The sequence below is a fragment of the Rhipicephalus sanguineus genome, chromosome 9 (genome assembly GCF_013339695.2).
Source record: "Rhipicephalus sanguineus isolate Rsan-2018 chromosome 9, BIME_Rsan_1.4, whole genome shotgun sequence".
In the NCBI taxonomy this organism is placed as follows: Eukaryota; Metazoa; Arthropoda; class Arachnida; order Ixodida; family Ixodidae; genus Rhipicephalus; species Rhipicephalus sanguineus.
In genome coordinates this window covers 148057960-148202138 of record NC_051184.2, presented here as the reverse complement: position 1 = coordinate 148202138, position 144179 = coordinate 148057960, and the positions used below count along the sequence as shown (strand labels likewise).

The following is a 144179-nucleotide window of genomic DNA, read 5'->3' as shown; positions in this document are numbered from 1 at the left end:
ACATCGTCCAGATAGCAAAGGCAGGTCGACCATTTAAAACCGCGTAGGAGAGAGTCCATCATGCGTTCAAAAGTTGCAGGAGCATTGCACAACCCAAAAGGCATAACCTTAAATTGGTAAAGGCCGTCGGGTGTGATGAACGCTGTCTTCTCGCGGTCGCGGTCATCGACAGAAATCTGCCAGTATCCAGATCGAAGGTCAATTGATGAGAAATACTGGGCACCATGGAGGCAGTCGAGCGCATCATCAATTCTAGGTAGAGGATAGACGTCCTTCTTAGTGATTCGATTGAGATGGCGATAGTCGACGCAGAACCGCCAGCTGTTGTCCTTCTTTTTAACAAGCACCACATGCTTTCGTGTTTTTAACGTGAGCATTTGAATAATTATCCTTCCAGTCAATGTGCGTATCTTTTCTAGTGGTCAACCACCAGGAACTCTGACAGCTTTGCCTCGTCCGATCCCCAATTATGGATATCCGACGCTTCTTCAAGCGTCCACGGATGTCTGACGGAGTGTCACTGAGCTGTCTGGCGGACGATTCTAGTGTGGCGTGTGACGATTTTGCAGAAGTTGACCAGCCTAGTGATGCAGACTTTCACCAACGGAGAGTGCCTGAGGTCGTCGCCACCATGGAAGAGGTTCCACCATCAGTGAGCTACCACGACACAGTAAGCCACGATGATACTTCTCCTTGCTTGGGATTGAATAACAGTGACAATAGCAAGCAAGCAACTAACATTTCTCAAGAACATGATTTGGGAGAGTTTCTAGACAAAGCTAAACTCGTGGGCATCCCAGACAATTTGAAGTTACGCCTTCTGACTAATTCATGGTCGTCAAATGCTACATATGACTTTAAGAAAGATGTAACACCTGGCAAGAGGACTTTTCGCTACCAATGGCTGGCAGATTACGCCCCTTGGCTTGCGTACTCAGCGACACTGAAAGGCGCCCTTTGTCGTTTCTGCGTCACCTTTCCTCCAAATGTTCATCGGGGTACTCAAGGTAGCTTTATCGTGCGCACTTTGAGTAACTACAAAAACATGGCTGATCCCTCCGTCATAGGAATCGGTATAACACGAAAGTGAAACGTGTCTTCACAGAAGTAGTGCTTATTGTGTAGTGATATATGAGAGCTTGTACAATGTCTATTCGCGTTTGGCAGCTATAGCACCGTTTGACGTGGATGCACCCATGTTGACAGCATGTGTCTATCGCGACGACTAACGCCGATGATCATGATTAAACCGTTGTGGTAGCTGACGGTGTGAACATATATTTGGACACAGCGAATCGTGAATCCCGCGTAAGGATGATATCAGCCAGCTCATAATCAACACTGGTACCCGGTATGCACGTCTTCAAAGCGTCGTCAATTAAGGAGAGAAACGGCACGGTGTGCGCTTTCTAGTAATGGGTAGCCGACGCCTGTGCTCATGCATACATAACACACACTGCGCTTCAGCAACACGGGAGGTAGAGGTTCGTAGCCTGAGCCGCAAACGCGTGCGTCCCGCTGGCCTCTGTCTCGCAGGCGCTGCTCTCGCTCCACCAAGGCACCACATTCGCCCGTCGAAATCGCGTTCTTTCTGCTACGCATATTTCAGCACTTCTGTTAGTCGGTGCCCTCGCAATCGAAGCAGTCGGCGGCGGAGAAATCCCGTTGGTGCACGTGGACGCTGCACTACTCCGATCAGCCGACGCACGCTAACACGAAGCCAAAGGCAAAGAACGTAACTGCGTCAAGGGTGCCTCGGCGACGCCAGCGCGGCCAGTCTACCTCTCTGGTATCGAGACGCTTTAACCATGACCTCCGATATCGCGTGCAATCTCGGAGTAAGCGCTAGTAAGTGTCGATCGTGAAGCATTACTTCTTTTCACATCTCACAGACGGCGGCACCGCCCCGCTCCGCCCGCCGCGAAAGAGAATGTGTGAAAGATATAAGGCGCGTTCGCGCCGTGTCTAGCATCTCCCGAGATTGCTTAGTTGGTATGGCGTCGGGCGCTTGCCGTCGCGGCCGCAACGTCGTGGGTTCGATTCCCAGTGCGGTATCTTGGTTTTTTTCTTTCTCACCCGTTGGCGTCCATTTTATCAGCGTCATATCCGTGACGGATGTACTTGGTGGACCCCGGCATAAAACACTTTCGTGTTAAAAAATGCACGAGGCGTGCAGGGATCATGGGAAATCCCAATGGCACCAGGAAGCAATGGCCGCCTCACAGAACTTTATGGGTGTGATGTCAGGCAAGAAATTACTCGTTGTACAGCAGCTAAACAAAGCCCTGCACGAGCAAGTTGAAAGGAACCGCCAGAAACTATTTCCGATCATTTCCATCATTATATTTTGTGCAACGCATGACTTGCCAGTATGCGGGAAGCAGTCTGACAGTGGAGTTTTCAATGATCTCCTTGACTTTCGGGTAGAAGCAGGAGATACCCGGCTTCAAGAACACTTTGCATCTTCTCCTGGTAATGCAAAGTACACTTCCGCCCGAGTGCAGAACGAGATCATCACAATCTGTGGCGACATCCTGAGGGAGGAATTAGTGGCTGAAGTTAACACAGCATTTGCTTTTTCCGTCCTTGCGGACGAAACTCCAGATATTGCAGGAACAGAGCAGATGTCTATAGGCATTCGCTTCGTTGACAAGAGAGGAACGGATGCCTGCGCTCGAGAGCATTTTATGGGATTTGCAGAGTTGAATCAGCTGAACTCAGGTTGCATCGCCGCCTCAATCTTGAAGTTTTTAAAGGATGCTGGTCTGATTCTTTCGAACCTCGTTGGACAGTGTTATGATGGATGCTCCACAATGGCTGGAAGAGAAGCTGGAGTTAACAGAATAATACAGAAAGAGCTTCCAAAGGCACTATTTTTCCACTGCGCAAGCTACAAACTGAATCTCGTGATCAACGATTTGAACGAAGACTCTGAAATTCCCAACACAATAGGGATCATCAAGCAAACCATAAACTGCTTCCGTGAAAGCGTACTTCGAAGGAAATTGGTGCCCAACATTCCGATGCTGTGTGAAACAAGGTCTGCAAAATACAAGTCAATTAGGATCTTCTCTCAACATTACGTGGCCGTAGTTGAAGCCCTCGAGGAGCTCGCATCAATGGAATCAACCTCGAATGCTGCAACTAGGCAACGAGCTCACATCCTCTACTGTGCAACGACAAGCTCATCTTTCATTGTCTGCTTGCACATCGTAGCGAAGTACAGCGCACGACTGGAACCTGTTACGAACGTTCTGCAGAGTGTAACCATGAACTTTCATCCTGTACACGACCACATCACTGAGCTGCAGAATATATTTCGCGACCACCGGACTAACGCTGAAGAGCAGTTTTATGACATCATGAGAACAGCAAGTGAGGCAGCCAATCGCTTAAACATAGTGATATCTGTGCCAAGGCAAGCCTCTCGTCAGACCCACCGAGACAACTACGGGATTTTTCATGTTTCTAGCTTTGCGCCAAAATTAACACGTTGAGAGCGGTGCTATGTTTACGCATTTTGCTTATTACGTTTAGTTATTTGTTCATTAACAAAATCAAATGTATTTTCCAGTCCAATGATTCGTTGTTTCGATTTTTTTTTCGCACGTACGTAACTCAGACCATAAATAGTGCCTTTTTAGTGCTAACTTACCAATACCCCCCCCCCCCCCAACCCAGCGGTTGCCCCCCCCTGAAAAAAGTTCTGCGGACGCCCTTGACTGTACACGCTAAAAACCTCTCGTGATTTTGCCGCAGCGGTGATACAATCTTATCTAAATTAAATATAATTTAAATGCCGTTATCATCACCCTCTCATTATTTATTCAAACGTAAAGGTATCCGTTTACGTACGTGCGTAAACGTTTACGTACGGGGTGCTAAAACTTTTCTAAAACATGGGTTCCGGTAACACGGTAACGTTAAAAAGTATGCGTACAAGCTAAATGTCCCTATTAGCGGGCGTATCTCTCTGTTCAGTTTATAAAAAGTAGTTTCCTTACGCCAGCCCGCAAGAAAATGTGGCCCATGCATCGACCGATACAGGGTGCGTCCTGCAGGAGAGCAACGGTTGCGCGCCGAGTGCAACCGTTGCTCTCCTGCAGGACGAACCATTGCCGTTCGTCCTTCTGTTGCTCTCTTCCAACCTAACACTAAACGCTTACTCCCCCAACTTGAGACATGTCAGCCATCTTGTTCCAGTTGGTCTTTTTGGGGAGTAACAGTTGGTCTTTAGGACTAAAACCCGCAGTTACTCTCTTTTTTTTCCATTTTTGGCTTAGTGTGCACGAGAAAACGCTCTTCAACGTCGGGCGACGGATGGTTGCAGGACTTGACCATTGTCCGGAGCGCCGTAAAAAATGCGTCGGCCGTTTCACCTGGTTGCTGCGTACGGCGGTGGAAGCGCGCTGACTCGTACAGCTCGTTCGGCGGGTGCACGATGTGGTCGGTGAACGCCTTCTTCACGGCGGCGACGTCTTTCATATCCGCCTCGCCTAGCGTGGTCGACTCGAGGACAACCCTGGCTTGCAGGCCCATACAGAAGAGCATGTAGCGCACTTGTACCACTGCCGGAGCGACGTAAAGTCCGGTAGCGAACGAGAAGTCCTCGAACTGCAGCAGCCATGTAGGCCCTGAGTTGGTGTTGTCGAAGTCGAACGGCGACGGTGGACGCAGCTGGGCCATGCCTTGCAAGAACGGAGCGGCCGACATCCCGGCGGAGCCCTCAACACCGGTAGTCGTCACGGCAGAGCAGCAGCGGCGGCGGCGGCGGCGGGGCCGTGTCACGAGGATGCAAGCAAGGAATCAGCGGAGATAGATCCCGCCCACTTCTGACACCATGTCGGGCGCATCGGGCGAGTAAGTGACACGACAGCCGAGTCTCCGGGCGGACAAGTGACGTCAGGTTTATTGGCAGCCCTTATTATAGAGGAGGCGCTGATCCAGTATAGAGTTACTGTATATGCTACCTAAATATACAGTAACTCTAATCCAGTTGTAAGGAAAGGACACAAAAGCGATGTATTTTAGGCATGATTTGTGACTAAAAGGACTAAAAAGCGTCGAGAACCGCGAAAACCGAAACTGAAGAAGACGAGCGGAGGGCAGGTGGCACGAAGGCGACAACCAAACAGGAAGAAGAAGAGAAGAAAAAAGAAGGAACGTGCGAAGAAGGGCTCGCGGGTTCAGGCCACGAAGACGGACGAAGCGGTGCGCCGCGCGAGGTGACGAGCTCCGGGCGACGTTCCTGAGGCGGGCGTTGGAGCAGTTCGTGCCTGCCGGGTCGAGGGCCGGTAGCCTGTCCAAGGTCCAGTTCCGGTGGCCTGTTCAAGGACGAGGCCTGCTGAACGGCTCCTGCCTGGGTGCAGTGGCCGAGGGCAGGATCGTGGGCGAGGCCTACCTGGGGCGGTCTTCGCGGGTCGTGGCCTGACACGGGTCCTCCGGAGTTGCAACCTGTACTGCTGGGTTGGCCGCGACTTCCGACCCAACGGCCGCTACACACGGTAGCGCATCCGTGTGCCGTCAAGCGTGCCAGCCGTGCCACCTGTGTCCTCGCGCACGTCGACGACCGCATCATGCTGGGATGACGCTGGGACGACAAACTGTGAGACAGCGTTTTTTTTTTTTCCTCACGAATCGGACACTGTCGTAGCCTAGCCGGACTCTCCGCTAATTGATCCAGGACTTACTCTCGCACATGTTGCGTGATGCTTGGCGTTTAGTGTTGTGTATATATAGCTTGTTTCTCCTAGTACTTTTCTCTCCTCTCTAGTGTACAATATAAGTTTTTTTTTCTCACCTAAATGGTTCATGTGAATCCTTTCTCGTCCGCTATTCACATAGTGACGAGCGTCCATAACCATCACACCAGTACATGCCGCGCTGCCATCTGGCAGTACTGTTGTACGCTACATAAATCGTACAGCCATCTAGTGGTAGTGCCGTACACTACAGTCAGAAATTTTCAATGTGCCACAAAACTGCCTCCTTGTTACGCGATGTCACAAGTCTGCGAAAACTCGCAGTGTTAAAATGAAGTGTGCACAATAAGCAGCACGTTACTGTGCTGAACAATAACTCATTTTTTTTTTCGGAATAGCCAGACAGTGTCTCTTTCTGAACGTAATTTAAGAAGGCTGCCTGCAAATCACATTGGCAGCAGCTGCTTAGAGCAGCGGGCGAGATGGAATCATATGTAAGATACTTTCAGTTGTAGTATAACGATGTTGAGCTGTTTTTGTGCGTGTACAACTCTCTGTGAACTCATCGTTGCTGACATAGAGGTAGCGAGAGAAATAAACAGTATTAGGAACAGACACAATCCTTTGCAGGTAGGCAGCAGTGTTGCGGAATAGGCGCCTCCATTCCATTCCAATTCCATTCCGAGGAATGAGAACTTGCCGCAGTTCCATTCCTTTCAATTCCTCGGAATGAAAAAACTTAGCCCATTCCCACTCCGGGTATGGCCGGGCAGTTCAATTCCATTCCTGTAATTCCTCAACGTAGGGAAAGGCATCTTCATAGTTTTATCGAGTTAAGAATGAACGCCCCATAAAGCTGATGTGATCATATGCATTAAGAACTGCAAAAGCACGCAAGACACGTTACCAAGGTCGAGTGATAGCTTGGTGACACATCTCGTGCAGTGTAACCATCCTACTAATTACCATCGGAGCAGTTCCCCCGCTACCTATAGTATTTGCATGGTCAGCATGTTTCAACGAATGGTGATGTTTTAATATTGTTTAAGCTTAAATGTGTTAATGCTAAAATGACGTCATAGCGTATTTTTATGCTGACAAAGGTAGTGTTCAAGAAGACTAAGCAGTTTTGCCACGCGTCTGGAGCGGTCGTGAATATGGAGAAAACTAAGATTTGGTTAATGGTCTGCTGGTATTACATCTACTGATATTAGATCTAGATCTGCTGGTATTACTTGGAACAGTGCACCGTTCGGGCCCCTTCTGCCTTTGCGTCGAATACGCGTCAGTACGCATCACAATTTAGAGAAGCGCTTTTTCGAATATGCATCCGTGTTGCCGACGGCGACAGAAGCAAGAACTAAGAAGTGAAGGGTGGGGAGACAGCAGGCGGCTGGGGCGCCGCCAAGGGAAGAAAAATCACAAGGCGTAGGCACCGCCGTAGTTCCGCACGACAGACACCAACGGCATAGAGCCGCGATTACGCAAAGAATAGAGACAAACTTCGGAGCAACACAGTCTGTATAAGGACAGAACTGTAGTAGGCGCGTTGCTTATAAATTTACCGTGCTTGTAATCAGCCAAGCTATTTTAAAACTACTGGTTTATTGTTAAATTCGAGGCTCTGACTAACTAATGTTTGAAGTTTGAAAAACAACGCGTAGACGAAAACGTATAGTATTTTCGGGAAAATACGTAATTCCATTACCATTCCATTCCGGGGTCATGAAAATGTGGAATGATTCAGGAGTCATTTCAATTCCGGAGTGGTAACTCCGCAACACTGGTAGGCAGCCTTCTTAGTCCAGAAAACCGTGGACGTTGATCATCTCCCTGGTGAGGTAGATCGAGTAACGGGGCAAACTTGAAAGCTGGGCTTCTCAATGTGCTCCAGTCCACTGCCTTGTTACAAGCCGCCACGATCGCTGCAGGCTACCATATGATAAGCCAAGTGAAGCAGGCTAATTGGAGACTAAAGTGGGAATCTATTTTAGCTGTCGTGACCAGGCACAACTAAAATACTGAACACTTCTGCACACTCATCAACTCACAGCAGCTTGAAAATGGAGCAGCGGCGATGCTATTCGCTTTCAAAGAAAGAAACTGAATTTCCTGAAAAAGGAGAGCGTTTGATCGGGCTATAAAACGTTTACTGGTTCCCGCCCATATTTGCGTCGTGGATTACTTAAATTTCAGGCCAGGCAGAACAAAATAAAATCATGACAGATTGCTGTAATGTTATAGAGCCCCTGCTGAGCGATAGCCTCCTCTGCAATGCTCGAGCGCAAGGCGCGCAAGCGTGGAATATGCAGGCCGCACCGCAGGTAGCCTACAGTGCGTCGTCATGACACACGGAGGACAGTCGTCACAGCAGAATCGTAGGACAAATTTTATTACAAAATTATGTTATTGTTGCGTTCAAGTAAAACTTTGACTGAATTGTCAGTTTCCCAGTCTGGGGGCATCCGACAATAACCACTGTCGAAAGTGGGGGGCTCCGTCCTAAAAAGACAGGGCGTGCAAACAAGGACACAAGAAAGAAGTCAGGACACCACAAACGCCGACTATCAACTGAAGAGACGCACAATGGCTGAATAGAAAGAAGGCACGAAAACTTATCTGCGCATGCCCATGCAACAGGCGAACCTATCATTCCGGCACGCGTGGAGGTCTACGTGGAAGATAACTGTTAAGGCATTTGATTTCATCTTTATGCAAGTTAATCGACGGTTGGCTCACGCATGCGCTACCACTATTCTCGATATGCCATGCTTCAATCATCAGGCGCGTTTCTTCATTTCTATGACGGTACAACACTGCGCATTCATCGAATTTTGGCGTGCACTTACAATTTCGACAATGTAAAGATAGATTAGAAGGTGAGCCTCCTGTTAGCGATCTCTTATGTTCCAACAATCTCTGGTTAATGCACCGGCCCGTTTGTCCTACGTAGAAGCGTTTGCCGTACGAGTGTGGTGTATAAGGTCCCTTTCAGCTGCGGCCGCTTCTACGTAGGACAAACGGGCCGATGCATTAACCAGAGATTGTTGGAACATAAGAGATCGCTAACAGGAGGCTCACCTTCTAATCTATCTTTACATTGTCGAGATTGTAAGTGCACGCCAAAATTCGATGAATGCGCAGTGTTGTACCGTCATAGAAATGAAGAAACGCGCCTGATGATTGAAGCATGGCATATCGAGAATAGTGGTAGTGCATGCGTGAGCCAACCGTCGATTAACTTGCATAAAGATGAAATCAAATGCCTTAACAGTTATCTTCCACGTAGACCTCCACGCGTGCCGGAATGATAGGTTCGCCTGTTGCATGGGCATGCGCAGATAAGTTTTCGTGCCTTCTTTCTATTCAGCCGTTGTGCGTCTCTTCAGTTGATAGTCGGCGTTTGTGGTGTCCGGACCTCTATCTTGTGTCCGTGTTTGCACGCCCTGTCTTTTTAGAATGAATACTTACCAACTAGCTCAGCTCCCTGTTATTCTTTTTAGAATGTCACCGGACATACCACAATCAGACTTATACCAAAACGACGCCGCCGCCAAGAAAAGGCAAGCTCGGGACTTCAACCGTCGGCACGGGGCGAAAGAGCTTCGGGACCTCTCTTCAGGAGACGAAATGTGGGTAACTGATGCCGAGTGCTGTGCTCAAGTTCTTAACAGAGCCCAGCGTCCACGATCGTACACCATGGAAACTCCCAGTGAATACAGGGAAACCAACAGCATCTGGTACCTTCTTCAGATTCCAGTGCGTCATCACCGTCTCACTTCCGAGCCCGGGCCAAGCCAGGAGCACAGGGTCAGCCACGAGCAACCGTCAACTGGCCAATACGAAACGAGTAGCAGACCCTGGCAGCATCACACACAAGGTCACAAAGTTACCAGGTCCGGGAGGCGTGTGGTCCCACCTAGGGATGGTAAAATCGATGAACGATTAATCGATTAAAGGTCCACAATTAATCGATTAATCGTCATCGATTTCCGCTTTTCGATTACTCGATTAAAGCTATTCAATTGTCGATTACGGCGCCCCCCACTCCCGCTGCCAACCTCCCCCTTGGCCGGAGCGCATGACTGTAGCATGACTTCGAGGCGCGCTATCCCGAGACGCAGATGCCGTGCACATCGCCTCTCTTTCACTGCTTTCACTACAGCGCATATTTCTGCGCTAGCAGAACGAGCCCGGAGCTGGCGGCGGCCATACCCCATAGCGAAAGATATGAACTCCCCTTAACTCCAAGCACTCCCCAATGCTTCAAGCCCGGACAGGAGGCGGCTCCACCCCATCGAGGCAGAAATGAACTTGCCCGCTTCGCTCCGGCTTCAGGGTTGCCAGGTTTGGCTACTTTGCGCCGATTTGGCTACTTTTTTAGGCCGGTGGCGGCACAAAAAATGTCTTGGCTACTTGGCTACTTTTTGGCTAGTTTCTTGTTTCCTTGACTTTAACCAAATTATCAATATCTTGTGACGTCCAAGCCGCTGGCGTTCGAGTATCCGGTGCCTAAGATGGCAGCCGAGGCGTGATCCCAACTCCCGAAATTGAATTTAATTTGGCACTTGCATTATATAAAAGACAAGATCTTTGGATTCGTGGCTGGGACTCGGGGGAGAAAACTTGCATGGGGCCTCATTTTGCAGGCCACCTATTGCTTAACGCGGCTTTAAAATTTCATTGCAAGTGAACAGGACGATCGAAAACCCTCTGCGTACAGGACCCGCTGCACTCATCGAGATTAGAAATCGGATATCTGACGAACTGCTAATGTCAATTCGATTTATCAAGGATTACGACTTGATAACATTAATTGCCCGGACTTCGTCTTAACGCGAGAAACGATTGCGGAACTGGCTACCATTCATCCTTTAGGCACAGAAACTGATCTTGAGCACACTCATGCGGTACTCATTTTTCCTGTCGCCGCAAAGCTGGTACTTCTAGTCCTTTTAAGAAAAGTTACGCAAGACGTGTGAAGAGAGTGTCATTTCTGCAACAGTGCAAGAAACTTCGTCATCCTGCACAAAATGATTGCTAAAGTCAACAGTCCATGCTTTAATCTCAGCTATTATGATCTTGAAGGGTTTTTGCTGTACATTTCCACCGAAAGATTCTTAAATTTAGTCATTTAAACAGCAACTTCACAGTTGCTTTCACACACGTGTGACTACTTTTGGCTACTTTTACTGCTCTTGGCACAAGTTGGCTGCTTTTTGGCTAGTTTTCCCGATTCCGTGGCTATTTTTTGTCTTTTCGACCTGGCAAACCTGTCCGGCTCACAGTCTACTGCTGCTACCGCTGCTACTGCCTTCACCTCCTCTCCCTTAAGCTGGTTGAGCGTCGCCTTGCTTGCATGTTATATTGTGTAATTATTACACATTGGTGGTTATACTGCTACCTTTGGGATGTCATAACGCCGCACAATCGGAAGAGGAGCGCAGTGTGGTCGTTGTTCGCTGAAGATGAGAAAACGAAGACTGCAAGGTGTAATAAACGTGGCAAACACTTCTCGAAGCCAGCGACGGCGACTCTAAGATATCACCAGCTGCACGCCCACTCTATTCACATGCCAAAGAGCAATTTCCCAAAGAAAGGTGGTAACGACGAAGCTGACAACCCTATCCTGACGACACCAATCCGCCTCTTCAGGTAAGTTATCAGTATCTCTCTATTTAGCCAACAGCCATTTCCCGACGACGGGCCCCTTGTGTCCAGTGTGCGAAAATTCACACTTTCGCACAATGGACACAAGAGGCCCGTCGTCGACACTTTCGAAAGCGGGAATTTTCGATAGTCGGCGCGTGTGATAAAAATATTTGGGTCCATATCAATTACGAACGATGCCTCTCAAACAAAGAGATATCGGTTTTAAAGCACCCGTAAAAAATGTCGATTAATCGATTAAAATTTCCACCGAAAGCAATTAATCGATTAAAGGCTAAATCGGTTAATGATTAACGATTAATCGATTAAAAATTTTAATCGAGCATCCCTAGTCCCACCCAAAAGACTGAATTCGTAGATCTCGGATACGCAGATGTAGTGTTGCATTCTGTGTTACATTAATCCTAGGTGGCGACACTGACACTGACACATGTAACCCACTAACAGAGGGTGCCACTAAGTGGTTCGAGAAGTAACAAACACTTCGTCGCCGGCCCAGCCGGACGTCGCATCGTCCTTTCGTTACACTCGATGAAATGAACTTGCCGCTCTTTGCTATCCTGCAGACAGCCAAAAGGTTTATTCCTGTGACCTGATGCCACCAAACCAATCGTCGGCAAAAAAGGTGGAGCTTACTCAGACTCGCCCATGAAACATACCTCGCCCTTAGGGCTTACTCAGTCGCACTCGGACTCGCCAAAATTTTCCTCAACCAAACTCAGTCGCACACAAATTCACTATAATTTTTCTCAACCCGACTCACTCGAACTAAGACTCAGAAAAACATTACTCACCGGACTCACGGCTCTATCTGTGTCTGAGCGAGACGACTCATGAGCGAGTTGCCGACCTAAGCACCAAACACTTCCCCGCAATATACTGAATATTTGTAAATGAATGCAGCTTGCCCCTATGCTTAGTTACAGTGCTGGAAGCATGAGCTGTGTAAGTTTTCCATGCATCCTTTTTACTATCGGAAATAGCTATTCTGATGGAGTTCGTGCTTTCAGTACAACCTAAGTCGTTGCGGTGTGGTAGTGTGTGGTGTTGTACTTTAATAGAATCGTTAGGTTTCTGGCTCATGGTTGTTTGATCTATTTTACAGGTTTCACAGCCTGTATTTTACACCTGTATTTGACCGGTTTAATTATTATTGGTCCTTCATGCCCAAAGTCGTCTCTGTGCTCCATGAAATGTGTAGTGATGGGAGGCTTCATATTGAATACTCTACAAGTTTTTTCAGATGAACTTTCGCCATGGTAGAGAAGCGGAACCACGACACCATGTCACCATGCTTTTTCAGCAAAATCCCACAAGCCACTGCAGAATTGCCCTCTATGAACCCACTTTCAACAAATGGCACAATATTTTGTAAAACAAGCTAAGTAAAACAAAACGATTGGTTCAAGTATGTAAACATACTGCTCACTGTAACTGATGCAATCAGTCGAGCAAAAATGAAAAACTGCCGTCATACAAGAACTTGTAATTGCACCAAGTAAACTATTACATTTCTCTAGTCCACAACAGCTGGAAACTACTTTACTGAACTTAATAATAGAATCTCACCGGATATCTAGTAGTAGCAGAAAACTTTATTTAGCAGTACGGGCTATTAGGAAATGTTTGGCAGGACACCCCCCCTTGAACTCGGCCACATACTAAGATCCAGAATTACTAGCTAAACCATTTACCTTTCGAATAAACCTTTTGTATTAAGGGCGAAGCTCCTTATAGCGGTACCCGTTCGTCTCCTGTATGTAGTGCGTAACCAGTCTTAACGCTAGTACCAGATCTTGACCTCCAAGGTGGTGCCGGTGGGAGATTTCTCCTGTGCGTTGTTGAACAATAAAAAATTCGCAGCGTGCGCGTTAACTAAAAGCCGACTTCTTCTGTCTCTAATTCCCCATTAGCAGCATTGGCATGTTCCAGTAGGAAACGTTAGTAGAAGTAGAAGTGTAAGTGTTAGCTAAAAGCAGACTTCTTCTGTCTCTCGTTCCCCATTAGCAGCCATTGTTTACCTCCAAGGTAGTGCCTGGTGAGATTTCTCCTGTGCGTGATTAAGCAATAAAAATTCACAGCGTACATGTAAAATTAAAGTAAGCTGCAAGTCGCCATGACTCTCATCGACCCTTTAGTATATATAAACCGGCCCGATCTCACGTCGTTGATGATGTACTGGGCTTGAAGCTGCGCGACGCCGCCGCCAAGATCCTGCCGTACGAGAGCTTCGCCCCACTCATCATCATTCACCCCGTGGATATGCTGTGGAATTTTTTATTAGAACTGTAGTGAGGAGATGACGACGACGAAGCAGACGAGCAAGCAAGCCACACTGTCGATGGTAGCCACGGGACATGAGCTCGAATTTGCCCGAACTTTGGCTGTTGGACGCCTGCTGCTCTTTGACTCTCAATCTCAACCCTTGACGTTAAGATGGTTAAGTTGCCATTTACTGTGTCTTTGCAGCTAAGCAAGGTGGTCGCGACGTGCAAAAGTTTAGTGCAAATGGCAGTTAGGCATGGGCTAAGCTGAATCCATGATGAGGTGACAAGTGCGATTTACTTATCATAACCCAATAATATTCTCTGTTGAGAATGTGGTTATGGGCCCTTAGGAATTTTTTCAACCTAAAGTACCTAGGTTTTTCCCTTTTACCTAAGTACCGACAACTGCCTCATTTCCCGGCCCTCTCTCACACGCAGCCGGCGTCTGCCGCCATTTTCTTCCTAACTTGGAAGATTTACAAAGCCACGTACGTCTACGTACATTAGCCACGCATCTTTCAGCGGACAATATGCTAGCGTGACGTGCCTTTCTCCTCCCGCCAACTTCCCGTTATTAGTGAACGGAGGGCATGTTCCACCAGGTGCTAGCATTATGAAGAACATGGCTACCGAAAACGAGCTTTAGCCAATGAGATTCGTAGGCGGCGCATCAATGGTTGTGGGTACTCAAGAAAGAAGAGGGAAAAATCTAGCGACTTTACCTCAACCACACAGCATTTGACTGTGTGCTCCCACAGCAACTAAGAGTTTTCCAGTGGTTACCTAAACAAGGATTTCGAAAGCCTGCCGTCTTCTTTTTCTCCAAAAGACTACGAAAATGATTCCTTGACACACGCTAGGCGCAAGTGTACTGAGATTTTTGCTAAAATGTAGCAGGATACAGCAGGTTTCATATCTTGGCCCAACTATCGCATCACTGTTATAGGGATTGTTGGCCATATTCTCATATCTGAATAAAAAAACGCCAGGCCTGCGCTGAAACCGCAGCAGTCACAGCGAAAGCTGGAAGAGCGGCGTTTCTAGAGCCCGTTGTCAGCTCTCTTGGAGCTACAATACAAGTACACTAGAAAGATACCCACTACGCCATAAATCACAATTTTTGTGAAGTTGGGAAGCACCTACTAAGCCATTATTCGTCATTCTGCGGAGAAGCGAGGCACCAGCCGCACGTCTGTAAGACATTATGTGCACTTTGTTGACGCGACGACTGATGATGATGAAGAATTATGGCTCAGCCCTTTGTAATGGGTTGGAAGCTTTAAACGGCCCACCAGTTAAGTAATTTGCATTGGGTGACGCCCGGTTGCTATTTCCCTCTCCCGTCATGCTGTATAACATACGTTGCCGTGGGAGAAAGACCGGGTGGGGTGAAGAACTTTACTGAGACCCCAAGTAAATGGATCATGCGCTTATGGGATTCTTTGGCAACCAATACAAATGCACTTGCGAAGAACCCACTACGCTCTAAATCATTGTAATTTTACTGAGACCCCGAGGAAATGGATCATGCCCTGACGGGCTTCATTGGCAACCAATACAAGTGCACTTGCGAGGAACCCACTACGCTATAAATCATTGTAATGTTTGAGAAGTAGGGCAGCAGGCACTGGGCCATTTTTCGTCATTCTACGAAGAGCCGTCGTACCTGCTAAACGCATGTAAGGCATTATGCGCACTTTGTTGATGCTGTGCCCGACGACGAAGAAGAATTATGGCAGAGTCCTTTGTAATGGGTTGGAAGCATTCAACAACGTACTCATTGCACAATTAGCATTGTGTGACGCCTGGTTACAGAATTCGCGTTGTGCGACGCGTTGCGCGACGCTTGGTGCTTATTTTACTCTCTACCACGCTATATTGCATATGCTAATGTAGTTCCTTCCCGACATGAAGTCTGTATAGGACCTTTTTGCGTAGCAGTTCCAAGCACCGGAATGGCTCAGAGTTTGAATACTGGGCTCCCACGCAGAGGGCCCAGGTTCGAACCTCGTTCCAACCTGGAATTTTTTTCTTATTTCGTTTTTTTTCTTATTTCGAGCGATACTGGTTACGGACACCGGCGGCGGCGGCGGACAACTACGGCGCCAAAAACGGCCGGTGAAATGATCTCATAACAGCTTTCGCTGTAAAAGTTCACACAACGAAACCAACATCTCGAGCCCCATTTATGCACGTATTGGGAGGAAGGGGCATAGGCGTGTGCACGGGGGGGGGGGGGGGTTCAAAGTCTGCTCCATACATTGACTTAATAGGAATGGAGGGTGCCGCAATGAACCTTCACCCACCCTGAAGGGGAACCCTGCGCACGCCTATGGGAAGGGGGATGCAAGCACAAGTGGTGGTTGCACGAAAAGTGACAAAACAATATTTGTGCATTTGTCAAAACTACCATTAAAGGGGCACTGCAACAGTTTTCAAGTTATAATGGAATAGCCTCACTATTAGTGCATGACGCTTTGCGAATCACATGGTACAAAAATTTTTAGTCCATCAAGTAGAAGCGGAGTTGCAGGGGAATCGCACGCTTCAAGTGCTTTCTCTCTCCTCTCGTACCAGCGAGAGCAGTGAAAGCTACGCAGGGAGGGAGGGGGGGGGGGGGCAAGAAGATCTGACCCTTTGTCAGCACGCATCATGACCTTGAGCTACTCCTTTTTTTCTTCAAACGCACAGCTTAGTGCGGTCGTGGGCGGAGGGAATACAGCGCAAGATAAGACAGGGACAAGCAAGGGCGACGCACACACCTTGTCTTATCTTGCGCTGTATTCCCTCCGATATCTAACCAACACGCCCAAGCTTCGATACTAAGTCACGTGGCGGCATCCGCAGTGGCCACGGTAACTATGCAGCTTAGGAATGTTCAAACCAGCCAATGGCAGCGACTGTGGGTATAGAGCGCAGTAATTTGGGTATATGGCATCATTTGTAGAGAGAAAAGGGAGTGATTTTTAGCTGACTTTGAGATATCACTGTAAATTCCAGGCTGCGTGCTGCGCTATAACGTTTGGCTTGCATGTTCTCGGGAGCCTCGACTACCAATCGGCTGCATTTTCTGACCATGCTGAAAAAGTGCTGCAGGGCCCCTTTAAGGGGAGATGCTACTCAAAAATTGCTAATTTTCTGTTCTAGTTTCTCTACTTTCATGACAATAAAAATCAAGACAGCCTTTAAACGACAAATGGGTTGAAATCATATTTGAAGAGCACAAGGTGGCTGTTAAAAACTGGAAACTGTGCATTGTTTAGCGTCCCCTGGCCAACACCACATCATTGCAGTTTGCACGAGGAGTTGACCAAGCTCACATTCTCAAAAACAAGCTCTCATGAAGCAAGAAAATAGTAATAAAGAAACATCTCACATGGCACACTTCCAATTTTACCTTTCAAATGAGCCTTTATCAAATGAAATTTTTGGAGCCTTCTTGAGTATGCCCATCTTTTCTTTTTTGGCGCTTCTAATGTTCGAAACTGGATGAAATATTTCATAAGTTTAACATGTAATGAGTGTCGTTATCTTCTTTGAGCTTGGATATCACAAAATTATGAATTTCAATTAACTGATTACTGGGGCTTCAACATTTCTCGACTTCCCAGGTTCTAATTTTTTACACTTATTAACAAATTTTATACACACTTTCTTGTAAGTTTTTGGCATTCTGCAGTTGATGGGGAGGAATATGAGCCATGATTAATGAAATCTAAATATGGAAGTTACAGAAAAAGCAGGGCCGAAAAGGCCTACACTTTCATGGCACAGAACAAAAACTATGCAACCTACCGTAAAAATGATGACATATTTGAAAACATAAAAAGCTTTACCAGTGATGTGATTGATCGAAGACATTTGTGTGCAGCTTCTGGCGAAGATAAAGCCTCCCTCTGGAGCAGCAGCAAATGAGTCTTTGGAGCACTTAGCAGTCCCACATTTCAAGCGCAAATACCTATGTCTCTAACATGGAGCAGTTGCACCACGTTTAATGAAATCGATATATGGACCCATGAATGCATGTTTATTTATAAAATTGCAGAAGATGAAATTAACTTACTGCTCTTTTCATTTTTGCACCCTCAGTTTCTTCATTCCCGAGAATGGTGGTGCTCGCAATACAGTTCACATGTGTAATTAAATTATGCTTGCTCCGATGCTTTAGTTGCTGCATGGAAATGCAAGCTGCGTCAATATTCCACACAATTTTTTTTACTATAGAAAAAAATCTGTTCTGACGAGTTCGTACCTTCAGTACAATTTTGGCTTATGTTGTACGGTACGAGGGTGGTCCGATAAGTACTTAGCCTTCAAAAGAAAAACGAAAATTTTGTAATGGTGTCAATTTCTTTCTCAACATAGTCCTCTTTCAACTCTATACACTTGACCCAGTTATCCTCCAACTTCTTGATCCCGTCAGAAAAATACCTTTTCTCCTGAGCTGCAAAGTAGGCTTCTGTGGCGGCGATAACTTCTTCATTCGACTCAAATTTGTGTCCGGCGAGTGACTTTTTGAAGTTGGCAAAGAAGAAGAAATCACTCGGGCCAAATCTGGAGAATACGCTGGATGGGGCACCACTTCCTAGTCCAGTTCGACCAACTTGGCCATGGCGACGGCGCAGGTGTGGGCTGGCGCGTTGTCATCGTGGAAGAGCACCTTTTTCTTCACCAAATGTGGCCGTTTTTTTTTTCGCAATTCGGCGTCGAATCGGCCCAGTAATTTGGTGTAGTAGGGTCCTCTCACCGTTTTGCCCTTCTCAAGGTAGTCGACGAAGATCACACCTTGAAAATCCCAGAAAATGGTGGCCATCACCTTTCCGGCCGATGCGACAGTCTTCGCCTTCTTCGGGTGCAGTCCATTGTTTCGACGTTTCCTTGGTATCTGGTGTGTACCAGGGGATCCCTTTTTCGTCGGCGGTCACAAAACGACGCAAGGACTCCTTCGGATTACGCTTAAACAGCTTCAAACACTGCTCTGAAGTGGTCTCACGGACACGCTTGTCCGGAGTGAGCAAACGCGGCACCCATCGCGCCGACAGCTTTCTCATGCCCGAAATTTCATGCAGAATATCCCCCACGTGGCCTTTTGAGAAGCCTACTGTCTCGGCTATCTCGCGCACCTTCAGTCGGCGGTCTGCCAATACGAGGTCGTGGATCTTTGCCACATTATCGGCCGTGGTAGCTGTTCGGGGGGCCCCTGGGCGAGGCTCATCAAAAACCGACGTGCGACTACGTTTAAACTCTTTGAACCAATTTTTGACGATTGCCATCGAAGGAGAAGACTCACCTTAGACGGCATCCAGTCGCTCTTTGATTTCACCGCGCGCTTTTTCTTCCAAAAAACAAGAATCGAAACACCGACCGATATTGCTCTTTTTCCATTTTTAACGGACACACGAATATCACCTGCTTCCTCAAGCGGTCAAAACAAAACCCCGAGCCCGATTCGACTGGACCTTTGCATGTGTCCCTCTAAGAGAGCGTACTCAACGTCAGTATATGTCTCATGTGATAGCGTCGCGCTCACGCTCCTTACCTCAGTGAGGGAGCCTTAACTGCGTGAGGACGCCTTATCACGTATTCTGGAACGCTCCTTACTAAGGTTCCCTCTCTGAGGCCCTCCTTGGTGCTCCCTCAAGTTAAGGTAGCTCTAGGGCTACCTTCAGGCCTCCTTACCTTGCTACTTGCACTGAAAGGGCAAAGCAGCGGTACTCTACGGGATTGCTAAAGACGCTGGAGCCAGCTTGAGGCAAGCCAATTTGGGAAAATCCAATATGGCCGCGCCCGCTCCTGGACGATGGTTGCTCGCAGGGGCGTAGCCAGAAATTTTTTTCGGGGGGGGGGGGGGGTTCAACCATACTTTATGTATGTTCGTGCGTGCGTTTGTATGTGCGCGTGTATATATACGCCAGCAAAACTGAAAAATTTCGGGGGGGGGGGGTTGAACCCCCCCGACCCCCCCCCCCTGGCTACGCCCCTGTTGTCAGCGACAGTGTGCCCAATTTCTTATTTTTGTCCGATGCCTTGCACTTCGTTGTTGGAAAATTGCTTGCCAGGCGTGTTTTTGAGCGTGCGGCCGAACGGCTGTCAACATTTTTCGTTAAGATTGCGCAGCGCGAAGAGGACAAGGCATTTTACAAGAATAGAGAAAAAAAACAGACTCAAGGAATGTGAAACGGTAGGCCCCCTCATCGCACACCGTTCGTGCTGCCGTCTTCCAGGAATGGCAGTTCTTGTTTGGATTATGCTAACAATGGCATTCTTCACATGTCATGCGGGCTGCTTCCACAATGAGACAGGTGCGGTCGTCCGGGTAAGAGAAATCACATTGGTCTCAGCGAACACAGGGGTGCAGCCGCATGCGCTACAATGTATGCCCAGGAAACCCTCCTTTCCTTTTCTGCGAATTATCTCAGCCACTGAGATTAGTAATCCGTCGTGATACAGGCGCGAGTGACCTGTGCCTGAAAGCTGGCGCCTACTCTGTGGCAGCATGACTATTTTAATGCGTTGTAGAAGCAAGCCCGAACAATAAACCTTTTGACAAGCTTACTGTGCGGAGTTGAGCTTGAACGAGCCTAGCTCACATGTCCAGCAAACATGAAGGAACCTGACAGAATCCTAGAAGGGAATACCACGTATTATGACGACGGGCGACATTCTTCAACTATTTCGACCATTTGTGACAGCTCAGAATGCAACTCCGAGGCACCACACTGTTAGACTACTAAGAAATAGTGCACATATATCTGAATACTATCAGGACTTGGGTTCCTGGGAACCGCTGCTGTAAGATTTTCTCGTTAAAAACAGGTCAATCCACGAAGGCGCGATGCACGACCCGATAGACGCGCCCTTGTTTCAAATGTAAACATAATAATTTACTTTGACATAACTACATTCGAGTCAAACTTGCACCAAAGTGAGGAGATTTCACAAGCTTAACTCTGCTCGGTTATGAAAAACAATTTAACCCACGTCTTCAATTCTTTAAACGATCTTTATTACTCGCTCCCACATAATAGGCCGTTGAAATGCACCAATGAACGCAATGAGCTCCGAGATTGCTCGACCATCCTGTTTTTGTCTTCTGCAACAGGCGAAAGTTAAGTAAACGGAAAAGGCTGTGCACCCATATCGCGAAAAAGCAGTGTACACATTCATCATTATGCACAAAAAATGTTCCTTAATTCTTGCTTGAAAACGGACGTTTAGTCAGTATTTCCCACAAGAGCAGTGTACACGTTATTATTCATCGTTATGCCTAAAAAATATTCCTTACTCTTGCTTGAAAACGGAGGTTTAGTCCGTATTTCACACGTACTCTCGATCCCAGACTTGTGAAACACGCGCCTTACCTTACTGAGGCGGCCCTTAGGAAAGGAAGGTTGAAGGAAGCTTTTAGAATACGCTGGCTTCCTCAAGGAGCTCCTTAAGATAAGGAGGCATGAAGGGCTCCTCACGTAAGGTAAGGAAATGGTCCGAGGTAAGGAGCGTTTCAGAATACGGGCCTAAGTACTTATCGGACCGCCCTCTTAGAATAAATGCTGTCATGCTTCATCTAGAGAATAGCTAGGCAGCTGTTTTTTGGGCAGTTAACAAAGTACAGGGCTTAATCATTAACTGTTCCTCGGTGCCTAAAATATTCTCTAACGAAACTTGCCGTAATGAAAGGCTTGGTATCTCATTTGAGAAGTTCTTTAACATGAACTTCTGCCGCAGTTGAGAAGCAGGACCGTGACCTCGTATGCTTTGACTCCCGTGTCTTCTCAGCAAAATTTCACAGACCTTTTCCGCAGTTGGAATTGCTTCCCGACCGCTGCACCGTATTAAAAAAGCACTCTGCATTACCTCTTGTTGAAGCTAATTAGAACGAATAGTACCACCAACCTTTATGAAAAATGAAAATAAAATATGGCAGTGCGTTCAAGCACATACTCGTACTGCTCACTGTAATAAATGCAGTCAATCCAGTAAACGGCTGCCGTCCTACAAAGACCTGTCGTCGCACCAAGTAATGCTTTTCTCTAACTTCACAACAGTTAGAAACTATGTTTGCTCTATTTCATAATGTTATGTCGTAGAAAAGTTTTATTTCAGCAGTTGTTGGCATTGTTTGACAGTGGTGTCATACAGCCGTCCTCCCTTCCCACACTTTCGGCAGGAAACGGTAATGTCTAGAACTACCACTGAATAGATTCTACAGTCCTGTACAACTTTAGAAGGCAGCGTCAAAAGTGGATGCACACATACTTGCACAAATGAGCGAGCGCTCTACACTGACATCATGACCCCGATGTTGGAGAGCACGATTGAGAACATGAGCGGGACTATTTCTTTAGTCACGGAGGCAATCGGTTGCTGTGCTTCGGTCACACGAGCTGTGCCTTCTTATGTTGTAACAGAGTATAAACACATAGTAGACTGCTAGAAAAAAACCTCACAAACAGACTTCCGATCGATCGGTTAGTTAGGCCAAGTGCCTGCCATATTGTTTTTCTTCAAAAGGCCGCAAAAGTGACGTCTTGGCACATGCTCTGCGCAAATTATGAAATTTTCGCCGAAATGTAGCAGGATGTAACAGGTTTCACCTCTTGGCACAATTGGTGCAGCTACCATGTTACTACTAACGGCAACAAATTCTGGCAATGCCTGGGTCTTCACAATAAATAAGGAGATAATGTTCTTCTGCACGAATGACCTATTTTGCTTTTGCAAGCTAAGTGTATGCAGGGGACCATGCAAGGGCAGTGGGACATTTTAATGCAGCAAAATAAAGCTGTATACAAGACATGGTCAAAAATGATCAGGATGCACACTGCTTGGCTAGTTGGTTGACAATCTGTATCGTGCTAAGGAGAACTGAAAAGTAACCAAAATTTTGTATTTAATAGAAGGTTCAAAAAAACAATTTGCTAAAGCACATTCATTGAGATACCATGGGAGAACAGTGCAAACACAGAACACAATGCTGTGGTGTGCCGAGTGCTTCCCTGCCCTGCCATAATGTTCAGCCAGGAACCCTTGCCCATATGGCAACAAGAGACGCAACTAAGTGGCTGCCAGCCATGTTGCACCTCCTCAGTGCCCTATGCATTGCAATGCCTCAGCGGGAATCCTAGTTTCTGTACATCTCAGGTTAGCAGTGCCCCGACACATCTGTTGGCTTGATCCTATCTGGATACGTATCGCTGGAATGCAAGAGCACAGGGGCTTTCTGGGGCATTCCGATAATCAGAGAAAAAGCAATACCATATTTTTGCCACCCACAAAAATTGACTGGCATTTCTCCAAAATTCACTTTTCTTACATGAAGTGCTCTTCTCATTTTGTGCAGTTGCAAAATGGTGCACCACATTAATTTAGATTTTGTACAAGTGGAAAAAAAAAAGAGAAATAACTGAACGTATCAAGAAAACAAACAAATGCTTACTACAACAACTTGCCTTTATTTATTTATTGAAGAACTCCCGCTACTATTTCACACACTCGCAGCAGCGGGAGCCCAATGACCCGCATCTTTGTAAACCACCTACGTGCAGATTATCTTTTTCACCAGAGGCAGCAACCAGTGGGTTTCTATGCGGCTGCAGTAGAATTTCGCTTCATCCTGTGTTTGTGACATTACTCCACTGCTTGCCACTGCAAATGAATCCAGTGCAGCTGTAATCATGGATGGCAACCACACAGTTCCGAGGTGAAATTTTTTTTGCAATACCACAGTGAACGTGGTGTCATCCACAGCTATGGTCTCATCCTTGCGAGTATGATACAAACTGCCGAGGCACCCCACCCTTTGTCTCCACAATGTCAATTAAGATGCTTCCTGACAGCAGAATGGGCAAATGCTGATCTTACTTCAAAGAAATACATTAAGGCTTGCACGGAAACAATGGTGGCCAATAAAAGGTAACAATGAAAATCAAGCTGTTACATTTAAAAAAATCAATATTAAGGCTAAGAAAAGTGAACCACTGCCAACCATAACGGAGCTCATAATGGGACTTTTTTGACACAAAGAAACAAAATTTTCGTCAACTTGGATGTGAAATTTTTAAAGCACACAACAATGATGTTCCCATCTTTAGAAGTTTTTAAAAAATGGCCTCACGAACCCTGTCCACTTAGCTACAGTCTGCAAAGACAACTGCTCTCTTGCCTTCGACCTGTATCACAAAGAAGCTGGTGCGAGGAAAAGCTTTGCTGCGTGCAACATGCTTGAGCCGATGCTCGTGCTTCCAATGCTGGTAGAAAAGTAAATGGCACCAACTAGCACAAGGGCCGAGAAAACTTGCCGAGGTTCTTCTGCCCAAGATGGAAACAAGCTCCCTGGCAGATTGACATGGCATACACTCCCGGACAAAAAGGGACTCCATCCACACGCTGGTTTTCTGGTGCCACGCAGCACCTCTCCCAAGCAAAAACTGCTGTTGCCACTGCCACTCATGCAGCAACACAGTGAAGAAAGTGGTGCATTGGGAGTGCGGAGCAAAGTTGGCAAGAGTTGCAATGAAGAAGCTACGATTCGTCATCGTCCGGGTTCTCCGAGTCGATGAACTCGACGTGTGTGAATGGAAAGTGTCCGACACGACCTTTGAGCTCCCCTTCCCACTGGCCGTTGATGTTGGTCTTGGTCACCGTGATGATGTCGCCAACCTGCAAAGAAAGCATTCATTTCCCACCACTCCTCCTCTCCCCAGCAGTTTCCAACTCAAACAAGGACACTCAACGAGAGCGAGAAGTGAGCCCCACTGTTGAATAGACTGGTGGCGGCATTCGAGTCTGTTATGGGACATAAAATTTAGCAGATCCCACGCGCTGTGGGAATCAGTTTCATGCGAAGCAGTCAGCGAGTACTTCTACACTCACAGATGTAGAGGGAGTACTGCGAGGGTAGAGCGACTGTGTTACTCTCGCCAGAGTTCTTTAACGCCGTGGGGGAGTAGTGGAGAGTTAGCCGCGGAACTTGCTCTTTCCTTGAAGGCAGAGTAAAAGAGACCGCGAACTCTCTGCTACTCAGATAGAGTTCCCAATCCACGGAACTCCCTACCCGACGTAGCGTGAACGGGGTCGGGAACTCCCTCCTAAGCAGACGGAGTACAAACTAGCGCTAGCTTCTGGCCGACGCCGCACAGCGATATATAACTGTCTCTTAACCATAATCCTCCGAGCGTAGACGCCACAGATGTCACTTTATTGTGCAAGTTAATAGGATAGCTTTCAGTGATAACAAAAGAAAGTGTTTGTGATCGTAAACCTTTTGTTTCTGAAACGCCAACAGAGGCATGCTTCGAAGCCTCGAACATCGGCAAATTCTAACGCATCGCCAACTTAGTTTACGACACAAACTAATTGCCACTGGAATAAGCTAGACACTAAAGCATTATTGCAATAAAAGAAGAGTCGTGAGAAAAAAAAAAAACGTCCGGCAGGGGGAATCGAACCTGCCACCATAAGATTCTCAAGCCGAGGTCTCTACCACAACGCCACGCCCCAACGCGGCACTCTTGCCGTAAAAAGACTAGTCAAGACAGAGTTCACCGCTCGACTTCATCTTTACGGGTCGCATACTGAAGATAGACGCGATCTTCCTTTTCAAATAAAATTCGTGTCTTCATAACACACAAAACAGCTGACGACCACGAATGACATTCAATAACCTGTATTTTCTCGCGCTATCGACGATACACACGCACAGCGCCCGTGTCAATGTACTGATTTGCATCTGAATCGATAGGTGCAACTACATACATAACCGATGGCCAAAAATCAAATTGAACATGCAAGAAAGTATGCCATCATGTTAGTTCAACAAGGCGTACTAATTGACAAGTCTGTGTCTGCGAAGTGCCGGCGAGTGCGCCCGGCGGCTTTCGGTGGCTGCCGGGGTGCGTTTGCTGAAAGCGGCGTCGTAACGATGCCCATCGCTTCTTGTACGAACACCGTACGCAAGAAAAAATGGTTCATTCAGGTTAACCGATACTAAAGCTCTACTGTACACTGATTTTTACACGTCGGAATTGCGTATCCTTAAACCCAGAAGCGCCGACAGCATGTACACACGGACTCGGCAGGCGCGCTAGGCCTACCTTCGCTGGGAGTCGTACGGGTCATATTGAGTGCGACCGATCTCGGCGCAAGTGGCTGACGAAGGTTGAAGAATGCGCATTTTATCGTCGAAAGCTTTGAATGCATTAAAATGCAACCGAGGTTGAGCGAAAGTGCGAGAATCGCCAGAGATGCGCTTGCATTGTGGTGATGCTGACCGTCGTTGATTTTCTGGCGTACGTGCCGCGCCTGCCGCGGCACCGCATGTCCGAGCGGACGCCAGATCGTAACGTCGTAAAGTATTCATCAGCCAGCCCTGGTAAAAGATCGCCGCAAGTGTATTTGAAAGCGCGTGACTACAACTCTCAGATTTGGGCATGAGCGGCTGTACGGCATTGAGCCGATATCATAGAGTCCCAGCTGATATTTGGAATTTACGAATGAAAACAGTGTTGAATATTATGCTGTTTTATAGTAAAAGATCGATGTGCCAACAGTATCACAAGATATCATTAGATATTTACACGTGTTCCATGTATATTTGCTGTGTAAATACGCACAGCGGAGCTGTTGCCACTGGCACTGGAAGGGGGGCCAGACATCATGGATATATATACCGGTTTCCGGGTGTATGGTTGTGTGCAGCGCCAGTAGTGCATATGTTCAGTGTTGCTGTGTTGTGTATGAATGAGTGTGCGGATGTGAGTTCTGTGTATGCGTGAGGTAAGCTTGAGGCATGTCAGACTGGTTCACTGTTACATTGTAGAAAAGGTACGAAGGATTTCTTTTTTTTTTTCTTTTTTTATAAACGTTAGTCCTAGCAGCAAGAGTGATTCTACTCTTGGTGGGAGTTCATGCACTCTAGCCCAACCAGCATTGTAAAACTCTGCGAGGGAGTAGTGCAATTCCAGCCGAGAGTCTATGTACTCCATTTCAAAAGCGTGACTTTACTCTGGCGAGGGAGCTTCTTCACTCTGGTTCAGCCAGAGTACCAGAACTCTGTCGAGAGAGCATGCCTACTCTGTGCAGCAGAGAGTTCCCAGCACTCCTGAAAAGGGAGTGAAATATGGGACAAGCGTTTACTCTCGCAAAGAGAGTTGCTAGCACTCTCTTGCCGCTGTGAGTGTACGCTCTATTTTATGGCTTTGAGCGAAGCGTTATGAGGTGGATCCACGTGTTTTTGTAAGTGCGGAGCAAAGTTGGCAAGAGTGCACATCGCGGGCTTACCAGGCATGTCGACAACACTGGCGTTTAAAGGGTAACTCATGGTCTCGCTTAACGTCAGCACTAACTTTAGAGCACTGTCGTGAGTATTATCGAAACTAAGTGCACTTTATGGTGCAATCATGTGAATATCATGTGAATATCATACGTAACTATCGTAACTTTCCTGGGTCGAACAATGCTTCAATATAGATTGCTGAACCATAGTAATACAAATGTAATGTTTATTACACTGCTATAAAAGCGGAGCCAACACTGGAACCACCCACGTTAATCCGATATGATGCCTGTAACGTAGGAGTACATATGTAGTGTTTATTGCTTTCTTGTAAAATTAGATAGCATTAGCCAGCACTGCAACCACAATTGACGCTGCACCAACATTACACCTGCATAGGCTGTTTCTCCAAACCAGTTCAGAGACCTGGCATGGCTCTGTGGTAGAATACCTGAATGCCACGTAGAATGCTTGGGTTCGATTCCTGCTGGGATCCTAATTTTTATTCTTTCCATTCATTGGGTCAATGCTGCTGATGTCAGTTTTTCTTAATGTTCTTGCATTTAAACTGCCAGTGTCTGTTCTCGCCGTTCCTGGGTAGATATAAACTGTCAATCACCTGTGGGACATGCCCGTACACCGTGCCTCATAGTAAACGGGTATGTGCCACACGTGCCTGGAGGAAAGGGTTTGACGACGTACGCGACAGGATTTTCATATTATTCATGTCATGACCAGACAGTCATATTCGTCAAATGCTCTTACCCTCCCTGCCAATTTTGGTCTACACCAAGTTAAGGAGGCCATCATGGGAGCACCCAGGTGTAGACCGACCGACATACAACGCTCTGGGCGATGTTAACGATTTTGGACTCTACGTGGCGGTGATGGCAAAAGCTCGCCTGGAGTGTCCCTATAACTGCTATTGCAATAAAAAAAAGCAAAACAGCTGCGGTCTAAGATCGCATGAAAGCATGGCGACGACCTGAATTACGGCACATCTGTTTATAGTGGCCACGTTTGCTGTTTTGTGACATCGCGTGCCTAATCGAGAAAGTGTGAAGCACACCTGTGTCGTGAATTTCGGTCGCCTCTATGCATTCGTTCAACAGAAGTCTTGTAATTCGGCTTTGTCATAAAACATCCGTAGAAGGAGCTGGCAGTGGTGCCGCTGCTAACTACGAGCAGCTCCAAAAAACATGAGTAGACTGCTTAAAACTAGAGCTGTGTGAATAGCAAAATTTTGGGTGCGAAGCGAATTCGAATATTGAAGTGTGAGTGCAAATCGAATCGAATATTTTTCTAATATTTCTCAAATATTTTTCTAACACTTCGAAGTGAAATTGCAGAAAAAGAAAGTTGGAGAGGATTCCTAAGCATATTCTTATGAGATAGCAAGATGAAAGTTTCTTTTCGCTAGGTTGATGAAATGCTGGCGGGGTTGTGTTTCATAGTTGTCTTATCAAGAATGAGCCAATGTAGAGGCCGAATTGTATCTATGTACATGATTTGGTGCAACCAAAATGTTGCTGACAACACTTTTGTTATGTCTACAATAACCGGAATACAGGCGTACGTGACAAGAAGAATGGGTTTATTTACTTGCATAGAAAGCACTGTTTCGCAGCGCGGCGCGAACGGTCTAGTTCGTGCGAGCGCTCGAAGCCGAGTCCGCCCGAGCCAGGCAGGGGGCGAGGAGCAAGGCGCAGGCGTCGGGTGTCAGCACAAAGCGAGAGGGGGGCTGCGGGAGGCCGGCCGGCGCGTCTTTGCAGCTGGCCGTGAAGCGGGTATTCGCGGTTGTCTCCAGTGTCCACTGTTAGACATGGCAATTCCTTCCCCCTTAGTTTTGCGCCTGGTAGCGGTCTGGGGGGCGTCGCTGCCTTGTTGACTGTCGCTGGGCGGGCGCCGTGAGGACACCGGGGCGCAGCTGCTCGTTTTCTCCCCGGAAGCTGCTGGGTGAGCGGGAAGTGTCCGTTCACTGACGTCCTGTTCCTTTGTCAGCAGCCAAGCCGCATTGAAAGGCGCAGGAGGGCTGCTGACTTTGGGCGTGTCCGCCGGGCGAGTAGTGTACGTTCACGTGGCGTAGCTGGTTTAAGTGCCGGCGGGAAACAGTCCCGTTCACTTCCACGAGCCAAGATCTCAGGCCGATACGTTTTTTGACGATGGCCAGGACCCACTCGGGCTTACGGTGAAACTGGCGGGCGAGAACTGCTTGTCCTTCGTGGAATTTCCGCCAACGCGGGGCGTCTTCATTATCTCGGTTGACACTTGAAGGCGGTTCCGGTAGAACGGCTGAGATGTGTGTGCGCAGCTCGCGAGAAAACACGAGCTTCGCCGGTGTCTGGCCCGTCGTATTCCGCACTGTTGTGTGTTGCTTGAAAAGAAAGCGTGCAATGCGGCGCTGCAAGGGCCCCGTAGAGTCTCTTGCAAGAGCTCGTTTTAGCTCTCCCACGTAGCGTTCGGCCTGTCCGTTTGTGGCTGGGTGGTACGGAGCAGATGTTACCGCTGTGATGCCGTTGTCACTGTAGAATTTCTGTATTTCTGCCGACACGAATGCTGTTCCGTTGTCCGAAACCACCTTGTGGGGCAATCCGAAGGTTGCGAACAACGAGCGCAGTGCCTCGATGACAGCTGTCGATGTTGTTTTGTTCATAAGGCGAACTTCAACCCATTTACTGTAGGCATCCACAATTACCAGGAATGTGGACCCGTCAATTGGGCCTGCAAAGTCGAGGTGCACTGTTTGCCAAGGTGTGCTCGGTCTGTCCCAGTCCGGTACTGGAGCTCGCGGCTGGGCGCGTTGATTGGATTGGCAGGCTGTGCACTCTGCCGCTAGTGTCTCGATATCCTTGTCGATTCCCGGCCACCACATGTAGCTGCGGGCGCACTTCTTCATTGCGACTACGCCTCGGTGTCCGGCATGAATGAGAGCCGTGGCTTGTTGTTGAAGTGGGCCTGGAATGACAACTCGTGATCCAAGTGTGATGCAACCACGATGACAGCTCAACTCCGTTGCTCTCTTGCGAAAAGCGTTGAAATTTTCATCCTTGAGCTTTTGAACGCTGCCGGCCTGTAGGGCTTTGTACAGCTTGGACAATGTCGGGTCATCTTGCGTGGCCGTTGCGACTTCGTCTGCTGTTAGTGGGGGCTTTGGTAGTGCTTCGAGCATGAGCACGCAGCCAACCTGAGGCGGGTCCTCAATGGTTTCACTGAGGGGTAAGCGGCTCAGTGCGTCGGCGTTTTGGTGTTTGTTTCCGGGACGGTACACAAGGTCGTAGTCATAAGCTGACATCTTAATACACCATCGGATCATGCGAGGCGATAGTGTCTGTGGAATCTGCTTTTGGGGCCCCAGGATACCCAGAAGTGGTCTGTGATCCGTGAGAACAGTCACATGTCTGCCCGCGATGTACTGATGAAAATGCGTGGCACCATAGACGACGGCGAGTCCCTCACGATCAAGCTGAGAATAATTGCGTTCCGCAGGTGATAGCGTGCGGGAAGCGAAGGCGATCGCTGCTTCTCTGCCTTGATCGTCAATTTGTGAAAGCACTGCACCGACGCCGTAGGGTGAAGCATCACATGCCAGAAGCAAAGGCTTTGTCTCGTCATAGTGCCTAAGCACCACACTGTCACGGAGCAGCTCCTTAAGGGCTTCAAATGCTTCCTGATGGCGTGGCGACCAAGTCCAGGGGACGTCGTTTTTCAACAGGTTGTAGAGGTCGTTGGCCACCGTTGCTCGGTGTTCCAGGAAACGGTCATAGAACGTTAGGAGACCCAGGAATGATTGGAGCTCTTGCTTGCTCGTTGGGGCGCGTGCCTCCGTGATGGCGCGCACCTTGTCGCTGGTGGGGTGAATGCCCTCGGCATCGATCAGATGACCTAAGAATTTCACTTCAGGTACCGCGAAGCAGCACTTATCGATGCTCAAGCGTAGGTTTGCACTTGCGAGCCGTTTCAGTACCAGTTCTAGGCGTGTATCATGGTCCTCGCTGGTTGCGCCACTGATGATTACATCGTCTAAGTAGACGCACACACCAGGAATTCCTTGAAGCTGCGATTCCATGTACCTTTGAAAAATGGCTGGGGCTGCCGCTATCCCGAATGGAAGTCGCTTTACCCTGTACAGTCCTCTTGTTGTATTAAGCGTGAGCACCTCAGAAGTTTCGTCGCTCACCTTCAGCTGTTGATATGCCTGCGTGAGGTCCAGGGTGCTGAATATTTTCCCGCGCCGTAGCGTGCTGAACACCTCCTGTGGTGTTGGCAGAGGGTATGAAGACGATTTTGTTGCCAAGTTCACTGTGAACCGGTAGTCCCCACAGAGACGTAGGCTTCCGTTCTTCTTCCTCACTGCAACCAGAGGTGTGGCCCAGTCTGAGTGCTGTGTGGGTGCAATAATGCCCTGTTGTTCCAGCTTGTCGAGCTCCTTCTCGTAGGCAGGTTGCAAAGCAAACGGTATCGATCTGGCCTTTAGAAACTTCGGACGGGCCTCTGGGTGAAGCTCTAGGTCAACAGGTGGCCCATTGTGTCCAGAAATTTCTTCAGAAAAGACCGTCCCGTACTTCTTCTGCAGCCGCTCGACGAGCTCTTGTCGCTCAGTTGAGCTTCCTTCGGCTGCCTGGTTGATGCCGCAGATCGCGATATTGAGAGCGTGGAACCAGTTTCTGCCCAAAAGGCTGGATCCAGTGCCCTTCGCAATCACGATAGGCAGTTTGGTCAACGTTCCGTTGTAAGCAACCTCTACGTTGGCGCTGCCTAGAATTGGCAGGTCTTGTCCTGACCATGTTCTCAGGTGCGTATCTTCATTGAGAAGGGGTGGAGCGTTTCGTGGCCATGTGTTGCGGTACGTCTCCTCGCTGATGAGCGTGCAAGCTGCTCCCGAGTCAACCTCAAATTCGATGGGCTGGCGGTTCACAGCAAGGGTGACCATTATCTTTGGTTGCGTGCCGAGGTTGACATTATGCAAGTCGTACAGCGATGTTGGTGCTGGTAGGCTGTGCTGAGTTTCAACTTGCGTTATCGATCTCGGGGCGTTCCCGCTTTTGTGTCGTTGAGGTGGCCCTTTCGCGAGCTTCTTCTTTGAGATGCAGGCCTTCTCAATGTGACCGCGTTTGTTGCAGAAATTGCACATAGCTGCTTGGAATTTGCACGTCTGGGGGCTGTGTTGCTCATCGCAACGCCAGCAGCGTTGTGGTTTAGACGGTTTTCCTGCACTTGCCTGGTTGTGATGACCTCTGTGAGCCGCTGCATGGTGAACCGGCTCGATGGTCCCTCGTATGTCTCGCTGCTGTTGGCTAGCACTTTCCGCTCGAACAGCGATGTCGTAAGCTTTCGTGAACGTTAGGTCACTCTCAGCAAAGAGTCTTTGTTGCAGGAGATCGTCCCGTAGTCCACACACGAACCTGTCGCGCAACATAATGTCCAAGGGTAGCATCGTTGCGTTGGACGGTGGCGTTGTTGTCGTCTGCTGTCCGGTAGCTGCTGCTGCTGCAGCCTGTGTTTGGCGCAGCGTTCCGAAGTTGCAGTCGGCTGCCAGCGTCTTTAGCGCCGCGACGTAGGCGCTTACCGTTTCTCCCTCCAACTGGTTGCGTCGTTGGAAGCGGGCTCGGCTGAAGACCTCGGCTGGCCTGGGGTCATAGTGCTTCTGAAGTGCCGCAACGATGTCGTCGTAAGCCACTTCAGCTGGATTGCTTGGCTGAACCAATGCGCAGACGGTGTCGTACGTCTGCTCACCGCACAGCGTCAGCAGGTGTGCCCTCTTCTTGCTGGAGTCTGTGATGCTGTTGGCCTCGAAGTAGAACTGGAGGCGTCCGAACCACGATGTCCAGGATGAGCCATTAAACTCCGGTATTCGGCCTGATGCGTGCGTTGCCATTGCGTAGCACCGGTGAATATCCACGTGAGCTTCAATTCCACTACCTCGTCGCCACTGTTATGTCTACAATAACCGGAATACAGGCGTACGTGACAAGAAGAATGGGTTTATTTACTTGCATAGAAAGCACTGTTTCGCAGCGCGGCGCGAACGGTCTATAGTCGGGTACAACTTTAGAAAAAAGCGGCATTTGCACCTCAAAGGCGGATGCACACGCGCTTCCACCAATGGGCGCGCGCTCTAGACTGACGTCACGAGCCGGACGGCCGGTGCCTCCGCTCAAGGAGAAGAAGCGGGACTATTTATTTGCCGCGGAGGCAATCGGCTGCCGCGCTTCGGTCATATGGGCGGGGCCTCTCCTTTTTTCTAAAGTTGTACCCGACTATAGTTCGTGCGAGCGCTCGAAGCCGAGTCCGCCCGAGCCAGGCAGGGGGCGAGGAGCAAGGCGCAGGCGTCGGGTGTCAGCACAAAGCGAGAGGGGGGGCTGCGGGAGGCCGGCCGGCGCGTCTTTGCAGCTGGCCGTGAAGCGGGTATTCGCGGTTGTCTCCAGTGTCCACTGTTAGACATGGCAACTTTACATGTGATAGGCAAAGATGCCATTTCCTCAGCCTCTCCTCCTCTTTCAACTTCTGTGGAAGCCCAACTGATGTAGCGGACAAGGGTGTGCTCCCTTCAAGTCCGGAGTTCCAAATCTGCCTCATAGACATTGATATATAAGAACATCTGGAATTTTGGATGCTAAATAGCTTTGGCGTCCGATTTTTTGGACTTCCTGCCCAAATTTTAGGTCCAGAACAGCATTAATTGAGCCCCCATCTCTGCCACATCTTTCATCTCCATGTTGGAACCAGCGTTTTCTAGAGTTAATAAATTTGCGACCATAGTGGAGCTTGAAAGGCAGCTTTGCCACAATATGGGGGTGTGATGAGGTGAAGCATATTGAAAATGTAAGGACCACTTCCAATCGGACGTTGACTGTGCCTTGGCTAAGTTCGCCCATAACGGAGCTTGAAAGGCAGCTTTGCCGCAATACGAGAGTGTAGTGAGGTGAAGCATATTGAAAATCTGAAGGGGTCACTTTCAATCGGATGTTGACTGTATTTGTCTTGGGAAGTTCGAATTATTTGAATAGTAAGATTCCAGTGCGAATCGAATACCAAACACTATTAGAAAAATATTCGAAATTTCGAATATTCGCACACCCCTACTTTAAGCTTGTCGCAGCAGTGCCCTCACCTAAAAAAATAGAGAGAAAAAAGTAATTTCTGTTGCATGTAAATGAGCCTGTTAGTCATGATTCCTCTCGCCTAGAAACTTATAAAAAAAATAGCTTCCTTGGAGCTCGGGATCACAGACAGTGAGCTATCTGATACGTCGGAACAAGCAGCAACGTCTTTTTTGTCGCCGGTCAGAATGGCTTGCAAGATACCAGCCTTATCGGTGAAATGCGCGTCCGGAGCGATTGCGATCACTTGCAATAACTGAGAGCTCGTTACATTTACTGCTACCACCTCTATGGCTACTCATGCTCGTAATTTGACTCACGGTGCAGAATACAGGACTACAGTGCGTAGTCACAGAACACAAACAACAGTGCGTGATACGATGTGTAATGGTTGCCACGGTTCCTGCATACTAAGCATCAGCCTGGTTCTGTCCCACTCCACTGCTTCGAAGGCAAGGAGAGCGTCGAGGTGCGCTATTTCCTTGCAAACGCAGCGGCCATGCGATTGGAAAAATAGGTTAAGAAAACCTTGAGCCAGCGTTACCGCGACTTTCGTTCCCTTTCAATAAAGTTACAGCACGCTTTCCCTGATGAGAGCCCAAATTCCCTGAGTATTCCCCGAGTATTTCCAGACTATACAAAATTCCTGAGAATTTCCAGTTTTCCCGGTTGGAAGATATCCCAAAAAGGTACTGACATGAAAATTTTGAATAGTCGTTTTTCTGCGTAGAACACAATATGCACTTCTCATTACACGCTCACACAAGATATCGTGACATTCTGACAGCCGCTCCCGCTCCAAGCCTCCGTTAGTAACACACAAGTGGCCATTTTATGTGTTTTGGTACCTGACATCATCGCAACTAGCCATACTGGTGTGTGAAGTCACCAGAATTGATACCACAGTCTGACGTGACGCTAGTGTTGACATCAGTAGGTGTGCCATGCGAAAATTGATTTGCATATCAAAATAAAATATCTTACCAGCATTTCCTGAGCTTCGTACTTGCTCAGAGCTGTCCTGTATACAGGATATTTGTATGGGGGATTAAAGTCGGCTTCAAAAATTAGTGTCAGTACCCCTACCCCAGCCACTGTGTTTTATGACTTTATGCAACAACTCCATAACTGCAGAACAAGTTCAAAAGTTTGGTGGGCATGTACCGTATTTTCCAGTGTATAAGACGTGTTTCTTTTGCCAAAAATTTCTGAGGCGCATTTTATACAACGATTTGTCTTATACGTATTTTTTTGTTGTTGTCAATTTTGGCCAATTATGAAGGAACTCGTGTTGATGCTCATTAGCTTTTCTTTTTAAATATTAGTGTAGCCCGATGTGAATTATGCGTCACAAATGTAATAACGAACAGTCAATGTGCTGAAACTAAAGCTCCATAACAAAAACAACAGTAAATAAAACGGAAAGATTAAAAAATATGTCGGCATGCGAGTTTTCAGCTCATGGAGGCTGCAATCGGTTAGCTAAAATGGCGTGAGATGGCAATAGCTGCGCTGCTTGCTTGCACAACTGGTTGAGCCGGTCATTCGGAAAGTTGGGCCAGTCACCATTTACGACCTTGTTCGTTTACTTTGTTGTTGTTCACCATTCACCTGCAGCACGCCGTCTGAACGAAAGAGCTAAACAGTGAAATTTAAGCCGACTGCTATGAAGTACGCTCAAGAACATGGAAACAGGGCAGCGGGCTGTCATTTCGACATCATTACCGATGAGATTCCCACGTGACTGCAATCAACAGACAAGGTCCAGGCCATGAAAAACAACAAAAAGGCTGACCACGGCAAGAAGGCGTGATGGCCAGATCTTGAAGGACGTCCGCACACCTGGAGCAGCACGCCCAAGGCAGGGCGTTGTCAGAGGTGCAGCTGCGCCTCAAAGCGCAGACAGTGGCCAAAGAAATGGGCACCATTGGTTTTGTTGGCGGGCCATCCTGATGCTCCAGGTTTAAGCGCCCCAACGCGTTGGCGATGAGAGCCCGCACAAACATGTGCCACAATCTGCCGGAAAATTTTAAGGAGAAGCTAGATTTTAAGTGATAAGCGTCCCCGAAAGCAAGAGCTGCTCGCGGCTATTGCATACTACGTCGCACACTCATGCTGATCAGTTTGAGTCCTGTTTAAGAGTCCGAGTTTAAGACATGCGGTGGTATGTTCGCTGCCACTCGTAATCGCACCATCTCGCACGGTGGAACGGGGTTTAAAAGATAACGCTTGGTGTAATGGCAACCGAAGGTGAAGTCCCCAAGTGCCCGCACTGCGATCCGTTGAGTCTTCACAAAGATGGCGGCTAGCGCGCATAGTCTCGTTTTGGCATCTGATAAGCAGAAACCTTCCAGATATCTCCCAGAACAAATTTTTTCTGGCAAGTTCTGATGACCCACTGGTAGGCAGAATTGTTCAGCCAGAGAAAAACGAACGCCGACTGAAATTGCGCTGCGTGATGGGTAGAGCAACCCGAAAACGAACGCGCTCCGGGAGAATAGTGTGGGGGAAATTATCGGCCATATCCACTGGGCACAATAGTGGCCTTGCTATGGTTACGTGTCGCTGCGTGTTGTGCAGCGGCGGCATGCGCGTTTCCGTAGATCTTATACCAAACCGTGGTGGACTGGAGGAGTGACAGCCTCCATTCTTTGGGCCGCATTGTTAGTTCCCCCAGCTGTTGTAGCCATGGGGTTTGAACAAAAGTGTGTAGAACGAGCGTGCATCTACCATATAAACGCGTGTAAGGGCCGCACCCCGTTTTTTTGAAGTGCATATTCTAAAAAAAAAAAAAAAATCCGCGTAAGGGCCGCACCCACACTTTCCTCAACCAATACGTATTCAAAATGCGCGCGCGCGTAAGCTTCTAGGCCTAGTCGATAGATGGCGCAAGAAAACGCAACCATCATCATCGTCACCAGAGTATATATATATATATATATATATATATATATATATATATATATATATATATATATATATATATATATATATATATATATATATTTGGATTTTATTCGTGTTAAGATGTTCGTGAAGTGGGCTAAAAATTTTAACTATTTTATTATTATTTATAGAACCGCCAACTAAAGGTTAAAGCAGGATTTTATCTTTAGCTTCTCACATCTCTATACAAACGCGCTATCGGCGCTATCCACATCGGCATTAGCATCACCAACTTTGGCATGGCGTTCGCATTGTTCGGTTTGTGCAGTTCAGCTACACTGTAGTTCAGCCAGCCATTTGCTGTAGTTTTCTGCACTGTTCGATGACCTTTGTGCTAGCTTGTTTTCTACGCGGCGTTCACGTTTTGGCAAGATGGGCAAGTACCTGAATAGCTACACTGCTGGCTATAAGTTGAAGGTGATCGAGTATGCTCTCGAGCATGGGAAACGTGCCGCCGGCAGAAAATTCGACGTTGACGAGAAGTGTGTTCGACGTTGGTGTGCTCAAAAAGAAGCCTTGCGAAACACCAACAGCACTAAGCGCGCTTTCCGAGGAGAGCAGTGCAAGTTTCCCGATTTGGAAGAAAACTTGCTCCGCTATGTGACTGAAGTGCGGAATGATGGTCTTGCACTCACAACGGACATGCTGCGTGTAAAGGGACTAGCCTTGGCGACTGTACTTGGGTGGATCCTATCTGCGTGAGCTCGGTGTCGACGGACATTGTGTCCCGAAGTTTTAAAGTCGCTGGGATATCTAACAGCTTGGATGGCACGGAAGATGACTGCTTGTGGGGTGACGGCGCTTCACAGCACACCATCTCATCTCGGACTCCAAGTCTGAGGACTCGCCGAGTGACGACGATTGAGCACGTATGTCGCAAGAAATGTCATTTACTGCAATAAACGCTCTTCGTTCGCTAACTGGTGCGTTTTTACTTAAAAAAAAAAAATGTCGCGTGTATGGGCCGCACCCTGAAAATTGGCCCTCATTTCTTGAAAAAAAAGTGCGGCCCTTACACGCGTTTATACGGTATGTACCGTGGTATGGATGAAGGATTTGCAATCTTCAGCGAAATCGTGCCAAGTTCTACAGACAAGACTTTTTTCTTTTTAAAGCCATTTGAAGATTTTGACGGCCAGCGCCCACCTGCCTTCGGGTCAGTCTGTGGTTGACAGAGAGTGGCGATCGAGCAATTCGGAGAAGACACAGAGGAGACATAATTGAAAAAATTTATAACTGCGCTAAGGACGAGACACCAGAAACGAAGTGGACAGGACGATCGCAGTACAGGACGATCTGCGATCGTCCTGTCCACTTCGTTTCTGGTGTCTCGTCCTTAGCGCAGTTATAAATTTTTTCAATTATGTCTTACCAACTAGCCCCCCAACGTACGCTTCACAGAGGAGACAACTGAGCAAAGCAGAAAAAAATTTGTAGTGGCTTAGCTCGGCTATGCCAGGATATACGTAGCGTTAGCAAAGGTTCAGCTGATTATTCTTAGCTTTCCAGATTGTCTAGGATTATTAGCCTTCTTCTGTTCATTCTTCGTACGCTGAACCGCTAGTTGCCTGGCAACTACTTCGGGATCCGATGAGATAAGCTTCTCGCCTCTTCTGCGCCTTTGAGCAGCATTTGCGCTCTCCTTCTCCATGGCGTTACCCACCTGCAAACGCCAGTCAGAGGCGCTATCACGCGGCTCCAGCGCAGTGTCAGACGGCGACTGCACAGCGAAGGCAAATAGCTGCGTGCGCGCCGGCGCCAGTGTGTCTACCATGGCTACGACGTCACTCCTCTCGAATGCGCAGACCAGCAGCGGCTAGTCGCGCGCGGCGGTGGCGGAGAGCGCGTGAGATCGCGGTGGTGGAGAGTGGTGAGCCAGCTGTGTGACATCACTGATCCTTGCGCATGCGCAGCACAGCTCATGAGGATCCACGCGAAATCGGCTCCGGCTAGGCAAGTGTAGCTAACGCTACAAAAAGTGCATAGGGGGAAAAGGCACTGTGGAGAAGCTGCCATTGCCGTGCAGCGGCTGTCTGCCACTTCGTGCTTGACAAATACAAGAGAGGCCCTTTTTGCACATCTGAATGAGAGTTTCTGGCTACAAAATGTATCATATGACCGCAGTTTTCTGTGGTGCTGAACGTTACTGCCGAATAATCATATTTTCCGGAAAAGTATTAACCGGAACGTATTACACACAGCTGCATTGGGTTACTTTTAATTTTCGTGACTGCGAGCGTAGGAGCCAGGAAATTGTACTAAGCTGGAACTTATCAACGAGGTTCTACTGTACAGTAGACTCCCGTTAAGACGAACTCGAAGGGACCGCGGTCATCTGTTCGTCTTATCAGGAGTTCGGCTTATCAGAAGTGCCCCCAAAAAGAGACATGCTAACATGCCAAGTGCATCCAAATATGCTACTTGAAAACACTGAATGGAGTAGACTTACAATGGGGGAAAAAGGACAAGAAAAGGCATTTATTTGGCTCATCTAGATAAAGACTATGCCTTCAAGGAGAGTATTTACACGAATCTTACGAGCACCCGATTTCGTGTGTTCAAAAATAAAAATGCTCGTGAAGATATTTGCTATCACATTTTAATGATAAAACTGTAACACGCTCCTATGTAGACGATTAGAAAAAAATTAAGAGACAGGCACAATTTTCCTTCAAAGAATGTAAAATTAATTGTCCTGGCAGTTCATTTTCTTCTGTGAGCCTGTTTTGCTGGCTCCAACATCACTTCTGGATACCCCTCGGTCGCGTGCTGTTGCCTTGACAAAGTCATTATACGCCGAGTTGCTTAAAAAAGTCTGCAAGGTTTTCTTCGAGGTCCGGATATTTAGCAACGTTGCTTGTTGGGCGAGTTGGAACGAGTCAGTCATAGCGTAGTTTAGCGCAAAAAACAGGCAACAGACGAGTGAGAGGACAAGGACACAGCGCATTCTTCCAACTAAAGTTTATTGGATTGGGACGCATGTATATATACACGCAGGGAAAGCAAGAAAAGAAAAAAAACAAGAAAAGAAAAAAAACCAAGAAGTAAAAACCGAAAGGTGAAAAGAATAAAAGTGCCGATAAGTCACACACGTGTGCCAACACCGCCCCCCTTCCCATGTCTCGCCAAAAACAAAAGCTCTTTGTCAGAAAGATGCAAGGAAGGCGTGCTTACGCATGCGTCCCCAGACCGTTCGGTCTGGGGACGCATGCGTAAGCACGCCTTCCTTGCATCTTTCTGACAAAGAGCTTTTGTTTTTGGCGAGACATGGGAAGGGGGGCGGTGTTGGCACACGTGTGTGACTTATCGGCACTTTTATTCTTTTCACCTTTCGGTTTTTACTTCTTGGTTTTTTTTCTTTTCTTGTTTTTTTTTTCTTTTCTTGCTTTCCCTGCGTGTATATATACATGCGTCCCAATCCAATAAACTTTAGTTGGAAGAATGCGCTGTGTCCTTGTCCTCTCACTCGTCTGTTGCCTGTTTTTTGCGCTAAACTACGCTATGTCCGGATATTTTCCCGTTTTCGGCCCGTAGTAACTTTTCCTGATCGACGTGCAGCTGAAGATATCCCATCGGGCTACTCATGGTCACAAGCCTCGCCACGAAAAAGACACGACGCAGTTATATTCACTGTGCAAAATAGCCTTCCTTTGTCGTGCGCTTCCGTAATCAAAATGGCTCATCACAATTTGCACTTCACTGGGAACAGATAGAACGCGCACAGGTCCCACGCGAACAAACGCGAATTGACCACAAAATACATGTGCTCGGCCGCTGTTGTGTGATGGCGATGACAATGCACCTGACTCCTCTGACGGGAGTGCTCCGCGATCGTACTCGATTGTAATGCACAGACCATTTTTGTTCCTGTTGTCGCTTTCTTTTTTTTTTCCCCACTCCCCTTGCGTTTACCCCTCTGACCACGGCGGAGGGGCCCCAAGCTCTTGTGTTGTTCTGTTCTCCTTTGTACTCCAGCTGGGGGTCCAAGTTGTAAATCCCCCACACTTTTTGTTGCTTTCTTTGCTGATAAAGCCCACACCTCCCCCACCCACAGGCTGGGGGTGAGAGGGGATACAGGCTTTATCCGCTGACTAGTCTTCTTCGTTTATCTCGCGCCCTCCCCTCCGCGTCGCGATTTGCTTCGCGTCTTTGATCCAGGAAGCGCTTTTTTTTCATCTTTTTTGCTTTTTCTCGGTCGCCTGAACGCCCCACCAAGACTGCAGTGTTCGTTTTGCAGAATCGCTAGCGTTGTTGATCACCGCGAAAGTTCATCTTAAAGGAGTCCTGGCACAAAAATTTTCGCCCCGCGTTTCTTTGCTGCAATGTGTTGCTGGGGGCCTGTTAGTCATAACACGGCACATCGTTTGCTGCAGCGCGCGACAGATAATTAATTACAAGCTCCTCATTACCGACACAGCCTCAGTTTCGGTTTGACAGAGCTTCAAAAACGACAAGCCGCCGGGTGCAACTATCACCACCTAGCGAGTGAAACACTCGGTCACGTGAGCATACAGAACAGTGACGCATTTCCGCGCGGTCTGTCGTCGTCGGGCTCATCGTCGTCTGATGGCGACGATTTTCTTGCAGCGGGGATAGAAGGAATTTTCGACGTGGCGAATCACTTCAGGTACAGTCCGCTGGCGAGGAGCGATTCGTCGGGAAGCGCGTCAAAACAGAAATGGCGGCTACGACGTCATCATAACTTGTACCGGCTGCAACGGTTACGTAGGGGAAGTAGGGGGGTCACCTCGGGTCACCTCCGAGGGTGTCAATGCACTAGGTGCGGCCTATGATGCTGGATCGCGCTCGCGAACTTCAAAATTCATATAAAATACCTTCCAAGCTTTATTCGCTGTCGATATTTTGCTCATGGTACACGCACGTACACGGGAATCGATCCAGCAGGCTATCTCGGCCGCGAAATTTTGTGTCAGTACCCCTTTAACAGAAGAGTACAGTTGGGCGGTTCGTCTTAAGCGTATTTTTTTTGCATTGAGTCTATGGGAAACCAAACAAATGGTCCCGTGTTGTTCGGTATAAGCGAGAATTCGTCTTAACCGAGTTCGTCTTAACGGGAGTTCACTGTATATGGATGTTCAGGTCCCATAACTTTAGCATTTATTTATTCATTCATTGAAAATACCTTCGAAGTCCCAACGTGGGACATTACGTGAGGGGTAATCACCGAAAAACTTGTGGGTCAGGCTAGGTGGCGTGTCCTGAAAGAGTCTGTAGTGGCAGCTTTGAAACGAGAAACGGGTGATGTCAGAGGGAAGGGTATTCCATTCTCGGGACAGAGGAACTGAATCTTAATTATTTTAACCAGTTAATGGGCAAGCTCACTTCGTACAAATGATTAACCTGCAAAACTGAAACCTGCCGCCTGGGTTTTCATCCCTAGGTTAACGGTTCATTAGCCTTTCTCAATGAAGTAATGTGGCTTGCCCAATTTATGTGGCACATATGCGCTAGGAGTTCTTACGCACATAGGGCAGATGAATTTCTGTTTGTCCAGCCATATACAGATTCGCTGCAAGAGAAGGTCGGTACGTATTGGAGCAGGTGCACGGTCGGTACACATCATGGCGGGAGGAACACTCTGGTATGACATGTTGCTTACCTTTGGGCAAACAAAGCCATAACGCTGTTAGCGTCTTCTTGTCCAGGACGCACCGCTACCATTCTGGTGCACTGACCTATGGCAATCAAGAAAGACTGTCTTGCAAACCCCAGGACTCTTCTTTTTCAATTCTGCAAATTCCACGTGCATGACTTCAAAGGGTTTGTCCGAGTGGTTTGGCAAGACGAGCTCGTCGGGTCTAGGCCGGTTTTGGCTTTGTTCACTTGAAACAAGTGGCACGACTTGACATAGTCTTCGATGTCTTTTTTTCATGTTTGTCCATGTGAACCATTTGAGAAGTCTATTATACGTTCGCCACAATGACCACCTGCTTCCGGGCTGTCATGGTACAAGTGAAGTACTTTTGGAATCAGTGTCTCTGGTACAGCGAACTTGCCATCCCTGAAGTGCAGGCTTTCATAACCCTCCCATAATCTCGTCAAGTTTACGGTACCATTCGGGACCTCGACTGCCAATCGAGGCAGGGCATCAGTGTCTGTGAGATGACTACCTGCACGATGGAAGAGTCGTACTGCTCAAGTTCAGTGACCCACCGGGCTAATTTCCAAACTACAGTCGAAGACGGATATATCGAACCCACATATATCAATTTTTTGGCTATATCGAACTCTTAAATTATCCCTTTGAAAATCCTCTGTAAAAGCATAAAAATTCGCACGTTTATATCGAACGGTATTTTTACCCGCCATCAGATATACAGGGGTGAGACGGCTGAAATCGATTTGGGAGCAGTTTTGGGAGCAGCAAAATTTCAATTTAGGAGCAGGAGAACCTTGTTTGGGAGCAGTTAGTGGCATTTATTATGTCGTTTTTGGAGCTTGAAAAAAACAAATTTGTAGCAACTTGGAGGAAGAAACGCACATTTTAATCGGCTTAGAATACACATAACGTTCAAAGAGCCTTTGGAGAAAGCTTTTTTTTAACAGATTATTGCCAGGTATGAACTAGACTACCTTTTTACAAACTACGCAATTTATATAACCCGGGTAACAACATATGAAATAGATGAAAAAGTTTTTTAACTAGGTTCACTTTACATTTGAAAATAAAAAAAGAAAAACATCACATTTTTCAAATAATAAAAAAAAAACTGATTGCACAAGAATTGTAGTCACATAGCAGTAGGTCTTTGAATGGTCAATGAACGATTCTTACTAGCACGCGATTGCGGCGATGCCTTCACGTGTAACATCAGGAAAGAACAAAAGCGGTATGGCGGCCACCGATGAACGCATGGGGGGGGGGGGGGGTCACATATACAGTCAACTGCCGATTTCTTGGACGCCCGATTTTCCGGACATGCTCGAAAATTCGGACACTATCGCGGCACCGTCACCAGACCCATAGACGTCAATGTATAAAAACGTCCGAAATTTCGGACGCTGAAACTCTTCGGTGTCCGATTTTTCGGACTTTCTGCCCGAATTGTGGGTCCGAAAGGCATTAATTGGAGCCCTCACCTCTGCCGCGTCAATCATCTCTTAGGTTTGAACCAGCGCGTACGCGAGTCGATCTGTGTGCGACAGTAGCAGAGTCCGAAAGTCAGCTTTGCCGCAATGCCGAAGCGTTATGGGGTGAAGCAGACCAGAAATTCAAAGGGGCCGCTATCGCGGCGCCGTGCGGCGATGTTACGGATAAGCAGCGGAAATGCACGGAGGCGTGATGGCGGCAGCTGGCAAACGCTCCGGTACGACTTAATCGCTGACAACCCTTACGATAAGCATCTTCAGTTAACTGCTCGGTAGTGCACGTGGCCTAGCGCAGTTGCATGCGTACTGCACGCATTTAATAGGCGAGAGCCCAAATGCGCCGCGCCGCCATTCCTGCTGCCTCTTTGTGCGAGACCGCTAAGTGCGCTGCATAGACGCGTTGCCTTCGCGGACGAAACCAGCTCGCCATTGCCACGCCCGTGTGCGGTCAAGAACTAAGTGCGCATCACGAACCCTTTCATGATAAATGCGTGCGTACGATACAGCAACAGTAAAGTGACGGCGTCAGTTTAGTTGGCGATGTACTGCACACAACTAGAAACGATCGGCTTGATACGACAGCAAATGCTGCGTATCGGCGGCGATTCGGCGATGTGTGTGCGCATATGCGCACACGCATCGGGGAATGCCGGACGAGTCGTCCGCTCTTCCGCCACAGTCTTTGTGTTCCGCGTCATCGTTTACAAACGCTTCATGTGAGATAGCCGTAATCTATTCCGTGCTTTGCTGTTATCAGCGGCGCTCATCACGAGATGTAAAAGTGGCGGTTGGCACGTACGTAGTTAAGCGGGGTTCGCGGCAGGTACCGAATGTATTTGCGAGAGCGTGGGCGCGCACTAAAATGCCTGATAATTGTACTGGGAGGCATTAAAGCTATTTCGGACGTGGCTGTGGCGATTTGACCGCTTAAGCGGAATAAAAAAGCATGAATTTGTTTTTTCGGTCTGCCCGATTTTTCGGACGATTTCGCGGTCCCTAGGGAGTCCGAAAAATCGACAGTTGACTGTTTACAACCACTCAGAGGCGATTACCACAGCACTATGGAAGCCTCCATTACAAAGGCGCGTAGAAGGACACGCTTGGGCGCGTTAACATGTTCTGCGAACGTATCCCTGGCGCTGCTTCTAAACTTACATTTTCCCATGCTGAAACTGATGCAGGCTTGAAAATTCTTGCTTGCGGGGTCGTTTCGGCGCAGTTCGGCGCAATTTTTGCAATTTTTATGCTTTCGGAGCAGCTTGGCGCAGGAAAACGGAATCGTATCAAAAATGCGCAATATGCGCAGCTGTCTCACCCCTGGATATATCAAACACCACGCGAGCTGGAAGGCGCGCTTCGGCACTAGCTGTGCCCCACGACCTTCGTGGCACCGCGCCTCCGCCGACACCCGATACGTTAAAAAGACGTGAAGGCGAGAGGGCTCAGACTGTACTCCTCTTGGGCGCATTCTCCAACTTGCGGAACGTTTTTTTCTTCTTTTTTTTTTCTCTCCCTCTCTGTCTCATGCTTTCTCCGCATTACCGTCGGCTCGGAGAGCAGGACCGAAGTAGCCGGCGGCCTCCTCCTTTCGCCTTTTCTTCTTTTTTTTCGCCTTTTTTTCCTTTTTTTTTTGTTGCTGTTGTGTGAGTTTTGATCAGCCAACCACAGCTCGCACCTTTCGTACATCGCTGCTGCCCTCGCAGGTAGCCCGGGTAGTCATCGCTGCCATCGCGACTGATCGCGAGCGCTTTGTTGGCGGAGTCCATTTCCGTGAGTTGTCGCATACCACCACATTCCTCCTTCCAACCACTGGCACGCGTATGCACGCGCCTAGGCGTCAAATGCGCCTCTCGGCGTCGGTCGCGGAGGGCTGTACGCGTCCATACGCCTCGAGGCGCGCGGGGTCAAGACGACTTTGATATTTTCGCCTACGTCACCACGCGTACGGCGCGCCAACCAATCAGAGGCCGGCTTAGGCCGGCGGCGCCAACCAATCAGAGGCCGCGATACTTCTGAGTGCTATCAGGCCCCGGAAACACGGCCGGGCTAGACCGCACGCGCGCTCCTTTTAAGCGAGCGCGCGCGTGCGGTCTAGCCCGGCCGTGCCGGAAAGTCTCAAGTTCCAGTGATCGCCGCAGAGGGCGAAAAAATCAACCGCGGCGAGTTCCATCGATATGCGCGGAGAGTGGAGCTACTAACTCCTCTTTTAGCGGTCGGATAAGTTAGTTCGCATTTTCCGTGTTAGGGGCGCTCAACGCAGCCAAAAATTTTATTTCAGAATGTATCAGAAGATTGTTAAAATCTTAGTTACCGTGTCATTTTGCATACAGTTAGTAGGGACCAGTTTTTGTGTTACTTCTAGAGTTAATACAAGAGCTTGATTGTTTGAGGACAAGTATTGAGATTACATTGACGCTCGAAAAGCAGCAGCCCATTGGCATCGATTGCGCTTCGGTCGGTTATTTCATTCAAATTGTACCGCGGTCGTTTTCTTTGATCGGCGTTACGCAGCTCCGTTTTAAATCAGTTTTGATATAGCAATGCGAGATTGTGTGCCAAATTTTACATGCTGCTGCCACAAAGCGAACGTGTCTAAAGCCTGTGAATCACGTCAGCTGCGGCGCTTCACCGGCTGCCAGCGTGAAAATTCAATGCCAGCAAGGAGCTTGGAGACTACCTACGAAAACGGAATAACCATGCACCATGTGGGTGTGCGCACCGGTGAGTGAAAATGCACTGCTTTGCATTTGAACATAGCTTTTTTTTTTTTGCATGCGCTACGGTTTTTGTCATTTCAAAAGGTTTTACGACTCGTCCAGCTGATCGGATGCACCGCTTGTGGATTACAATGACATTTTCTAAGATTATTTACTTCGTTCTCACTTTTGCAAAAAATATCTTTACTGCTAAACTTTGTAACACAGATCACAGCATAAGTTTTACCTATTTCTGCACAAATTAGTCTTCTGAGATAAATGCTCATAAGTCCAATGCATGGTATAGCCAAGTGAACTTATAGTATGTATATGCATTTATACATTTTCGTAAGTTTACAATCATACATATTACATTTGCACATACCATGTAGTTTATAGAGTTGGGAAATTAACTAACTTAGTATCCTCTAATTGAGGCTTGGTCAGACACGGTCCACTGAAGGTCACCACTAAAACAAATTCACAACAAAGCAATGTTATGTGCACACTATTTTTCTCATGCAGTGCTCTCATATACATTCTTCTCAGACATGAATCACAAGTCCACTCACGCTTCTACCACAGTAATCATTATTTTTTCCTCTTCCAACCCAACCACAGCCTCCAAGAAACTGCTCATATCAGCACCCGCTCGGATGCTTTATCTCTGAACCTACCTCAAGTCAGCAGAGGATGTTCCACTACAGAAAGTAAATTCGTCGTCCCAAATCCTCACAAGGTATGGTTGTGGACACTTTACTTATTGAACCAATTTTTTTTCTTTCATCATTTCTTTCTTGCTTTTTCTCATGACTCAATTTTTTTCTTCTCAGGAAACTGGACAAAAGAGAGATCATTGGTTTCCAAGCTACCCACACCAAGTCGTAAGAAGCTCAAGAGTCGCCTATCCACCACCAAAGTTTACCAGGCGGACAAATGCAAGCCTTATACTGAAAAGCAGTGATAGTGTACGGCATGTTGAAGCAGTACGAAATTGGGTCCACAAATTATTGCTTCTTGCTTCATGAATTACTCAGTTTAGAAGAAATGTGCTGGCTTCAAATTTCTTAGATAGTGCATGTGATGGGGTGCACATACTGTACTTTAATCTACGTGTGAAACTTTGCATAGAGTATCACATGTAACTTGGTAGCAAGTGGGCCAGTAGTAGTGTACATTTAGCAGCACTTGTTCTTGCCAGTGAATATAGTTTGCTGCAATTGTGGAGGCTGTTGGAAAGCAATGGCAGGGAAAGCTACAGTAGTGCTGAAACAAAGAGTTATGTACGTGCACCGATTGCTTGTAGGGAGGGACATTGTGAAGGTTCTAAAATAGAAAACTGTGTGCAAACACTCGTGCCTTCATTAAACAAGGCATTTCGTGTAGTGGTCACCTGGAGAATAGTTTCCGGGTCGCTACTCTGGAATAAATAATAACGTTTGATGATGGGAGTAGGAGAATGGAAGCATGTGCATAAGGACATTTTGGGCAGTGTTCTATGAAACAGGCTGTTGAATTTGTAAAGCATTTGAAAATTTAGTCTTTAGTTTTATTCAATGAACTTCGCCAATACATTAATGGGATGATATGTAAACAGACGCATCCAGAAAAGAGGGTACAGCAGCGTTGCATTTGTGCAAGCAATTTGTTTTGTATGTGAAGTGGAACCACAGACAAGTAGCAAATAATATTTGTTCTAGATAACAGACCTGACGCATGACACGGAGTTTTTAAAAGTATGTTTATTTTTAACAGAAAAATAAATGAGTGCACTCAATAGATACAATCAGAGTTCAATAGAGTTGGCCAGTGTTTGTGCATGTTGAAGATTTGAATGTGTAATAACTGCTATTTCTTTGATATTGGCGTGAGCTATATATCCAAAAAAGGCTAGTTTTGTGTTCATGCTTGTGATGCGCTGCAGGTAGACACGGACCAGAAAAAACGAGAACAGCACAAGGTGTTGCGCATCACCCTGTGTTGTTCTCGTTTTTTCTGGTCCGTGTCTACCTGCAGCGCATCACAAGCATGAAGACATGCCATCTAGCCCCTATTGCCGCCTTATTAGTTTTGTGTGACACCCGTGTTAAGAGTGAGGCAGACAGTTAGGAGGTAGTGAAGAATGAAAATGTAAATTCAGCTTATGCAATCGTCCATCGTTTAAGCAGTGTCTTTCACGACTATGCACCATTGGCACCAGAAAAAATGGACTAGTTTATTTTTCAGTGCGAAACAGCAATTAAACAAAGAAGCTAATTATACACATTTGACAGAAATGATTACTCACTGCCCATTTTTCCAACATTGCTACTATTACTTCCAGCACTTCCTAGCTGTCTAGTATACTACTGTTCCAAATGTCTCTATTGTGCGCGCACACATCATGTGCAGTCTATTGTCGGTGCTGTCCACTGGTACATCATTCTTTTTTATTTATAAATGAGTGCTTTCAGGAACACGCGCAGGCATCCGCTATCACATACGTCAGTTGATAAACAGTGGGCGAGCAAGGGTAGCTCACTTCTCGAAACTTGTCTTCCATGACAACCAAGGAATTGATTGCATACCGAACGCATTTCTAGTAAGGTATGCAGAATGGTGCTCAAAGTATTTATCTATTATATTCAAAAAAACATTGTCCACTGCAGAACTCCCGAGAGATTGGAAGCGCGCGAAGGTTGTTCCGATCCCTAAGGCGGAAAATCCTTCACTAATTACGTCATACAGACCAATATCTTTACTTTGTACCTGCTCAAAAATGCTAGAACATATTATTTTTACGCACCTGTCAAACTTTCTGCAACAAAATAAATTGATTGATTGCCGACAACATGGTTTCCGTAAGGGAATGTCGACGGTTACCCAACTCCTTGAGACAATACACGAGTTTGCCTCAGCCTTAGATAAACAGAGTCAAATCGATATAATTTTTTTGGACTTCCAGAAGGCATTTGATCGCGTCTCGCACCATAAGCTTTTGTTAAAATTAAAACCCATATTACAAAATAACTCACTTTTCTCATGGATAGAGTCATACTTATCGTCTAGGAGTCAATGCGTATCAGTTGGCGGCTCGTGTTCACGCCCGGCGCCCGTGCGATCAGGCATTCCCCAAGGGTCGGTTCTCGGGCCACTATTCTTTTTAGTTTTTATAAATGATATCGTAAACGATATACCTGTCAAAATCAAACTGTTCGCGGACGATTGCATCCTTTATCAGGAAGTAAACACACCTGATGACCAGGCATTATTAAGTAGTGCCCTGGACAAACTACATATTTGGTGTGAAAGATGACAGATGAGCATCAATACTACAAAAACCGTTTCAATGACAATTTCAAGAAAGAAGGCACCACTTACTTTCCAGTATTCAATAAATGGTCGCTGTCTTAGTGCTGTAAATTGTTATAAATACTTAGGCTTAATAATCACTTCAGACCTCCGGTGGAATGAACATATCACTTTTATAGAAAAGAAAGCCATGAAAAAGCTTGGATATCTTAGGAGATCGTTACGACAGTCAACGCAAGAAATAAAACTATTAGCATATAAAACCTACATTCGTCCCCTTTTGGAATATGCCTGCGTGGTCTGGGACCCATACACAAAGAAAAATATTGATAAACTAGAAAACCTACAAAGAAAATCTGCTCGATTTATCTTTCGCTCATACAATCGCCTTACGTCAGTCACTGCTTTGCTTCAGACAGCGAACTTGGAAGCTTTACATTTGCGGCGATATCGCGAAAGATTAAAATATATGTACCTGCTCTATCACGATAAGCTTGGCATTGATTCAAGTGCGTATATAGAAAAAGTCGTGCGACGACCCACGCGGGCGGATCACTCAAAAAAATTACAGGAATTTTCTTGTAGAACGAACTCGTACATGGGCTCTTTTTTCCCACGAACTGTACGCGAGTGGAATCGCCTCCCTGGTGGGATTGTGGAGGCGGCGACAGTGGCGTCATTCTTATCGGAGCTAAAGAACTTATAGCATGTCTTCCTGCCATATTTGTACTTTGTTTTGTGACGTTGGCACGATATTTTTTTTTTCTTTGCTTGCTTACATGCGTTGTTAGTACACAAGTGATGTTAGTACGCATTTATATAGGTATTATGCTATGTGCAATTGCATGCCATGCACTGCGTATTTTTCTTTTTTTTACCGCGTTCGAAACTGTGTGTCCGCGGCATTTTCTGTGCGTAATATATTGTGAGAATGTTCAGTGTGCTATATTTATATGTTACCCACTCCTGCTTATGGCTTCACTTTGAAGCCAGCAGAAATCCTGTAAATAAATAAATAAAATAAAACCTTTACAGGAATGTTCACTTGCTGAAATGTTGGATTCAGGCTAAGGCTTTCCTTATTCGCCAACAGTTACTCAACTGAAGTGTTTGTCACTGCAACCTTTTTTGAAACATGAACCAAGTTTCCTTTTCAACGTGATACCGTAAATGGTGTTTTCCCAGAACACACGAGCTTAGCTGAACTGAAAGTTGAGCTAAATGGTCGGAATTCATCGTAAAAAGATCGGCGCGCAGGCACGAACACAAGGATATTGAGCACAATAACGAGAACACGTTATGCACAGGAATAGCTAGCACAACAGTGTGGTTCCACTTTTTTTTTTTTCAGCGCCGAGTGGGTCTCGCCAATGTGTTGTCAAAATAGTACGTCGGGCTGAGGCTAATCTTACTGGCACTGCATCTTTTGCGAGCTTTGATGCTGTTTGTTTATTACCGCTCAAATCGTCAAACGCGCATGTGTAAGTGAGAAAGAGGACGGGCAGCACTGTACGCAAGTACTGTGCAAGGGTCACCCATCGTAAATAGTATCGTCTGACGCTTCGTTCTGCGTACTATAAGAGGTATGCTGAACGAGCCAAGAGACAGAGTTGCTCAGTTTCAGCTGGCAATTTTATTAAGCAGATGGATATTTCTATTTCTTGTATGTATTGTTCAACTCTGTAACTGACAGTGCTGCTTGTTTACATGTATACTGCTACATTCACGATTGCCAATAAACAATGTAAGCTTACTTGCTTGGCGTGTTTTTTGCCAGTTGAGGCCTTTCGGTCACCTGGCGACGTAACGGAAATATTAGTAGTAACGATAGGCTGCCGCGCGCGCGAATACAACCCCCGGACAGGAGTGAATAAACGCCCAGAACCAGCGGGCGCGCACCGCGACCACCCGCACCCGCCAGCAATGCGGCAGCCATATTGCCTCAACACAATGATGATGATAGTTTTCGCAGCGCCATCCCTTGGTCGGATACTTTAGTTCACAACGCCACCGCTACCCTTATTTCCGTTGCACTGTCAAAGGTACAGTTTCCCTTCTGTAAATGGTAGTATAAGTATTCTGTGGTGCTATGCCTAATGGCCGCCGCTTCGAAGGCACCTCCGAGTGCAGGGCAAGCACGGAAACTACGGTCGCAAACGCTCCTGAGTGACCGCGTCGTCATCCAGTACGTCGACGACACGGCGAACGACCGCGAGTGCTACCAGTGGGACGCTGTTTCGTGCCGAATTCGAGCGACACCGACAAATCCAGCGAATGCTTCCCGGCTGCCCTTGCCCCGGTTTTGAGTGCCATCGTCGACCGAGTGAAAACATCGTACCTACTACTGCGGCATGTCGCTACTCCTGTGCTCTGATCTGTGTGTATCTGCGCTCGGAACGGGTGTAAACATGCTTCGGAGGGTTGAAGTCCTCAGCGTGAGCCCTCGCCTACCGCGAAGTCAATTCAGAGCGGTGTCGTCTGCATTCAGCGTAGGCCTCTACCGTCGAGTTCGTGTGAACCAGTTCATGTGAGGAAGTTTGGTTGAAGGAAATTGATGGTAGTTGTTTCCGTCGAAACATAAACGCTATATATGACGCTAGAGACTTCGCGTGGCGCTTACGCAGGAGTTTTTAACCGCAGTGTGTTTGTTTTCAACATCGCCATTCGCCTCATCATTGCCGAAAGCGAACATCGCACTTGCCAACGCATTTCGGTGATGTGACAACGTACATGAGGAGGATTTGCGGATTTTACGACGCTGAAACATTGGTTGACTTCGGCGCAAATCTTTTGCGTGTGTTGCCAAGCTAACAACAAGCGTGCGCTTGTTGGTAGCAGTGTGACGTGTTTTCGTGCCGGGTACCAGCGACGCCGACACATTAAAGCTGTCAGCGGTCTCATTTACATTCATGTATAAAATAGAAGCTCGAACGTGAGCGAGTGTGGTGATCGAAAAAGAAAGTTGCATGATTAAGTGCTGCTTGTGTTGCCTGCTATTTCACATCTTGACTCTTGGTCTGCTTCTCTGCCGTGCAACTACCCCTTAGCACATGCCCAGTTGCACATGCCTTGTTTTGCAGGTTGTCTATTCTGACACACATTCTCCCTAGTCTTTTCTGATACTCATAGACGGGAGAATGTGAACAGTGGCGCTTCTCCATCGTTTTACAGTTTACTTAAATATAACACATGTTTTGTTTACAGCTGGACAGCTAATTTGCTAAAAAGCTTGTAAGTGACAAGCACCTCCATTGAAATCTGAGGTGCACAATGACACGATAGTTAGAAGAGAAGAGCATGACATCACACGTATGTGCAGAAGGAATGAAAGTGCAATATTACTGTGCTGCTCTTTGTTTAGAAGGAATTCAAACGGTGCCTCACTGGAACCTCAGACACTTGTGAGACCATTCTAAACTGCGCACATATTTATCTCTTCCTCCAGACTGAATCCAGCTGAAATAATTATTTGATGGTTTCAAATGCCAAATCCTTGGATGTATTGCAAGGACTATTTCATTTCTGTTCAGTTCTTTGTAAATACACTTAGACTATGCATGCACTTAAGCATAATTGAAATATGAAGACATTCATTCAGTTTAGCTATGTTAGACAACTTGCCAAAGACTTTTATACAGTGCTCTGGTGCAATCCTATGAGCGAAATCTGTCACATCGTGAAGTTTCAGGCATGATTTATTATATTAGAGGGTATTTTGACTACTGACGACGTCCAAAGGCCTTCTACACAGTGCTTGGTTCCAATCTTATTACCGATATCTGTCGCATCATGAAGTTTCAGGCACGATTTATTATGTTAGAGGGTATTTTGACTACTGACGACGTCCAAAGGCCTTCTACACAGTGCTTGGTTCCAATCTTATGACCGATATCTGTCGCATCATGAAGTTTCAGGCACAATTTATTATATTAGAGGGTATTTCGACTACTGACGACGTCCAAAGGCCTTCTACACAGTGCTTGGTTCCAATCTTATGACCGATATCTGTCACATCATGAAGTACCAGGTGTGGTTTGTTGCGCTAGAGGATATTTCGACTACACACAACGTGCAAAAACCAGTGCTCGGTTCCAATCTTATGACCGATATCTGTCGCATCGTGAAGTTTCAGGCATGATTTATTATATTAGAGGGTATTTTGACTACTGACGACGTCCAAAGGCCTTCTACACAGTGCTTGGTTCCAATCTTATGACCGATATTTGTCGCATCATGAAGTACCAGGTGTGGTTTGTTGTGCTAGAGGATATTTCGACTACACACAACGTGCAAAAACCAGTGCTCGGTTCCAATCTTATGGCCGATATCTGTCGCATCATGAAATGTCAGGTGTGGTTTGTTGCGATATTTAGACTACAGACAACGTCCAAAAGCCTTCTACACAGTGCACAGCTGCAATCACAATCTTGACATAACCCATTTTTTTGTGCACACTAACATGTTCAAATACAGTTTTTTCTGATATTTACGAACACTGGAATGATGTACCTGGTTCCGTTCGTGAAATGAATGTATCTGATTTTTGGAGGCACTTGTATGATATTAGTGTTCTATTTCTCTCATTTTTTACCCAGTTGCACTCAACAGGTGGCGATATCTGCTTTTGTTGAAGCAGTTATTGCGATATTACTGTATACATTCTTTCCTTTGTATTCATGTACACCACTCCTGCAGTAGCCCTGCATTGGGCTGCAATATTTGAAAATAAATAAATAGACTGTTTAATTATGAACTCGATGCGTATTTTGTGGTGAACAGTGCATATTCATTTATTAGAAAACAAGAAAGTCAGTCCATACTTGCAGTGCTACAGTTTACCTGCATTTTGTTGCTAGACGGGACATAAGTAACTGTGAGTTTCCAGTAATGTTGGTTTCTTGTTTCCATGCTACCGAAAAAAATTTGAGTTAGTATGTATGCTTGCTCCAGGATTCGAACTTCTCAATGTTGGTCCATGTAATAAACTGTAACTCATATTAGGCAGCTAGAATATTAGTCACGGTGACACCCGTGGTACGCGGCAGGGGCGTAGCCAAGGGGGGGGGGGGGGGGGGGTTCAACCCCCTCCCCCGAAATTTTTGAATTTTGCTTGCGCATATATACACGCACGCACGAACATACATAATGTATGGTTGAACCCCCCCCCCCCCCCGAAAAAAACTTCTGGCTACGCCCCTGGTACGCGGGAAAGACGTCTTTTTGTTAATGTGAAAAGTATTAGTCGTTATGCGGCGAATTTTTAGGGCACCTCATTTGGACTTTGCAGCAAACGTCTATTCCCTTTTTTTTTTCGTAACTAAAGTACGTGCCAAGAAACGACGTCAAGCCCACCGACGGTGCGGGCGACGCCGCTCCCGTCCGCTTCTTGGAGCAGAACCATTTTCATGAACAGGATGATTATATTCGTGTTGGGCACTAATAGCATGGCCGTGAACAGGCGTCAACAAGGCGATCGCACAAGCGTTGGCGATCTCGCAAACATCGTTGGCTGTGTCCCGTGATGCAGACGTGAACCTAGCAGCGCACGCGCCGATGTCGATTACTTGTGCATACCGTGGTTGTTACTTTGGTCATTGCGATGTTAATTACTTCTTAAATAGTCAAAACAGTGGTGGGTGAAGCACAATCAATATTTTAACGACAGTCTAATTCGCTTCGATTGATAACGCACCGTTCTAGGCTGTACATGGACAGTTTTAAACAAAAAGATCAGGCAACACTGTGCCTCTGCCGAAAGCGAGCGTCGGCGCGGTCGACGCTTGCCAGTGGTTGCGCGCCCTTTTCCTCCACGGGGCGCGCCGCGACGCATTTGACGCGTAGGCGCGTGGAACGCGTGCCGGCGCTTGCCAGTGGTTGGTACTTTTGAGTGCGTGCTGTGCAAAGGCGCTGCAGACTGCTCGAATTTTCGACTTCTCTTGCAGGGTCAAGAAGCGCAAGAACCTTGACTTTGCGACGAAGTTGAAAGCCATACAGCGTGCTGAGTCAGGCGAAAAAAGTTCGGCGGTGGTGGACGACATTGGGATACCACGGAGCACGCAGAGCACCTTGTTGAAGAACAAGGCAGATATCAAGGCAAATGCGGCAGAGCAGCGAACGTCAGGAGCCTGTCGTGTGCGCGCTCCTGACCACGGGAAAGGAGAACAGGCACTCTATGCCTGGTTCTTAGAAGTGCGTACGAACAACATTCCTGTGGTTGGCCCAATGCTGATGGCTAAGGCCAAATGGTTTGCCGCTGCACTCGGTGAAGACAATTTTGCCGACAACACCAGGTGGCTTCACCGATTTAAGCAACGCTACAACATCGTCGGCAAAACCATTTCTGGCGAAAGCGAAGCCATAAGCAACCAGGACATCCAGCAGGTGGATGACAAAGGAGTGGCCGGAAATCTCCGCGAAGTTTTCGCCTGTGGAATCTTCAACGCCGACGAGACCGGTCTCTTTTGGCAAATGCTGCCAAGCAAAACTCTCGATGTCCGGGGTAGCACGTGTCACGGCGGCAAAATGAGTAAAGTCCGCGTGAGCGTTCTGCTGGCAGCCAACATGGATGGGTCTCGCAAATGCATTAAGCAGGGCTAGTTGGTATTGATTGTATGCTTCCATACTGCTAGCGAACACGCACAAAGAAAGACACAGGACAACCGCTAGACTTCAACTGATGACATGAAGGGCACAATATATTTCTTTGCGCACACGCAGGTGCCACGTCACAGACAAAGTTTATCCCCCAAAAGAAAAAGAAAAGAAATTCTCCGCCGCCTATCCGTACCGCCAGTTCGCACGTGGTTTCTTCCAGTTCTCTTTTCAACAACGCGATGGACGGAGTGCTGACATATGTGTCACCTGCCTTGTGAATTTCGACAGCCTCTACAATTTCCCTCTTTGTCTGTTTCCCGCTAACGTACATCACAGAAGTGGCGTCATATGCTGGGGTACAACCCTCGCACTTCTTGCAGTGCATCGCCAATACACCACTCCCTGCAAGCGATCGAACAGCCGTCCGATGCTCCCTGAGCCTTTCATTGACGCATCTGCCCGTCTGGCCAATATAAACCTTGCCACAAGCAAGTGGAAGTGTGCACACGACTCACGTCTTACAAGCTGTGAACTTTGATTGGTGTTTCTTAGCACACCGCGGCTTCTCAGGTTCCGTCACAGCGGAACAGAGCCCAACAAGCTTATGAGGAGCCATGAACAAGACACCAAGACCGCAATTTCGCGCCACTTTTTTGAGCCGGTGGGAAACGCCGTGAATGTACGGGATTGAAACCCGTAGCATGTGTTTGTCCGAGTCCACCTTGGCTGCATTCCCTCTAAAGCTAGCTTTTAGCTCCCTCAAGAGCGCTTCAGCAACCGACATCACGGTTTGACGAGGATAGTCTGCCTCATGAAGACGTGCAAGTTGTCCATTCAAACTTGCCTGAACATTGTGCGGACGGGACTTCTGCAGGGCTGCACGCAGGCTGTTCGTCACTATTCCCCGCTTAACCAGCTTCGAATGGGCTGATGCGCAATTGCTGAGCGACTTGATAAAAGTGTGGTCTGGTGTTTTAGATACGCAGATGACTTTCTTTTAATTCTTAATCTTCACAACTTACGGAATAGTGGAACATGTTTAACTAATCGCAACGACGACGAGGACGCAAGAGAAGAGGAGACAAACAAGCGCTGTGGTTTGTCTCCTCTTCTCTGTGTCCTCGTCGTCGTTGCGCTTAGTTAAACATGTTCAAGTATTATCACCAACTGGCCCAGCTATCAGTTCTTCTACGGAATAGTGAAAGCTCTGTTTTTAGCATTTTAGATATTTTTAAGGTGTGTGTGGGGGGGCTGCATTTCACTCATGAAATGCCTGTCAATGGCACTATTCAGTTTTTAGAATTATCTATCTGCTTTACGGGCGTGTGCATATGCTGAATGTACAAGCCACGTTCCAAAAAGGAGGTCCTTAATTACGCATCAGCCCATTCGAAGCTGGTTAAACGGGGAATTGGGACGAACAGCCTGCGTGCAGCCCTGCAGAAGTCCCGTCCGCATAATGTTCAGGCAAGTTTGAATGGACAACTTGCACGTCTTCATGAGGCAGACTATCCTCGTCAAACCGTGATGTCGGTTGCTGAAGCGCTCTTGAGGGAGCTAAAAGCTAGCTTTAGAGGGAATGCAGCCAAGGTGAACTCGGACAAACACATGCTACGGGTTTCAATCCCGTACATTCACGGCGTTTCCCACCGGCTCAAAAAAGTGGCGCGAAATTGCGGTCTTGGTGTCTTGTTCATGGCTCCTCATAAGCTTGTTGGGCTCTGTTCCGCTGTGACGGAACCTGAGAAGCCGCGGTGTGCTAAGAAACACCAATCAAAGTTCACAGCTTGTAAGACGTGAGTCGTGTGCACACTTCCACTTGCTTGTGGCAAGGTGTATATTGGCCAGACGGGCAGATGCGTCAATGAAAGGCTCAGGGAGCATCGGACGGCTGTTCGATCGCTTGCAGGGAGTGGTGTATTGGCGATGCACTGCAAGAAGTGCGAGGGTTGTACCCCAGCATATGACGCCACTTCTGTGATGTACGTTGGCGGGGAACAGAGAAAGAGGGAAATTGTAGAGGCTGTCGAAATTCACAAGGCAGGTGACACATCTGTCAGCGCTCCGTCTATCACGTTGTCGAAAAGAGAACTGGAGTATCTGTGTAGGAAGAAACCACGTGCGGTACCGATAGGCAGCGGAGAATTTCTTTTCTTTTTCTTTTCGGGGATAAACTTTGTCTGCGACGTGGCCCCTGCGTGTGCGCAAAGAAATATATTGTGACCTTCATGTCGATTAAAGATCACTTGAAGTCTAGCGGTTGTCCTGTCCTTTTCTATGTCGTCCTTTGTGCGTGTTTGCTAGCAATATGGGTCTCAGAAGCTCCAGCCCTTTGTGATCGGGAAAGCAAGGGCACCGCGCTGTTTCAAGAACTCTAAGCAGCTCCCCGTTCTCTACGCCTCGAACAAGAAGGCGTGGATGACGCCTCAGCTGTTCACAGAATGGCTGCGTGGGACGTCGAGCTGGGCAAGTCGGGGCGTCGCGCTTGCCTTCTTGTGGACAACTGCTCGGCCCACCACACCACCTGCGAGCTCAAAAACAATGAGCTGAAGTTTCTGCCGGCCAATACGACAGCGAATCTGCCACCGCTCGACCAGGGCATCATCAAATCCTTCAAGGTGGGCTACAGGAGGCGACTCCTTCATAGGCTGCTGGTCAACCTCTGCATGGACACCGAGCTGAAGGTTCACCTGCTTGGTGCCATTCAAATGATGACGGGTGCCTGGTGAGATGTAAAGATGGACACAGTGGCCAACTGCTTCCAGAAGGCAGGCTTCGTGACGGCGGTACTTGCGGAAACCGGTGAAGACAGCGACAACGACCGCATAGACGACGCGTTTCGCGAGTTGTCGTCCCTCTTCCCAGCTGCCGTTCCACCCGAAGTGTCTGTGAACGATTTCGTGGAAGCGGACTGCAATGTTCAGGCTGTTGCGAGCCTCGCTGACGAGGACATTGTAGCTGTGGTCGCAGGGACCCAGGATGCCCAGGCTGGCAGCTCAAGTGGCGACAAAGATCGTCCGGATGAGGAGGCGGCTACACGCGCATACTCTGCCGCTGAAGTGGCGGCAGCATTCCGCTTGATTCACCGTTGTTGCGGCGACATGGAGGGAACCGGGCTGTCGCACCTGGACAGCCTCGATAAGATCGAGGCCAACGTCTTCAACTTCATTTCGAGGACGGAGAAGCAGGCCAAAATAAGCAATTCTTTTCACACAAATAAAACATTCAGTTGCATTGTATGTGCAGAATTAGTTGTCATTCTTGAATGCACCGACTGTAGGTGATCGTCCACCACTGGTAAGGTCTCAGGGCCTGTATTTTGTAGCGTTAGCTACACTTGCAAAGCCGGAGCCGATTTCGCGTGGATGGTCATGAGCCGTGCTGCGCATGCGCGAGGATCAGTGATGTCACACAGCTGGGTCACCGGAGCTGGCATCTTACGCGCTCTCCGACACCGCTGCGCGCGGCTCGCCGCTGCTGGTCTGCGCGTTCGGGAGGAGTTTCGTCGTAGGCGCGGAAGACACGCTGGCGCCGGCGCGGGCAGACTCTGCCACCGCTGCGCGCGGCTCGCCGCTGCTGGTCTGCATCGCATTCGAGAGGAGTGACATCGTAGCCATAGACACAGTGGCACTGGCGCGCGCGCAGCTATTTGCCTTCGTTGTGCAGTCGCCGTCTGACACTGTGCTGGAGCCGCTTGATGGCGCCTCTGACTGGCGTTTGCAGGTGGGTAACGCCATGGAGAAGGAGAGAGCAAATGCTGCTCAACAGCGCAGAAGAGCCGAGAAGCTTATCTCATCGGATCCCGAAGTAGTTGCCTGGCAATTAGCGGTTCAGCGTACAAAGAATGAAAAGAAGGCTAATAATCCTAGACAATCTGGAAATCTAAGAATATTCAGCTGAACCTTTGCTAACGCCACGTATATCCTGGCATAGCCGAGCTAAGCCACAGCAAATATTTCTTATATTGAATTTTTCACATATCAAACTAATTTGCAATCCCGTTCGAGTTCGATATATCCGTGTTCGATTGTATAGTCTAGTAAGGTAAGGATAGTGTCCCATGAAATACGTTGTACAAGTTCTTGATAAGCCCTTTCGCATTCTTTGGTCAAAACATGAGCTCTGTCAAGCACTTCACCCTCGTTGAGAAATTTTTAATAAAACCCCTAAGTGGCCTGCGAGTCCTAGAAAAACTCGAAGTGAGTGAATATCATGTGGCTTTGTCAACGTCGCCATCCTTTGGACTCTTCCAAGGAAAACAACTTTTGACTCAAAGAATTCCCTCTTCTCATTTATCTTCAGGTTATTAAGGGCTTGTAACACTCTTCCAAGGTGTTCAGAGTGCTCCTCTTCTGAACGTGAGTACACAAGGATGTCGTCAATGTAAACGTTACAGAAGATTCCCAGGTGTGACTTTAAAACACTGTTCATCATTTTTAGAAACCAGGCCGGAGAATTCTTCCAACCAAGTAGGAGTCAGTTGTATTCACACACGTCAAATGGCATAATGAAAGAGGAGAACTTGTTTGTTTCTTCTTGCAGAGGTGCTTGCCAGAAGCCTTTGCAAAGGTTGAGACGAGAAAAAACTTTGCAGTCTCCGATTCCGTCAATCATTTCGTCAATATGTGGCATCGAAAGGGGAACAGGTCAGTTCGCTCGTTAATCTGTCTGTAGTCTGTGCAGAGCCGAAATGTTCTGTCCTCTTTTGGCGTAACAGTTATCGGCAAAGCAAAAAGGAGACGCAGAAGGGTGTATGATGCCAGCATCAAGCATTTTCTGAAACTCTGTCTTCAGCAACAGCTTCTTTTCTCTCGACATGTTGTAAGCCTTCCGCTTCACTATGGTCGTATCTTGCCCTGACATGTGACGAAGATCTCTCAGTTGTTTCTTTCTGTCATATCCATACATAATGACAGGACACTCTTTTCTTATGTTCAGCTCAGGAACCAGGCCCTTGTCCACTGTCAACAAGAGCTTTCATGTTCTTCCCATTGACTTGCGCAGGTACGTATAACAACTCGGCATGGTCAGTGAGAAAACTTGTTTCTTGTATTTGGGACAAGGGGCTGTCAGAACTGCCTTGTATAAATTTGCTTTTCTTCTTCTGCCTGGTTTTCCAGAGATGGGTCCAACTTGCTGAATGTATCTCGCCACATGCTGCGCTGCGGGAAACATGTCAGCAGTGGTCACTTCTGCCGCTGAAGACAAACAGCTTCATCATCTGCAGTAGTTCCTCTCACATTTGTGCTGTTCCCAGCTGAACATGGTGGTGCATGCATTTAGGAAGTCTGTGGGGTCTAAAAGATTCATTGTAGTACTTGCGCGAAAACAAACGGGGACGAAGAAAGGAGACACACGGACAAGCACAGTCTAACTGATTTATTTTTGAAAGAAGCGTTTGCTTAAAGGAGCACTGACACAAAATTTCGAAGGCGAGATAATGAGTTAAATAGATGTATGCGGAGCCGTACACAACGTCTACGAAATATCAAGGGCCAATATAGCCTAGAACATATTTAAAATCAATTTTAAAGTGCACGCCGCGCGACTGAGCGAGATGCGAGCGCTTCGCGACGCCGACATCAACACGGGGGGTGTGTAAACAAACCTACGCCACGAGTTTGTGTTGGCTGGTGGCTGGTTGTGCCCTTGCGCTTGTGCCGTGCTACCTGCCATTTCTTCCCCTGTGCCTGCGGCTTGGCGTGTTCTAGTTGTTTTCTCTTCCGCTGTTCGCTCGTCGTGCCCGTTGGCAGATGTTATGGCCCGCTCACGCTAGCGGCAAGCCTGCCGCAACGGCGCGGTGCCGCAGAACGTCGGCCGTCGCCGCACGCGCGAGAGCTGTCCAACTTGCACGGCAAGCTTCGCCGGCGAGGCATTCGCGCCTCCAAAAACATGGCAGCACTGCCAAAAGCGGTTGTCGTCCACTTCGAATCTATCAAGTGGCCACCGTGCGCTCTGTAACGTGTAAGTTCCGAACTGATGCTTCCATTTGCTTTAGATTCATGTCCTTAAGCTTCGACAGCAATGTATTCGTCCCGATTCGGCGCCGTTTTTGAGAGCCATAGTCAAATAATCGATGCTGTAAGCTTAGCGAGTCGAGATGGGCGCTTCCGAATGCTCGGAGGACATAGATTACGCGTTTGTTAGTTGTTTCTAATCCTCCATAGCTGGCGCCACTTCACCTGTTTCGGCGCCCACCGCACTCAAGCTTGCGCGTCGCCTACGTCACAATTTTGCTTGTTCACGTGGCCAGCTGTGGCTACCCGTCCTCCGGAAGTAGTGCTGCCCAGCTCAGTGCTTTGAAACCGAAACTGCGACTGGGCGCTCTAAAAACGTCTCTAAATAAATGACCGTCGCGCACTCGTGCAAACGAGGTTTGCAGCCGTGATAAGTGGATCATAAGCTATCTATTGCAACAAAAAAAACAAGGTGCAAAATTTTTGTGTCAGTGCTCCTTTAAAAGCCCAACGTGATCTGCGCTCTTCCGCCAGAGAGCACACACCATCCGCGCATATAACAATCAATAGACCACAATTCCCGAGATCATCGCGTCCACACACACAAACACACACACGAAAAAAAAAAAACGCCATCCAAGGCACCTACATCGACAAAATGAAAAGGGAACGTCATTAAAGATACGCGGACAGCAGCGAAATCTCCTTATCTAATAAAGCAACAGATGGATGGCTGATGCACTTGTTTTTTAGTCTATCAATCCAAAGCGTCTCAACTATTTCCCTCGCAGTCTTGTTCCGGTGTTTGAACAGAATGCCAGTGCCTCCAGGCTGAGGTATGCACCCACATTCTTTACAGTGCATGGCCATATGCGTACTAGGGCGACCTTTCAGGCTGGACAAATGCTCCCTTAGTCTAGTGTTGCAGCAACGTCCAGTCTGCCCCACGTACGCATGACCACACGTCAAAGGAATGTTATACACAGCATTAGTCGCGCATTCCACAAACTGGTTCTTGCTCGGATGTTTGATATTGCATTCTTTTTTTGTTCGTTCCTTGCATTCGAACATCTTTTTCACCTTGGCACACACCTTTCCTATTTTGTTATGGGCTGAAAACACCACTTTCACTCCGTAATTTTCGGCTACCTTTTTAAGTCGGTGTGACGCGCCGTGTACATACGGAATAACTGAAACCTTAGAAAATGGTTCATTTTTTCTGGGGTTAGCACCGCTTAAGTCATCTTCCTGTTTTAATTTCTTCAATAGCCTAGTGCATGAAGCCTGCAGAATGGTGTTTGGATACCCGGCTTCCCGCAAGCGATCAACTTGCTGTAAAAACACGGCGTTCACAGTATGAAAACATGACTTTCTTAAAGGGACCAGAACATGAAATGAGATGACTGCACTGATGAAAAGACCGTCCGTCGCATTGACTCAAACCAACCCTGTTTATCTCGTGAGAGGTGGATTTATATTTTTATTTCTTCACTGAAAGTCACGAAAAATGACCTTTGGTGCCTCTGGCGGCAAAATCGTAAATGGTCCGATGAAGCCGGTCACGTGACCGTTGATTGGTGTACGCGTTCGATGACTTTTCTGTTAGTACTGAAATATTGTTCATTTCTTTCTATTAAAAGATATTAGTACTCCATAAAAACGTACATATAGGCCTGCGTTAGTTGTATGCAACAAAGTAGCGCTGCCTTCGCTTGGCGTAGGCAGCCTTGACACAGGCGCAGGCAACCTTGGGCGCAGGCGCACACAACACTGTACAAATACCGAGAAGGTGTATAAAGCCACATCATCCCATTGTAACGGCTTGCTATTTTCAAAAATGGTTGGAAAGCTCAAAATAAAGGTGGTTAAGCATAGCTACAGTAACTCCTGCAAAAGCAGAACAACGACAGCTTTCACAAGGGCTAGTGGCATCGCCATCAATTCTCAGCGTTGCTGGAGCAAGCCTTCATGCGTGTTTGGAGCCTTTCAGAACGAAAAATACTGCTCATAAAATAACTACGTGCTTTTAGGATAAACCACTGCAGCTACAAATGCTACGAAGGGTAAGCTTCCTGTCGCGCCGTAAAAAACTGGGTCGAGAAAAATCAGTTGTCGGTCCGTTTAACGCTGTTATGAAACAAGACATGACAATACCATTCTTAGCAATTCTGGAATGATTAGATGCATAATTCAAAATCGGCTTCCCCGCTCTAGGTGAGAACTGCCAGCACACATGCCCTGGTTAAAATTCTAACTTGATATCAAGAAACTGCAATTTGCTGCCTACAGGTACTTCAGACGTAAATGTCAAGCCTTTTCCCCGAGAATTGAAGGCATCAACCACCCTATTCTTGAACCCTTCCTTGTCCTCTTGTCTGCCCAATATCAAATAGTCATCAACATACCTGTATCTTGTGTGTTATACCTTCTAAATCATTTTTGAGCTCTCTGTCAATACTTCCCAGAAAAATCCTCAGTAGCATTTTTCTGGGAAGTATTGGGAAGTATTGACTTCTAACCCTAACATGCGCAAGCACAGCGCCACTGCTTGCTCGACGGCCGTTGCGGCCTATCCGCGAAACGCACGTGCACCATGAGGCGCAAACAACTTTACAGGGGGTGATAGCACCCCCACAAGTCCCAATGTGACGAGGCACACAAGTGATGAGTCGGAAAGTGCAGAGCCACCATTTTTCGAAAATGTAGTTCGTAACAGGGCCAGAGAGGTACTTCAAGGCCCACCTTTGAAACTTGCTTTACAGAATGTTGCTCTGCCTCCAATCCCCCCAAGGATGTCCACCCTTTGGTACTGCTCATATTTCATACCAGGTCTTCACAACGTCTCCCAGGTAGAACTGCATGTTCATTACACTATAACAATCGTGTTGCTGAAAATTCCACACATATTGCTAAAGGTCAAGCCAGGCCTGAGCACTCATTGATGAAGATCTATCATAGACTGCTGGCTTTATAGACTTTATGCAAAATCTGCTGCCATCTAGCGGCCACTGTGCACATTTCCACCATGTTGAAGGCACACACACCACGTTGTGTGTGCTCCGCATGTGCACACACGAAGCGTACGTATCGGCGTGTGGCGGCTGATAGGAACGGCAATGCCGACATATTTTCGTGTGCTGTGTTGCTCAGATTGAGGAAATTGGGGTGCTGAAAAAAGGTTTACAGGAAACTGACCTCCATGTTATTAGATTTCCTCGCAGCCAACAAGACGCAGCAGATCGTTCCACCGCTCCGGCTATTGGTTCGACTAACGCTGTGTTTACGTCCACCGTTCATAATAGATGTGGCATGTGGCAGCATCAGCACTCATCAGAGCACTCTTTCGTGCATGCTGGAACCAGACAGTTTTCGCACTGTGTGCTTGCAGGCACAGACAAACCGGCTTCGTGTACGAGCTTCATAGCTGCATCGTGGCTACTCGCGCATGCTTGTGCTGCTGTTGACACCGTCACTTTGTGTATTACACTGCGATAACATTTACATGTTAGACAAGTAGCTCAAGTGCGTCATCTATTCCCAGCAAACGGACCGATTGTGCTGGAGTGTATTGTTTGTAGTTTGTTTTCGACTGTGGAGTATACAAGGTAGCATTTGGTGGGATGCTTTGCGCGCATGTATTGCTTCACTATGCGTATTTTTCAAGTATTTCATGTGCTATCACTGCCAAATTTAGAGGGGATGGCCTGACTGCCCCCCTTGCTTTTTTTTTATTATTTATACTGAAGAAAATGACCTATCAGGTTCTCCCACAAGCTGATCCCCCTTCGTGAAAATCCTATATCTAACCCTATGTGCTATGAAATGTTAACAGCAGATGCTTGTGAGTGGCACTTTTCGTATGAAACCGAAAAAGTGCTCTCCCGACAAATGCACTACCGTTGGTTATGCGCTGAGGTGGTTTCACAAGCGTTCAGTTGGCGACACAAAACTACCTTGCAGAGAAATGGGTTGAAATTGTAAGGCACCAGTAGGCCCCCAAAGCGACAATGTGAACACAAGTATTCCCCGTGCATCGTGTTATTTACAAGCAGATGTCGGAAGGATATTCAATAAAATACCAGCTAACTGGCACCTACTTCTTGGAGCAACTACAGTCAAACCCCGCTACAACGAAATTGACGGTGCTCGGAAAAATGTTCGTTGAAGCAAACATTTCGTTGTAGTGAAATCGAAAAAAATATGGCTGACCTGAGCTAGTAGAACAGCGAAACTTTTATTTCCAATATTCAAAAAGTGTCTGCTGCTTCCTTTGCGTCCCCAGCAGCGTTACGACGCGATTCTCATATATGCATAGCGACGTCACGTTGAAAAACACGCAGAAACAACGGCTTCCGCGAACGAATCAAACAAGCACGGGCGCGCAACACGAACTGCACAGTTGCACCAACACGCTAACACTGGCTATCCGCCGACAACGGCGTCATGCAGGCGTGCTATCGTGGAGCGATGACTTACGCCTTATTCTATGCTATTCTTATCCACCACTCGCGGCTGGCTGATCCCGTTGATAACGCGGACGAATTGTTGCTCCGACCACCGGTCGCACTGGCCAAGCGCGAAAAGCACGAAAAGCATTGGCATTGGAAAAGGCACCATACCGCGACTGCACCCCACGGTTGCTCGCGTCGATAACTCCATAACGCGGTTGTGGCGGATGTACCGTCGCTCTGACCACTAGCGAAGCGCGAAAAGCGCGAAAAGTATTGGAAAGGCATCGGAAAAGCTATCGTTTCGCGATTGCACCCCAGTACAACTGAGCTTTGGCTTCGGATTGTCTGCGACTCAGAAGCAACTCAAGCCAGTTGCGAAAGCAGGGCAGTCCGATCGCCGTCGCTATCAAGCAATGGCGGCCCCCATGCTCAGTCAACAGCGGCGGTTTCTGGTGGTTCCAACACGCGATTCAGTCATTGAATTCGTATTTTTATGTCCTAAAATGCATCAAAATGACCGAGATTGTGTTTATTGCACGGTAATTAAATTTTTGAGCCCGAATGGCATCGTCAAATTTCGTTGAAGCGGAACGGCAGCAGAAAAAGTGTTCGTTGTGGCGAGCATATTTATGCATTGACTCCTATGGACTGTTGACGGGGAACCGAGAATTTTTCGTTGTACCGGAAATTTCGTTGAAGCGGAATTCGTTGTAGCGGAGTTCGACTGTAACACTTTTACTTTTCATGTCCACTTTTCAAGTGCATGAGAGGTGGAAATTCTTTACATTTTAATAATGCGTACGTCAGTGACTACAGCGGCAAAATATGAAAGAGGTCAACATTTTATTTAAAATTAGATGCACAATGCTTTGAAATAGATCAACAGCAGTCTTACCGTCATCGCTGTGCCTAGCCATGTCGCACACTAAAGCCTCCTCCCAACCATCCTACACAACGTGCGTGATATGCAGATAGCTAACAATGCCGTATTTGCTACACTGAAAACAGACAAAATTTATAACCTAGCGCAAATCTTCATTCTCAATGACGACAGGCTTACATGTGACTCGGTGACAAACTTGTACCTTCTTCTCGTTGTGAGGCAGTTCTTTACACGTAATAATTGTCGACATAATAACTAGGAAATGCCGGTAACATGTACAGGCCCTTACACACTCATCCGTCGTTTTTATGCCCCGATTGCCCACTATCAAAGCAGATACAAACAAGAAGTTATAGCAGCGAAAGCAATACGATTCGGACACAAGCCTCCAACATGGCGGCAAATCGGTAGCTTCACCAAACCTCTGGCAGATGGCAGCAATTTTGCATAAGGTCTATGAATTCCCCTGGTGCTTTCAGAGATCGGTCGAGGCCTGTCTGCATTACAATATCCAACAGGCGTTGTTGCCGCTTGCTCTTTTCTTCATGTGACTTGATTATACCTTGAGATACACCATTTCTTCTTAAAGCACCGTTTGTCTCAGTGTAGGCTCTCTCCTCTTTTGCGAGTCTGGCTTCCCGTGGTTCCTCTTCCCTATGCTGCCCAGCACTGTGCGCGATGGCCGGTTTAAGCTCACGGTCACTCATTTCTTCCTTCGAGAACGGGTGATGTGTTGCCGAACAGTCAAAGCTCACGCGAAGAGGTTGACTTTCCACCGCAGCATGCAATGCACACAGCCCTGACATCATCTACACGGGTTGCAGCGACGTCGATGCACTTGGTTGTCCGAAAACCGAAGCTGTTCATGAACATGGCACACAATCCTGCAGTAGACTGTGCCAAAATTTGTAAAGAGACCGAGAATCATAAAACTAATGCGGTCGCCATCCCTGTTCATTCCAGTTCTTCTTCCTCCAAGAACTGTACTTTTCTTTTCCATCTTTTCCCTTACATAAAATATTCGCACACCCCTAGTAAATATGTCGCTGCAAATAATGTATGTGCTGCTGTTTTCCAACATCAATTAAAAAATAGCAAGGCATTTTTTCCTCACTGGTTCTTGATTTTGTAGACTTCTGAGTAGATTTCGCCCACGTAGTACCGTATAATGCGGAATATAGGTCGAGGCGGAATATAGGTCGACCCCCTTACCATGACCGGCAAAAAAAAAAAAAACACGGAACTGTTGACTGAAGCACTTTATTCAGTCCTCCGAACTGTCGGAGCTCTCCTCCGAGGACGACTGCCTCTCGCTAGCCGCCTCCCACAGCATGTCGTCCTCGGTGCCGTCGAGAGCGTTGCTTATGCAGCACTTCTTGAATGCGCGCACCACCATTTCCTCAGGCAGAGACCTCCATGCCTCGGAGACCCAACCGGAAACTGTCGCGAGAGGTGGCCTGCGCAGCCGGCCTGTCGGGGTCCGCGGGTTGTCGCCAGCCATCCATTCACTGTACAACGCACGCACACGGTCCTTAAAGGGCTTGTTGAGGACGACGTCCAGCGGTTGCAGCGTTGACGTCATCCCTCCCGGAATGACGACGAGTTCAGTCTTCCCGTCGCGAAGTGCCTCCTTCACCGATGCCGTCAAATGCCCGCGAAATGCATCCAACACGAGCATGTTCCGGTGCTGCAGGAGGGCTCCGGGCCGCCGGTTCCACACTGTGCGGATCCACTCGCGCATTAGGGCCTCGTCCATGTACCCCTTCTCGTTCACGCGGACGACGACATCCCGCGGGAAGGCCTCCTTCGGCAGCGTCTTCCGCTTAAAGATGATGAACGGGGGCAACTTTCTGCCGTCGGCCGTGCAGAAAAGCATCACGGTGAAGCGCGAATGCTCGCTTCCGGTCGACAGCAGCTTCACCTCCTTTGCCCCGCGTTCACAGACGGTTGTGGACGACGGCATGTCGAACCACACCGGCGTTTCGTCGGCGTTGCCGATCTGGCCTAACATATAGCCATGCTGCCGCCGGAGGCTATTCACGTAGAGTTGAAACTCTATCAACTTGTCCTCGTACTCCTCCGGCAGCTTCTGGCAGATTGACGTGCGCCGTCGAAGGGCAAACCCTTTGCGTCGCATGAAGCGGCGGACCCAATAAATGGACCCCTTGAAGTCTTCTCTCGACAGACCGGCTTCACGGGCGAGCTCGACGGCTTTTGTGCGAATGAGCTCCGCACTCACTGGCAGGGACCTGGCACGGTACTCGCGGACGAAATCCGCCACTTTGTCCTCGAGTTCCGGGTGCACAGCTCGGCGACCGCGAAACGACGTCTTCCGCGCGTTACACACCGACAGTTTGAATTTCTGGTTGCGCCAGTACCTGACGCTTTTCTCAGATACTCCAAACTGCCGCTGCGCCGACATGTTGCCATTCGCTTCCGCGAATTCAATTACTTTTCTTTTAAACGCGGCGGTGAACTGGCGCCGCGTCCCGGTATTCATAGCTGGCCGCAGAGGAAGGTCGCCACTCGCTAGGAACACCAGACGAACAAGAAAAGAAAAATGGCGTCGGGCGTCGGCTCATCGGGGGAGAGTATTTCGGCCGCGCGTTAAAAAAGTCACGTGGTACACAGAGCTGCTCCGCGCGCGGCGGTCGCGGTTGCCTAGACGACGAAGACGCGGCCGCGGCGGCACTCCGACCGTCGTTGGGTTCTGCGGCAGTGCCATGTTTCCTTTGGTATTACAAAGTATTCAGTGGGCATTGCGATGAAGCAGTGACTGCATGAGCTGCACGTCACAGTGCACAAATGCAACATTCAAGGGTAAAATTTAGCACAGCTTCACTGACTTGGCGTCGCGAAGACTGATGAAACTGCGGAGCTGGTGCCTTTTCCTTGGCTTTGGGGTGCGTTTTTTACTAAGTACTATTTTAGCTGTCGATACAGCGATGATAATATGACGCCGCTAAACGGTCCGTGAGCTCCTGCTTTGGCCACTCGCAAGTCAGGATCGGATTCCCTTCGTTGCTGGGCGGCCGACGTCTCGCTTCCCGACGAGTTTTGTCGTGCAGTTGCGGCGACACGCCTCTCTCACTCGAAACTCGGGGTCGGCCCGTCATCGTTGGGCCCATATGCTCTAGCGAATTCCCATCATATTTCCCGCCGCGCCGCTTCTTCTCCCGAAGACAGAACCTTGTTCGTACTCGCCATACTCGTCGCCGAACGTCGTAATGCTCTGCGCCGACAGTGCACGCTTTTGTACTGCTTTGTTCACTCAGAATTTATACTTGCAGCAACAACGAAATGAAACAATGTTAGTGCTGTAAATCAAGGTGTGCGGCCTAGAGGTAGGGGGAACTCTTGTAAGCTCAGTGCGAGCAGTCCGGCCGCATTAGAATTAACACCACAATTAAAGCACGATATGCAACACGTACGAACTGACGGTCGGATGTCAACAAGCATGCACGCTAGCAATAAACAAACATAATGATGTGCGTCTATCCTGGCCTCTCCTAACTCCATCGCACAGTAGTCAGGGAACACCAAGCCCAGCTTTTTACTCTGCCGAAATAACATAACACTACCGCAGAAGGGGAGCGCATACTATCGATACGACGGCCGGAGCCACCGCGTCTACGCGTCTCCCCTGTCTCGCTCGCCTGGCAACGGCCAGACCCCCGCCAGAGGGCCGCACCGGCCGCACTTTTTTAACGCGCGGCCGAAATACTCTCCCGCTCATCGGCTCATGGAGGCGATGTCGATGCTGATGCCCAAGAAGCATGCGACGCTCCCTGTTGCCAGACGATCACTCGGTTTGTGCCAAGGGCCGGTATATAGGTCGAGGGGCGACTTTTTAGTGACATTTTTTGGAAAAAATCTCGACCTATATTCCGCACTATACGGTACGTGTTGAGGTTGGAATATGATTGAGCATTATGGGATCGTGGGGTAATCTGTGCATATGCTGGCAAAAAATAAACTAAACATCAGTTACAACAGGAAGCACACTCTCTTACATGCTGTTTGTCTCTGGTCATAGTTAAAAGAGAAACAATTAAAAAGTGCTTTTCCCTGAAGCCAAGTGCAATGAGAGCAAAGTTCCTCTCGAATGAGACCAATGTGGTGGTTGCTTGCCTTTCCAGCAGTAGCAGACCTAGACCGATGCTAACATTACCACAGTGCCACTGCCTGGTTGGCGATCACGGCGAGCCTCTCCGTGCCACTGGAAGGCTGTGTTCTTTGCCAACTGAAGCTTATCTAAAAACGTTGGCTTCTTGAGCACCTGAGCTGCCTGAGCTCGATGAAAGCAGCAGCGATTCCGAAGAGGAAGCCCCAGGATCACTGCCGCCGAGCTCGCTGAACTGTTTCAGAGCGCTTCTGAAGATGAAGACTTTGACGGCTTCGAATAATAAAATGTCTTTCCTGCAGTGATGTTTCAGTGGGTGTGCAATATTTTTCTCGCAAGTCTGGTGCTTTACAAGTTTACTTACAGACTAGCACTCGGAAGCTTAATTACGGCATTTCACTATGTTCGCCCAACCGCACGTTATGAAGCTTCCTTGCCGGAAGTGCATCTTATACACAGGCACGTCTTAATATATTAATTTTTACTTGGAAGCATGCGAAAAGTGGGAGATGCATCTCATACACTGGAAAATACGGTATTTGCACAGTGCTTCTTTTGCAATCTAGAAGTGGGCTACTGGCACATAAGAGCGTGCACTGACCTCCAACTTGAGAGCTGTCTTGTCGTAGGCATTTGGAACACGAGCTTGTTTCACCCTGGCCCTGGCAGGCAGCTTCCTCTGCAATTGGGACACACGATTAACTTCACTGTGGCGTCATGCATGTTTTGCTCGAAAGCAGGAGTTTTACACTCCTCAACCACAATGAGGCTGCATGTCAAAACCCACAAGGCTTTGTATTTCGCCCCCACTGAGATGTGGCCATCACAGCTGGGACTGATCCCAACCACCTCAACAAGCTTTTGAGGTTCTATTATGCACTGCATGATAACCAGTGAGCACTGATGAACTGAACCAGGGTTCATACATGTCAAATGCCCTCACCAGAGAAACAAAAAATAATACAGTAGAACCCCGCTGATACGTTTTTGAAGGGACCGTAGGAAATAAACGTAAGAGACGGGAAATGCAAGAGCCGAAAAACAGGAAAAACGACAAAATATTTACTGGTATTTTATTTCAATGCTTACGCGTGAAAAAACTGTGCAACACTGCCTGGTGCTTTTACTCATGTCCGAGCAGCACAAAATGTTTTTCGAGCAGCTGCAGTCTCACATCCTTTTCATAAATCTAGTGCCACCACAGCCGACACCTGACAAGCAATTGCTTATGGCGATACCTTCGCGAGATTGTCGCCGGTTGTGTCGGCGTCGCCGAACGATACTGTAGGACCATTGGCATAGTGTCGGACCACCGTGGCTTGTAGTAAATGGTTGAACGCCTTGCGAAAGTAGAAGTACCCCCGAAAGCGGCTCCACAAACTCTTAACTGGTGCACACATTGGTGCACTCAGCCACGGTCTAGTCGACGGATAGGACGGCGTCATCCACAGAAATGTAGTCAACGTATGTGATTTTTTTTTTAGCACCAACAGCTGTAGGCTTGAAAGAACTAAGCACACGCAAGCACGACCACGTGAACTCAAACCAGCTCGAACAACTCCGACAAATAAACGCCAACGCGATGGCAGAAGTAAATGCTTATCTCAAAGGCCTTGATTCGCAGGTAATTATGTCATAGACACCAACTTTGCAATACAAATCTCAAAGGCTATGCTTTTGTCATAAGTAAATGCCAATCTCGACGGCCTTGCTTTCGTTAGCACTTACGTCATAGACGCCATCTTTGCAATACGGTTTAGAATAACAGAGAGCTGAGCTAGTTGGTACGTATTCATTCTAAAAAGACAGGGCATGCAAACACGGACACAAGAAAGAAGTCACGAAAACTTGTCTGCGCATGCCCATGCAACAGGCGAACCTATCAATCTGGCACGCGTGGGGGTCTATGTGGAAGATAACTGTTAAGTCATTCGATTTCATCTTTATGCAAGTTAATCGACAGTTGGCTCACGCATGCGCTACCACTATTCTCGATATGCCATGCTTCAATCATCAGGCGCGTTTCTTCATTTCTGTGGCGGTACAACACTGCGCATTCATCGAATTTTGGCGTGCACTTACAATCTCGACAATGTAAAGATAGATTAGAAGGTGAGCCACCGGTTAGCGATCTCTTACGTTCCAACAATCTCTGGTTGATGCATCGGCCCGTCTGTCCTACGTAGAAGCGGCCGCAGCTGAAAGGGATCTTATACACCACACTTGTACGGCAATCAGTGATTTTGTTGGTGTGTTTTACGAAACAAATATCGGTCCGCTTCTTGTCTTTTACTCCCTCATTCTTCCTCTGCACAGCGGCACAAATCTTACCTAGCTTATTGGCAGCCGTGAAAACAACATTAACGCCGTATCCAGTTCCTACTTTCTTTAGCCTGTGAGATACGCGATGAATGTACGGTATACCTACGACGCCTTTCTTCCTATCGCTTTCTGCAACCATGCTTGGTCTTAACACAATGGACTTCTTTAAACGTTCAGCGACAGTGGCCACTGCATCACGAGGATACCCTACATCTAAAAGACGCGTAACTTGTGCGTTAAAGCTATCACGTTTTTGTGCTCACACGACTTGGTGAGGGCAAGACATGGTGATGCAGTTTTTTACAATCTTCGAGTGCTTCGACGAAAAATTTTCGAAGATCTAGGAGAATACTGCCAGCACACGTGGTTCTTTTGGAACGTTAAGGAAATGTCTAGAAATTGTATTCCATTATTCTGAGGCACCTCTTAGTAAAGTTCAGCGCTCCTCCATGTAATTCAAATTTTTCACTCACTGAAGTTACCACCGTTTCAAAGTCCTCACCACTACAAAAAATTATGTAATGAGTGATAGCTTTAACGCACAGGTTACGCGTCTTTTAGATGTAGGGTATCCTCGTGATGCAGTGGCCACGGTCGCTGAACGTTTAAAGAAGTCCATTATGTTAAGTCCGACCATGGTTGCAGAAAGCGATAGGAAGAAACGTGTCGTAGGTATACCGTACACTCATTGCGTATCTCACAGGCTAAAGAAAGTAGGAAGTAGATACGGCGTTAATGTTGTTTTCACGGCTGCAAATAAGCTAGGTAAGATTTGTGCCGCTGTGCAGAGGAAGAATGAGGGAGTAAAAGACAAGAAGCGGACCGATATTTGTTTCGTAAAACACACCAACAAATTCACTGATTGCCGTACGAGTGTGGTGTATAAGGTCCCTTTCAGCTGCGGCCGCTTCTACGTAGGACAAACGGGCCGATGCATTAACCAGTGATTGTTGGAACATAAGAGATTGCTAACAGGAGGCTCACCTTCTAACCTATCTTTACATTGTCGAGAATGTAAGTGCACGCCAAAATTCGATGAATGCGCAGTGCTGTACCGTCATAGAAATGAAGAAACGCGCCTGATGATTGAAGCATGGCATATCGAGAATAGTGGTAGCGCATGCGTGAGCCAACCGTTGATTAACTTGCATAAAGATGAAATCGAATGCCTTAACAGTTATCTTCCACGTAGACCGCCACGCGTGCCGGATTGATAGGTTCACCCATAGAGTTTCCTACAATACTTACTAGAGGGAACTCTGGCGCTAGTGTCTATGGGAGCTGCAATGCATCGCGCTTCAGCCAGCATGGGAATCATGGGTAGTACACGGATTTGTCTAAACTTCGTTCTTTCGGCTCCGTTTGGCTCCGCGTCGCCTGCATCCGCTTTGTCGCAAAACAAAGTTCAGCAAAAATCAACAGTTTCACTTCACCACTTTAACTTCTTTAGGCTCACGGATTCAAATCTGGTCACGAAGTTCACAATGATCCATTCTTTTATCCGAAAGAAAACCAATACATAGAAATAAACAAAGCCACAAGTGCGTTCGAAGCCCACAAGCACGAAGACTAGGCAAATCCGTGTACTACCCATCATTCCCATGGTGGCCGAACGATCGCAGCGCCAGAGTTCCCTCTAGGTCATTTTAGGAAACTCTATGGGTTCACCTGTTGCATGGGCATGCGCAGATAAGTTTTCGTGCCTTCTTTCTTTCAGCCGTTGTGCGTCTCTTCAGTTGTTAGTCGGCGTTTGTGGTGTCCTGACTTCTTTCTTGTGTCTGTGTTTGCACGCCCTGTCTTTTTAGAATGAATACTTACCAACTAGCTCAGCTCTCTGTTATTCTAAGTATTCTTCCGCTAGGTTGATGATTGCTTTTGCATCATAAAGAGAAACTTTCCCTGGCTGCATTCACCGACCACTTGAATAGCATCGAGGAAGCTATAAAATTCACCGTGGAAGAGGAGAGCTCTGGACGTCCACCTATTCTTGACGTAGTGGTACAACGGGACCGACAACGTCTGTCGTTCAAAATTCACAGAAAGGACCACATAGTGGGTGGTATCTTCATTTCGCGTCAGTCAATCCTGTTAGCCACAAATGGTCTGTGGCTTTTTCTTTATTTAAAAGGGCCCAAAGAATCTGCAGCAAGCCAGAAGACTTGGACTCCGACTTAGCGTGCATCCAACGCGAACTCGGCGCGTGCAAGTACCCCAGAAGTTCTACTGCTTCGTCCGCGAAACGAGCCCTGCACCCGACTGAGCCACGTGATTCCCTCAGCCAGCGACGCACCTCCATTCCGTACGTTCCCGGCATCAGCGTAGCGTTGGCACGCGTCCTGCGTGGATATACAGTAAAAGCTCGTTAATTCGATACCCGCTAATTCGGAAATTTGGATAATTCGGACGGCTCTATTGGTTCCGGCCAAAGTGCATATTAATCTATGAGACCAAACCTTCGTTAATTCATCAGAATTTGGCTCCGAACCGCTTAATTCGGACAAATGCTGACGGCTGCCGCTACACAAAAGTGCGGTAAAGCATCGCTGGCACCACTGGAATGAAACCGAAACCTGAGTGGCATCGCCATTGTCATCAACTAGTGGGGGCGATCGCAGCGTCACTGAACGTCGGCGTCTTCTTTCTTCGCTGCACCGCGCCTCCGACGCAATTTTCCCTTGTGCTGTCGTGTTGGCACCGTCTCTTATTGCGCAGTTCTTTTTTTTCCGTTGTGACCGTGTTTGCATGTCACCACCATCGTGCGCTAGTGATGGCAGCGCCGGAAAAGCGGCAGAAGTACGAAGCGAAGAACTTGGCGACTAAAGTGGAAATTTTGGAAGCTCTGAGGAACGGCGAATCGAGACAGCACGTTATGACCAACCGACGACTGGTCTCCTGACCGATCAAGAAATTATTAATGATGTCACGAGCGCCCAAGAAGACCACGATTTTGACGAAGAGTCATGCGAGGAGATGCAGCCGCGACCTCATCGCACCTCATGGGAAGTCTCGGAGGCGCTTTTGATATTAGAGGACGTTAGCCTGAGCAGTTCCGACAGTTTGCGTGCTGTTGGCCATTTGGAAGAGTTAAGAAAAATTGTAATGTCAGACGGAATCTGCAAGAAAACGCAGACAACCATTACAAAATACTTCAGCAAATAAAGGTATGGTTCTCCAACTTGATTTTAATGTTGTTTTTCCTGTTCATTCGTTAATTTGGCATTCGGTTAACTCGGACATTTTTTCCGGTCCCGTGAAATCCGAATTAACAAGCTTTTACTGTAATGTGCAAGTCGCCCATATTCCGAGCCACAAGCTACGTCACGAGCTTGTCAGCGTCAAGGACAAACTAAAAAAGGAAAAGTTCCCTGGCGTTTTGTATAAGATTCCTTGCGCTGATTGCAATTATGTCTAGGTGGGTGACAGCGGAAATTTCGAGCGACGTCTAAAGGAGCACATGAATGACGTGAAAAAGAAAAAAAGTCATTTCCAGCGCCCTCGCAGAGCACGCAGAAAAAACGCACCACGGCTTTGACTGGGACCAAGCTTCAGTTATCGCCCGGGAAAAGAACTGGATGAAACGGCAATACAGTCGATCCCGGATATATCGAACTCGAAGGGTACCGCGAAATAGTTCGATATATCGATAATTCGAAATACGAAATATGCGTATGTAAGGCTTTAATTAAAGCAGTGCAGGCCTCGACACAGTTTTCTGAATTCGTAAAAAGCGCGAACATGACGATTCGCTCATATATGCTAAAGAACAAGGCGAGAACTTCTTTTGCAAGTTAGCGCACTTTATTTCGCATGAAAAAATCCGTCAATTTGTCTTGCTTCTTGCGCGCTGTGAATTCATCAACTCATCGTAAATATTATTGAAGCTTTCCAAATAAGTAAATTCAGCACCTTCCGCCACAACAGCGGTGGTCGACGCTGAACGCTGATGCGAGCTCTGTAGCGCGGTAAAGGGTTTAGCAACGGCGGCTGGCATCTTCAAATCGCACGGGTCCATTTCCGCAGCACCGGCAACGTCAGCTATGATCTCGGCATCGATGCAGTAAGAAACAGCTACGTCGTTATCTGCACCGATGAAGTCGCTCGCTGTGCTCTCGTCCGATACGGCGCCCAGAAACGCTGTCGCAAAATTCACTGACGCACCGTACGCCGCAGTTGGCGGTCATGACGCGCCCGAAGTCGTCACCTGGCACCAAGGCCCGTAAGGAAACAGTACGCGACGGTGCTTTACTTGACGTCGTTCCAAGCACCGGTCATCATTTTTATCGCTACGAGCGGGACTCCCGAATGACGATTTATCAGGAACAAAGCGCGAAGTACACATTCGGCAAGAGACAACGCTGCAAGAAGAAACATTTCACCAGCGTCGACATGTTGGCGATACCGATGGCACTTGTGGCTTTGCAGACGGCAGCCGCTACTTTGGCGAGAAATGCGAAAAAAAGCGTAGCCTCTGAGATTGGCATTTTAAAACCGAAAACACTAAGCACGAGGTTGCAGATCTCGAAGGCCATGCTTTGCGGGCCCGCATGCCGTCGTGTGCAAAGAGACAAGGAAGGGAATGCAAACGTTACAACAAGGCTGCCAAGTCACTTCGAATTCTCATTTTGGTGCCCTCGGCAATCAGCCTCTTTGAAAAACACTAGCCCATGCGTTAAAACCTGTGGACCGCGCGTCAAATATACCGGTGAACTGACAAGCGCTGCACAACGAACTAGAGCAGCGCAATTTCGTCACCTGCGCGCGACGAGGGATTGGAACTTACTAGAACGCGGCCGAAAAATGATCAATAGTTGTTAGGAAAAATGCACTTTCTGGGCTTCGGCGCGGGGCAGCGTTCGATATAGCGGATGTTTCGCTGTGCGGGAGTTCGATATACGTGCACACCAACCCCATACTTTGGCATGGGAAATTCAAGGGGATTTCTCAACTGTTCGATATAGCCAATAATTCGATATATCCGAGTTCGATATATCCGGGATCAACTGTATCTGGAATCTTTGACTATCCAAACAACAGGGAACACGCTTAACCGTTACGACGGCAATCAACCGCTTACGTATGCAAGATGCCTCAAGCGATTACAGTCGATCCCGGATATATCGAACTCGAAGGGGATCGCGAAATAGTTCAATATATTGATAATTCAAAATACGAAATATGCGTATTTAAGGCTTTAATTAAAGCACTGCAGGCCTCGACACAGTTTTCTGAAATGGCAAAAAGCGCGAACAAGACGATTCGCTCACATATGCTAAAAAACAAGGCGAAAACTTCTTTTGCAAGTTAGCGCACTTTATTTCGCATGAAAAAAGTCCGTCAACTTGTCTTGCTTCTTGCGTGCCGTGAATTCATCAAGTCATCGTCAATATTATATAAGCTTTTCAAATAAGCAAATTCAGCACCTTCCGCCACAACAGCGGTGATCGACGCTGAACGCTGATGCGAGCTCTGTAGCGCGGTGAAGGGTTTAGCGGTGGCAGCGGCGGCTGGCATCTTCAAACCGCACGGGTCCATTTCCGCAGCACCGGCAACGTCAGCTATGATCTCGGCATCGATGCATTCAGAAACAGCTTTGTCGTTATCTGCACCGATGAAGTCACTCGCTGTGCTCCCGTCCGATACGGCGCCCGGAAACGCTAGTCGCAAAATTCACTGACGCACCGTACGCCGTAGTCGGCGGTCATGACGCGCCCGAAGTCGTCACCTGGCACCAAGGCCCGTAAGGAAACAGTGCACAACGGTGCCTTACTTGACGTCGTTTCAAGCACCGGTCATCATTTTTATCACTACGAGCGGGAAAATGTTTAGTTCGACTCCCGAATGATCATTTATCAAGAACAAAGTGCGAAGTACACACTGTACAGATTCTGCAAGAGACAACGCTGCACCGCTGCACGATTCTCCACCGTCGACATGTTGGCGATACCGATGGCAATAGTGGCTTTGCAGAAAGCAGCCACTACCGCCGCTACTTTGGCGAGAAATGCGAAAAAAAGCGCAGCCTCTGAGATTAGCGTTTTAAAACCGAAAACACTAAATATACGTCACGAGGTTGCGGATCTCGAAGGCCATGCTTTGCGGGCCCGCATGCCATCGTGCGCGTTGAGACAAGGAAGGGAATGCAAGCATTACAACAAGACTGCGAAGTCACTTCGAATTCTCATTTTGGTGCCCTCGGCAATCAGCCTCCTTGCAAAACACTAGCCCACGCGTTAAAACCTGCGGACCGCGCGTCAAATATACCGGTGAACTGACAAGCGCTGCACAACAAACTAGAGCAATGCAATTTCGTCACTTGCGCGCGACGAGGGATTGGAACTTACAAGAACGCAGCCGAAAAATGATCAATAGTTGTTAGGAAAAATGCATTTTCTGGGCTTCGGCGCCGGGCAGCGTTCGATATATCGGATGTTTCGCTGTGTGGGAGCTCGATATACGTGTGCATCAGCCGTATACTTTTGCATGGGAAATTCAAGGGGATTTCTCAACTGTTCGATATAGCCAATAATTCGATATATCCGAGTTCGATATATCCGGGATCGACTGTATTTTAGCGGATTTAAGCTGGAAGCTTCGGCCTCCCAGCTTAGTGAACAAGGCTTCCGTGTGGAAGCCGAAACGTCATTTTATTATATTTTTGACACCTTCTTGGTCGGCGTCCTGTCTTTTTCTTTCTACAAACACTGCACTGCCGTTTAAGCAGGCAAAGTGTTGTGATGAGTAAAGGAGGGGCACGAGGTGCGTGCCGAACGTGGAAGCGCGGCGACGGTGCGCGAGAAGAAAAGTCACCCGATGGCACGCGCACCAGCCACGTCGACACAGAGGATTGGCCAGATGGGGGCTCGTGGCATGCGACCCGAGCCGGGGGGCACCGGACGGAGAAGATCGAGGAAGGAACAAGCGTCGCACCCGCGACGAAAGCGGCTGGTACTCGGTTCTAGAGGTGGTGGCACACAAGGCCCGGGGAGTGGCCGTCGACCTTGGAAGGCTCCAAGCGAGGCTGCCCGGACACGTCGCCCCTCACTACAGCAGTTCCGGGATCGTCAGCAGCCCTTCTCTTCTCGGCAGGACGGCTGCCGACCACAGTCCAGTCAAGGAGGCGCCCGTCACCTGTGGAGTCCCGAAGCAAGGGACCAAGGCCCAGTTAGGCCTAACCTCGACGGACTGAGGACGGAGAAGGCTACTGGGGACACACGCGACGAGAGCCAGCGGTAGGCTGGACGAAGGCGATCGACGATGAACTCGGAGGACCACTGAGGACGTCGGCGACGGTCTCGACGAGAGATTGACGGATGCAACGGGAACATCGAGTCGTCGCGACGTACTGTAAGAGCTTTCTCGTACCGCGAGGCCCATAGTGGCCAGACTGAGTGGGAACCTTAGCTAAGCCTAGCTAGTTGCAGTTCTAGATATGAACTGAGATTTTTGTCAAATGTAAATAGGTCTTTTGCTGGATTGTTCAGTGTTCTTAACGCTCTTTTCTGTATGTTACCTTTTTGCTCATTATAAACTTTGTTGTTTTTGCCCGTCCTACCACGGTCTCCTGTGCCCGTCTCACTTTCTCCCGATCCATTATTGCCAGCACCCCAGGGATAACACGTGACAAGTATGAACTTTGGCGCAGCTGGCACATGATACAATTGAATGGACGCAGTAAGGCACAGATTGTAGGAAAATGATGCTTATTGTTAAAAAAAAAAGAGTTTACTAAAAAAATGTAAAGTAAAAAAACCCCCCAAATTTCCAAGAAGCCTTTGAGGATTAAGTAACACCTCCAGTAAAAAAAAAAAAATTCCAGGGAAAAAAAAACTAAATTTTGTTCGTACGAAGTGCAATTTTTTATAAGGCTTACTTTTAGAAAAGAAAACAAATTACAAACTATTCACATCAGCTAACTTGTGCACGTGAGCACTGCTATATTTCTATAAAAGCAGCGTGTTGAACCAACAACACACAGTGCAAACATTGACCAAGTCGACATTGATTGCAGAGCCTGTCAAATCGTTGGACAGGCACTGCAAATGCTAGTGTGGACCTGCCAACCTGGCAACCCTGAAATTCGGGATATTTGTAAAGCAGGATTGGGTGCGGGGTGGCAAAAATGAAAACTGTTTCTCCAAGCTGCAGAAACATGCTACTAAGCTCTGAATGATTGCCGATATTTTTTAAAATGTCAGCAATCATACCAGTACTAGGAATTATGTAGCGTGTGCATGCATGAGTAATTAAGGAACAAAATGTACTGTGTCCCATGACAGCTAGTACTAACAATTCCTTCTAAATCTTAGTGCGCTTTTCCGCAAGGCATCGTTGTAGTGCAGCAAAGGTGGCTTAAAAATAAGCATTGTGCACGCGGCAGAATGAGGCCAGGAAATTTCAGAACCACTGTCCTTTTATCTTTTGCAGTGGGACTGGGGTTGTTTATCGGAAGATTTATGGCCATATCCGCACAATTGGGAGCTTTGCTCAAAATTCGGGAGTCTCCTGTGCAAATCGGGAGAGTTGGCAGGCAGGCAAATGGCCTATCTTTCTCATGAATACACCAATGGCATGTTATTAGCATTTTTTAAGCGTAGCTTCCACTTTGATTTTCAAATTTCCATGTACAGCAGCATTGGAACCAGCACAAAAAGAAAGTTTTTGGGCGCCCAACACAAAGCACGCCTACACTTCTTCAGCACGTCTACACTGGATGATGATGCCCAAACTGCAGGTGGCCAACGTGGCCTCCATTTCTCGCTAAAGTTAGCACAACTGCAAAAATTTTGAGGCTGCACGGGCCTTTTCGCACCTTGTGGTGCAATTTCAACGAATTTCACAGTTTCGGCTCTGCTTGGCACCAAAATAAGGAGTTGCATCGAATTGACACAATTGGTGCCGCTGTTGCACCCGTGTTTTTGCGACAGCACAGTACAGGCAGTGCTTACACAGCTCTCATTTTCTCTTCTTATCCTTATACCTGCCGAGAACACGTGTGCTGTCAAAATGTGGCGGCAATTTTTTTTCTGCGAGCAGATGTAGCCTGGAAACCTTAGGTTGCGACATTTTCCCACCTGTATTTTTCATTGTGAGTAGTTCTAGATATTCCAAGCCCCAGCGTAAAATCTTTTGAGGGAACTTGTCGAACTGAGACTGTGGTGGCCAGCAGTTTGGACTTGGGCTGTGTTTGCGAGGGTTCACATTATCGAGTCTTTACGCAGCCACCTTGTCCCCAGAGCAGTTTCTGTGAGCTCAGTCATTTTTGCTGACCACCTGATTCGGTGCTCGAAGTGCCACGAGACAAAGAAGCAGGAAACAAGAGGCCAGAAAGGCCACAACAGCTCAGAATAAATATTTGAGAGGCTGTGTTCTTGCTACGCTACAAACAGTGGAGGAACATTCATTAGAGCTTAAAGCATGGACCTTGGCACAGGCAAAACTGATTTGGAGCAATGATAACTTCTGGCACAGTGTGCATCTATATGCCGCAATGGCTTCAACAGGGAGCCAACAAATTTTGCAGAGCTGGTTTAGGTGTATCAATTGGCTATTTGGGATGAAAATTTGCAGGACTAGTTTTATTATCCTTTATTAGTAAGAATTTGCTGTACACAACTAGCATTATCATGCCATGTTTACCATCCCAATTTGGTAACAGGTATTTGCAAGTTAGCCACACTTGGAGCGAGGAGGAGGAAAAGGTAGCGAAACCAACATCTGTGGCATGCATGACTAAGCCAGGGCCTCTCTCACTCGTTGGAGCACGTGAAAGCTGATCAAGTAACAACCTTGGGCATGCCCCACTAATATCAAGTTAGTATCCTCTTCCTAAAGTCCACAACACAGTCGCCTTCCTCGAGCAAGTGCGCTGCACGAGACACACGCAGCTGCACCCCAAGGCAGCAGCCAGGGAGGCTCCACCACAGACTTGAGTGGTGCAAGCTGGACACAATTGCGCTTGCCATTTGGAAGCAGGGAAATGCAAAGAATTGCATTCACTGAGGAGTATCACCTTCAATCTTCTCAATTTTGAAGAAAATAGTTCCTTTCGGGTCTTCTAAAGGCTCAAGAAGAGCACCTGCGCATGCTCACTAATGTAATCGTATGGCAATGCTTGTATATTTAATGAGTGACTGCGTCTTCTCTGAAATTGGTGTTTTATTATTGTTGTTATTAATGACAGCACTGTTATGTTGTACCTAATAGGTATAGTCAGGGGCGCAGGCAGAATTTTTTTTCGGGGGCACCCCTCCTTGATCTAAGGCCAGGCAGGCAGTGTGGTCGAGTGTCATTTTGGGCTCTGTACGCCATAGCAAAAAGAAACATTTTGGGGGGGCACGGGCCCGGTGTGCCACCCCCTGGATATGCCACTGGGTATAGTTTAACAGTTTACGTTTTCATTCACTCCTACTTCATTGTGTGTCCCCTTTAACCCTAAGCAGTAACCAGAGTTCGTAACGTATGCTAAGTAAGTAAATATTCGAGTTCTGCACAAACTACTGCAGAGTGACTTGCCTGCACATTGGATGGGGTGTTGTACTTGATGGGGTCACCAGCAGGTGCATTCCGGGCGGCTGGCGGTGCCACGGGTGGTGATCCCAACTGGGGTGATGCAGGTCCGTTCCATCCGTGGCCATCGTTGGGCAGTTGGGCATCATCGATCTGGGGAACAACACTGCCATTAAGACTGCGTACAACCTCAGGGTTCCCACAACCAAACATTACACAGCCCCATAACGACTTACTTAACCCATTAGCTTTCGCTCATGGGGCATCGTTACCCTCCCTATATTCACCACACCGTTTCTCGAGCTTGTTGGCAGCACGGGGCACCCTAAAATCCACAATCAGTTACACTACAGGCATTGGAACTGAAAAAAGTACGCTTTTATATTGATCTTAAAGCACGAGGGGACGTGAAGAGCAACTCGATCCTCGCCAGTTTGCAGCATCGTCTTCATGGTCACTTTTGGTGCTGTCATAATCCTCAATGTCCCGTGAAAAATTGTCACAGCCAGCATCTCTTCCAGCGCCACAAAAACAAAATTGCATCAAAATGGCACAACTGTGGCAGCCCCCGCTTGTTGGGCCAATTCAGTGATGGCAAGGACCCCACAACTGCGCTAGGCTACAAGCACTGCTGAACAAATAGTTCAAGATGCGTACCATGACAGGATTGTGAGCAATAAGCTGTTCTTTGCACATTTCTTATGCTTATCCATATGGCATTGTAACAATTGCACCACTTTTATGCTTCAAGATGAGCACTAACTAGCAGCCACGCAATGAACCACTATGAGTGCACATGTCGTCGCCCAAGAGTTGGAAAACTATGTGCCCAGTTGTTGTTTTTTTTTCCTCTTAAGATTTTAAAATTTTCTGCACCTTTCTCTTCCTGTCTTTTTATCTCCACTGCCTTTCCCGATGCAGAGTAGCACGTCAGCGATTTCTATACACTAGCTAAATTCTCGGCCCTTCAACTTCTCACTCTCTCTTTTCTACGTGCAAAAAAAGGGAGACATTGCATGCGAGGCACCGTCACAAATACTGAGTTTATTTTCCGGGAGCAAAATCTCGTCGTTCATGGCCACTGCTGAACCAAAGCTGCCAAAGCTGTTTTGGTGCCAGCATAAGACAATTTCAATCAGTTTCCATTTCTGACATCGTCTGAAATTTGTATTTGCATCAGAATGGTACAATGGGCAGCGTCGTTCATCAGCGTTGTTCATGGCCACTGCTGAACCAAAGCTGCCAAAGCCGTTTTGGTGCCAGCATAAGACGATTTCAATCAGTTTCCATTTCTGACATCGTCTGAAATTTGTATCTGCATCAAAATGGTACAATGGGCAGCGTCGTTCATCAGCGTTGTTCATGGCCACTGCTGAACCAAAGCTGCCAAAGCCGTTTTGGTGCCAGCATAAGACAATTTCAATCAGTTTCCATTTCTGACATCGTCTGAAATTTGTATTTGCATCAAAATGGTACAATGGGCACATTAGCCGCCCCCCCCCCCCCGCTAATTTCTGATGTTATGCCAAGAAGCATGCTGTTCTCAAAATATTCGGGGTAGTCCAAGTGGCTTTTCTTTTCTTTTTTTTTTTTATTCCGTCTGTCTAAAAACACTGCTTGAGCGTGCGAGCTCTTTAAAGAGCCAGTAAACAACCGTGAGAAGGAGAGATGATTAATTTTGCGAGTGTAGTAAGGCCCTTCATGGCCTCGCTCGGCTTCCACACCCTTCTGTGCTGCAAAGAAGAGTAGGCGTAGCCTGTTGTCATTGCTGCGCCCACTTCAACAACTTGACACAACATCAGCAATTTAAGTTGTTGGTGCACTCAATGACCGAGCAAGGCTCCTTCCACGTGTTGCTTGTGTCAGTAACTCGCAGGTAGCACAGCGTGGTGTGAGGTACCCATGTTGTGTTGCGCAACGACTGCTGTGCAGCCGCCTGTCCTCAATGAGCTCAATGCTACATCAGGTTCCCCCATGGGAAACATTACGCCACTTAGATATTGGTCAGGTGCTGGAGAGGTGTGCAGAAACTGCTTTTTGAAACAAGAGTGTATGTGCGGCATGCAGCGCTGTGATATTCACTAAATGTGATCACCGTGGCCTTCTGTACGAATGAGCCAGCCTGTTTGGGAGGTGTAAAAAAAGTCGGGGCCTTCTAAGATGCAGCCACTCGCATATAAAATTTTAATATTTGCTCAGAGTCTGCTTAATTACACCACCCGAGATCACGCTTCAGTTTATGCCATACCCTTTCAACATATGGCACAGGAATGGACCCTGTGTGCCCAAGAGTGTTGCGTGCAGTCCACCACTGGTCTTCATCTTTGGAGATGACTGTCAGTACCTCACCCTTTCTGAAAGGCAGGTCATCAGCGTCACCCTGCACATGTGCACAAATCGGGGATTAGCTCCACATAAAAAAGATTGCTTGAACACATGCTGAACACGGCAAGAGATGCATTGTGCTGCTGCACACTTTGCTCAGGAATGACATGGTGCCTAATTTAAAGGGACACTAGAGATCGAAGTATACTGCGCGGTAGGCAACAAGGACAACAGGAAGACGGGGTTGTCCATGTTGCCTACCGCGCAGTATACTTCGATCACGAATCACCAACTGGCCCAAACTTCCACTTTGCTTAGACACTAGAGAGAAACAAGAAGCTGACTTTCAGAAGTAAATTATCCTGAAACAACTGCAGTCGAGCCATTTGGCTGTGAACAGAGCTTAAACACGCAAGAAAATAGCAAAAAAATTACAGATACGTGCTGACACCCTTTCGAATTCCTTGCACCAGGCAGTCACTACGTCGGAAATTACAAACGAGTCAGGTCCCGATTGTTCGAAAGCTCGTTATCACTGTCAACAGAAATGCAACATGGAATACACCTGTACGTAAACAGCATTCAGCAACCTTGCCTTCTGTCAGTGCCACCCATGAAAGCACTTGCCACGTGAGGATCATTTCACTGCTCATTGACTGAAGTTGCTGAAATGCCATAGTGCTTCCTTGGCAAGGTTTTCGTTGCTACGATCAGCATCCGCAACCACATCTACCGAGATGAACACTAAAAAAGCAGCCACGCAGTGACATATTTCCTGAGGTGATGATGATATCTAATTTCTAGTGGTGCAAGGGCCAGGTTGGGCCAAAGAGTGACGACCTTGTTGCAGCATTGCAGCTATCACTGTGGTGAAGCGAGGGACCATGTGCTCTGGTGAACAACTATTTTCCACTGTAATTATCTCGTAAATATATTTGCAACATTTTGGTGGAGGTGCGTCGCAAGACGTTCTTCTGCATCCAACGCGTCCTGGTCAGCCCCGCAATGTCAACAGAAGGGAATTCACTCAGCTGCGTGACCCTGGTAACTCCTGCGGCACAGACAACATTGACGTTAATGACTGGATCGCAAAGTACGAGCATTTTGCAGCGGTCTCTCAGTGGGAGCCCACATTGATGCTCGCCAATGTTGCCTTCTATCTCTGCGGATGCCTTCTATTCCTCAGAGATCTGCTCGACTCAAACACAAATGACTAACAAACGACAAGGGCAGTACAGGCAACAGTACAACTCGTTCTTCCCGTAAACTGGCAGCAAATCCCGTAAACTCGCAGCAACGCAAACTACAGAATGCATTTGATGAAATCCTGTAGCTAGATTAAAAAAAAAGGAAATTTCGAAAGGCCCTAAAATTAAGGTGGGATGTGCCCTGGGTACCCTGCTTATTAGCAAAATGAATCAGTATTTAAAAAAGTGCCATTTTGCAATTAACAGATATTTTAAAGAAACATTGCAGAAGTCAGCTTTCTGTAATGCCCAAGCAACTGAGTAGCATTAAACTGTCTGGAGACGAAACTGAAGAACTTGCTCGATTGGTAGAACTCAGAGAAGATATATTGCTCGTCAAGAAAGAGAGCAAGAAAAATCGTGTCGAACTTTGTTAATACGTACCCGCTTTAAGCGTACTAACGGTTAAAACGTAGTTGCGACGAATCCCCGACCGAGTCTCATACAGCCTAATGCATTCGCTGACCGCTTAAGCCGTAGTGCTTCGTCCTACGCCTACCGGTTAGTGCGTACCGCGATAACTTTTTGTGGCATAAAATTTTGCTGCGCCGCTGAACTTATACTGCGCCGCTGAACCGGACGCCACAACGTGCCGCCAAAGGTTTTCCGTCTTTTCGAGAAGTGCGTAAATTGGTCGATCACTGATTCCGCTTATGAGAACGGAAATCTGGGCGAGTTTGTAAGAATTCATCATAGAGCAGGTAGCGCAAAACTTCCGACTTCCGCGCGATTGCGGCGACGCCTTTGCGGGTAAGCACCGGGAAAGAACGAAGGTGAGGCGGCGGCCACCGACGAACGCGCCAGCATGACTTATCACCGGCAACATTGTCACAAGAGGTATCTTCAGATATCTGCTCGGGCACGCGTGCGTCGCAGCACTACTTTGAGCCTACTTCACGCCTTTAATGGGCGACAACCTGCACGCGCTGGGCCGCCGATCCCTGCCGCGTCGTTGTGCGGGGCCTTGTTCAAGCGCTCGCCGCTTTGCAAAAACGAAAGCAGCTCACTGTTGCGGAGTTGAGCGTTGCTGGTCGTGGGCGATGTGAAACCTCTTTGCATTGACGCTATCACGCTAAACGCAAGCGTGCGGCACAGCAAGCGTAGCACTGTTGTAACCATACTGCACGCTTTTATTGGGCGACCACCCAAACGCGCTTCAGTCCACTGCCAGCACCGCTAGAGCGTCGCGAAGTGCGCATCGCATGCAGGAAGTTCGTCATCGTCGCGTTAACCGAACAAGGTGTCTACCGAGTTGACTTTTTTAAATTCCCTGAGTTTTCCAGGTTTTCCCTGAGTGTTTTTGCTAAAATTCCCTGAGTGAAGCAGAACTTTGTTTTATGTCAAGATGGGTAGAGACCATATCGCTCGGTGATGTCACTCTCTAATACACACGTTAGAAAATAAAAACGACTTAATCCCACTTGAATAGCACATAGAACAGTTAAACCTCAATATAGCGAAGTTGGTAAAAGCGGCAACTCACTTCGTTATATTCAAACTTTGTTAAACTGAAATTCGACCTCTCATGCAAGGCATAGTTACTGAAGGATTAATCTTAAACTGAAAATGCCACAAGAATGCTCGACTAATATGGCAACATGAAAAAACCTTTTTTTTTATTTTTTGCGTCAAAAAAATCAATTTTGTTGATCCTGGGGTGCAGCAATCACAGTTAGATGCCTTGCCAGAGTGTCACACGTAAATACGAAACAAATGCGGGTTTAATGAACTGTGGAATTGCGCTTGTTCTGCTGCTGCGGGTTGTCAAATCCTCGCGCGTTGCCCAGAGCAACGCAACGCCTTTGCTACCATGTTGCCCAGCCGAACCATTTGCTCTCCACGAACGCAAAACATTGAAAACCATCCCACGTTAGAAAAAAAGAGCCACAGTTTCACCGCGAGAGCAATATAGTAAATCTGATAGCAACAAAGAGGAATTTTATATGAATATAGGCCAGGAGCTCGCTCCTTCAGGAAATGCAGCCGCTGCACTAAGAGAAGTGCCCTATCTATGGCTCAGGGGCGGATTCAGGTACCTAATGAAGGGGGGGGGGGGTACAAAGGCTATTTACAACAGCCCAGAGGGGATTATGGCGGTAACTAAGAAGCCTTCGTTGTAAATGTGCATAGGGAAGCAGGAAAAGCTAGAGCGATGAGAGAGGTAGAGAGCAGGGACAAGATTCTCTTTATACCCCTTTTGGGCCGTGGCAGGCAAAGTAACCTGAAAAAGGGGGCAAACTCAACAGGCAGTCTGACAAAGGAGGTGGACGACAGGCACTGAAGGGAGAAGGTGGGGGCTGGCTTAAGAGGGAGGGGGCGATCGCTGCTACGCCTCCCCCCCTTTGGATCCGCCACTGCTATGGCTTCAACGGAAGTTTTGCAATTAGAGCACAACACCTACAAAGGTATGAGCCGTCTGCTGATCCTCACTAGATACCGTGGCGCACGCGACCACGCCTGCTGGTACAAAGTACGCACTTCCTGTGGGACTCACGCAGCACCCCCCCCCCCCACCTCCCCAACCCGCCGGCTCCTATCTCCATGTGCCCATAGCGCAAACGAGACGGTTGGCTAGGGACACTAAAGAGCAAAACAATTTTTCTCGCATTAGTAAAGTGGTCTTCCACGATACCAAAAACACCACGCTTGCTGCGAGAAGACGCTTAATAAGCGAGAAAATGCGCAAAAAGAAAATACAGGTGGCGACGCCACCTTGGAATTCCCGCACCATTTGCCGTGACGTCACATATTTTTGACGGCGCCTGCTTGTGCCTACGTAGTTCCTAATCGGTTAAATCGAAGTACATTGTCCTCTGAGGGGGCAGAGACTTGATAAAACGAGTTTGTGGAAATTTCGTTGAGCCAGTGGCGCCAAAATACGTTAAATGCTCTTTGAAATGTTTTACGTCACGAATTACAAAGTTCGGCGCGAAATTTAGAAATGAAACTTTGAACTTGGTTTTCTCCTCTAATAATAAACCTATGGTGGTGAAATAAACTACACAAGAGTTCTCCGAGCACACTTTATCAATCTAAACCAATTCATTGTTCCTCTTTAGTGTCCCTTTAAGCCCCCGTTCGTCGGCAGCGCTCGCGCGCTTTCACTCGCGCATGGAGCATACAACGCGCGGGGTGATGTAATCGCGATTTGGACTTGATAAGGAAGATCATGGCGAAGGCAAAATATTCGCATCGGAGTGTCTATATAATTGCTATCGCAAAAAAAAAAGCAATATAGCTGCGGGCTAAGATCACATGAAAGCACGGCAACAGCCTGAATTACGGCACATCCGATTATGGTGGAAACGTTATTGTTTTCCGACATCGCGCGCCGAATCAAGCAAATGGGACCCATGCTGGTGTCGCGAATTTCGGTCGCCACTATGCCTTGGCTCTGAAAAGTTTTGTAATTCGGCTTTGTAGCAAACACCCACGTGGTGTGGCTGGTAATTGCGAGCTGCAGCCCCTCAAAATATCGGTTGACTGCCTAAAACTTGTTTCAGCAGTGCCCTCATCGGGCAAAAAAGAAAGAAAAAAGCTTTCACTCGCTGTGAATGGGCCCGTTAGTTATGCTAGCTCTCGCCTGAAAATTCTATTCTTCACGGACTCTTAAATAGCATCTTTGAAGCTCGGGATCAGAGCGAGTGAGCTCTCCTATAACAGCCAACAAGCGTCTTTTTTCTCGCCGATCGGGATGGCTTGCCAGATACCAGCCTTGTCGAAGACATCCGCTTCCTGAACGATCGCGATCACTTGCAAGATAACTCAAGCTCGTTATATCTACTGCTACCGCTTCTACAACTGATCATGCTTGTTAACTGACACGCGGCGATAACAAAAACACCATATCGGACGCTAACGCACAGCACGCGCGAGAAAGAATACAGAACTACACCGCGTAGTCACAGAACACCCTGACAACATTGCGTGATACGATGTGTCGTGGTTCATGGTTCCCGCATGCCACGCATTAGCCGGATTCTCTCCCACTTCACCACTCCGAAGGCGATGACAGCATCGAGGTGTGCCACTTCCCCGCAGCGGCCGTTTGATGTGAAAAATGCGTTCACAAAATGTCGAGCCAGCGCTACCGTGACTTTCGTTGCCTTTCAATAAAGTTACTGTGGATCTTCCCTGATGGGAGCACAACTTCCCTGAGTTTTCCCTTAGAATTTCCAGACTACCCAAAATCCCTGAGAATTCCCGGTTTTCCCGGTCGGTAGACACCCTGCCGAACGAGCTACTCGCCGCATCTGTGCACGGTCTGGAGCGAAGTTGGTACAAAGAACACTCCCCCGACAAATGCGCGCGTGCGGTACAGCAAGCGGGTCGGCCAGTGGCGTACCAACTCGTTCGCGATTGGGGGGAGCTGGCGTCCCTCATTCGATCTGTGCGCCATGCGTGTACATTATATATATATATATATATATATATATATATATATATATATATATATATATATATATATATATATATATATATTGTGAGACGACGTCAGGTACGACGAAAGGATTGCTGTATTTACAGCAAAGGCGCGCTAAACAAAATCCAAACACCGGCGAGTGAGCACGATGATAATTATCACGATTATTTGTATGCACAAGTGAAGATAATGAACTGCACAGTCAGCGCTCACAATATATATATTTGATTTGAAGTGATTGTTATATTCATGGAGCTGATCAGATTACTTCCTTTCAAAACTGTTTTAAATCAAGGAATAATCTGCACAAACAGACTGTGCAAGCTGGGCCATACTATACCGCGACAACACAGCAGGGTTTAATAATATTTTGGAAATATTACCGTGAAGTTTGAAACGTATACCCAAATTTAACTTCATCATCTGAGCTTTGCATCAGCAAACTTCCAAGTCTTCGTTTGCCGTTGTGGATACGATGAGTATGAAGAACCTGCTATGACTCTAGTACCTTAAATTATCACTTATTAAACAAAACATGTGGCTGATAAAGCAAGGTACTTCGCAGCAGTCTTCAGGATAAGCCGAGTGCCAATTACGTTACTGTTAGAGCCCTCTAATATAGTCTTTCTTAAGAAGAAGACAAAGTTCAGTCGATTAATACTTAAGCAAACCACATTGAGCTGGCTGTGTATAGTTATAAGATAATAAATGACCACGAATTTATTTACTAGGTGTAGTTCCTTGCCCTCCTACTTTTCCCAGCTTGGGTGGGGGGTGGACGAAAAAACGGTGAAGTGGCCCTTTACTCCTTCCCTCCGGTTCCTCCAAGTAAATAGCCTATGTAAACTGTGTAAGCTCAAATCTTTCTTGAAAAAAATGTGGGCGATTATAACTTTAAACTACCCCGCATTGTTTCCTTCCGTATAGGTCGTTAGCTGTTAATGATAGGTCGAAATTTTCTGGGTCATGCTCACTGCACCAGCTCGTAAAACGACGCAACAAATGACCCGTAAGTGATCCACCACGTAATTACCACGTACGCATGACAGCGTAAAAAAAAATAATAATGAACTATTTTCAATACAGCGTATTGTTTGTCATTGGTTATTCACTATTCCTCAAAAATTTTCAATGTGCCATAAAATCGCCTCCTTGTTACGCGACGTCACAAGTCTGCAAAAACTCGCGGCGTTAAACTAAAGTGTGCACAATAAGCAGCACATTACTGTGCTCGACAAATACTCACTTAAATTTTCGGAATAGCTAGACAGCGTCTCTTTCTGAACGGAATTTAAGAAGGCTTCCAGCCAATCACATTGGCAGCGGCTGCTCAAAGCAGCGGGCGAGATGGAATAATATGTGTATAATAGATACTTTCAGTTGTAGTATAACGATGTTGAGCTGTTTTCGCGCGTGTACAACTCTTCGTGAACTCATCGCTGCTGACAAAGAGGTAGAGAGAAAAATAAACATTTTAAGGAACAGACACAATCCTTTGCAGGTAGGCAGCCTGCTTAGTCCAGAAAACCGTGGACGCTGATCATCTCCCTGGTGAGGTAGATCAAGTAACGGGGCAAACTTGAAAGCTGGGCTCCTCAATGTGCTTGAATCCTCTGCCTTGTTACAAGCCGCCACGATCGCTGCAGCCTACCGTATCATAAGCCAACTGAAGCAGGCTAATCGGAGACTAAAGTGGGAATCTATTTTAGCTGTTCTGGCTAGACACAACTAAAATACTGGACACTTCTGCACACTCATCAACTCACGACAGCTTGAATATAGAGCAGTTGCGATGCTATTCGTTTTCTAATAAAGAAACTGAATTCCCTGAAAAGGAAGAGCGTTTGATCGGGCTATAAAATGTTTACTGGTTCCTGCTCATATTTGCGTCACGGATTACTTAAATTTCAGGCCACGCAGAACAAAATAAAATCATGACAGATTGCTGTAATGTTAAGAGCCCCTGCTGAGCGATAGCTTCCTCTGCTATGCTCGACCGCAAGACGCACAAGCGTGGAATGGGCAGCCCGCACCGCAGGTAGCCTACAGTGCGTGGTCATGACACACGGAGGACAGTCGTCACAGACGAATCGTAGCGCAAATTTTATTGTAAAATTAGGTTATTGGTGCGTTCAGGTAAAACACTGCCTGAGTTGTTAGTTTCCCAGTCTGCAGCCGTCAATTACCACTGTCGAAAGTGGGGGGGCTCCGCCCCCCCAACATTTCTCAGTGAGGGGGCTAGCGCCCCCCTTGCCCCCCCGGTAGATACGCCTATGGGCCCAGCAGTGATGGCGTGAGCCGAGAAGGTGACGTGCTGCACACAACTAGCCAGGAGACGATCAGCTCCACGCAGCCGTAACACGTTTCGCTGGAACTGCATCAGTTTTCGTTTAGGAGCAGATCGCGGTACAGATGCACGCACATATATCGCGGAAAGCTGACACTGTCCGTTCTGGGAACATGACCGAAATGACATCGTTGAGGCTGAAAGAAACAAAGAACCAAGAAGCGCAAAAATGCACCCTACTAGACGCCGTCAACGTTGACAATTTTAAATGTAAATTGACGCAGTGTTATCAATAAAACACACGAACTCGAAGCTGTCCCTATCAACCAGATATTGTAGCACTCCCTGAAACGTGGCTGCACTCCGGAGACCATGAGCTTGTACCATACAGAGTTGGAAGAGAAGCCCTATTAAAGGGACACTAAAGGCAAATATTAAGTCGACGTTGATTGTTGAAATAGCGGCCCAGAAACCTCGTAGCGCTGCTTTTGTGCCAAGGAAGTGCTTCTTTTGAAATAAAATCACGTTTTTAGTGGTCCGCATCGCGTTAGCGCGCTTCAAATCTCCCGCCTGAAAATACGACTCTCATACGTCACTGCTGCCGTGCCCAACGTTGCCCGCTTTTACTGCGCGGCCGCCGACACTAGTAGCAGCCGAGCGGAAGTAGCGGGACCCACAGTAGCAACAACGGCGCTGTGGCAAAGACTTGCTCGGATGGGCACATTCAAAGCCGTCACCAAGTTGCGGTTGGTCTCGTAATCCTCAGTACGAAAGTGCAGCGAGCACACACGCAGAGGTTTTGACTGTTTAGCACACTGGCGCAATGTCATGACACTAAGCCACTTCGAGCGTAAGGGTTCATTCCGCGGCACCCAGTGAAAAGACACACCGGTTTCCTTGCAGCAGCACTGGCGTTATGCACCATTCGGGCATCCGGCAATATCACACGCATGCGGCATTTTGTCGAACTTTCTGTCAGAGCGACTTTCACGAGCGCGCAAAACACGCACGGCAGTACGCGATCCCGAAACTACCACTGAGACGGGCGAGGCACAGTTCGGCGAAAACGGAACCTTTGAATCACGCGCGCCGTTTCCCATGGCAACGCCACGGAGGTTTGTTTTCCATGAATCAAGCGGAAACGAACAAACAGCATTTTATTACGTCTTTTGATGCTCGGAATGTTCTTTTTTTACTGCTGCTAGTTTGATTACTAGTGATTTATTGTAGGCCGACTTCCCTACGTCATCGGGATCACTTCGAAAATGTCCCACTCGTGGCGCTCATTATGTGATACATTTAGCTTAATTTCTCGGTAAGTAGGGCACTGCTGTTGATAATATTGCCGTTTTAGAAGTTGTCATACATTGGGCTTTCACTCTGACATAAATTGTTATTTGCCTTTAGTGTCCCTTTAAAGAGGCACGGAATTCCCTACACAGCTTCTGATACTGAAGCAGTATGGTGTAAATTCTACGCTACAGACCACCCGATGCCGAAATATCATTTTTAGAAGCACTTTAGGATTATGTGCTTATACACGTAGCAGGTGACCGGTGATGAAGACTGGCAACATGCTTACAGATATCATGTTCACATTTAACCTTGCACAACGTGTAATTAAGGCCCTTCTGTTTCAAAATGTCCCTTTAAAGGGACACTAAAGGCAAATATTAAGTCGACGTTGATTGTTGAAATAGCGGTCCTGAAACCTCGTAGTGCTACTTTTATGCCAAGGAAGTGCTTATTTTGAAATAAAATCACGTTTTAGTGATCCGCATCACGTTAGTGCACTTCAAATCATCCGCCTGAAATCAGACTTTCATACGTCAATGCTGCCGTGCCCAACGTTGCCCGCCTATACTGCGTGGCCACCGACACTAGTAGCAGCAGAGCGAAAGTAGCGGGACCCATAGGAGCAACAACGGCCATCGAAGCCATCGAAGCTTGCCGCAATCGCCGCAATGGATGTGGTCGGAGAACTTGACGAGACATTGGCTTGCGACGCTGGGCTCCAATTCAGCGACTTGAGCCCCGATGAACGCGGTATGCTGCTGAGGGCTCGTAGTGCCGGCGTCGTTGCGTACTACGATAGCAGCCTCAGCAGCAACTCTCCCGAGCCCGAAAGCAGCGAGGAAACCAGCAGTGCGGTGTCGGGCGCGCAGAACACACGCGGCAGTACACGATCCTGAAACTACGACTGAGACGCGACCGCGTGAGCGAAGCAGGGCGCCGGGCGAAGCGCAGTTCGGCGAAAACGGAACCTTTGAACCACGCGCGCCATTCCCCATAGCAACGCCACAGAGGTTCTTTTTTCCGTGAATCAAACGGAAAGGAACAAACAGCATTTTATTACGTCTTTTGATGCACGGAAGGTTCTTTTTTTGTTGCTGCTAGTTTGATTACTAGTGATTTATTGTAGGCAGACTCTCATACGTCATCAGGATCACTTCGAAAATGCCCCACTCATGGCGCTCATCACGTGATACATTTAGCTTAATTTCTCGGTAAGTAGGGCACTGCTGTTGATAATGCCGTTTTAGAAGTTGTCATACATTCAGCTTTCACTCTGACATAAACTGTTATTTGCCTTTAGTGTCCCTTTAACGTAGGGTCATTGGAAGGCTTGCCTGACCACAAAACAGTTGCATGTTTACAATATACAAGTCCAATTTACGCAGAAGCCACAACAAAATTTAAGAGAGTGGATGATGCTGCTATCATGGTATACCTTGCTCATGAATTTCCTAGCTCCTTGGACCTCAGCTCAGACGAACACTCGACGGCAAATATGGTATCGATAACATTTAGAGATAGTGACAAGCTCTGTAGAGACACATTTGTTCCGATACTTAAAAAACCATCAGAAAGCACAATCCATGGATCACACGTGAAATAATTTATGCGAAGCGGCTCAGAAGAGCCGAGAAAGTTCATCTGTGCAGTAGTAATGTGTCACAAATCTCAGCACTGTTAAGTCCTTGAGAGCATGGCAAAAAAACGCTTCCCCAGTCGCTCTGTGCACAGCTTTATTGAAATGGCTCCTCATAAGTGTGAAGCGTAGTAACAAAGCACAGACCTCGGGTGGAAAACAAGAGAGCCGATCTTTTTAATAGCTACTTTCAGTCCGTTTTCACGGCTGATAATGCCCATCTTTAGGCAGGCAGGCGCTCTGACTGAATCTTGACGAAAAGAAAAGTGGAATGCTGGGCAAGCACAAGGGACAATAAAAAAGAAAAGCACCAGGACAGGCGCTGAACAGACAGCAGCACCTGTCCTGTTCTTTTCTACCGTCTCTTGTCTTTTGCGCTGCTCTACGTCAAGGAAAGAAAAGCACTGATCCAGATGACATTCCAAGTGCCTTTATAAAACGGTACGCTGAACCCACGGGCAAATTCCTTCAGCTTATATATACACACAAAATCACTTCGCATAGGTCGTCTTCCAGCTCACTGGAAGATAATACGTGTGCATAAATCAGGTGACACTACTTCCCCTGCTAACTACAGGCCCATCTCACTAACGTGTAACTCTTGTAAAATACTTGAACACATCATCCTTAACCCCTTGAGGGTTTTCGCCGTACATGTACGGCATAGCGTTTATTTTTAAAATGTGCACCTTCTTCGATCATTTCTCTTGCTTTGCCTGTGCTGCCACACTTCAGGAATACATGGATTTTTTTTCATGCGCCGATGTCTCTCTGTTGTACAGTAAAAGGTCGTTCATTCAGACACGTCATCTGGTCCCTGTAAATATACGCATCACTCTATGAGACTGGGCGCTCGTTATTTCGGACAGATTTGAGCACAAATCGGATAATTCGGCGACTTTCAGGCTGCTGGCGAGGCTCGAAAACGAAAAAAGAACAATTCGGAACAAAAGGGAAGCTCAAACGCTGCATCGCCACGGACATCAATTATCGACTTGGCTTGACTTGAGACTGGTTTAACGCCTTTTCTTCGCGTGTGGGTTTGGCAGTGACATTTTTTTGCTTTGTTCCCGTTGGTGTGCTGCATCGATGGCTGCATCGTTGAACGCCGTTTTATCGAGGAACGATTCAGTACGGCTCCTTTAGCTTGATCATTGCTGGTGCTTTTATGCTGAGTTCTCGTGTGAACGCACTCTCCGCCGATGGCAACGCCGATGAAGCAGCCCAAGTACGAGGCCAAGGACTTCACCACCAAAGTAGAAATTTTGCGTGCCCTGAAAAATGGGCTCTCCCGACAAGAAGTTGCTCCTGTGCCATGACGTCTGCAAACAATACGACGTGAGTCTCCTGAGCGCAGTTACCATTCTTGCGTATGTGTGGCAGAACACGCCTGCACACGCCATTGCCAACTGTTCCAGGCACAGTGGCTTTGTTGTACCCGACTTCCGCAGTGGCCGAAGTATCGCCGGACGCAAGCCGATGACGGGCAGGATTTCGGAAGTGTTATGCCTGATGCAGTGACACTCGACAACGATTATATCGGCATTGATGATGGCGTTACCACTGCCGGCTCTCTGACTGATGAGCAAATCGTCAAGGAAGTGATGCATGGTGACGAATCCGAGAACAAAGAGCCTGAAGAGGAGCAGCCATGCCATGAGCCACACGGGCCCCCTCGTACCGTGAAGGAAGCCACGGAGGCCCTCGTCTTTCTTGAAGAATTTTGTTTTGACACTGCAGACAGCGTGCGAGCTGCTGAGCACCTTGAAGGGCTCAGAAAAATTGTGTCCGCGCGAATTTCTGCTCGAAAACAGACGAGCATCCACGATTACTTTTTAATGTAAAGGTATGTTGAAAAAACTCTTGCATTTATTGTGTTTATTTCGACCATTCGATAATTCGGACAGTCGGTTAATTTGGACATTTTTTCCAGTCCCTAGAAATCCGAATTAACGAGCTTTTACTGTATTTCTTTTTTGCTTCCTAAACGGCGCGCCGGCTATCGCTTCCCCATCCGAGTGCGTTCATGGTGCAGCTGCTTTAAAGTCTGCGCCTTTTTCGATCATTTCTCTTGCTCTGCATGTGCTGACACGCTTTGGGAATACGTCGAATTTTTTTCATACGCCGATGTCTCTCCGTCTTTTTTTTTTTTTCTGCTTTCCAAAGAGGCGCGGTGGCTTTCAATTGCGCATCAGGACGCGCGCACGCGGTCCGGCTGGTTTCGGTTTCGTCCTTCGGGTGGTTTTCGCTTCTTGAGCCCGCGAAGCTGATGGCTGTTTGGTTCCTAATCTTTCACAGGATGGACCGCTTGTTACTCTCTCGTTTATTGCTCCCCGGGGCGCGATTAAATCTGTTTCCGTGCGGCACTAAATAACACAAGCGACGCCGCCGTGATTGGGTTTCCTGTTTTGGGATCTCGGAAAAACTAACTACGTCTCATTGGCGATAAGACGAAGGATTACTGTAGCTTTTTCACTCGCTTTGCTTTCTGAATGGGCGCACAACCATAGAGTTTTCTTCCGTGCGCTCACTGGCGCATTTCGCTTATGCTATGGAAGCGCACGCTGGTTGCTCTGCTGCCGGTGAGTCGAGCAGGAATTCTTTCTATGCGGACTATTCCCCAAATGCCGAATCAGAATCTGATTCATTGGATTTCAGTTTGTCAGACGAGAATTTTTTGACGAGTTCAGACTCCGATGACGATCAAGGAGCGATATCTGAAAAGCGTGCGCGGCGATCCATGCTTCAAAGACTATCACACGCTGAAAAGTTTTTAGCGTTAGAGCACGAACATTTTTAACCGGAAAAGTACTCTGGTGCGCTTATTTTTGTATGTATGTGAGCTATGTTTAATACAATGCATAATTTTTATTTATAAAAAACTGTCAAGTTCTTTTTAGGATTTTGCTTGATTTTACTACGAATAAACCATGTATATGTAACAACAAAATTGATTTTTTTTTGTCACTTTACGGTGACGAAAAAAAATTTAGACAATTTTTTTCTTAAATAGGATTGTCTGAAGAATTTATTTCAGCAATAAAAAAATTACACATTTTTGGGTTGGATTTTGTGAAAAAATTCGACCCTCAAAGGGTTAAATATCTAACAGAATTCGTCAAAACTAACGACATATTACACTCCAATCTGCATGGGTTTCGTAGTGGCCCATCAACTGTCACCCAATTAGTAGACATACTCCATGACTTTGCCAAGGACATTAAAGGAGTGGTGACACAAAAATTCGCACACAATTTGACTGTTGAATCACACTAATGGGTGCATATAGGTGCCATCTGTACAATATCAGCCACAAATACAGCCTAAAAGGTATTTTAATTGAGTTTTGAAGTTCGTGAAAGTGCCGGATCGGAAATATAAGCAAAAGACGATGAGGTCACCCAGTGGATACCACGTACGTCACGAGTTCTGGCCGGGTTACCGGAGGCGTGTACGAGACCGACAAAGCTGGTAGCGACACCTGATGATGCGTAGCCTAACCAGAGACCTACAATATAACATCGCAGCGACTTACCCGCTTACTGATTCTATGTAAAGTATTTGCAGTGAGATAATTAGCAACTCACAGTATTCTCATTGCTTTTTTTTCCCGACAAGAACTACAACACGACGGAAAAAATCGAAAAAAAAAATTATTGTAGTTGGACAAAACGCCACAAGATGTCGCTACGGGCTCCGCAGTTGTACGCAGTTGCTGCTGCTGCTGCAGCCGTCAACAGCTCCGGTAACCAGGTACCCGCAAACGATAGGAAGTCTACAGACGAACTAAAGCTCTCTGCTGCCGGGATCATATTGCGTAGTGGACAGATAACTGCTTCGACCCTCCGACGTGCGTACGTGGGATTGGTATGCCTTGAGAACGCGGCGTTGCCTGATATAAATACGAGTCAGTAAAGCGAACATCACGTCATTTGCATGTTACGCATAAACACTGTTACAGAGTGCCAGTGTTGTGATTTCAATGCTTCCTTCGTCACTTCTCATCCTGCTACTTTACGAATGATCGGAGCGAAAATGTTTCAGCACGTCTGATGCTGTGGCTACTCCAAGCCTGGCGGAAAACGTCGCCTCAGTTGGACAACGACTACAAGAACAAAATCGCAGCTACCGGCGAGATTCGCAAAGTGAATCGAGCTTTTCTTACTGATTTTTACACTCCTGCCAGCTCTTTCGTCCATCGCCGCACTAGATAAGCAACGTACTTTGACAATCGAGGAAACAAGCACTCGCAACGCACAACACCTGCTCAACACAGCAAACGAAACAGCAGCACTGACAACATAGCAGAAGCTGACCAGTGACGTCACTGGTTCTTGCGGTCTTGTTTACCAAGTAGACCATCTACGTCACGGGGCTACCGAGTGCTCTTCGAAATCAAAACTGCCTCCGGTCGTAACATACGAGCATATAAATAAACATTCGTCTCGCGCTGGGGCAAATGAGTTTCGTTGCCGCTATTATCGAGTCAGTAGCCATTGATTAAGAGCAAAAAACAGCGGTTCACAAATTTTCTGTCACCACTCCTTTAACAGCCAACAACAAATTGATGCAATCTTAAAGGACTTTTCCAAGGCTTTCGACCGTGTTTCCCACCTTAAACTTAGCTACAAATTAAAATGACCAATAGGAGACACTGGATCCAAGGTTATGTTCTAGACCATTACCAGTATGTACAGATTACGTATCTGTTCCACTTTTATCTGCAGGGTTCTGTACTGGCCCCACTGCTCTTTCTTATTGTACACAATCCTGTTGACGTAAACATCAGACTACTTGCACATGATTGTGTACCGTAAAGACCAAATAAAACTCAATGATTCTCTCTGTGCAAAGTGGCTCAGTGGTGCTCAGACTGGCAAATGGTGTTAAACGGTTTATGTGAACATAACAAAAAAGAAACCCATCCTTCCCTTTCCTTACAGTATTAACAGTATCCTGCTACGGAACGTTTAAACACTTGGGTGTCACGATAAGCAGTGACCTTAGCTGGAATGTGCACGTGCAACAAATTTCTAAAAAAACATTTGTAAATTGTTCTTCCTCAAATGATTGCTTGCCGGTTCTACCTTTGAAACACGATACCTTGCTTACACAATTCTTAACCGACCAATATTGGAATATGCCAGTGTTGTGTGGTTTACGCACACTAAAAACAACATTCTTACACATGAAAGGGTACAGAGGAAAGCTGTGTGTTTTATTTCCAATCGTTACAAGCGTAACGATTATTCAACAGAACTTCTTCGACTCACTGGCCTCGCTACTTTGCCTGGCCGAGCCAAAATGCACAGGTTGAAATTGTTGTATTTATTGTTACACGATAGTTTCAAGCTAAGTCCCAGGTCATTTGTTACATATAACTCTTCCAGATAAGCACGGCAAAAACATAGATTCACCTTAGAGGAATTTTATCTCACCGTGTATCTGGCTTCTCTTTTTTTCGACAGGCAGTTAGAGACTGGAATTCCCGAGATGAATGCATTGTTGCTCAGCCTACAGTAGAACTGTTCACCGAACTCGTGGAAGCAGCTGTTTGATGCGGGCACATGTCACTTTGTTGACTGTCTTTCTGCTCTTGCTGTATCTTTCTTCTCTCTGTATCTTTCTTCTGTTCTTGCTGTATCTTTCTGCTCTTGCTGTATCTTTCTGCTCTTGCTGTTGACTGTCTTTCTGCTCTTGCTGTCTGCTTGTTGAAATTATTAAAAGGACAGACTGGTGGGCTAGTTGGTATTGCATAACTGTGAACAGTAGCGCAAAAAATTCACATAGACGTCTTGCTCTGTCGTCTGTGTGAATTTTTTGTGCTACTGTTCACAGTTATGAAATTATTAGCTGTGTGTGACTACTGTAAATTTTTGTATAGATCTTTTCATATTGAACGTATATTCCGTTGCTCGCATTACCTCTTACGTGTGTCTCATGTATGAATTTACTCCCAGCCCTGTGACGATCCCTCTGAGGGATTGACAGTATTTGAAAATAAGTAACGATAAATAAATAAATAAAATCCATCCTTTGTTCAAGATGCACTCCTTCGAATGATAGATTCCATTAACGAAACGCCCTCGGATCAGGCCACTGTGGTAACATTACATGTCTGCTCCTTGTATATACGAATATATACTCATCACTGAAGGGATTGAAGAGGTCTCAAAGTTGCTCATAGAAAGCAAGCAAAAACATAAGGCTCAGAAGTTCACCTCTCATTACTGAAATTAGCCCTCACGCATATTTTGAATTTGATTCATCCTACTAACTAGAAATTTTTGGCAGTAGTATGGGAATCCTTTGTGCACCGACATTTTTCTGGGAGTTAGAATTGCAGTTGTTGAAATGATCTTTGGTAACGCCTATCTCCACTTCATAGATGACATATTTATCATATGGGAACATGTCATAAGTGCACTAAACACATTCACTGACCACTGTAACAAGCTTCACCCTAGTATCAAATTTACCATGCACCATTCTTTCAGTGAAATTAACTTCCTAGACACGATGGTATCTATTGAAACAGGAAAATTAAAATGACACTCTAAAGAAAGCTGAGATAGCCAACAATATGTAGATTACACTAGTCATCACTAGAGGCCAGATTTTAAGACATTGAGAAAGTGCATTTTAGGCACCAAAAATAGACAGGCAAAACAAAGTTTTGGGCCTCCAAAATCATAAATTTAAGAACAATAAATTTCCGCATAAATGCAAATAATTTCAAGCGAAGACATGCGCAACCTGTAGCTACGAAAGGAAATCAAGAAATGTTATTGTTCATGATGACAAAGGAGCCAACAGTTGAACATAGCCTTGCAATGGTCATTTGTCCCGCCCAGTTCGCAGAACACAGTCTGCGTTTATTCTGTAGCATGGGGAGTCGAGTGTTCACTGTCGAATCAACACACTCTTGGGTGTCTTTCATTCTGGCATGACAGCAGGAGCCAGACTGCTAAAAGACCAGAAGGAAGGGATGCCTCCTACTGGTTGTGTCGAATTCCTCTTCTGGTGGTGAACACCTCATAATGTAGATTACAAAAAAAAAAAAAATCCACATGCATATCACATTTTTCTTCTTTTGCTCTTCACTCTCCCCTGACGGCTCTCTGCAATTTCGCATTTGCCAACCGTTCACACCATGTCAGGGTGGCGGCGTATGCTGGCCAGCGTGTCCCATTTCACTGATGCTAGAGTTTATTTTCCGGGAGTTGTACGTAGAAGACTAGGTTGAACCCCATAGAGTACCGAACAGTCAATGTTGCCTGGTAGCATGAATAACGGTCTCAAACTGCACCCAAAAGTGAAACTTCAGGCTAAATGGTGTTCATATGCATTCTGAAAATAGACATTTATGGGGCATGTGTAGGTGTTCAGGCACAAACGCTGAAAGATGAAAAAATCCGTAAACAGAGGGTGGGTGCTCGAGCCGACATTTCGACAAGTGGACTCGTCTTCTTCAAGGCTAGAACCATAGAGTTTCATACAATAACCTAGAGAGGAAACTGGCTCTGCGATCGTTCAACCACCATGGGAATGATGGGAAGTACAGGCTTCAGATTGGATTCCGTTAGCTAGCGAACTGTCTACGGACTTTGTTCTACAGTTGCAGTTTCGTTCTTTGCGAGGCGTGGGCAGTGGGGTGCATTGCAAAGCACTCAAGCACTGCCTTTGTTGCTCAAAGAGGCTGAAGACCGCAAGGTTTCTTGGTTTGCTGCCACGTTGCAGCTTTACAGGTTGTATTTGAAAGCTTTAGCAAAGCGTCGTGCACTCGCCGCTGCGCATAGATGTAGCGTCCCATGCCAGTGCAGGAAATTGCATAGAGTTCACGTTTTGTGATAAGCGCTACTAGTCAAAACTCTTTCAAATCGACTGCAAAACGACGGCGAAGCCAAGTAGACGCACCGTCACGCTCCGCTCACTTCACTTCACAACAAAACGAGAGAAGCGTTGGGGGCAGACCACTTGGACAGACGCACCTGGCATCGCAGCAGATGATACTTTAAGTGTTTCTCACTCAATACGCTACTGTTATTTCCATAAATACATAATGCGTACTTTCGAGGGAAAGACATGCGCATTTATTTTAAGTGTTGTAAAGAAAATAATTCATTATTTGGAGATGCCAAATCTGGAACACAAGTGCAGAGCAATGCATACCCTGGTGGTTGAATTTGTCCAGGTTTCAATTCCATCTCACCGTCACGCAAACTTTTTGCAATAACTTTTACATACAAAAGAATGAAGCAAGTTTTAATTGGAAATAACTTGATATCACTTTGTTTTACACTCGGCAAACGAGCGTCGTGAATCTCAAGAACATACTTAAAATGTACTGATGGGCTAGTTGGTGAGCCATGATTCTCGAATAGGCAGCGCACAAAAGGCAACGAACACGTACACAAAAAAGACGCAAACACAAGCGCTGTGTTTGCGTCTTTTTTGTGTACGTGTTCGTTGCCTTTTGTGCGCTGCCTATTCGAGAATCAAGAACATAATCCATCCGAAGCAAATCCGAGGCCTGTACTTCCCATCATTCCCATGGTGGTTGAAGCGCCGCTCACGGAGCCCGCGTAGACACTAGCGCCAGATTCCCCTCTAGGTATTATTGTAAGAAACTCCATGGCTAGAACTGAAGAAGACAAGTCCACTTGTCAAAACATCGGCTCGAGCAACGGATTTTTTCATCGCAAGCTTCGATCTTCCCCTTCCTGCCGTTTTTTGGAAATGCTGAAAGAGGCATTTATAGGCACTATAAAAATGGGTGAAGCCCTTCTTAACCTCTAATTCATGCTCATATGTCGAAGTGGGGCGACAGGAGTGCAAGGTACAAAATAGGCATTTCCCTAAAATCCAGTCTCTAGTCGTCACCCACAACACTGTAAACAAGGGATATTTAGAATAACAGAGAGCTGAGCTAGTGGTAAGTATTCATTCTAAAGAGACAGGGCGTGCAAGCACGGACACAAGAAAGAAGTCAGGACACCACAAACGCCGACTAACAACTGAAGAGACGCACAACGGCGGAAAAGAAGCAAGGCACGAAAACTTATCTGTGTTTTCGTGCCTTCTTTCTTTTCCGCCGTTGTGCGTCTCTTCAGTTGTTAGTCGGCGTTTGTGGTGTCCTGACTTCTTTCTTGTGTCCGTGTTTGCACGCCCTGTCTTTTTAGAATGAAGGGATATTTGACGGACAGGCGAGGCGTATAAGAAGGATCTGTAACGACGACAGTGACTACGTTCACCACTTAAGCAACGTAAAGGAAACATTAGTTCCAAGAAATTACCCCCACGATGCTCTAAATAAAGTCTACGACAGAGCATGTGAATGAGGAAATCAACGCTAGCTAAAGGAGACCCCGTAGCACAGCCCAACCAGCCGCTAGCCTTTACAACCAAATACTCAAATGAGCTCACAAACATAAATAATATCCTCTGCAAGTGTTATCAAATATTAGCAAACAACGAGCGCCTTAGAAAAGCATTTGCCGAAGCAGAAGAGGTTGTGTATCGCCGCAATAAAAATTTTAAGGACATGTTAGTGCACGCAAAAGTAAACCCTCATTCTACTGCCCACATAACACCTTGTTCTCGTCCAAGATGTAAGACTTGTAAGCACCTTCAAGATGACGTTATAGTTAGAAGCACCGGAAGTGATTACGTCCATCATATAAAATCTAGTTTTACCTGCACTAGTTCAAACGTTACCTACATGATAGAATGTTCATATTGTCAAAAACGGTACATTGGCGAAAAGGGACAACCTGTTAATGTTAGATTAAACGGGCATCGCGCGGACACAGCGAAAAAGTTACCCAAAGCAGTGGCACAGCATTTTAATGTAGCATGTCACAACTTCGAAGATCTCAAACTTTACATACTTCAGTCAAACTTCCGGTCCCCAAGAGACAGAAAATATACAGAGTCATACCTTATTCACAAGTTCAATACACTCCAGCCAGCTGGCATTAACGTTTCTAAGGGGGCTCTGGAATCTATTCGATATGGTACGTACACAACTAAAACGAATGAGAGTTAATCCCTTCTTCTAGGCATTTCGAACCTACTATTGTTAAAATGCCACGTGCTTCCATTGACAATCATTCAGTGAAACGTACACCCTCCTGTCCACCCCCCCCCCCCGCCCCCGGTTTTTTTTTCTTTTTTTTTTTTCTCGTTCCTTATGACTCACCCAGTCGTCGCGGTGGCCTCTCCCCCCCCTCCCCACCCATTCTCCCCTCCTTTGTAGAGGGCGCGAAGCATATACACACGATAGCTAAGGATATCAGTTCCAGCCTTGAAGAAGACAAGTCCACTTGTCGAAACGTTGGCTCGAGCACCCACCCCCTGTTTACAGATTTTTTCATTATAGTTAAAAGCACAGGAAGTGATTACGTCCATCATATAAAATCTAGTTTTACCTGCACTAGTTGAAACATTATCTATACAATCAAATGCTCATATTTTCACGAACACTACACGGGTGAAACAGGAGAGCCTGCCAATGTTAGATTAAACGGGCATCGTGTGGACACAGCCGAGAAATTACTGAAAACGGCCGCAGTCCCATTCTAATGTGGCAGGTTACAACTTAGACGATTTCAAACTTTAGATACTTCCATCAATTTCCAGCCTCGAGGAGACAGAAAATATACAGTCATACCTTATTTACAACTTTAATACACTCCAGCCAGCAGGTATAAACGTTTCAAAGGGAGCTCTTGAATTCATGCGCTATGGCACATACAGAACGAAAATCAGAGGGAATTAAGCCCTTCTTCGAGGAATTTGTAACCCTGCTTATCCCCTGAAATTACCATTGTTGGGCAAAATGCCTTCTTCCTTTTTCCTCTCCCCCACTTGTGTGGGTTGGAGGAGAGGGTAGGAAGCGTATGCACTAAGGAAAGCAGTTGCAGCCTTGAAGAGGACAAGTCTGCTTTTCGAAATGTTAAATGGCTTCTGTCATCTCTTTAAGCTTCCCCTGAACCTTTTTGAAGCTGGGAAATGTGCACAAGATGGACAAAGCTGGCAGCCACACCCGAGGATGCCGAGCCTAACCAGAGATGCACAAAGCCAACGTTACAGACCAGCTTGCCGATTCTGTGCAGAGCACTGGGGGTGAGATAACCATCCACCCATAGTATTCTCATTATTTTCTTTTCACAAAAACACTGATGCAACTGTAAAAAAGAAAAAAGTTCTAACATATTGTTGCTGGACAAAATGCCACAACATGTTGCTACCAGCTACGCTGCTGCCATCAATAGCTCCCGTAACCGGGTGTCCCCAAATGTTACAAGTCTATGCACAAACTAAAGCTCTGTACTGCAGGGATTGTACTGCGCAGTGGACAGATAACTGCTTTAGTGCTCTCTATTACGCTGCACTGTCTGCACTGACACGTGTGATTAGCCAAGTTCCACATCCCATTGAAAGGTGCATGCCATACACATTGTTGCTGTGAAGTGCAACTTGAGTGGCCGCAACATTAATGAGAACAGACAATCAAGCCAAGAAAAGTATAAGGAATGCTATTTGTAGTAATTGAGGTGGCCACAGCGTGTCAAATACAAAGGTCACTCCACTTTGCCGTCGCTTTTCCAAATGCTGCTCTACGAATGATGGAAGCAAAAATGGTTCAGCGCATCTAATACAGCGGCTCCTCCAAGGCTCATGGAAATCGTCGCCTCTATTGGACGATGGCGACAGGAACAAAGTAACACTACATGCCTCCCAGCTCCTTCCCCAGTCGTCGCTCTGGATAAGCCCCGTAGTTTGACGATCGACAAGCACTCGCAGGGCTCAACACAGCAGACGAAACAGCAGGGCTGACGACGTGGCAGAAGGTGGCCACTGATGCCACTGGTGTTCGCGATATTTGTTCACAAGCAGGCCAAGCACTCTTCAAAATCAAAACTGTCGCTGGTCGTAAGATACAATCACACAATTAAACATTCGTCTGGCACTGGGATGCCTCAGCAACAGACAAAAAAGTCTAACAAAAGTTATGGTAGTGTGAAAGGGCCTATTATGAGAGAAACCTTTTTTCTCTTTGCTGTCCCTGTAAACAAACCTGGACAGACCAAGTAAAGTGTAGGAAAGGTGGACAGTGACAGAATGGATACCAAGGGTCGGAAAACGCAGCCAAGGTGGAGGAGTGACAAAGAAATCTGCAGGCTCACGTAAGACAGGGAACATAAGAGACGCTTGTTTCTGTGTCCTGCACAGAACAGTGCACCCAAATGCTCCATCTCTGTGGCCTACTACCGTATACTGCCGATTATAAGTCGACCCCCCAACTTGCAACCCCTTATAGGGGAAAAAAAAGTTGACTCCGAACCCAGCCTCATGATGCGGCCATAGCTCACCAATAGGTTTTTCAGACGAGGGAGTGATGCAAAGAAACATTTATTTGCCCACGAAACATTGCTTACGACTCGTCGTCGCTTGAGAGAAGGACACAGTCACGGTCATGGCCATCGTGTGAGCCACTGCTGCTGCTCGCCGTCGGAACGGGTGCCGGTGGTTGTGAACCCAACCTCGAACCGCCTCCTCAACGGTATCGTCCAGACTTCGGTCCACGAAAGGAACGGCGTGTAGCAGCGAAGATCTTGGTCCTTTGTTTTCTCCATTTCCTCACGCACATGAAACTTGCGCCCTGCTTCAACGTTACTTTCTGACTCTGCGTAGAGGATCGCTTGCCTCTTGAAAGCAGTGCTGTTGCCGGCGTAGCGGTCGCATCTTGGCATCCGTTTGGCAGCGTCGCAAATCGCACACACCACTGCTCGCAAGCGAAGCGAAATGCAGAAATGGCAAAAAGATGCCAAGACGCTTGTGGGCCCATGTGACTGGTAATGTGGTTTAGTTCCCCGCAAAGTGTTGCCAGCCCACACGGACACCGATGGTTTGACAACGAATCGTTTCTATTGCACGAAAACAAAACTGCAGGGCACATTGCAAGGTAAATTCCTCTTTATTGATAGAGCATCGTTTGCCCTCTATCAAAGGTTTGAAATGCTGCATTTGAGACCGTGTTTCCCAAGCAGTTTGCATTAATGCCGCGCGGCGGTGATTTTTAAATGCGCTTTGTAGTTTCGGCTCGTGTGGTTTCACTATAGTTTCGCGATCGCCGTGGCATATCGCAGAAATGTCCGGCTCCGAAAGCGGTGCGCGCGCGTTGGGAGATAGCTGTTGTCGCGACTCCGCTGCCTCTGCGACTGATGTTATCGATGCGTCGAATAGCAGGAAATCCGAGGACGACGACCTTTCGTCGGACCCCACAGATAAGTCGACTTTACGATTCCGCATATAGGTCGACCCCCGAACTTTGGAAGATCATTTTATGAAAAAAACGTCAACTTATAATCGGCAATATACGGTAACAAATACAAGAGGTGTGCAATTCGGCTTTGGAACATGCCTCCCTGCAAACGTTCAGGTCAATACAAGCAGCCTGATGCAGCAATCAAGAGGCACCAAGCAGAAAAGTTTGAATGTGACTCACACTCCCGTCAAAGTCGTATTTGGCTTTCACTTTCTCCACTTTCTTTGCAGCCTGAAAAAAAAAAAAAAAATGATTAGTTGTCCACAAAAGCCGCCTATTTTGCCAGCTACGTGAGAATTGGAATGAGACTCCACTGTTGTCTATCCGTTTCATACATCAGGTGCAATGCTGTGGAGGCTAACGAGACTTTCTGCAGTAGATGCATTTGGATTAAGAAATAGTTGGATGTTTTTACCACTCGGAATAAATTTTTCCGTTTCGTTTTTAGGCTGAGTAAAAAATGATGTTTAATGCCTTACAAATAAAGAAACCTTGTTAAACTGCTGTGAAATATACGACTGGATCACTTAGTGTCTTGTTGTTTTCAGTTTATGGTATTTCATTCGCGTGCCATTGCGATGCGTCACACGAAAGCTCGTACGAGCGTTTACGACGACGAAAACGAAGCACGAGACGCGTGGACTTTTGCTCACCGAACTTCTTGCATAGCTTCCATGGTGTTGCACGTGATGTGTGAAAAACAGAGTATAAACCCACAGCAACAAAGCTCCTTGACAAACTCAAGAAGGGCAATAAACATTGCCTGCCACTTGCAACAATCCACAGTCCATACAAGTCCAGTTGATAGAAATACGCTTTCTCAAGAAAACATAAATACAAAGCTCAGGTGTCCACTTAAGGGACGTAATGGCGCTAGCTGGGTTAACCTCCCGTGATTGTAACTCTGTGTGGAATGCACAGATTCAGTAAACATCGAGGACCCTTAATGTGAACTCATGGACTGTGTGAACACACACAGTCTGCTGGGTGATTCCACGTAAAGTCGAACAAACGATGGCTGGTCGACCTCTTACATTTATTTCAAAATTTTATATATTATTGCCTGATGAGTGGAAAGAAGAGATCCGCAATTTGTTTTGCCGCCAAAAATTTTTTCGAAGCACAGGAAATCAATAATGACGAAGAGGTGGAGTGGAGCGCTCATCCGCTCTGCTGTTTTGGCCAACTTTTGTTATGAATTGCACAAAATATATTAAAGTTAGCTAGCTGAAATTTTTTTAACTAAATATATGCATGTTTTTGCTTCTGCTCAGGTATTTTTAGTTTTGATGTGTAGTGTGCATGTTTTTATAAAAAACCTCAAAATTGGCCCAGGAAACGTTATTTTCTTTACTTTGAAGGTCTTTATCTCAAAAAAGCCTCGTAGCAGAGCGACAAAAATATTCACATGCTTATCTACCAAACTGCCGAATCTTATATTTATATAATGTTTCAGTATAGAGATATGATCGGGCTAAGTTCAAGAAAACACCGAACAATGGAAATTTCTGACGACAATTAAAAAAAAAACCCATTTTTTATATTTCTTAAACTTTGTCCACTTATTCTACTCCACATCAGCTTTCACAATCATTAAACACATGTTGCATAATGTCATTGCACTAAAAGTTACGGCCACTCTAATAAGACCCTTAGGCAAGGATTGGCAATTCCGACTTCTTGCCCAGCAAGTGTATAAAATGCAGGCCGCATTGAATTTCTTTTTATTAAAAGGCCAGCAGGTACCGAAAAAGGTGTTGCTGGCACTGAAGACGTTAATTTTGTAATTATTTGGTCACTGCAGCGGCCACGAGCGCGGGGCTACCGAGCAGGACCGTGGTATGAGACGGCGCAGTGAGAGCTCGTTTTCGCGTCCTCAGACCGATTGAGTTCGAAACAGCAGCACCTCTCGGGTGACTTGAATGCACGTGCACTGGAGCTTCGCTATTCTATCCGCGCTCTGTTCGCATCGCAGCTAGGCGCTGATAACACGGCAGAGATGGAAGCAAGATGAGAACTCTATAAGGGAGCTATGAGCACTCGCTTCACGCACGCTGCTGCCAGAGAAACTGCGCTGCGCCAGTTGCGATCAGTGGAAAGCATTAACGTGGCGCTCCAGTGGGACAGCAAAATATGGAATCTCAAAGGAAAGAAAAGCAAAACTATTGGTAACCGGATGCGCTTGCCTATCTTAGATGTCGGCAGCAGACGGCCTGAAGTAGCTGCGCTTTGGTGCGCTGTTCACACTTCATTCGGCGCGGACAGTTCTTGTGCTTTGCTCTTGCTCAACTCCTCCTGTGCGTCTCATGGCGAGAAAGTATAGCTCGGAATGAGTGTATTGTGGAGACTACCTTTCGAAGCACATGAAGCTTAAAGGAGTACTGACACGAATTTTAAAAAATTTCGGGTTGTTGCATTAAATAAAAATACTGGTGTCGAGAAACCTAAAATGACTATTGTGGTGCCTGGGAATGCATCGTATATATTTTAATTAGCGCCACCTTAAAAAGACACTTTTGGTTTCGATATCGAGGGGGTGGCTTCTCAGTGTCGTTTCATAGCAGTGTGACGTCACGGAGATACAGAAACTCGCGACGTACTAGCGCCAAATCCGTCATCTGCTCGTGGTGCACATAAACAACGATGAGTGAATAGTCGTCCAGTGACCCTGACAGTGATTTCTACAATTTCGGCTGCATGCAGGACGCAAAACTCGCAAACTCGGGGGAACTGTGTGACTCATCGGGATAATGTCCTTGCAGTGGGGCTGGCTTGCAGATGCTCAGCGACGAAAACTTCAAAGTCAAATTAAAATATTTTATACGTGTTCTCAGACTCCAGTGTGTGGACAGCGTTGACACTGCATACCAATGAAGCAAAAAATGTCCCTTTTGCAATGCCTCAAAATCGTGTCAGTACTCCTTTAATTATTGCAAACCCAACAAAGCCTGGTTATTAGACGGCATGAAAGACGGCTTGGATGTGGACAGAGCATCACAAGACCTCGATGCCACGTCTAGGACAGGAGGCATCCTAGATCATTTCTTCGCAAGAGCCATCCGCGGTTTCCACCAGCTCTACTATACCTCGCATTTCACTACACTAAGACCATTCGTAGCCGCAATCACGAACGGATCCGATAAAGAGTCCTGTCTAGCTGCTGGTGCTCCCTCATCACGGTGATGATGACTTTATTCAAGAACTGCCAAGAACCCCTTCCACACATGCACACGGGTTCATGAAACGTGCGTGCGTTCTCCGTCATAACGAATAAGTACAAGCATATAACAACTGTAACGCAACTGTAACAACTGCAACTGTGACTGTAACGTATGTGCATTGTGCCTGCTCGTGCCCTTCGGCTGTGTATATATCAAGGGAAACTTTTCTGAATAAAGCTTAGCTGTGAGTAGCGCCTGTCCTGTGCATCTGTGTTCATTGTCCTGTTCGAATTCGCGCTATCCAGTACTGCAGAATATAAACACCACATATCAGCTTACTGCGTCTGGTGTTGGTAACACCCATGTTGCTGTTGGCATCGTTAAGCAACTGTAATCAACTGGTTTTATAACACATGTTCGACCCTTCAAAATATCTGTATGCGTATACCATTTGCACATTTCTCTAGCGTCATTCCGTAACGTCTCGCTCAATGTGAAAAACTGCGATACAGTCACCTTCCTGTGCATGCTTCGCATAACATCGATTCCCACGGTACGTGGGATCTGCCGTTTTTTTTTGTAATTTTTTGCTTGATTGTGTAATTGATGTCGCTCACTGTAGATGAAATCCTGATTTTAGAACTCAATCACGTCACCTATGCCATCTCCGCCACCTGCTGCCGCCATTTAGCACCGCGGGCTAAGAGCTTCTCAAGCTGCCTATAGCAGCTTTTATCTTAGCCCCTGCCATTGTGTAACAACGTTTACAATGGAAACAAATAAAGACAAAAAAAAGACAAAATAACCCGCTTACAGCAATGCCCGCAGGCCGCATTACTGGTTATAACAATGAATTTTGGCTGTTGTTGGGTGTCAGTGCTGAAAGGTAGTGGAATGAAATCCTTGAAAAGAAAGAAGAAAACGATAAATTCAAGCTGCTGAATCCCCGCCCACAACCCTGTCTCCCAGCCCCCTTTGGATTCGCGGTATGCTTCACCGCATAGCGTTGTGGAGTTGTGGCAAAGCTGACTTGTGAAACCCGCTACGGCGCGGAAACAGTGGTGGCTTCTGTTAATGCACTTTTGGACATGCAATGTGAGTAAAAAGTTGAAACTTGGAAGAGTTTCGGCCTGCGAAACTTCAGGCGTTTTTATACATTGGCCCCATGGCACTTGAGGCAGTCTCGTGAAAATGTCCGAATCTTCAAGCATGTCTGAAAAATCGGCAGCTTTGTCATCCTTGTCACTGGTGTATGTTGGTATATATCCCATCCGATGTTAAGATTTTCTCACAACAGCCTGCTGTCCCCTTATTTTGTTTATTGCGTGCAACCTGTTTATAGCAATTATTAGCTATAACAATGACATTTTCGTGGCACTTGAGTATATTCGACTGTAACACTCACTTGTTTTAAGCCTACTATGGTTAAAACATAACTGCCACGAATCCCCAATGTGCTGCAGTCTTAGTGGCTGGCCCTGTGCCTAAGAGTAGCATGTACCGTGACCACAATTTCTCACATAAAGGTGAACTGCACCCCTTAACTTGCGATGTGGCCGACGCCTTGTGTATTTTCGGGAAGTGCACAGAAAGGCCAGTCAATGGTTCCATCTTCAGCACCTGTGCTTGTGGAGACACCATTACAGAGAAGCACCACCAAGCACACAAAATGTGATGATGGCCACCTATGACCTTGCCAGCATGCCACAGCCCTATCAGGATAAGAATCTCAAGCCATCTGCTTGCAAGTGTGTGTAAACAAACGACGTTGTAAGTGTACTGCATGTTTTTAAAAAGCGACAATCCAAATGAGCCTAACAGAATGCAGTTTTATTAACCCTTTGCAATCCAAAACCTTTGCCCACCGTCCATCCGTTTTGGCCCAAAACTAAGGAAAGCAAAGCTGAAGTAAAAGTTTACTTAGTCTTTTAGAGATCAGCACAACCTGTGCACGAGTCAACCATGAAAGAACTTGTTGAGCAGCGGCCGACCGTGGACTGCAAAGCTTATTTTAAGAGTCGTATTGGTTACTGTTTTCCAACATGCTAATGGCACTGAACAGCACTCCCCTACAAATGCCTAGCAGCTATATTGTCGGCCATGCACTCACCGGCCTCACGAGTGGCGTAGTGTCCAAGTAGTGCAGCTTGTAGAAGTTCAGCAGGGACGGTATGTCAGGGAACATCTGGTCCCCAATGCGGAACCGTGTCTGCTCCAACTGTGTCACCCGGTTCACTATGTAGTGGCTCACCTTGTTCTCTTCCCTGCAAGCCGACAACACAGAGATGCATGCTGGCATTTCCTTAACAATGATGCAGCTAAGCGCCTTGCAATGTACGCAGCCAACAATTCGCTATGTACATTATAAACAAACGTGCAGAGGATTTAATTACACACACAAAGAATGGCACGACTCCCGGCTGAGAGGACAACGAGGCCATTCGATAATTCCACAAGTGTGGTTGGATGGGCTGCACACTTGCAAATGGGAAAAACAGCGCGAAAGGAGACATAGCACTTTGCGACGTTTATCCCATTTACAATTCGTACAGATTTTGCTGGATGCTCAACAGGAGAAGGACAGCAAAGCACACAGATCTATCATCACTTGTACAATGACAAGACGATTGGCGTTAGTCAACAGGACGCCATCTCAAGCGTTTATACAAGCATTCCGAAGATTCGTAACAAGGTGATGATTATGTACACCAATGTACAGCGACAATGCAAAAGCATTCAACAAGTCCAAAAAAGAGATATGCAAAATCTTAAAGATGGAAGACGAATTGGTGCAATAATACACCAGCAATCTGCAAGTCAAATGGACGTACACTGCAGAGTTACCTCCACGGTGGGCATGATCTTGGGAAAGGCTCATCAGAAGTTTCAAGACATCAATGAGCAAAATGATGGAAAGTCAGCGCTAGAGCGAACACAAAAGGAATGCGAAGAAGACGGGACAACACATGTGCCGTCTTCTTCTCGTTCTTTTATATTTGTTCTAGCACTGTACAGTAAAATCTCGTTAATTCGACCCCCGTTAATTCGGAATTTCGGTTAATTTGGACGCGGCGTCTGGTCCCGTCCAAAATGTGCATTGTTCTATGGCTGAGAACTCTCATTAATTCGGACAGATTCGAGCGCGCTTCGGTTAATTCGAACTCCCGACCGAGGTCGGGTCGAGACGGGGAAGCAGCAGCGGATACCGCCACGGCCGCGGTTCGGATATAATTCGGATTCGCAGCCGAAATCGACGGCGCATCTAACAACTTCGAGATCGGATCATGGCCTCCGAGATTTAAAACGAGGTAACGAGATCGGATTATGCCCTCCGAGATTTAAAACGAGCTTTGCATCTCGGAGGCACATACACAATGAAAGGCAATGCATCGCTACTGTCATCAGCAACAGGCAACATGGCGACGGTCCGTCCACGTTTTCAACGCGATCAGCCAGCCACGAGTGGTGGATGATAAGAATAGCATAGAATATGGCATAAGGCATCGTTCCGCGATAGCACCCCTGGTGTTCCGCAACGTGCGCGGTGAAGCGTTGTGCAGGCCTGGCGTTCTGGACTTTCCGCACGCCTTTCTACGTACGAGCCGTGCAACATTATCAACACTGACGAGACAGCGCTGTTCTTTAAGGCTCTGCCTGAGAAGACGATTGTGTTTAAGGGGGACCCGTGCGTCGGCGGGAAACGGAGTAGAGAGCGGGTGACGGTTCTTCTGGCTACGAACATGACCGGCACAGAGTAGCTGCCGTTGCTGGTGATCGGAAAGGCTGCGAAGCCAAGATGTTTTAAGAACATAGAAAGGCTTGGATGACGGCCGAAATATTTCAAGCCTGGCTGCGTCAGCTAGACCGCCGCTTTGCGGCACAGTGTGCGCGGACAGCCACCTTCAGGAACTTAGCAAAATTGTGATTTCCTTGCACGTTGCCTCCGCGAAGCAAACCGCGATCACCGACTTCTTTAAGAAATAAAAGTCTGGTGGTGGCGGAAACATTTTTCTAGTGTTTTGATCGTACTCGCGATAATTTGAACCCTTGGTTAATTCGGACATTCTCTCTGGTCCCGTGAAGTCCGAATTAACGGGGTTTTACTGTATTTCCATCATTATGAACCCAAACAAACTTGCCCACCTACTTCTTATTCTGCATCAATGAGCAAAGCTAGAGGAGCTAGACTTTTAGACAAACAGGAACTACGAAGTGTTGTTGTTGAGTTAGAAGGAGTGATTAACAACCAGCCTCTGATTTACATGCAGTATGACAATCCCAACGAGCCACAACTCGTAACACTGGCAGATGTTACAGGAGGCAAGTAATTAACAAGCAAGGACTGCAAACCTGGTGTACACAGTTTGTTGAATTACTGTGAAAATGTTCAAAACCATTCTACTCTGTGAAGGTGGGTGGCCAGCAGAGCTGTGTGGAGCGGCATGGCAGTATCACTGTAAGTCTCCCATTCTCACACACAAGAAGCATCGCACCATCATTGCCTCCCATTTACACCTAAGAAGGTCTCTCCCAAACCTCACGTTGGCACCAGCAAAACGACCGGTATTATTGTCACCGTAGTCTTGGGCACGCCCTTTTGTGCTGCTCTCGGCACTTCTCCTCGTAAGCTCGTTCCTCGGGCATACCAGAGCCACTCAACGGCCATGACGTCGAGGTGAAAATGACGCAGGTGCGCGTCGTTGCGCCACATCGCCTGCCCTCGTGCAACCCTTCTTCCCATGGGAAGAAGGGCCAGTCCAGAGACTTTCGGCCAACCGTTGTCTCGCCATTAAGCTGCAGTCCCACGGGAACAGGTCCTTCTTTGACTGCGCTGTGCTGGCTTACGACAAACAGTCAATGCCCCGCCAATGCAGGTAGACTTGTTTTCGACAGTGCCGTGACAGCCCCGCCTACGCAGGTGGACTTCTTTACTGTGGGAAGACGAACTGCACCACGTCCCCCCCCCCCCCCCTTGGCCCGTGGACGGGACGGGTGACACCGGATGGAATTATTCAAGGCCGTGTTGGCCCCTTGTTGGAGACGGTCGCCCCAGCCTCCTTGTTCAGCTTATGAACGAAGGACTGACCTCGAGTATGTCGGCTAGTCAGCCTTGTGGTTCACTACAACAAACTACTCTTGCAACTTGGCAAGTTCTCAACAGTGGCAACAGCGGTGGGATACCACGACCCCGTACTTCTCAGCACGTGATTTGCTGCGAGTGGAGCTATGCCACAAACACATGGCCAGTAATGTGCTAGGCCCATGCCGCCACTCATCCCTTGCAATCGAATTCAATTGCAGTAAGGCAGAGAGGTGGGCGAGTTGGAAATCATGCATACTTGGAAAAATCAGCGCGAACACATAAGCAGACCCAAAAAAAGAAGAACACAGTACGAGCGCTCGTACTGTGCCCTTCTCGTATTGTCTCCTACGTGTTCGCGCTGATTTTTCCCAGTATGGATTCAATTATGTCGATGGAACTTTTTTCTACACAACTTGTTGACGCATGCAGTTTTGGTCGGAAACTAGCTTATAACAACTCCGCTGTAAAACGAAAAGAAGCAGTGGCAACAAGGAGGACAAGATGGAACCGAGAGGATCTAAAGGAGTTCACATGTGCTAGCACAAAAATGGCTGGCCACACAAATATACAAGACGGAGATGTGCTTCTGCTTAGAGAAGCACGTAAAAGAATGCTGTGGAAGCTGCAAGGTTGATGAGATTTTCCCAGGCAAGATGAACTAGTGAGGACATGCTTGCTCAGTACACATCAAGGAAAACTGGTCACGAGACCGATTAGCTGCTTCGGTGGAATCTGGCTCGTCGGGTAGAAAGCAGATTGAAGAAGGAGCTGGGAGGCGCAGAAGAGGTGGCTGGAGGCACACTCTACATCTTTTTGCTCATGTTCTTGCCACAATAAACTGAAGGCGTATCCACTTTCTCTGGTCCTTCCAAAACAAATGGGAAATGAAGCCGAGGTGGGCAGAGGGTTACAGTGGGTGATGAAATGCGGAAATTCAGCATGCATAAAACGGAATCAGTTTGTGCAAAACAAAAGAGCAGAACATTGGAAGAGGCCTTCGTCCTGCAGTGGACACGGAATACCGTAAAATACCGAGCCCCCTTCCCCTTTTCGGGAGATCTGAAATACGTGCCCATGACCAAGCAAGCACAACCCTCCACTCCCGCCATTTTTTTTTTAACCTTTTCTTTGCTACAGAATCCTGGCAGCGGTTCCTGGGAACCCAAGTTCTTAGAGTCTTCAGATATGTGCACGATTTCTTAATACTTTTACAGTGTGGTGCCTTGGGGTTCCATTCTGAGTTGTCGCAAGTTGGAATATTTGAAGAACGTCGTTCCCTTCTATCTAACAAGACATTTCACACAAGGATTACCTCCAATTCACTAAAAAATGTAAATGAATGCGTATTCAATAAAACATTTCATTGGGAACACCAGTGCGCATTCTTCTTAGTGGCTCTTCTGCCGCCATCTTGGATTTTGGGCCAGGCCAATAAATTCTAAGCGCACATATAGACGAGAACAAAGAACACGTATGACACACGTGTTCTTTGTTCTCGTCTATATGTGCGCTTAGAATTTATTGGCCATGTCATAGCAACACGCCCAAACCGCCACAATTTGGGCCAGGACCGAGCAAGGGCACCCCTCCAAATCTTGTCCGATTATGGTGCATTCAGACGACGGACCGAATCCGGATGTGGCGGGACGGACGGCGCGTCACGTGGCCTCACATCAGCGATTTCCCTCGTCCGCGACTCGTCCGCGTGGCTCGCGGACGGATGACCCCAACCTGTTTTTCACATCGGGATTCTGGCGGCAAAACGCCGCAGCTTTAGCTGACAAACAGGCTGGCAACCAGTACACTTTTCGTCTGCTCGAGCTCTACGGCTGTCCTCGCAGTTCATTCCAGCTCTGCTGGCGCGTAGTTCAGTTTATTTCTGCGGCCGTATGCTAAGGAGATCACCTTTGAGATACTATATATCTCTCTTAATGCGCGCTGACTGGCAGGTTGGAGAGTAGCGGTTAAGTTGTCGCTTTAATTGCACACGCACATGCATTGCACACGCAGGATTCTTCGGCAGGCAAAGTGGCGCTGTTGCCGAAAGCGGTTGCGTCAGAACACGGCCCATGTTTGAACACTGATTTTAAGGTCAAGATGTGAACCGAGAGAAGGAAACATAATGTGCGGCAGTGCAAGGTGCACTGTCGGTACCTGTTATTCGCAGAAGAAAAAAAAAAAAGCTGCCGATATCGGCGCATCGCTGCATCCTCCCTTCGTGTGCGGGGCCCCATGCGTGACAGCAGCGAGGTCAGTCTCCAGCAGCTCTCTGTAAAGCAGATTCTTCTTTTCATTCAGCCATTCCGCAAACAACACCAATTCACCGAAACAAATTACAGTCCTCGACAATAATCGACAAAGCTCGGCGAGCTTCGCGTTCTGTCGGCTTCCATGTTGTTGAATACTCTCAAACCGGTCTGCTGCCAACGGGCGCAGGTGAGCGCAGAGTCTGCGGTCGAGAGTAATCCGGCTGTTCTCTCCTAGGACAGCGCCCGTCGTGTGGATGCGCCTGCAGGCGGATTATCCGCAAATTAGCCGTCCGTGTCCACGACGAATCCGGATTCGGTCCGTCGTATGAATGCACCATTAGCTTACACCGGAGGGGGGGGGGGTGTGGTGCTCAGGACTTTACGGTAGAATGAGAATTACTTTTCATGTGCTTTGCAACGTAACATAGCGGTAAGGCGGCAAGGTAGATTTAAAAGAACGAGCAGTGCTCTGGAAGACTTCCATACGATCGGAAGGACCTGTCAGAAGTCGGGAGTCCCTTAGAAAAATCAGGGGAGTCAGAAGGCATGCATGGCATGCTGTACGACACGTCACCAAGGAACTTGTCAGCATAGAGTTTGCTACAATATTTACTAGAGGGAACTCTGGCGCTAGTGTCTATGGGAACTGCAATGCATGGCGCTTCAGCCAGCATGCGAATGATGGGTAGTACACGGCTTTGTCTAAACTTTGTTCTTTCGGCTCCGTTTGGCTCCGTGTGACCTGCAGCCGCATTGTCGCACGATGAAGTTCAGCAAATGTTCAGCAGTTCCACTTCACCACCTTAACCTTTTTAGGCTCACCATTCAAATTGGATCACGAGGTTCACAACGATCCATTCTTTTATTCGAAAGAAATGCCAAAATACAACAATAAATAATAATATCTGGGGTTTAACGTCCCAAAACCACGATATGATTATGAGAGACGCCGTAGTGAAGGGCTCCGGAAATTTCAACCGCCTGGGGTTCTTTAACGTGCACCTAAAGCTAAGTACACGGGCCTGAGACATTTTTACCTCCATCGAAAATGCAGCCGCCGCGGCCGGGATTCGATCCCGCGACCTTCGGGTCAGCAGTCGAGCGCCATAACCACTAGGCCACCGTGGCGGGGCCAAAACACAACAATAAACTTGTTGGGGGGGAATTGCGCTACAGTTAACTGAGACTTAACAAAGCTAGAGGACAACCAACATGTACAACCAACTAGCCCAATTTCTTTGCTGACAACAATAAACAAAGCCACAAGTGCGTTCAAAGCTGCAACCACAAAGATTAGGCAAATCCATGTACTACCCATCATTCCCATGGTGGCTGAACGATCGCAGCGCCAGAGTTCCCTCTAGGGAAAATGGGGAAACTCTGTGGTTGTCAGAAGGCATTCTCACCACATGTCACCAAGGTACTTGAAGTTGTGAAAGCACTAACCGAACGCAAAGCACCAGGTCGCCTGATATGGTGGTACTGTTGCGGACCAAGAAAACACCCACTTCATTCTCGGCCATCAGCAGGTCCGACGCCTCCTGCCGGGACATAGGCCCAAAGAACCAGCTGCAAGGAACAGTGCATAAAGTGTCGGTTAGAATACTGGAATACACATGTCACCACATTTAGCCCCTTTTGCCAACAAGAAAGGGTGCTTAAAAAATACTGCCACAAGTATCAACACATGTCGGCTTTTTCTCTCAAGTACTGTGGCATCTTTGACAAATAGCACACCCAAACAGTAAGAGGGTATCTGCCCAGCCCTGCTGCACATTAAGAGAGAAGCAGTGTGGGCCAGGCCGACTACACCACATTCTGAGAAGACGACCTTCAGAACGGCATCACCTTACATGATTACTTTCCTAAACCAGCTAGTGAATCGGCGGGCACAGAAAGTGATTGTCTCGGAAAACAGTCCCTGGTCGCCAAAGGCCAGCAAACTCATTCATTAGTTTACTCACTCAGACTCAGATCGAGCCACGAGTCTGAGTGAGTCTGGGTGAGCAGTATTTTGCCGAGTTTGAGCCCGAGTGAGTCCGGCTGAGAAAAATTTTAGTGAGTCTGAGTCCGAATGAATCCGGCTGAGGAAAATTTTGGCCAGTATGAGTCCAAGCCCCAGCCGAAAACATATTTCATGAATGGTTCTGAGTGAGCTCCACATTTCATGCCGATTTATGGTCCTATCTACTCAACTTCAGCACTACTAACAGCCTTGTATCGGCTCACGTTTTTACTCATGCACTATGTGTGAGAACTGGAGTATGTTATTTATGCTGTGTGCAGTGATTACTTTTGTGTCGTCGTGTGGCAGTTACAATAAAAACTACCTACACCTGGTTTCCTTTGCCGCTCACCATATTGTCACGTGGTCGTGACATCGACGAAGGCAGCAGTCAGTACGTCCGAGATGAAACTCTTTATTAGGCCGAACTTGTGGCCGGGACACTGAAAGTCAAGCTACAGCAATACGCTGATAGCGGCGAACAGAGCGCCAACCGTCGATCAACTGACAAGCGGTGAAGCGTGTCGGTATTTATACACGTGCCGTCGAATCTTCCAGCATTATCGCTGGTTGTCACGCAAGTTCTAGAATAAGCTCGAGTGTCCGCGTCTTGCGCGCCAATCTTAACAAAACGATCTACAATAATCGCGAAGCATCTCGAACAATGAGGCGCGGTTTGCGCTGAGTGTCGCTGACAGTCTTTGTGGACGAAAACCGATTACAGCAAAAGTGATAATAAGAAACGCACGTGGCAATATATAACGGTAAGCTTCTTTATTTGATGGAACAAATTATTAAACAGCCTCTTGTAAAAATTTATATAATCGTTTATGTTTCCAAAAATGTGTAGGGAGCAGCATTAAACAAAGAAGTGCTAAAGAAAATGGAGACCTATGAAGAACTTAGGACACTGCGCAGTGTCCTGTGCTCTTCATCATAAGTCTCCGTTTTCTTTAGCGCTTCACCATCATGAATGTATACCAACACGCCTGTTGTTTTGCCGCTCATAAGTCGATCGTGCAGAATGGACAGCACAGCACTGTACATTATACAAAGCTTCTTTCTCGGCTTTCTCTCTGCATGGTCTTTGACCGTGCACTTCTCCCTGGAGTGCAAACGGCTTCCTTTGAGCAGCTCGTCTCCTCCGCTGCCAGGCGCAAACTCCCCGTGGCTGCAGTTACACGACCTTGCTCTGCTTCCCAGAGGCCAAATCGGGGTCAAGGTCCAGTTGCAGTGACGCGCGGCCCGAACGAGAGAGAAGAAAGGGCAGGCAAACATCTCCTGCTCCCCGCGACCATTCGAGGGGACAGTGGCGCTTTGTTCACCATTACTTTAACAACCGGTACCGTGCTTTCAGCTCGCTGACTGTGGTGCAGGGTCGAGTCGCAGCGATGCACGGTCCGAATGCGAGAGAGGCGAGGACACACAAACGCCTTTTGTTTCCCCGAACCACTTGAGGGGACAGGGGCGCTCTGTTCACCATTTCTTTAAAGGGACACTAAAGGCAAATATTAAGTCGACGTTGATTGTTGAAATAGCGGTCCAGAAACCTCGTAGCGCTGCTTTTGTGCCAAGGAAGTGCTTATTTTGAAATAAAATCACGTTTTTAGTGGTCCGCATCGCGTTAGCGCGCTTGAAATCTCCCGCCTGAAAATACGACTCTCATACGTCACTGCTGCCGTGCCCAACGTTGCCCGCTTTTACTGCGCGGCCGCCGACACTAGTAGCATCCGAGCGGAAGTAGCGGGACCCACAGTAGCAACAACGGCGCTGCGGCAAAGACTTGCTCGGATGGGCACATTCAAAGCCGTCACCAAGTTGCGGTTGGTCTCGTAATCCTCAGTACGAAAGTGCAGCGAGCACACACGCAGAGGTTTTGACTGTTTAGCACACTGGCGCAATGTCATGACACTAAGCCACTTCGAGCGTAAGGGTTCATTCCGCGGCACCCAGTGAAAAGACACACCGGTTTCCTTGCTGCAGCACTGGCGTTGTGCACCATTCGGGCATCCGGCAATATCACACGCATGCGGCATTTTGTCGAACTTTCTGTCACAGCGACTTTCACGAGCACGCAAAACACGCACGGCAGTACGCGATCCCGAAACTACCACTGAGACGGGCGAGGCACAGTTCGGCGAAAACGGAACCTTTGAACCACGCGCGCCGTTCCCAATGGCAACGCTACGGAGGTTTTGTTTTCCATGAATCAAGTGGAAACGAACAAACAGCATTTTATTACGTCTTTTGATGCTCGGAATGTTCTTTTTTTACTGCTGCTAGTTTGATTACTAGCGATTTATTGCAGGCCGACTTCCCTACGTCATCGGGATCACTTCGAAAATGTCCCACTCGTGGCGCTCATTATGTGATACATTTAGCTTAATTTCTCGGTAAGTAGGGCACTGCTGTTGATAATATTGCCGTTTTAGAAGTTGTCATACATTGGGCTTTCACTCCTACATAAATTGTTATTTGCCTTTAGTGTCCCTTTAACGACCGGCACCATGGTTTCGACTCGATGAGTGTGGGAAGAAGGCGGAATGCACCAGGGCTACAACACCGATATATTTCGACCGTGAGAATCCCTGAGAGCGTGGGATAAGGAGAGGGAGAGCCATGATGGTAAAGAGTGCCAAAACGCCTGTCTAAACCGTAAAAACACTGCTGTCGAGATTAGGGACAGCCCAGTAAGGAGTGGCTGAATTTGAGTGGTAAACACATTGGATAAGAGAATGCTGAGGCGGACCAGCAGTGGCTACCTCCACTTTTCTTTGTTTACCGCAAGGTACTAAAGACTGGACGGAATTCGCTTCCCTTCAGTCTAGGCTGTAATCACTTAACTGATCAATCAGTAAGACTCCATATCATGCAACTTTTGTCTGGGCCGTAACCACTCGGTGGTCGAACAGTGAGACTCGGTTCGTCGCACGTTGTAACAGTGTTCTAGGCTCTAACTTAAGAAAAGTTAAGCAGAAGAGAAAGACGCTGTTGATGTCAATGTTATCATCAGTGTGCTTCGGCAAGCTGTACATATGACTGTAAATATTTCACTGCAATATACCTTTAAGTTTTCATTACCTCCAACCTGCCTCCTGCTTCGACGTCGATCATCTCCTTGACAGGGCTTCAATCCACATATCAAGGCGAACAAACACAGAAAAACATAACTACACCGAACTGGCAGTTATTCTAAACATTAAACAGAATGCAATGGGTTTGCTTCTACCGAACTTTTATGAATATTGTCGCGCGGTCGTGACGTCGACGAAGACAGCAGTCAGCACGTCCGAGATGACACTGTTTATTTGGCCGAACTTGTGGCCGGGAAACTGAAAGTCAAACTACAGCAATACACTGATAGCGGCGAACAGAGCGTCTACCGCCGATCAACTGCTAATGGCTGGGATGCGCCGTCTTTTATACACCACGCATCGAACTTTCCAGCCTTATCACTGGTTGTCGCGCAAGCCCTGGAATAATCTACACTATTCGCGTCCTGCGTGCAATCTTAACAAAACGATCTACTACACTCGCGAAGCTTCTCGAACACTGCGGCACGGTCAGCGTCAAGCGTTGATAACCGCCCTTGCTGGTCAAGCCCGAATACATCAAAATAAAAGAAGAAGCGGGCGTGGCCATATATTTTTGTACTGATTTTGTCCTAATGTCTCCTTGGCTATGTTTTATCATCGTTAAAAGACAAGGTGTGCAAATGCACACAAGGGAGAGGTCAAGACACCACAAACGCGCTTGAGTTCATGTTTGCACGCTCATTCTTTTAACATGAACACGTACCAACTGGCTCACCTCTCTGTTATTTTAAGTTTTATTGTCACTGTACCTTTATAGTAATGACTTTTCAAGTACCGCATCAAGTTCACTTATATTCTAGGGCGTTACATGCTAAAACCACGATATCATTACACACCATAGTGGGGACTGGACTATTTTCAGCCACTTGAAGTTTTTTGGTAAACATCTATCTAAATATCTAATGTATCTTCGCTCATCCTGCCCACTTCTTTCCTGTGTCCTAGGCATAGCCTTATGCTATTGACCATGTCTTACCAAATAGCCCCCCCCACCCCCCAATTGCACGCTCCTGCAGTTTCTTATCGTGCATTAAACTCAAATACACAGGTGTTCTTCCACTTTGCCCCCATTGAAATGTGGCCGCCATGGCAGGGAATTGAACCCGTGTGCTAGAGTTTAACAGTACAACAGCTTGACTGCTGTGACACCGTGTGTAAAATCAGTGCTGGATAAAACTGGGTAAAACCAGTGATACATGTATCTCAGATGCTATCTTCGATACTATTTGGGTACTTTGTACATCTGTGTTGCAATACGTCGTACAAGACGTGTATTGGTATCTGTATTTCCAATACACAAAACATTGTATGGTGTATCTTGAGATACAAGATATTGCTATTGCAACATCACAGCACGAAACAATAAACATTGGCTGAACTGCACTTCTCAAGTTGATGCTGCTGCCACGAAGCCACCTGAATAAAACTAAAGGCGGAGGCATCCCTTTATTTTTCTGCCAGAGCCCTCTAGCGAGGTCAGGCGATCAGGTCTGCGTGTCCCTACTGGTGGAGTAGAGTCACATGGCAGCGCTTGCGCTGTCTCGACAAAAACAAGTACGTGAATGTTTACACACAGCTGACCTTTTCTTTTTAAGATTTTTTTTTTTTTAGTTGTGCCAGGGCAATGACATGTGCCTGCAGCCACTGTACAGTGCTGCATACTCCAATGCATGCGGGGCCTATCGCACATGCATAGTGTCCTTACCGAAGTCTGTTGCATGGTGCTTCATTACAAAGTCTGAAGAATGCAAGAATCAGATTGCTTTGCTTATCATGACTAACAAATCAGCGATTTGAAGGATCTCGTAGATGTAAGACTTACATGCAATGAGATCATAGGTCGGCAAAAATTTTGGAACTCACTCAGACTCACTCAAGAAATATATTTTGCTGTGAGAGCTCACTCGGACTCAGATTCACCGAAATTTTCCTCAACCGAACTCACTCGGACTTAGATTCACTAAACTTTTTCTCAAATGGACTCACTCGGACTTAGATTCACTAAACTTTTTCTCAGCCGGACTCACTCGGACTCGAACTCACGGCTTAATCTGAGCTTGTGTGAGCCTGAGTGAGTCGACTCATGAGTGAGTTTGCCGACCTATGAATGAGACTGACTTATATGCAAATAATATGTGTGGGAGATAGCCGTGTCGTCTCGGTTCCGGTGCACAGACGACGGCCCGCAGCATCCGGCCTGTGTCTCGCCGAGCCCAACCACCAGCATGCACCATGAACCCCAAGGACACTTCTGCGTCGTCTTCCATTTCTCCAGAGCGTCCCTCTGGCAGAATTCCCACACTGCCCTCCTTTTTCCCCATGGTGAGCTGTACACGATGCATCTAGAGAGCACACACGTTGCTTAAAGGAATACTGAGCAAAAATTTGAAAAATCTACGAAAACACTTACATTCGACTTGGACGACACGACTGTTCCTGTAAACAGCGTTTATTTCACGTAATTTCGAGCAGTTGGCCGTATTTTTAGTGGATTGTGAGAGTGTGGCGGCTGCACGCCAGTGCGCTTGTCCATGGCCGTGACGTCGAATGCTCCAGCAAGAGGGGGGGGGGGGGCAACCGGCACGCTCTCTCCTGCCCTACCACCCCCTTCGCTTTCTCCACCTCTCCTCTCAAGAACCGAGGGTGGCTTGGGGTGGCTGGTGTGTCGCTGAGCCTAGTCCCCTTTTCCCCACATGGAGACAAAATAGCGCTTCTTCCTCAAAAACCACTACAACTACCGAGCGTGTCGCGAGCGCGCAAAGATCCAAGGTGCGAGTGACAGTGGTTCCACGAGCGGCGATTGCGACTCCGAGTTCGACAGGCCTCCAAAACGGATGCGCCAAATACAACCATATGCGTGTGACACTTCTGCTTCGTCAAGCGACAGCAAGGACGACGAGCCAGACGAGCCGCCATAGCCCAACGTGGGTTGGCAGTCGGGACCAGCAATTTATACAGTGACTCATAGTCACTACCCTCGCAGTGTTCGGAGCACGAAAAGTCACGCTTTGATGGCACCCATGTTAGATGTGATGGGCGCGCAGCGCGAATCCATATTTATTTATTTATTTATTTATAAATATGGATTCGCGCTGCGCGCCCATCACATCTAACATGGGTGCCATCAAAGCGTGACTTTTCGTGCTCCGAACACTTCGAGGGTAGTGACTATGACATATCCTTCGAAGCTTCGGCTCTGTCGGAAAGGTATGACGCTGCTTTTCGCACACCCTAGCGCAGAACAGCGTGGAGGCATTCTGCATTGTGCCAGATGCTTCACCGTTCACATTACGTAGCAGCACACAACACAAGCGGCGGATTCGTAGATGTGGGCGCAAGCTCCGCTTGAGAAAACAAATATACGGCCGAGAGCACGGCAATGGCGTCGTTGGCTGCCGGTTGAGAACACCTTTTGATAGAGACACGCAGCAGCGGGTGGTGGCTTGCGATGTCGATTGGTAAGCGATTTTGCAGCGAGCACGGTTGGCGAGTCAGTATCTGGAGGGTTTCGCGTCACTTCTCTAGTTTGCGGCGCGGCCACTAGACGCGCCAATTTGCGAAAAATGCATTAAATTCATTCTGCTAGTCTCTGGCTGAAATGAAGGTTGTATCAACAAATTTCAGCACCCAATCTTTCAATTTGGCCATTTATCTCGGCGGCGAAAATTTTGTTCAGTATCCCTTTAAGAGTCGCACCTTGCAGCTTGAATGCTGCCAGCAAAGTGAATAATCATGCGAATCAGCTCGGAAATGTACTGATCCAACCCCGTTACTGGTTGTGGTGTGTTTCAAGTGGTAAGGTTCGTCAGTCTCGCTCTCCGTATACTCGTTTCTGCAATAAAGGTCAGTTGAATGTCAGCACTTGGTCTGTCAGGTTAGTTACTCTCCTTTGTGCTGGTTGTTTCCGTGTTGCTAGACTTTAGCCAGCCAGCCACCTCAGGGGTGAAGGGTATGGGAGGGAGCAGCAGAAGCCCGACGGCCAAGTTCAACTCCTTTGTCTTGTTCTTTGTCGTCGGCCAGCTCGTTATCGTCCATCCTCCCTGCCGCTCGTTTTTTACTTCTCCTCTTCGTTTTCCTCGGAGTCGTACCCTTCCTCGTTGTAGTCCTCTACGTCGGGAACGACATCATTGTCCTTATCGTCACCCTCACTGTCGTCATCAACGGCATCTTACTTGTACAAAATCACGTCATTGTCCATGTAATTGGCGACTTGCTCAGTCTGCCATGAGACTGTTTGGCGTAGCGCACACCCACAATACAAAATCCTCCTTGTCTTTGGATTACCCATTCTTGCCTTTGTGGCCCGCTTGATGGACCTTCTACTCACCGGCCAAAGTGTGCGCCTGCAGAGACTTGTCGTCTTGGCATCACCAGTGCCCTTGGAAGATTTGCTGTCTTTTCTGTGCAAACCGCGGCAGAGACGAGACGAACAAAGGGCCATATCGTTGGACACAATACAGCCATTCGCCTTTGTTCGACTCCGGCAGTGCCCGCCCGCTCTCATGGCTGCCCAGAGTCGTGCAGTGGTCAGCAGCAGAACAGCCTGAACCCGGTCTTACCCAGATGGCCTAGTCTCTGTTCTCCTGCTCTGCAGTCCAGGGCCTGCCATGGCCAGCAGCGTGCACCAGCGCATCCAGCCGGAGCACTGTCGTCTTCTATTTCTCCATAATGTCCCTCTGGCGGCATTCCCACATATTCTAACTATCGCACCCCCATACTGTATTTTTATTCTTCCTGCAACATTTAATCAGTGTTTTTAAAGTTTAATTTAGTATGCAAAAAGAAAAATTCCGCTTACAGCTTAGCAAAGTACAAACACCAAGTTTCCATTATAGTAATGGAAATTAGAAGGACAGAATCATTACAATACCAAGTACTCCGTTTCTCTCATGAGCAGCACTCCAAGCTGTCTTTATGCTATTTTCGGAAGGCACTAAATTTTCTATTGTTTGGATTTAGGCTACAGCATCCTCAGATCACTCGCACCATAATTAAGTGACAGCCAGAGGCAATTATATGTGACCCTCTTTCTCAACGCTGCCTGTTCTCCTTAAAGGAATACTGACACAATGCTGAAGGTAGGTAACTTGTGGGATAGACACACACGCATCATCTACAAAATATCAACAGATCATATAGCCTAGGATATATTTAAAGTTACTTTTAAAGTGCACGTCACGCCACTGCACGCAACACGTGCCTTTGGTTTTCATGTAAACAGCCAACCGCCACTTGCATCACGAGTTTGTGTGGGTTGCCATGATCCTTGCAAGGGCACTATCCTTGCAAACCTTTTCAACAGAAAGAGGAGGCCGACTTGCACGGGAGTACAAAGGCTGACGTCCAGACCTCGGCTGGGCATTTTTGGGGGGTCACACATATTTACGTCTCAGAGGTGATTAAGCAGCAGCCAGGAAGCCTTCGCTGAAAAGAGCAGTCAATGCGGTGCTCACGTGCATGCGGTTTTTTGTGTTCACTTAGCCAGCTATGTTTACATGAAAACCACTCTGGGTCCCGCCTCACTCGGCGCTCTCTGAAACCGAAACTGCGACTGAGAGCTATAAAACTGTCTCCAAATAATTAACCCACGTATGCTCGAGCAAACGAGCTTTCCAATCATGATGAGTGGGTCGTTAGCTACTTATTCCAACAGAAAAAACAAGATGCAAGACTTTTATGTCAGTGCACCTTTAAGTTAACTCGCCACATGTGGTGATAGCCATCGCTGGTGACGGCAGGACTTGGGCGTGGCAAGCAGGTGTTCCACCACAGAGCCACACCTGTGCTTGAAATTGCTTTGAAAAAACACTACATCCCCTTCAGCGGCGGTGTGCACAATTGTACGCATCACTAAGGAGGTGTGTCACGCACCGCATGTTCCTTCAAATGGCTTGAAACGCAGTGTGCACATTTGCACAGGCTTCCCGAGTAGCGCTCCTTTAACCTCATTGTGCTGCATATGGCTGCAGAGGATCACTTTGCTGGAGACACCAAATGCAACCAAAAAACAAAATGGGCATGCATTTTGAGCCTTATATTTGATTCTTTTTATGCAAAAATTCAGCGTGACTAACTGGAGAATAATTAGATATTTATTTACATGCCACGAATTGCTGAAAGCTGCACAAAACAAGGTAATGCCTCATTTTATTTTTTGGGATGTAATATTGAGTGCCTAGGAATTATTTTACGTGAATTTCACAAATTTTTAGACACTCATAATTTGCACCCATAGGGGATATGAATGTTATGTAGTGCTAGGAGCGTCATTAACGCACATAATATTGCGTGGCAGAATCACAGAAGACACCAGGCGTCAAAACACGTGAATTGCGCAATGCGTCGTTGGTTTAAGGACCCACCAATTACATGCACACAAGCACAATTAATTATCATTATCAACAACAGGTGCTCATGTGGCCTTACGGATGCGTAGTGGATTCTTCGTAAATCAGCAAAAGGAAGAATTCTGTCGCAGTGGGCACTTTGCAACTGTAGCTGCAGTAGGTAATCTAGGATAGCTTGAAATGGCCAATGTTGCTAGCACAGATATTCCTTTCCTTGCAGCACGGTGTTCACCGAGAAGCGAAGAGAGGCAATGCGAACAGGGTCGGATTACGCGTTGCACTCTGCAAGGCAAAAAGACAACCCCTCGGCATCAATAGTGCTCTGAGGGGGGACACTCTGAATTTCAGGAAATTTCGTTGGGCCAATGCGACCAAAATACAAAAAAAAATTAAATAAAGTATCAAATGTGTGACATTTATGTGCGAACATTACAGCCCGAAAGTTTGAAAATGCAACTTTGGTTGTCATTTTCTTTTGTATCAATAAACATGCGACAGTCAAGTTAATGACAGTAGAGTTTTCACAACATATTTCATCAGCCTGCACTGATTCACTGATCATATCTTAAAACAAAACGGTGCACTACGGGAACAAGGACGTAAAAAGGGAGGAACCGACGACACAAAGCGCACATTGTGCCGTCGGTTCGTCCCTTCTTGTGTCCTTGTTCCTGCAGTGGCCCTTTTTGCTTTAAGATATGAACCGTGACCAACTAGCCCAAATGGCTGTTTTGCTACTGATTCACTGACTCACTTCAGTGTCCATTTAATCGCTCGGCTTAGCAGCTCTGGTAAGCTGCTGCCAAGGGAGAGAGCTCGAGTTCAAATGCCAGCCTCAGCATTTAAAGGGATGCAAAATGCAAAAGTTCTCATGTATGTTTGGCAAACATAGCGTGCAGGCTTTTAAAAGGACCGTGTTGCCAAAATTAATCCAAGCCCTTCTTCTAGGGCTTGCTTTGGGAAATTCACAAATCAATCGATAAACCTATGCAGTCAAGACACTTGGTGCACTAGGAAAAAGAGCACCAGTTCTGTGAGAGCACATCTAAGCACGAAGTGTGCCCGCTTACTATAATGCACGCTCCATCCATTATGTGTGATTCACAGAAGCAGTTGGCAACAGACGGTATTTTCTACGGGTGGTTCTGCAGAGAATCGGCGTGTCGTAGATAGAAGTGATCACCCCCACGAACAACAAGAGAAGCTGGAAGGTGCGATCGGCGTTAGCTCCCTTCATTTTGAGTAGTGGGACTGGCCCAATCTCTGGGGCACACACACACGCGCTTTACAGCACAGCTCTTATGGTCGAGAGCGTGGCTACACAGAAAGAGAGAAACAAATATACATAGAGAGAATGAGATACAAAGGCACAGACTCGAGAAAAAGGTAAAAAGAGATGGCTTGCACTGACGTCGCTGAAACCACCGTGTTGGAGCACCAGCATGTGGGGGATGCAATGTCACATTATTAATGTCATTACATGCAAATCCTTTCGTTATTCGCACACACAGGCGTTCCTGCCCCACTGTTATCCCAGTGAAGCAGGTTAATCACAACTTGTCATCAAAGCCACCATCGTGGAGTTCAGAAGCTGCGGCTTATGATGTCCCATGCAAGCTACCTATATTATAGAAATGGGGTAGTAAAGAGACAGGTTAGAGGGTCGAAGCCTAGCCAAGCCAGCTCTGCTGTGACCCAGCCTTCGTGCAAGCTGCGCTAACATTTTTGTGCAGGCCAACCTTGTCAAACAGGGACTGCCAGGCTGATTGGCATGCTAACAACACTTGTAAGGTGGCAGTGTGTTGGAAGGCTATATAAGCCACGACCCGACAGCTGCTGATGCCAATATACGGGAGATGTCGTAGAAGGGTGGACCACTGTGCACGCTCATTAACTTGGTCTGTACCTTGACAATCACAGTGTGTTTGGATGTGAGTGTAACCGTGTATGTGTGCATGCACCTGCTATTTGTATTCAATTAAGGCCATTACAGAGGGCAAAGCCACTAAAACCCATCCAATCCCCACATAAGTTCGTCTACCGGCAAAAGACAAAGACTAGGCTGTTCGCAGGCCACTGCTTTAACAAAAATAAAATTTGGATCAGAAGGGGACTGCTGATTGTGTCACCGCCTTTAGATATACTGTCCCGAAGACTTGGCACGTTTTATAATCACAAGGCATATGACGACAACGACGCTTTGCGGAAACTCGCGCAGTTTTCAATGCTATTTCACACTCGCTAAACACAAAAATGGGCACGTAGTTCAGAGTCCACGTCTCGTGAAAAAACACGTTCGGATCGGCCTTTTGAGGGAAGGATGTGACAAGGGGCACTACTTGAGGTTAGCGCAAAGACTTTTCTTTCATCCTACGAACAGTGTTTGCCTAAGCAAACTTTCAGACACCAGGGAATGTGTAGGCCTAATGGACTGGTGGTCCGTGAAACACGATCTTTAGGGAGGGGGAAAGGAACCCGAAAATAAACGGGCGCTCTCTGCCGCGGCGTGGAAAGGAATGCCCCGTCTCGCGTAGAGCTTAAAAAGCATGGTTGGCCTGCTCAAAGGAAACGCGTTTCAGCCGTGCGTCCGGTTCATGCGGCCAGTCGTTTTTTTATATCCAGTGCGTGTCACACACAATTTCAGAAAACACACTCGCATACTGACCTGTTCTTATCGTACGGATCGAAGCTCCCGGCCATGTCACCCGTTGCAAACCACGCCACAGGAGCGCAGTCAAGGCAGGTAAGTTACCGAGACGAAAAAAAAAAAAAAAAAACGACGCCAGGAAACACGGAAAGCACACCACACACGCACGTATTCGAGGAGACGCCGGTGTTTCCGCTAGACAGCGTCTGGGCACACGGAATCGATCACGTCCTCGTCACAACACAGCAGCTGGGAGGGTCACACAGATGCTCCAAAATCTGCGCTCCGGCACCTGAACATCAGTCGTAGTTGTTTATTCTCAGCGGTGCAGCACAGTACTAGTGATCGCGCGCCAGTAGAGAGGATGAGTCTTCAGATAAGCTGTATCGTACACGAAGCCGATCAGGAGCACCACTGCGGTAGCTGCGGGCAACAGTTAGGCTTAGCGGGCATCGGGGAGCCGACACCACCACCGTCGCAGCAGGACGAGAGCGCGCGGACGAATGGACGCCTTTTTGTCGGAACTATTAGGATAAGCGGAACCAGAGCTTCGCTGAATATCACCACTCGGGCAGGGCCATCGCTGGGCACCATCACCACGAAAAGCGTAGCATAATATAAAGCCCACGAGCTCCGACAACGACGCACAATCGGAAACACAGGCACACAAAACCAATGAACACCACAGAGAACATCTACACCACGGAAACTGTACCTTTCACTACTACGAAAATAAGGGCAGCGGCGGCGTAGTGAACTGCAATAACGCGATGCCAGATAGCGCTGCAAGTACTATCATCATCATCAATCCCGCCAAATCGGCTGTGTTTCGTTTTTCACGCTCATCTAGCAGAACAGACTGTTGGGCTAGTTGGTTATCCATGAACTCTGAAAGAATAAGCGCTAAAGTTGACGAGCACACAAAGAGGAGGACAGACAAAGGACTGGCGCTACTAACAACTGTTTATTTTCGTCACACCCTCCGAGTTTAAATACATATAATCATGGTGTTGCGCGTGCGCAACTTCACATTGGAACATAGAGCACAAGAAATCAAGTGTAATACAAAAAAAAAACAAAATGCGATAACACCTGCCATAAAACAAGAAGCGAGTTACAACTGCGCATGCAAACGAGGATGCAGCACCAGGCATGCAAACCCTTTCCTCGAATGCGTCGGCCAATCCGAAAGATGCGTCAATGACCGACTTAGGGAGCACGCACTAAGTGCAAAAAAGAAAGAGGACAAGTATGCGCATCTGGTCGCGCACATTTCTGCATGTGGGTGCGAGCCGATTTTCCGAGACACTAGAATATTGGGCAAAAGCAAGCGCATGTCGGCTCGCTTTAGAAGCGTTTTTTATCGAAAAGAATGATGGCGCTTGTATAAGTGAGGCTTCGATATCCTTGCATGCTTCCGAATTTGAATTTCTGCAAGGCTCCCTTTGACATGCGCAGTTGTAACTCGCTTCTTGTTTTATGGCAGGTGTTATCGCATTTTGTTTTTTTTTTTTGTATTACACTTGATTTCTTGTGCTCTATGTTCCAATGTGAAGTTGCGCACGCGCAACACCATGATTATATGTATTTAAACTCGGAGGGTGTGACGAAAATAAACAGTTGTTACTAGCGCCAGTCCTTTGTCTGTTCTCCTCTTTGTGTGCTCGTCAATTTTAGCGCTTATTCTTTCAGAGTTCATGGATAACCAACTAGCCCAACAGTCTGTTCTGCTGAAGTACATTTCTAGTACATTGGGCCCTTTCTTTTGTGTGCGCTCTTCGTCATCACTCACCGATGGTTTAATTGCCCACATCGTCGACGCTACCTGCCGGGCAAGGTGCACGCCTTCTGCATTCGCAAGGGAATTCTACCTCAAGAGGTTGGTGGCCTTTTTGGCGCTGTGAAGCCTTCGTGGAATCATGCTAAAAGACTCTGTAAAATTTTAAAATCTGAATTGTGGCGGCAAGTTCGGTTGTTTCAAGACTCGCTGCGCGTTTTGTGTTTCACCAATCACGTACCCGCAATGGCTAGCTTCAAGGAAACTACGGGAGTTCAAATGCTTAGCGGCACGATTAATTGAGTCAAGATGGCTAAGTGTTCTGAGCGTCTTACGAAGGCATTCGGACAAGAAAGTTCCAAGAAGCTGCAAGCCTGTCGAAGTGCTTGGAAGTGTACAGCTTCCTGTGGACGTAACAAGCCTGCTGGAAAAAGGACCGAAGTTTGCTGTCCCCACAAATGTTCCTGCCAAGGATCTGATTGGCATCAACCGAGACCTATCAGCTAAGACGTCTCAGGAAAACAGAGAAAGGTGCCTTTTGGAAGGTGTTGAATGCCTAGTCAAGAACCGATCTCGAGATAAGCTACCACGCAAATACAAACTGATGAATCGTGCAGTGACTTTCTTCAAACGGAATACTTTGGCTCTACTTCAGGCTGACAAAGAGGGCGGTTTTGTTGTTGGGAGGGAATTGCGCTACAGTTAACTGGGACTTAACAAAGCTAGAGGACGGACGAACGGAATGAACACGACAAGCGCAACTATCAACTGAAATTTATTGAAAAGAACATTGAAGGGCGAAAATATTCTATGAAAGGGGGACAACAGTCAATCTACGAATGGGGAGGGCGTTACATTCTTCTGAACTGGTATCTTGCGCCACACGTGCCTGTTGTGGGTGACGTCAATGGTGCTTGTTTCTTCTGATGAAGTCGATTTCTTGTGGGGTTAGTAGAATGGAGCATGAACTGCCTTGTCGTGTCCATTCCGTTCGTCCGTCCTCTAGCTTTGTTAAGTCCCAGTTAACTGTAGCGCAATTCCCTCCCAACATGCACAACCAACTAGCCCAATTTCTAACTTTGCTGGCGGTTTTGTTGTTATGCCTAGATGCCTGTATAATGAGAAAGCTTTGGCTGCACTAAATAAGAATTTTGTTCCCGTCAAGAAGAGTTCTGTCAGGGTAAAGTCTCAGCTTGACCTTTGCGCTAGTCTAGAGTTGAGCAAGCTTGCGAAAGATATTAAGAGTAGTAAGGGCAGCAGCCTTAGCGTGTTTTTCACGGCAAAAACACATAAACCCGATGTACCTTTTAGAACTACTGTGAGCGAGGGAGGGGCGTGGCAACACGAATGTGAGCCAGTTTCTGCAGCAGAAATTGAGGAAGCTGATTATTGAGGATCCTTTTCGTGTTAAGAATTCGAATGAGGCTGCCGAGTATATTAATTCAACCCAAGAGATAGGAAGTGCCTTTTCGGTAGATATTGAAGACCTGTATTATTCAGTGCCTCAAGACAAGCTTCAAGTGGCTGTAAAGTCCTGCATTGAAAAGAACGGCGAGTGTGATTTCCAAAATCACACAGGGGTATCGACTGAAAATTTCTTAACTGTGCTTGAATTTTATCTCGGCGTCACTTCTATTGTTTTTAACGCGCAACCTTGCTTGCAACGACAAGGCGTGTGTATTGGAGCATGCGTAGCTCCTGTTTTATGTGAAATATTTTTATCTGATATTGATTCTTCCTTGCATGATGCTTTTAATGGGGTGCCAGTTTTAAAAGTTTTTAGATATGTTGATGACTTTTTAGTAGTTTTAACCAGACACAGTGATTCTTCCTTGCCTAATATAGTGTCGGGCATTTTAGATGTTTTTAGTCGTTTAGGACAAGGGCTTATTTTTACGCACGAGACCCCCAACTCCAATGAGTTGCATTTTTTAGATCTAAGCCTGCGATTCAGTGCACATCATGATTGCTGGTCGTACCTTCCCCGTGCCAAGAAAGAATGATTGCCTTTTGAATCGGCTCACTCAAAGCTCATCAAAAGGGGAATAGTTGTACAGTGCATGAAATCTGCTCTCGGAAAGTCGTGCCCTCATCGCATGCAGGAAAGCTTTGATTGGCAAGTGTCCCGCCTTTTGGCGGCAGGCTACCCTTCGCAGGTCATTGTAGCAGTCGCCGAGTCGCTCTTGCAAAGAGTCAAACACGGAGCAGAAAGGGTAGGGGATCGGGGTTGAATGGGAGACCACTGGTCATGCCATACGTGCACACCCTGTCGCACGGTCTCAAGAAGGTGGCAAACCGGCATGAAGTGCCTCTGGTGTTTTCTGCCCCTAATAAACTGCAGAAACTTTGCCCTCAAATTTGCGCTCAAAGCAAACGAGGATGCAGCACCAGGCCTGCAAACCCTTTCGTCGAATGCTCTGTTGGAGTTGTTTACTCTATTCCCATGTCCTGTGGGAAAATGTACATCGGCCAATCCGAAAGATGCGTCAATGACCGACTTAGGGAGCACGCACTAAGTGCAAAAAAGAAAGAGGACAAGTATGCGCATCTGGTCGCGCACATTTCTGCATGTGGGTGCGAGCCGATTTTCCGAGACACTAGAATATTGGGCAAAAGCAAGCGCATGTCATCTCGGCTCGCTTTAGAAGCGTTTTTTATCAAAAACCCTAGCAAAAATTCCCAATAGAAAACCAATGGCCTATTGGTTTATGAAACACCTATTGGTCTATTGGTTCTTATAGGTCTATTGGTTCTTATAGGTCTATTGGTTCTGTATAGGTCTATTTGTTTTGTATTTGCATATTTGAACTATATTAGCCTATTGGTAATGTATTAGTTTTGTATCTGTCTATTTGCCATTCATTAGCCCATCACAAATGGTCTTGCATAAATGCGTCATTGGTGTCAGTTTTCATGCAGAAGGCCCACAATGTGGCAGCGCCCCTGCAATGATAATCACAGTGAATGAATGAGGCATATGTTCAAATATATTCTCATAATCAAAACTACAAGTGCTTCTTCTGGCCCTTGATGATGTTGGCGATCTTGCGGGCGACTATTTTGCCAAGGCAACTATGTCTTGTGTCAATTTCTTCTGGACTGCCTCATCCGCACTCGAGGAAGTGCCTGAAAGATACTGTAAATAAACAGAGCCATGAAATCAGAAAACAGTAACACATATTTAATTAAAGTTTATACCTTTGAAGCAATGTACAGAAAGTAGGCGGCACAGTGAGAAATTATCTAGACCTTCATTCGCTGCATATGTTCACAATGTTGCAGAGAGTGAAATATTACACACTCAACTGTGGCTTATTGCGTGAAAGAAAACAGTATATCGGCAAAGTTTTGCGGCAAAAAAGAAAGGAAAAGAAAGGGGCAATTTTTTTTTTTAATTAAGCAGCGCCTTATCCCGTTTACACGCTTGCGTCCTGTGTTTTTTGAGCTGTACCCAAGAATGAACTGCAAACTCGTCCTTAAATTACAGCAAACTCAATAATCACTTACTATCTGTGACGTGCTCTTTTTCACGATGGTGGTGCGACTATCATACCTAGAGCATGCCACTAAATCTCAACTTAAAGATGGCATGAAATAAATTAAGCTCGGGTAGCAACGGTAATATGTAAGACTGTAGTAAAGGCAGCCTAGATTCCATATCGTTGCAAGCCCAACACAGCAGTCAGGCTGCAATGAGTTGGATATAACACACGTGCTGCATGTTACGTGCTTATGCAATTAAGCCAACAACATTAATAAATCGCACCAGTGTAGTACATATGCTATGCACATTTTGTATAATGAATTATCATGTGGCCTTCATGTGGCTCTTGTGACATTATGTCGAACAAGTATGATAAGCCGATTGGCGCGCACAACACACAAACCGCATCGACTAGAGCGTTTTACTATGAGGCGATAAACGCGTTTTCGGCTTAACATGCACGTTGTAAATACTTACAAAGGTCTTGCGAGACTCCAACTACACTCACGAGCAGGGCGCCTGTCCTTTACCTCTAATCTATGCTACGTTTTTTTGTGCATACTGACAAACACAAAAACAAACTGCAATAATATATGCACTCAATCATTCAACTTCTATTAGAGCGTGTGGACTTGCAATCGAGGCATCGCTGGTCTCGCTGTCATCAAATACCGGAGACAAAGGACGAGGGACTTGTTTTCCCGACCTTTCGGCTTCGTCCCAAGTTTGGATACAAAAAGAAAGGTGATATCAAATAAATACTAAATAGGAGTAAATACCATGCCCACTCAACTCACCAAACAATCGGAGCACATGGGCCTTGCTCGTCTTGCCATTATTCTTGGTGCCACTTTGTAGAGTCGAAATCGGTCGAAATCCAAGACATTTATGGCTCAGAACGTCTCCATCTGGTGCACGCTGAACACAGTCTTCACGTTATCGTCGCGGAAGCACACTAAAGCAAACACCGTGTAAGCAGGCTTACGTGGAGCATCGAGATCACACAAAGCGCGCGCTAAGGCAGTGCCTCCTCTATAACTTTCAGTGCCTGGTAGAACACCCTCCCGCGGCCGTCGGCGCTTGCGTTTCCCCCGCTCGCCGCGACTGCGTGGTGGCGCTGTGCAAACAGGGTCGGTAGGGTGCCTTGATGCCCGCGCATACCCGCGCGCTCCGCTGAGGGTGAGGACAGGCGCGTCGTCTGCTACGACGGCCGCCATTGCGAATCCCGCCGCAGCTCGGCAGCATGCGAAACGCGCTACACGAAGCGCTTGCGGTGAGCGGATACGTCCGGAAATAAGTGCACGCTAGTGAGCTTTCTCTTTTTCTTTTCTTTTTTGAAGCTTGGGCAGCTTTTATTGCTGTTCTTGCCTAAATGTTTATTAAGGAAGCATGTAATTCATGTAAGCTGACGGCCTGTGCATGTCTTATGCGTTGGATGTAGACGTAGACTGTTATGTTGAAAACGAATCCTCTTCCTTACGCCGGAAACGAAAAACTCTAAAGCCTTACTTAATTTTCTCGTAAGCTCTGCATTCCAAATACACAAATAATCGTTTAAAGTATTTGTATACGTGTCAGCAGCAGCAGTATATGTATCTGAACACACACAATTAAGTGTTGCGAAGCTACCTAAGCGCGATTAAGGTGGCTCATTTTGCTAAGTTTGCAAACAATTTACTCGTTTATTATAAATGGCATCATACATATATTGAACAAAGGGCCGAGGGTCAGTATGGTGCGAATATCCTGCTAAAATGAAACGAAAGCTTCTTTATCATTATTATTGCTGACATTTCTTGCTCACAATCTGTAGCCGCTACTGTATCGGCACTCAAGTTGCACCTTGAGTCCTTATCGAAACGATGCATACGTTGTTGAGTAGTATGCCGTAAAACTTTGCATGCGCGCAGTATCAGTGCGTTTTTCCTTCTTCTTTTTGTATCTGCAGTTTCTTTCTCTGTATCTGCAGGTTTTCTCGCATGCCCAAATTATTGAGTGTTTCCAATACTGTTTTACACTTTGTGCGGCATATGCACGGCGTCGTTTATTTGTCTATTTTATTAATAATAAAATCTGGGGTTTTACTTGCCAGAACCATGATATGATTATGAGGCACGCCGTAGTGGAGGGCTGCATAAATTTTGACCAACTGGTGTTCATTAACCTGCACTGACATCGCACAGTACACGGGCCTCTAGCATTTCGCCTCCACCTAAATGCGACCGCCGCGGCCGGGATCGAACCCGTGACTTTCGGGTCAGTAGTCGAGGACGTATTTTTTAAGGCGAAAGCCTTAAATGCCTCATCAAACGCGAAATTTCACCGTCGGCGTCCCGCGTCTACGGCGTCAGCATACCACGACGTCGGGGACGAAGGATGCAAAAAATTATCGTCACGTGATGACGTCACCATATGACGTCATCACGGCTTCACAAATTTTGACGTGACGTCATATGATGACGTTATCACATGACATCGTAGCTTGGTCAAAAGTGGGCAGATCACGGAGGCAGTGCACAACTAGGTGAGGTGCCTCCGATCTTGGAGGCAATGCAAAACCGCGCTTTGGGCGCAAAAAACTGAGAAGAAGATGGCTTTCGCTTTCGAGCCGTCTTAAGCGAACGCATAAGGGAGCCTGTGAATTTTTATTTCATTAACTGGTTTTCCATGACGTACTCATTGTACAACTTGACTTTGTTTCTTGTATTTTTTACTGACATGGCGTGTCTACTGTACACAATGCTTCCCCGTCTTCTTGTTGTTTTCATGCGTCTTCTTTGTATAGACGCTTCGCGAGAACTGTTTGTATGCGCATCCCTGTATGAGCCTTCAGGGCTTACATTATTAATAAATAAATTATGCTTGCTCAAAGAAATAAAATACTGAATGTGTG

The 144179-nt window shown here is 47.2% G+C and overlaps 1 protein-coding gene and 1 long non-coding RNA gene across 2 annotated transcripts; one reads left to right on the top strand and one right to left on the bottom strand.

Annotated features, from left to right (window-relative positions):
- Positions 1-24127: 24127 nt before the first annotated feature.
- Positions 24128-136720, bottom strand: LOC119403999 (adapter molecule Crk). The gene is made up of 8 exons (XM_037670629.2): positions 136044-136720; positions 123378-123500; positions 116710-116863; positions 111619-111669; positions 87140-87271; positions 84898-85044; positions 72665-72742; positions 24128-24298 (listed from the first exon to the last, which is right to left on the bottom strand). The coding sequence occupies exons 1-8, from the start codon at positions 136076-136078 to the stop codon at positions 24161-24163; spliced, it is 858 nt and encodes a 285-aa protein (XP_037526557.1). The 5' UTR covers positions 136079-136720; the 3' UTR covers positions 24128-24160.
- LOC125759887 (uncharacterized) lies at positions 46746-47954 on the top strand. The gene is made up of 3 exons (XR_007417647.1): positions 46746-46789; positions 47386-47503; positions 47598-47954. It is a non-coding gene; the product is annotated as an uncharacterized LOC125759887 (long non-coding RNA).
- Positions 136721-144179: the final 7459 nt, after the last annotated feature.

Excerpts from the sequence above, each read along its gene's own strand:
- LOC119403999 (XM_037670629.2), bottom strand. The coding sequence starts at position 136,078 with ATGGCCGGGAGCTTCGATCCGTACGATAAGAACAG. Across the intron at positions 87,272-111,618 it reads AATACGACTTTGACGGGAGT|GGTGACGCTGATGACCTGCC; the intron begins GTGAGTCACATT and ends GCACATGTGCAG. Across the intron at positions 72,743-84,897 it reads ACACCCCATCCAATGTGCAG|AGGAAGCTGCCTGCCAGGGC; the intron begins GCAAGTCACTCT and ends TCCCAATTGCAG.